This window comes from Cetorhinus maximus, chromosome 12 (assembly GCF_964194155.1).
Source record: "Cetorhinus maximus chromosome 12, sCetMax3.hap1.1, whole genome shotgun sequence".
Classification (NCBI taxonomy): domain Eukaryota; kingdom Metazoa; phylum Chordata; class Chondrichthyes; order Lamniformes; family Cetorhinidae; genus Cetorhinus; species Cetorhinus maximus.
The window spans coordinates 23,623,322-23,759,437 of record NC_135890.1 but is presented as its reverse complement, the minus strand read 5'-3'; the positions used below and the strand labels follow the sequence as shown (position 1 = coordinate 23,759,437).

Here is a 136,116-nt window from a genome sequence, read left to right as displayed (position 1 = left end):
GAGGTGGTTGGTGGATTGTTGGTGCAAGTAGCTATCTTCTCTTTCCATCTCTCACATAGTGACTGCTCGTGTTGATTGGAAGATCTTGACTCCATTTTTGATGATGAATCGCCATTTGTGATCGCAATTGGGCATCTGCTTCCCATGCATTGAATTTAATAGGCAATGCCTGCATGGAGGCTTTGAGATTGTCTTTGAAGTGTATGCTTTGGCCTGGTGTGAATGGGCCTTCCTAGCGTACTTCTGAGTACAGCAGTGTTTGGACAGTCTTGAGTCAGGCAGTCTGATGACATGCCCTGTCCATCTCAGCCTCTTATACTTGGGATGACTGTTTCTTAGAGAATGTTCATGTTTGTCCTTTTGCCCTCCCACTTAATTCACAAGATCCTTCCAGGACAATGTTGATGTTGTTGTTCTAGGGCCTTGATATCATGTCTAAAAGTTGACCAAGCTTAAGCACCATTGAGAAGCATGGGGAGAACAATTGCCCAATAGACTTTGAGCTTAATGTTGGGTCTGATGTAACGACTCTCGAAACTGGAGTACGTAATTTACCATAAACTAAGCTAGCACACTGGATTCGATGGTGTACCTCTTCATCAATGTCAGCTTTTTGGAATAGAAAGCTTCTAAGATATGGGAAGCAAGACACATTTCCCAAAACCTCACCGTGAATCTCAATTGAAGGGTTAGATTTGATTGTGCGCGTTGATAGAGGACTTTGGCCTTCCTCATGTTCAGGACTCATAGGGCGGAATCATCCCAGATTGGTACAAAGTAGCAGGTGGGAAAAATGACGTTTTACCCGCTGGTCGCAATGGCAGCTTCTCATGCTGTATCGTCCCAATCCCGCTGCATTAATTATGCATTCCCAGGAAACACGCCATTTCGATGACAGGCCTGCTCCAATTTGCCCGCCATGCCATCACCTCACCGCTTCATCACACTAGGCGCCACATTTAAAGTACAGCCACATCCACACCTCTCAGTACCTCATGCCCAGGACTGCTGCAAAGAAGATACTGGAAAGCAAGAAGACTGCAGCCCCCAAGTTTAGTGACGCATGCCTTGAGCACCTTTTGGATACCGTGGAGGCCCTTTTGATGTTCTCTACCCCAGCTCTGGCCACAGGAGGGGCAGCAACATTACCATTCTGGCTAGGTAGGGGATGGCAGTGGTGATCAGTGCCAATGCTGCACAGAAGAGGTTGGCCATCCAATGCAGATATAGGATAAATGATCTCATCTGTGCTGCCAAGTTAAGACAACCATCTCATCACTCTAAACTCACACACTCAAGCCCATCACATATTCACTGGCATCTCACTCACTGCCAGCTCAAGGGACATCACCACCCATTCTCTCACACGTACCCTCACATCTCCATCTGGCCTCATCTCCTCTGGAGACTACCTCCTCAGCCCTCACCACCTTGAGGCCACTTGCACAGATCAACATGTGACCCCACACACACACACCCTGGGATACCCTCCTTCCCCAGTACAGCCCTCACCCCACAGCCTCTTCCCTTACCTGAGGCCACTTCTCCCCCTTCCCCAAGCAAGCCCTAGCCCTGCAGCCGTACAAAGCCACCCCCACCTTATGGCTGGACTGGTAGGTAAACCTGCCTGTGAGCCCCCTTAAAAGTTATGTGGTGCTGTCTCCGAAGCCTGGCGCTGGTGACTGAGAGTGCTGCCTGAAGCAGGGTAGGCAAACAAACCTTGAAGTCCCGAGTGAAATGAAGCCCGCCAAGGGCACACCTTATATATGCTGTTGTGAAACACGTCAGCATGCAATCACGCCGATGTACTCGGATGTTCCAGCGTGGGGGATGATTCCGGCAGGCTGGGCTTATAATGAGATGCAGATGTATTACAATGAGGTTGCCGACGTCTGATGCCAGGAAACGTGGCCTGCCATGGACTGGCAGAGTGAACGATTGCAAACTGGTTTCACAACGTTGTGAAACCAATTTTGGCATTCTCGCCATATTGTCCGATCACACCGCTGAACACACCCGAGGCTAGCAGGCACAGAAATTCCACCCTTGGGTTGAGTGAATTTGTCAACTATCTGTTGTAGTTCTTCTTCAGAGTGAGCACTAACTTGTGCACCATCAGCATACTGTTGTTCCATTACAGAAGTGGTTGTTGTCTTGATTGTGTTCTTCAGCCAGTTGAGGTTGAAGATATTAGCACGGTAAGTTATTACCACACCTAGGGGGAGGCTATCAGTGATTAAGCTGCGGCATCGCTATAAGGAAGATTTAGAATAGTGTTGTTGCAATGACACACCCCTGTTTGACAAGGAAGGGGTCTGTGGTGGAGCCATTGTATCGCATTGTTATTTGAATTTTGTCATGTAGGAAATGGATGTTGTTCATGGACTTAGCTGGGCATCTATTTCTCTGTAGCACCTTCCAAAGTGTAGTCCGATTCACTGAGTTGAAGGCTTCTGTGAGATCGAAGAAAGCCATATACAAGGAATGTTCTGTTCACTGGACTTTCCCTGAAGTTGGTGTGTTGTGAAGATCATGTCAATTGTTCCTCTGGTGGGTCAAAAGCCACAATGGAACTCTGGAAGGACCTCCTCTGCAATTGATGAGAGGCAATTAAGAAGTAACCTAGCTATGACTTTGCCAACAGCTGAGAGCAATGCTATGCCTTTATAGTTGCTACAGTTCATCTTGTCTCCTTTCTTGAAGACTGTAATCATCATGGCATCTCTAAGGTCAGTTGAAATTTCTTAATTTTGCCAGCGCTTTACAAATAGGGCATATATCTGAGAGATCAGAGTATGAACATAGAAACATACGAAATAGAAGCAGCAGTTGGCCATTGAGCCTCTTGAGCCTGCTTCACCATTCAATAAGATCATGGCTGATCTGTTTGTGTTTCGAGTTCTACATTCAATGTACATACAATGTCTCCTCTATGTTTCATGAGATACTGCCAGGACCAGAGGCTTTGTTATTTTCCATCTGGTTGACAGCAGTTATCACTTTGTCCAGGATTGGATCATTGTCTCACTCATTTTTGAGGGTATGTTGTGGGAGGTTCTCCTACAGGTGCATATCTATCAGTGGAGTTCTGATCGAGTAGTTCTACCAAGCGTTCTTTCCAGCAGGTGTAGATACTGTCTATGCCTTTGAGGAGAGTCTTGCCATCTTTGGATTTTACCAGTGTTGATCCGTGTGCTGAGGATATATAGGTCTCTTTGATTGCCTTGCCTTGAAGGTGTCATGCATGTCAGCAAGGAATTGAATTTCCTCAGTAACAATACCCTCAGCCTCCTCTGTTCACCATTTGTTCTTTAAATCTCAGGTTCTTCTTTGAACTTTAGCTTTGGCTGTCTGGTTGCCGAGCTTCTTTTCTGTGAGTTTCTATCCTGTTGGCAGGTTTGGAACACTGTCCATTTACAAGCAATGGGTTCGTTTGCATATTTCTATATCACTCTCACCAAACCAATCTTGCTGCTTTCTCGTGGTGTGTCTGGGGATTTCTTGGCACATATGGCTGATGATGGACTTCAATGATTGCCAGTCATCTTAGACATTGCTTGATGGCGTTCCTGTGGTTTTTGATTGATTTTTGCTTGAAATTTCTTGAGCTGGGTGTAGTATGACAGACCAGAAACCTCAAACGTTCTCTGTACCTGTCACAGCTGTCAGTTAATTTTGGGGGCCCCCTCAAGTGCAAATAATGAGCAAATGAGTCAGTGGTCTGTCCAGCAACCATCAGCCATAACTATAGCATATGTAATGTATAAATCTTTTCAATCCCTGATGCTGACTATCACATAGTCTATTAAGTGCCAGTGCTTCAATCTTGGAAGTTGCCAGGATGTCTTGAAACATTTTCTTTTTGACAGAAAAGGGTGTTATTGACCACCTGATTATGTTCTGGGTGAGGAGGCACACACTGCTGAAATTGGACTTTCCAACTCCATGCTTTCCAAAGGATGTGCGTGTCCCCCTACCTGGTCTTGAAATCACCAAGAAGCATGATATTTGACTGTGATATTAAGCTGCAGCATCTAGGTTGGAATACATTGAAGGTTTCCTTCACTTTGTCCTAATATATAGTAAATAGTAAACAGCATAAATGACAAAATGAGGGTGGAATTCTTGAAACGTGTACAATAAAATTTTCTTAATTATGTGTTTCTAGCCCTACAAGGGCTATGCAGGATCTAGTTCTGGAGAATGAAGTGGGGCAAGTGGATCATTTTTACTGAGAGGATTTGGGGATAAGAACATAAGATTTAGAAGCAGGAGTAGGCTGTCCGGATCCTCAAGCCTACCATTCAATAAGATCGTAGTTAACCTTCTACCTCAATTCCACTTTCCCGCTCAGTCTCCATATCCTTTGAGTACCTTAGTGGCCAAAAATCTATCGATTCCAGCTTTGCGTATATTCAATGACTGAGCATCCACAACATTCTGGGGTAGAGAATTCCAAGGATTCACAACCCCGAGTGAAGACATTTCTCTTTATTTTGGTGCTACATGGTTAAGTCCTTATCTTGAGAGTCTGCTTCCAGCTCTGGATGCTCCAAGCAAGGGAAACAACCGCACAGCATCTATCCTGTCAAGCCCTCTAAGAATTTTATATTTCTTAATGAGATTTTTAATGAGACACCCTCTCATTCTTTTAAACTCCAGAGAATATAGGCCCATTCTACTTAATAACATCAGGTTTAGAATAGTTATGGAAAAGGACAAGGTGCAATCAAACGGGAAAATACTTAACTGCAGGAGGACTAACTTCAGTGAATCGAAAAGGTCCCTTGCTCAGATGAATTGGAATCAAAGATTGGTAGGCGAAACAATAATTGAACAATGTGAGATCTTCAAAAAGGAGATGTTTCAGGTATAGAGGAGACATATTTCTGTGAGAGGAAAAGGAAGGGCATCCAAACCTAGCCCTCCTTGGAGAACTAAAGATATGGCACTTAAAATGAGACAGAAAAAGGAGGCCCAAGACAATGTAATGAAGTTCACTATACAGTTGGGAATCAAGTTGAATAAAGAAACTACAGAGGAGAGCTAAAAAGAGAATAAGAGGGCAAAGGGAAAGTATGAGAATGAATTAGTGGTTAACATAAAAGGAAATGTAAAAGTCTTTTATAAATGTCTAAATGGTAAAAGGGTAGTCAAAGGAAAGGTGGGGCTGACTGGGGATCAAAAGGATCTTTTTGTGGAACAGAGGGCATGACTATAATACTAAATGAGTAACTTATACCTTGCTTTGCTAGAGAAGTAGATGCAAAATGTAACAAAAAAGGAGGAAGGAGTGATATTGCGTAGGATAAAAAGAGATGTACTTACAAGATTGGAAATCCTCAAAGTGGAAAAGTCCTCCGGTCCAGATGGGATGCATCCTAGTTTTTTGAGGGATGTAAAGGTGAAAATTGCAGAGGCTCTGGCCAAATTATTACAATTTTCTTGGATATGTGGGTTGTGCTAGAGGATTGCAAATGTTACACCCCTATTTAAGAGAGGGAAGAGGGTTAAACCTGGCAATTAAAGACCAGTCAGCCTTTCCTTGGTGACAGGGAAATTTTTAGAGACAATAATCCAGGACAAAACTAAACTGGTTTCTAACCTTCTCTGTTCTAATGAGAATGACCCGATTTCTCCAACCTCTCTACATAACTGAAGTCCCTCATTCCTGGTACCATTCTAGCAAATTTCTACACCACCTCTAAAGCCTTGATATTTTCCTAAAGTCTGGTGCCCGGCATTAGAAACGACACTTCAGTTGGGGCTTAAGTAGTCTTTTATAAAGGTGTAACATAATCTCCTTGCTTTTGTACTCTATGCCTCTATTTATAACGCTAAGGATCCCATAAGCTTTTTTGAACAGCTCTTTCAACTTGTCTTGCCACCTTCAAAGATTTGTGAATGCACTGCTCCATTTCTGCATTCCCTTTTAAAATTGTACAATTCTTTATATTGCCTGTCCTTAATCTTCCTACTAAAATGTATCACTTCAAACTTAAATGCGCTAAATTTCATTCCCCATGTGTCTGCCCATTTCTCCAGATTGTCTATATCCTCCTGAAGTCTGTTATTATCGTCCTCATTGTTTTCTACAATCTTCAGTTTCATGTCATCTGTAAACTTTGAAACGATGCCCTGTACACTCAAATCCAAATCATTAATATACATCAAAAAGGGGGGTGGCTCTAATACCAATGCTATAGAAACACCATTGTCTCTTTCCTTTCAGTCTAAAAAGGAATTGTTAACCACTACCCTCTGTTTTCTGTCCTTTAGCTAATTTTGTATCTATGCAGCCTAATATGTTGATTATTTTATCACATTTTGAAAGTCCACATACACAACTACACTACCCTCATCAACCCTCTCCCACTACATAATCAAAAAACTATACTGTTAGTTAAACATAATTTGCCTTTGACAAACACGTGCTGGTTCTCATTTATATATTTTTCAAAGTCCCAATGAATTTTTCCAGGATTATTGTCTCTAAAAGTTTCCCTGCCATCAACATTAGGCTGATGGGCCAGTAGTTACCAGGTTTATCCCCCTCAGTTTTTTAAAATCGGATTGTAACTTTTGCAATCCTCCAGTCCTCTAGCAGCATCCCCATATCTAAGGAGGATTGGAAGATTGTGGCCAGAGACTGCTATTTCCACCCTTATTTCCCATATTATGTGGTTTACATTGTGCAATGGTTTATATTGCGCAGTAAGGTGCTGTGGGAGGAGCTCGTCAGGCCTGAGGGAGCTGCTGGTCAGGACTGTGGAAGCTACTGGTCTGTGTGTGGGAGGTGCGAGTCTGGGCCTGGGAATAGTGGACAGGCTGAGGTTCAACTTCAGAATTCTGGCAGACAGCAGTATGCAAACTGGAGTTACAGAGAGCAGAGGTCCGTGACAGACTGAGAGAGGAATCCCAGGACAGAGCGATAGTGAAGACTGGGAGAACGATGGAAGCTAGAGTGCATGTGGTGAGTATTTTAAGCACTTGGCAATTGACACCTGTGATTGAACGGTTGCAACTCAGAGGATGACAGGCTGCCCCTGGTGATTGACAGGATTGTCCTGGTGATTGACAGGCTGACCCTGGTGAATGACAGGATTATCCCAGTGATTGACAAGATTGTCCTGATGATTGGCAGCCTGACCCTGGTGATTGACGTACTAGTCCCGGTGACTAACAGGTTGACCCAGGTGATTGACAGGTTGGCCCTGGTGATTGACAGGCTTGTCCCAGTGCTTGACAGACTGATCCTGGTGATTGACATGTTAGTTCCAGTGATTGACAGGCTGACCCAGCTGATTGACATGCTTGTCCTAGTGCTTGACAAACTGACCCTGATGATTGACAGGCTTGTCCCAGTGATTGACAGGCTGACCCTGGTGATTGACAGGCTTGTCCTAGTGATTGACAGGCTGACCCAGGTAACTGACAGGCTAACCCCGGTGATTGAGAGGATTATCCCAGAAATTGACAGGCTGACCCTGGAGATTGATAGTATTGTCCTTGAGATTGACAGGCTTGTCCTAGTGATTTTCAGGCTGACCCAGGTGATTGATGGGCTTACCCTGGTGATTGACCGCAATGTACCAATGATTGACATGTTGACCCTGGTGAATGACAGGCTGACCCAGGTGATTCACAGGCTTGTCCCAGCGATTGACAGGCTGACCCAGGTAATTGACATGCTTGTCAGTGCTTGAGAGGGTGACCCTGGTGATTGACATACTAGTCCCAGTGACTAACGGGCTTACCCAGGTGATTCATTGGCTGACCCTGGTGATTGACAGGCTTGTCCCAGTGATTGACAGGTTGACCCAGGTGATTGACAGGTTGGCCCTGGTGATTGACAGTCTTATCCCAGTGCTTGACAGGTTGATCCTGGTGATTGACATGTTAGTTCCAGTGATTGACAGGCTGACCCAGCTGATTGACATGCTTGTCCTTATGCTTGACAAACTGACCCTGGTGATTGACAGGCTTGTCTCAGTGATTGGCAGGCTGACCCTGGTGATTGACAGGCTTGTCCTAGTGATTGATAGGCTGACCCAATGATTGACAGGCTGACTCTAGTGATTGACAGGCTGACCCAGGTGATTGACAGGATTGTTCTGGTCAGGCTGACCCAGGTGATTGATAGGCTGACCCAGGTGATTGACTGGCTAACTCTGGTGATGGACAGGCTGAGCCTGTTGATTGACAGGCAGACACAACCAGCTCCCGTTACGATTGAAAATAACACATCACATCAGGAAATGTTTGGTTAAACTAGAATGAGGAGTTTATGTGAGCAAAAGTGAGAGAGTGTGCACAACATCCTGTCATATCAGGAGGGAAAGTGATTGAGGTAGGAGAAGAGTGGGATAGAGGAAGTTGTAACAGGGCTGAGTGGGATATTCCCAGCTGCTGAGTGCTCCTGGCTTTAACTCTCTGTTTTTCCCTCTCCAGATGTGGATCTGAACTCAGTGAGTGCCAGGAGTTCTTGTCATTCCAGAGAAGTGTTTACATTGCCTGATCCCAGCATGACCCAGCTGCCCGTGACTAGCTATTCCATTCCCATGCTCTTAATGCTGCAACACTGCCACCTGTTGTCTGCAAGCCACAGGTAATCATGCTTTGTCTTCATGTAAACTTGCCTGTTCTCTCTTAGATTCAGACAGATTGTGATGTAATCCCTGCATGGCTCACGGGCCACATCATTTAATAGACAGAACTACATAAACTAATATTCCATGCATCCAATTTAATATTGAACACCTTGAGAAACATAGGAAAGGAGGGGGCCTTTCAGCCTCTTGAGCCTGTTCCACTGTTCAGTTAAATCATGGTTGATCTGTATCTACTCCATTTAGACACCGTAAGTTTAATAACCCTTAATAACCTAGCCTAAAAAAATCTATCAATCTCAGTTTTTAAGTCTTCAATTAACCTTCAGCATTAACTGCCCTTTGGAGGGGAGAGTTCCAGATTTTCACTACATTTGGTGAAGAACTGCTTTATGATTTCATCCCTGAACAGCTCAGTTCCAATTTCAAGCTTATGTCCCCTTGTTCCCCACATGTGAACCCATTGTCATAGAGCCTGATCATCTGCCATTCCACTAGGTTCTGGGGAGTGGCTATACTTTTGACATGGTATATTAATGCCTGAGTTGGTCACTAACATAGAGGATATGGAAATAGATTCTGTCTATTTACCATATCAAATTCTGTTAACATTTGAAACATGATTAAATCACTCCTTAATCAGTCCTAAATTCATGAGAATACGAGCCTTGTCTATACAACGTATCCTTATAATTTAACCCTTTAAGGCCTGATAGTATTCTAGTGAATTTGCACTGCATCCACTCCAAGGCTGAGAGGTATACCCTTCTTGAGGTGCAGTGTCCAGAACTCAGAATAGTAGCCTGGATGGAGTCTGAACAAGGCTCTGTATAACTGAAGGATAAATTCCTCACCTTTGTATTCCAGCTCCCTTGACATAACGATCAATATTAGCCTTATTAATTACTTTTTGTAGCTGTCCAATAACTTTTAGTGATTTGTGTACAAGGACAGCTAAATCACAGTTGCTTTCAGTGATGGCAGCAGGGGTCATCAGGAGCTCAGCCCAACATCAACAGGCCCTGTATTGGGAGGAAATCCCTCTGTCGTCTACACAGTGCAATGGGGAGGCAAACAGGGGCTCTGAAATTACAAGGATCTGCCCCCTTGGATGCACTGGAACATTACACAGTGTAACATCACTCGCTGTGGCCCCATCCAATAAATCTCCAGGTGAGCAAGAGTGTTCATCTAACAGCCGGGCAGATGTTGTTCACACGGGAAGAGAATTACTCCTGGGGAGGGGTCCCCAGTTTCTAGTCCCTCTTAGTATTTCTATTTGTAATTCTTGTATCCAAAGTGGAGAATTTCACACATCCTCACATTGAACGCCATCTGCCCCACATTTCTTCCAATTCACACGGACAGATGTCAATGTTCCTTTGTAGTTTCCTGCTCCCATCTACACAATCACCAAACTTGGTGTCATCTACAAACTTAGATACACAACTCCATTGATATACATGGTGAAAACTTGATGCACTAAATCTCTGGGCAAATATCACGAGTCACATTCTACGAATCAGAGAATGTTCTCTTTATTCCTACTCTGTCTCCCACTTCCCAACCATATTGACCTGAATCACAAGGTGACATCCAATTTCACACACACTTCTATTTTTTCTAATGATCTCATGTATGGAATCTTATCAAATGCCTTATGGAAGTCCATAGCGACAGCATACATAGACCCTCCCATGTCCTCTATGTTAATGACCAACTCAGACATTAATATACCATGTCAACAGCATAGCGACTCTCCAGAACCTAGGGAATGGCACATGATCGGGCTCTATGACAATGGGTTCACATGTGGGATCTGAGACTGGGGTGGGTTTGGGACTACTAACTGGGGTCTAGGATGTGGGATCTGTGAATGACAGGGGTGTCTATGATGGGGGTATCTGATAGGTAGGTCTGTGACAAAGTCTGTTGTGACAGGATGGGTCAGTGACAGTCGGTTGTGACGAGTTGGGTTGTGGTGGGCATCCTGTGATGGGCCCCTGTGACAGGAGGGTTTATATTTTGTGTTTAATAGAAATGCTTTGCCCAGCAGGTTTCTTGTTCCTGGGAGGGTTCGTACTGGGAGAGTGCTGCACTCTCAAAGGGGCAATACTGAGGGACTGCTGCACTGTCAAAGGGCCAGTACTGAGGGAGCGCAGCACTGTTACAGATACCATCTATTACATGAGATGCTAAACTAAGGTCACATCTGACCTCTCAGGTGGATGTAAGGCATTAACATGAAATATTTTTCCACTCCGAGTCCTCTATCCTGGTCTCCCTATCTCCCTGTGTGAGGTTATCTGCATACTAAAACTAACTCATTCCAAAGTTCCTTGGGATATTGTTTCAGTTAAACACCTGCAGGAAGTAAGTGTGCCTCATACCCTGCGTGTGAGGTGTGTGATTTGTGGCATCAAGGCCTGACTGGTCTATGTTGAATTTTGAGGTTAGATACTGGATTGGTAATGCTCGCTAACACCCAGAAGTGTATTCTGACCCCTCTGAGTTAATGAGGGCCCTGTGATTGTAACAAATTCATTAACTTCACTGGGAATTTGAGTCCTGGGGTACGTTTCAGTATTGGTATTCTGAGATGTCTTATGGTCGGGCCGTGGGGGGGTGGAGTCTGGAGCTGGGGAGCCCTAAAGATCCCACGTGGGACTTGGAGCAGCATTTCTTACACATACTTACATGTGTTAGCATGCATGGCTGTGTGTGGGTTTTCAAGCAAGTGTACAAGCATTCGCATGCCTGTACAAGCATGTGGGAGCATATGTACAAGTGTGTGCATGTTTCTAAATGTAAATCTGTCACAAATTACATCCTGTTGACTGTGATTGAGGTAATCTATCCCACCTCATTCTTCTTGCCTTTTTGCAGCTTTTAAAATGGTTGATCACATCATCCTGCTCCAGTGTTTCTCTTCGGTCATCCAGCTGGGTGGGACTGCATTCACCTGGTTCCATTCTTATCTTCTCACTTGATTTCAAAACCCCGCATGGCCACATCCCTCCCATCTCTGTAACCTCCTTGTAGCACCACAACTCACTGAGATCTCTGCGCTCCTCCTGGTCTGGCCTCTTGCTCACCCCTTATTTTAATCACTCCACAATTGGCAGTTGTGCTTTCAGCTGCCTAGATCCTAAGACCTGGACTTCCCTTCCTAAATCTCTCTGCCTGCCTCTCCTGCTTGAAGACGATCCTTAAAATCTACTTCTTTGACGAAGCTTTTGGTTATCTTTCCTGGTATCTCATGTGGCTTGATGTCAAATTTTGTTTCATAATGCTCCTTTGAAGAGCCTGGGGATATGTTACAATGTTAAAGGTACAATATAAATGCAAGTTGTTGTTATTATTGTTGTTGAATGTGCATGCACATGTGAGAGCATGTGTCTGTGACAATGTGCAGATGATCACATTCCATGTGGGACACTATAAGCTGGTTTTCATGTGCTGCTGCAGTTCAGCTTTTAACGGATAAGAGTTGTTGCAAATGTAATCAGAATCTTGCAATCTGCAAATAGCAGCCAGTTTCACTCGGTTCATCCAGCTATTGGAAGGTTAGAATGTTCATGGGTTGTTTTTGTGATAGAGAATTAGGGCATATATGATCTTTGCATTTTTGGACTTGTTGCTTGGGTCATTGATTCCCTCGGGATATTAGTTAATTGTTGTTCATGGAGAGGACAGACCTTACACGCTCTGCCAGAGGAAAAATATTTTCCATTTTGTACTGAGTAACTAGGTGCTGACAGAGGCAGTTTTACGTTGGACTGACCCAAGTCCCTTCCTCTCAAAGCTGCTCGAACAGGCTCCAGCTAGTAAAACTTGGGTACTCTCACATCTTCTGTTAGTTTTAATCCCAGTTAATAGAGTAAGAGATTTGGGAAACATTCAACTATTAACATTTCTGAAATTTACTGAACCTTGAGTTCCTCATAGTCATGGAACAGATTCCAGTTACCTTCCACAAAGTCCCCAGTTAAAACAACCATTTAATCCCATAGACAATAAACACAACAACAACATAATCTACATGGAATCTTTTATGGACTCTCCAACTCTGTCTTACTCTCGCTTTCTCTCCCTCGCTAATCGGTCTGTCCACATCATTCATTCTCTCTACATCTCTGAATGTGGAGGGAGATTCACTCTGGGTCTAACGTGTGCTACACCAGCCCTGGGGAGTGTTTGAGTGTAGAGGGAGCTTTACTCTGTAGAAGGAGTGTAGAAGGAGCTTTATTCTGGATCTAATGTGCTGTACCTCTCCTGGGAGTGTTTGATGAGATAGTGTAGAGTTACATAGGGTTTACAGCATAGAAACAGGCCATTTGGTCCAACTAGTCTGCTCTGGTATTTATGCTCCACATGAGTCTCCTCACAACCAATTTTATCGAACCCCATCAACATATCCTTCTATTTCTTTCTCTCTCATGTGCTCATCCAGCTTTCCCTTAAAAGCATCAATACTAGTTGACTCAGTTACTCCTTGCAGTTGTGAGTTTCACATTCTAGCCACACTCTGGTTAAAGTCATTTCTCCTGAATGCTCTATTAGATTTATTAGTGACTAGCTCATATTGATGGCCACTAGTTTTGGACTCCGTCACAAGAGGAAACAACAGTTTTACATCCACTTTCAAACCCTTTAAAAATCTTAAAGACCTTTATTAAGTCATCCCCTAATCTTCTCTTTTCTAGGGAAAAGAGCCCCAGCTTGTTCAGCCTTTCTTGATTGTTATAACCTCTCAGTTCTGGTATCATCCTTGTGAATTTTTTTTGCAACTTCTCCAGCGCCTTTATACCCTTTTTATAATATGGAAACCAGAACTATGCACAGTAGTTCAAGTGTGATCGAACCAAGGTTCTATACAGATTTAATGTAACATCTCTGCTTTTCAATTCTATCCATCTAGAAATGAACACCAGTGCCTGTTTTTTTTTAAATGGCTATATTAACCTGCTTTTAGTAATTAGTCTCTCTACATCCCAGATCTCTTTGCTCCTGTATTCCATTTAGACTATTACCAAGCTGTAGGTGGCTTCCTTATCTTCCTACCATCTCACACATATCTATATTGAAAATTTGTCAATTACACATCCATTCTGCAAGTTTATTAATGTCTTCATGTATTTTATCATATTCTTCCCAGTATCATCTACATCCCCCAGTTTGGTGTCTTGAAGCTTTGAAATTGTACCTCTGATTACAAGTCCAAATGATCAGTGTAAATGGTGAACACCAGTGGTCCCAGCACAATTCTTGTGGAACACGAGTCCCTACCTTTTGTCAGTCTGAATAAGCACCTTTAATCTTTGCACTCTGTTTTCTGTTTTGTAACCAGGTTGCAATCCATTATATTGCCTGTTCCCCTCACTCCATCTGTTCTAACATGAGTCTATGTGGTGCCTTATTGAAGGCCTTTAGAAAATCCAAATTTTTACCTCTACTACATTACGCTTATCTACTTTTTCTGTTACTTCTTCAAATAATTCAATTATGTTTGTCAATTTGACAATCCATGCTCACTGACTTTATTATACTTTCAATTTCTAGATGTTTCTTTGTTACATATTTGATCAAGGATTCAATTATCTTTCCTGTCATCCACATTACGCTAATTGGTCTGTAGTTCTCTGGACTTGTTCTATTTCTCTTTTTATGTAAAGCAATAACAATAGCTGCCTGCTGGCAGAACTCCCACTATCACAGTATCTTTACAGTGCAGAAGGAGGCCATTCGGCTCATTGAGTCTGCACTGGCTCTCTGAAAGAGCATTCCACTTAGTCTCACTCCCCTGTCCTATCCTCGTAAAGAGGGGGTAGATTTTTGAAATATCGGGGAGTTGAGGGCTATGAGGAGCTGGCACTGAAAGAGGAGTTGAGGCCTGGGGCAGATCAGCCATGATCTTGTTGAATGGTGGGGCAAGCTTGAGGGGCCAAAAGGCCTACTCCTGCTCCTATTTCTAATATTCTTATGTAGCCTTGCACATTCTCTCTTTTTCAGGTAGCAATCCAATTCCTTTCTGAATACCTCGATCGAACCTGCCTCCACCACCCTTTCAGGAAGGTTGTTCTAGACTCCAAACACCCTCTGGGTGAAAACATTTTTTCCTCACATCACCTTTGCTCCTTTTGCCAATTATTTTGATTCTGTGCCCTCTAGTTCTTGATGTTCTCTTGAGTGTGAACAGTTTCTCACTATCTACCCTGTTCATACCCCTCAGAATCTTGAATACCGATATCAAGTCTCCTCTCAGCCTTCTTTTCTCCAAGGAAAACAATCCCCCCCTCTCCAATCTATCCTCATATCTACAGTTCTTCATCCTGGGAAACATTTTTGTGAATCTCTTCTGTACTCTCTCTAATGCATTCACATCCTTCCTCAAGTGTGGCACCCAGAACTGGATGCAGTACTCCAGATGAGGCCTAACTAGTATCTTACATAAGTTCAACATGACCTCTTTACTCTTGTACTCAATGGCCCTATTAATAAGGTCTAAGATACTATATGCTTTAATAACTGCTCTCTCAACATACTCTGCCATCTTCAATAACCTATATATGTATACACTGAGGTCCCTCTGTTCCTGCACCTCCTTTACAGGCCCTGCCTTTATTTATACTTCCTCACCATATCTTTCCTGCCAAAATGAATCACCTCACACCTCTCACATCTCCCTTTTCTTAAGCATTGCTGAAAAGAGTGACATGTTGCTGAAGCTTTTCATCTTGCATACATCAGGACAAACACAAGAATGCCAAATTTCAAACAATCAAAACAATTTATACTACAGGAGAAAAGTGTGCTGATTGGTTGGCAAGTTGACTCTGATTGACCAAGATGTTGCCATGGAGAAAGCAACAGAGAACCTTAGGCTTCCCAAGCTCTCTTTTCCTTTTTATGATGAACTTTTATACATAGATAGTGGTGTCTCCACTATCTCTTCTATAACTTCTTTTAATGTGAGTTAATACAATCCATCCAGACCTGGGGTTTTATCCTCTCTAAGGTTGACTAGTTTATCTAGTTGAAGTCTCCCGGGATTTTTATTCCATGCCTTTTATTAATTTCTTAGATTTGCTTACATATTATTTTTCCACTTCCCTTTCACAATTAGGTGGTTAGTAGTTTACTCCTGTAAGTGTGATTCAGTCTATCTTATCCTTTATCTCAATCCATAAGGATTCTGTTTCTATCTTAATGTTAGTTATGTCTTTTTTCCTAATGCCATATTATTGCTAATTAGTACAGCTACCCCACACCACCTTCTTCCTTCCCTATCCTTTCTAAACATGTTTTGGCCTGCAATAGTTAACTGCTAGTCCTATTCTTTATTAAACAATGTTTCAGTTATCCCAAGCACAACTAACTCTTTGCTACAGATTATTGCCTCCAAATAGGCATTTACCCTGTATACTCTTTGTACTGGAATGTTTATAGTTATGTCGTCAAACTCTGTAAACCGGTAAATGAAACGAATTAATAAATTACACAGCAATAAACATTATATTTTCATTTACTTTTGTCTCCTGATTTCATGAAATGTTCATATTTTAAAACTTTTTACCACACACACACACACACAGAGAACACATGCACAGCGAGAGACAGACACATATCTGCAGCCACACACACACACAAACTCATACACAGACAGACACATACACACAGGTCAAGATGCTAAAAGGCTGTACCTATGTAGAATGCAGTTGGAGGTGAGATTATTAATCAGGTAAATGAGGTGAAAGTAGTATGGAGATAATTAATAAGCTGCCCTTAGAATGATTAACCCACAATATCTCTATAGTCTAATGAAGAGTAAAAAGGTCACATTGTTGACCCTGAACATTGACCTTTCACCATCCTACAGAAATCTGCTTAACTGCGTGAGATCAAGCTTAGACACCCACACAATGAGCAGTGCCATGAATGTGTCCCAGACGGTGAGTCTGTCCAAAGAAAACAGAACTTTGAAGCTTATGGTAAAAATACTGTGGATGGGGGAGAAACAGAGAAAGAGAGAGAGGGACAGACTGACAGAGAAGGAGAGCTAGAGACAGGGAGAGACAGAGAAAGAAAGTGAGACAGAGGTGGGAGAGAAATAGAAAGATAGAAATACAGAGACAAAAAAAAGAGAGCCCTAGCTCTGTGTGAGATAGAGGGAGAGCCCTGGGTCTGTCACTCTCTGCTCTCTCTCTATTGGTCTGTCTTTTTCATTTAGCTTTCTCTGTCTTTCTCTCATTCTGTTGCTCCATCTCTCATTCTCCCCCTCTTTCTCTCCCTCTAGTTCTCTCGCTCTCACTTTCTCATTTTCTGTCTCTCTTGTTCCTCCATCTCTTGTTCTCTCACTCTCTCGCTGTCTGTCTTATTCTCCCTGTCTGTTTCTTTCATTCTCTCCCTTTCAGTCACTTATTACCTCTCCCCACCGTTCCCAATTTCTAATGTTTCTGGCTCTTTACGTAGCTACAGTATTGTGCTGAGAATTCTAAGAGGCTGGGATCAAGTGAGGGTAGAAACTAGTGGGAATCAAGCAAGGATTGGGCAGCAATCAAGTGAAGATCGGGCAGGGAATTAACTCTCTGGGCTCACATCCCTTGATTATTATTGTTATTATTATTCTGTGACTAGGGAGCAGTGCAGAAGTTTGGGGAGGGACTATTCATTGTACAAATGAATGCTGTTCGCTCATATCTGACTCCCCTTCTGGGCCTTCCTTGGTATGTTTCTTTTATCCCAGTTATTTCCAGTTTCTGTACTACCCGTTCTCCAGCTCTGGGTTTACCTTACAAATCACGGCCCCATGTTGTTGCACAGATTGTGTAAGGTAGATAATGAGCAGTCCCAAGTTAAAGGATCAACCAAGAGCGCAGATTGTCATAAACAACAGGGATTTTTAAAGAGTGGCTCCTACCTGTGTGTCAAATTAATTTATAAAATTCCATGGCCATTATTGGAAGGAGTCCTGGACAATATTTATCTCTCAAAAAATATCACTAAAAACATATTATCTGGTCATTTATCTGACTGTTGTTTGTGAGATTCTATTATCACATTAACAAGTGACTAAACTTCTAAATTCTTTGAATGTTAGCTGTTTCTTGAGAGATGTCATCAGGTGTGAGATAAAGTAATCTTTCTTTTGGATCCACTAACCAGCTGTTCATTACAGAATTTAAAGCCCACCAACGCCTTGGGGCAGGAGTGTGGCCAGACTGAAGTTCAGACCAACACTGAAGAAAAGGTCACATACAGGAACTTCCAGGTAAGTCACAACATCACATGAAATGACACCAGGACAGAGACCAGTGCTGGGGGGGGAGGGGGGCAGAGCAGTAACAGGGAGTGAAGAGCAGTACCAATGAGTTGGGGAAAAGAAGAAAAAAGTACCGGGGTGGGGTGGAGAGCAGTACCCAGGGGTAGAGATCACACTGGGGTGGGTGTGCAGGAATGCCAGGTTTGGGGGGGGGGGAGGCGGAGAAGAGAGGAGTATCTAAGGGGAGATAGCAGTAATTGGGGTGGGGGAGGGAGGGAGCTGGTTGTTGGAGGTGATAGGGCAGTATAGGAGTACCCAAGGGGTGGGGAGAGAACAGTACTAGGGCAGAGGAAGGGAGAACTGAGAAACGGGGAGAGCAGTAGCAGGAGGGGAGGAGAGCAGTACTGGGTGTTGCAGTGGCTGGTAGGGTGTGTTTCATATACGCATGGAAATACAGTGCAAGGGTCAACTTTAATGCTTCTGTCATGTGTAGAGGGGTAAGAAGGAAATATTTAATAAGGGTGTGGTTTGCTTTTGTTCAGTCTGGATTCCTCCAACATCGGGTACTGAACACGTATCGGCTGATGCACACTCACCAGACTGTGGAATTTGTTAAGGAGAAGGTAAGTGGTCAATCCAGAGAGTCAGGATCCTGATCCCTGGGATATCAGTTAATCCCTTTTAGAATACAATAGTAGTACTATAAAACACAGAAGGAAAACATTTGACGCATCATGCTTGTGCCAACTCTTTGATAAAGCTATCCTTAAATTTGTGTTACCGACCTATTTGTCACTGGAAACAGTTTCTCCTTATAAACTGTATCAAAATCCTTCAAGACTTTGAACACCTCCTTAAAACCTACTCTTAACCTTCTTTCTCTAAGGAGAAAAACCTCATCTTTTCCACATAACTGCACCCTTGACATCCTTCCAGGAATGCCGAGATTTGAACACAGTACTCCAGCTGGAGCCTAACCAGAGTTTTATAAATGGTTTGCATAACTTCCTTGCTTTAGTACTCTAGTCTTCTATTAATAAAGTCAAGGATCTCATTTTTAAAAAAAGTCTTCTTAACTTGTCCTGCCAGCATCAATGATTTGTGTACATATACCCCCAGGTCTTTCTGCTCCTGGACCACCTGTAAAATTGTACTATCCTGTATTTAGTACACATTGGCTCTCCTCATTCTTCCTATCAGAATGCATCACTTCACAATTCTCCGAATTAAATTTCATCCACCATGTGTCTGCCCATTTCACTAGTTTATGACTTCTTGAACCCTGTTACGATCCTCCTCTTTGTTTGCTACATTTCTGAGCTTTGTGTCATCTGCAAACTTTGAAATTGTGCCCTGTATACCCAAGTGCAGGCCATTAATATATATCAAAAAGAGCAGTGGTCCCAATACCAACCACTGGAGGCACCACTGTATACTTGTTTCCAATTTCTGTTTTCCGTCTCTTAGCCAATTTCGTATCCACACAGCCACTCTCCCTTTGATCCGTTGGACTTTGATTTTGCTATTGTGTGGTACTTCATCAACCATCTTTTGAAAGCCTGTATACACATCAACCCTCCCTGTTCTGTCATTGTGGAATTTGATTAAGTTAATCAAACATGATTTGCCTTCATCAAATCCATGCTAGCTTTCATTTATTAGCCCATACTTTTCCAAGTGCCAATTAATTTTGTCCCAGGCTATTGTCGCTAAAAGTTTCCTCACAATTAATATTAGGCAGACTGATCTGTTGTTGCTGGGTTGTATCCCACTCCCTTTTATTGAACAAGGGTGTAATATTTGCAATTTTTCAATCCTCTGACACTAACCCAGTATCTAAGGAAGATTGTGCTCAGGGCCACAGCAATTTCCTTCCTTACTTCGCTCAGTGGCCTATCCAGATCAAGTGACTTTTCCACTTTGAGCGCAGCCAACCTTTTAAGTGCCTCTTCTACACCTCCTATCCAACATCGCTGCTGCCTTCACCTTTACTGCTGCATTGGAAACATCCTCTTGTGAAGACAAATGTAAAGTAATCAATTACTACCTCAGTCACATCTCTGCCTCCACAAAAAGATCTCCTTTTCGATTCCTAATCAGTCCCATCCTTCCTTTGACTACTATTTTACTATTTATGTTCATAAAATATATTTGGATTCTCTTTTATGTTACTCACTAATTTATCCTCATACTCTCTCTCTGCCCCTCTTATTTTCTTTTTCAATCCTCCTCGGTATTTGACTTGGCTCTTGGCTGAATTATGAAGCCAAAAATTATCTTTTTAATGCTTTTCCCTATTTAATTTTAACCTCTACACCTTCAGTCATCCAGGGAGCTCTAGCTTTGGATGCCTTTCACCTTTATAAGAATGTGTCTAGTCTTAACCCAAACTATCGCCTCTTTGAAGTCCTCCCATTGCACATTTTCTGTTTTGTATGTCAAATTTTGATTCTAATCCATCCTTATCCTTTATCAGACCAGATCCTTTATCAAACCTTTAGAATTAGCCCTTCTCAAATTGAATATTTTCACGTTTGCTTCTTGATAAGAGGATAGTACTGAGGAGTGGCATTCAGCCCAGGGCTATTTGGGCCATTGAAGGACTGGGTACAATGGTATTGTGGGACTGGGTACAATGGTATTGTGGGTTCTCTGTCAGGTCTACATAAAGGGTTGAGTGACCTGTTGAGCTGGTGTTTGAGTGACTAACTGAGCTAGTGGATTGAATGACTGGTCCTGTGTGCCTCTGGTTGTAGATCTCTCGATGGGCCTCATGTTCACGTGCTCAGATGACAGTGATGGAGGTTCTTCAAGCGCTTGATCAGATGGTGGATGAATCTGACCCCGACGTGGATTTTCCAAACTCTTTCCACGCCTACCAAACCGCAGAGGAAATCAGGAAGGTCTATCCCGGCATGGGTAATCTATGTAATTCTATGTAAGGAGAGGTTTCTGGGAGTGACACAGACACATACACAGAGAGACACACACACACAGAGACAGGGAAACACAAGAAGACAGGGACAAATACAGCCACACAGAGACACAGAAAGACAAGTGGACATACTCAGGGAGATACACGCATAGATTGATAGAAGCAGGGACACAGGTAGACATAAATGCACAAAGAAATGAGAGAGTGTTTGTGTGGATTAGAACCATAGAAATGTTATGGTGCAGAAAGAGGCCATTCAGCCCATCGTGTCTGCACTGGCCAAAAAGAGAAAAAAGAAACTATCCATTCATTTTAATCCCACTTTCCAGCACCTGGTCCGTAGCCTTGCAGGTTACAGTACTTCAGATGCAAATCCAGGTACCTTTTAAATGAGTTGAGCATTTCAGCCTCGACCACCAACCTAGGCAGTGAATTCCAGATGCCCATGACCCTCTGGATGAAAAAGATTTTCCTCATGTTCCCTCTAGTCCTTCTACCAATCACCTTAAATCTATGCCCCCTGGTAGTTGACCCCTCAGGTAAGGGAAACAAGTCTTTCCTGTCTACCCTATCTAAGCCCCATATAATTTGGTACACCTCAATTAGGTCACCCCTTAGCCTCCTCTTTTCTAAGGAAAATAACCCTAGCCTATTCAATCTCTCCTCATAGTTTGCAATTTTCAAGCCCTGGCAACATTCTTGTAAATCTCTTCTGCACTCTCTCCAGAGCAATTATGTCTTTCCTGTAATGTGGTGACCAGAACTAAACACAAAATGCCACAATGTGGCCTAACCAGCATTTTATACAGTTCCATCATTACATCCCTGCTTTTGTATTCAATACCTCGCCCAATAAAGGAAAGCATTCCATATGCTTTCTTGACCACCTTGCCCACCTGTCCTGCCACCTTCAAGGGCCTGTGCACATACATAGAGTCATAGAGGTCTACAGCACAGAAAAAGGCCCTTCAGCCCATTGAGTCTGCACCAGTCAAACAAGTACCTAACTATTCTAATCCCATTTGTCAGCACTAGGCCCATAGTCTTGTATGCCATGACATCATAAGTGCACATCCAGATACTTCTTAAATGTTATGAGGGTTTCTGCCTACCGCCCTTTCAGGCAATGAGTTCCAGATTCCAACCACACTCAGGGTGAAAAAATTCTTCCTCACATCCCCTCTAAACCTCCTGCCCCTTACCTTAAATCTATGCCCCCTGGTTATTGATCCCTCCACCAAGGGAAAAAGTTGCTTCCTGTCTACCATATCTATGTCCCCCATAATTTTATACACCTCAATCATGTCCCCGCTCAATCTCCTCTGCTCCAAGGAAAATAACCCCAGTCTATCCAATCCCTCCTTATAACTAAAACTCTCCAGCCCAGGCAACATCCTGGTAAATCTCCTCTGCACTCTCTCTACTGCAATCACATTCTTCCTATAATGCAGATTCCAGAACTGCAGCAATACTCTAGCTGTGGCCTAACCAGCGTTTTATACAGTTCCAGCATAACCACCCTGCTCTTACATTCTATGCCTCGGCTAATAAAAGGCAAATATCCCATATGCCTTCTTAACCACCTTATCTACCTGTCCCGATGTCTTAAGGGACCAGTGGACATGCACACCAAGGTCCCTCTGATCCTCGGTACTTCGCAGGGTCCTACCATTCATCATATATTCCCGTGCCTTGTTTGTCCTGTCCAAGTGCATCACCTCACACTTATCCAGATTAAATTCCATTTGCCACTGATCAGCCCATCTGACCAGCCCGTCTATATCCTCCTGTAATCTAAGATCTAAGGCTATCCTCCTCACTATGTACCACCCCAGCAATTTTCATGTCATTCACGAACTTAATGATCAACCCTCCTACATTCAAGTCTAAATCATTTATATATACCACAAACAGCAAAGGACCCAACACCAATCCCTGTGGAACTCCACTGGACACAGGCATCCCTCAAAAACACCCCTTGACCATCACCCTCTGCTTCCTGCCACTCAGCCAATTCTGGATCCAATTTGCCAAATTGCCTTGGATCCCATGGGCTCTTACCTTCGTTATCAGTCTCCCATGAGGGACCTTATCAAAAGCCTTGCTGAAGTCCAAGTAAACTACGTCAAATGCATTGCCCTCATCTACACACCTGGTCACCTCTTCTGAAAATTCAATCAAACTGGTCAGACATGACCTTCCCTTAACAAAACCATGCTGATTGTCCTTGATTAATCCCTGCCTCCCCAAGTGTAGATTAATTCTGTCCCTTGGAATTGCTTCCAATAGTTTCCCCACCACTGAGGTTAGACTGACTGGCCTGTAGTTCCCTGGTTTATCCCTTCCTCCCTTCTTGAATAATAGTTCCACATTTGCTGTCCTTCAGTCTTCTGGCACTCTCCTGTGGCCAGAGAGGTGTTGAAAATTATTGCTAGTGCCCCTGCTATCTCCTCCCTTGCCTCACTCAACAGCGTGGGATACATTTCATTCGGGCCTAGAGATTTATCTACTTTTAAGCCTGTCAGACCACTTAGAACCTCATCTCTTCTTATGCTAATTTCTTTAATTATATCACAGTCCTTCTGCCTGATTTCCATACCCGTCGTCCCTCTCCCTTGTGAACACCGACACAAAGTATTCATTTAGAACCCTATCTACGTCTTCCGGCTCCACACACAAATTACCACTATGGTCCTTAATGGACCCTATTCTTTCCCTAGTTATCCTCTTACTCTTAATGTACTTGTAAAATAACTTTGGATTTTCCTTTATTTTACCTGCCAATGTTTTTTCATGCCCCCTTTTTGCTCTCCTAATTTCCTTTTTAAGTTCCCCCCTACACATTCTATACTCCTCTAGGGCTTCCGCTGTTTTGAGCCCTCGGTATCTGGCATAAGCCTCCCTTTCTCTTTATCCAATCCTGTATATCCCTCGACATCCAGGGTTCCCTGGATTTGTTGGTCCCACCCTTTGTCTTTACTGGAATATGTTGGCCCTGTACTCTCCCTATTTCCTTCTGGAATGAGTCCCACTGCTCTGGCGCAGATTTACCTAAAAGTAGCTGCTCCCAGTCCACTCTGGCCAAATCATATCTGATCTTATTAAAATCGGCCTTCCCCCAATTTAGAACTCTGATTTCTGGTCCATCCTTGTCCATTTCCATAACAACCTTGACTCTAACAGAGTTATCACTTCTGCAAAATGCTCCCCCACTGATACCTCTACCACTTGCCTGGCTTCATTCCCTAAAATTAAGTCCAGGACTGCCCCCTCTCTTGCAGAACCTTCTTAAAAAGCTCTCCTGGGTGCATTTTAAGAATTTCGCTCCCTCTAAATCTATCACACTATGACTAACCCAGTTAATGTTGGGGAAGTTGAAATCCCCCACTATTACTACCCTATTATTTTTACACTTCTCTGAAATTTGCCCACATATCTGCTCTTCTATTTCTCTCTGACTATTTGGGGGTCTCCAGGGTGCTCTCCAAGGTCTCTCACTTGTTCAATCCTTCTCAATAACTTCCCGTTTATTGAGAATTCCCTTGCTTTGTTTGCCCTCCCCGAATGCATTACCTCACACACTTTTCCAGATTGAATTCCATTTGCCACTTCTCCACCGACTCAACCAGACCATTGGTATCATTCTGGAGTCGGCAACTAGCCTCTTCGCTATCAATTACACGGCCAAATTTTCTGTCATTTGCAAACTTCCCAATTGTACCTCCCACATTTAAGTCTAACTCATTAATATATATACAACAAACAGCAAGGGCCCCAACACTGAGCCCTGTGGAACACCACTGGAAATTGTATTCCATTTGCAAAAACATCTATCGACCATCACCCTTGGTTTCCTGTCACCGAGCTAATTCTGGATCCAACCTGCCGCCTTCCCCTGTATCCTATGAGATCTCACTTTCTTGACCAGTCTGCCATGTGGGACCTTGTCAAATGCCTTACTGAAATCGATGTAAACAACGTCTACTTCACTATCCTCATCAATCCTCCTTGTTACTTACTCAAAAAATTCTATTAAGTTAGGACACGATCTTCCCCTAACAAAACCATGCTGAATATCCCTGATCAATCTCTGCCTAAGTGACAGTTTATCCTGTCTCTCAGAATTGTTTCCAATAATTTGCCCACCACCGAAGTCAGACTGACCAGCCTATAATTTTCTGGCCAATCCTCTGCACCCTTTGTAAATAATGGTACTATGTTCACAGACCTCCAATCCTCTGGGACCTCGCCTGTATCTAATGAAGATAATAAAATGATCCTCAGACCATCAGCTATTTCCCCCCTGGCTTCCTTCAACAGCCTGGGTTACAATCTATCTGGACCTGGTGACTTAACCACCTTCAAGGATGCCAGTCCCTCCAGTATTTCCTCACTCACTATGCTTATTGTATCTAATATTTCACACTCCTCCTCTTTAACTAGAATGTCTGCATCATCCCTCTCCTGAGTGAAGACAGAGACAAAGAACTCATTGACAACCCTGCCCGCATCTTCTGCATCAACCCACAAGTTATCATGTACATCTCTGATAGGCCCAACTTTTCCTTAGTTATTCTCTTGCTCTTAATGTACTGAGAAAACATCTTAGGATTTTCTTTGATTTTACCTGCCAATGTTTTTTTTGTACCCTCTCTTTGCTTTCCTAATTTCCATTTTTACTTTACACCTGTACTTTCTATATTCCTCTAGGCATTCTACAGTATTAAGTCTTTTGTGACTGTTATAAGCTTTCTTTTTCTGCTTTATCTTGGCCTATATGCTTCTGGATAACCAGGGGGCTCTAGTTTGACAGTATCACCCTTTTTCTTTGTGGGGACATGTCTACACTGTGCATATCTCCTTGCAAGGATATTCGTCCCAGTCCTATTCAGGTGTAGACCGTCCAGCTTGTATAGGTCCCACCTTCCCCAGAACCAGTCCCAATGCCTCAGAAATCTGATGCCCTCTTACAAAAACAAAAACAGAAATACCTGGAAAAACTCAGCAGGTCTGGCAGCATCGGCAGAGAAGGGCACAGTTGACGTTTCGAGTCCTCATAACCCTTCAACAGAACTAAGTAAAAATAGGAAAGGGGTGAAATATAAGCTGGTTTAAGGGGGTGGGGGGGTGTTGGGACAAGAAGAGCTAGGTAAAGGGCCAGTGATAGGTGGAGATAACCAAAAGATGTCACAGGCAAAAGGACAAAGAGGTGTTGAAGGTGGTGATATTATCTAAAGGAATGTGCTAATTAAGGGTAGAAAGCAGGACAAGCAAGGTATAGATAGCCCTAGTGGGGGTGGGGTGGGGCGAAGGGATACTAAAAAGGCTAAAAGGTAGAGATAAAACAATGGATGTTTCCTTTAAGAAGTTTTGCTCTACTCTCCGTCAGGATTTTCGTATCTCTCTTTTGCCTTGTTCACCTTCATTGCTTTCCATTTCTCTCCTGGTGTTTGACAAGGTGTTTACTAAAACCCGCTTTCACAGCCATATTTCCTTTCTCAGTGACTGTCTCCGTCTCCGACTTACCCCACGTGGATTTCAACTGAAATTCCATCCCTCGTGTTTTGAACCCACCCAGGATTACAGGTATCTCCGGGACATACAATGCTCCTCGGACTGCTGTTCCCGTCGCATTCTGAGATCCACTCAGTGCCATGCGCCGCTATATGAACACACTCGACCTCTCCCTCCAGCAGCACCGCTGCACCCTTTTTCAAAGCTGCGCGTGCCCCTAGTTTCATTTTATTCTTCGTCTCATTCGACGCCTCAACAAGAAACTTATTCTCTTTCTCTCAAGTGCTAAGGAACGCAAGCTCCAACAACTCATCGACACCAACACCCATCCAGGACCCTCCACCCCTGCCTGTCCCTCCGTCCTTATCCCGTCTTCCAATCCCAGCCCTGGCCGTGTATTCACCATACCCCCTGACCTTCCCCTCTCCGACGCTGAATGTTCAGTGCTCAGCAAAGGACTTAGTTTCATACCCTTACGCCCTCATCTCAATGAATTTCGGGCTCGGCACGATGCTGAACTCTTCTTCCGCCGCCTTCGTCTCTGTGCTCATTTCTTCGGGCAGGAGTCCTCTCCCCGTTCAACGGATCCTTTTACCCACCTCCAATATTCTCCCTCCACCTGGACCCCTCCCTCTGGATTCTTACCTTCTCTTGATCATTTCATTGAGAACTGTCAGCGTGACATTAGTCGTCTCAATTTCTCTGCTCCTCTGAACCCATTCTAACCTGTCTCTTTCTGAACTTGCTGCACTCCGTTCTCTCAGGTCCAACCCTGACATTTTCATCAAACCCGCTGACAAGAGTGGTGCTGTTGTTGTCTGGCGCACTGACCTCTACCTCGCAGAGGCTGAGCGTCAACTCGCAGACACTTCCTCCTACCTCTCCCTGGACCATGACCCCACCACTGAACATCAAGCCATTGTTTCCAGGACTGTCACTGACCTCATCTCCTCTGGAGATCTTCCTTCCACAGCGTCCAACCTGATAGTCGCCCAACCTCAGACGGCCCGCTTCTACCTCCTACCCAAAATTCACAAACAGGACTGTCCCGGCAGACTGATCGTGTTAGCCTGTTCCTGCCCCACGGAACTCATTTCTTGCTATCTTGACTCCCTTCTCTCTCCCCTTGTCCAGTCCCTTCCCACCTATATCCGTGATTCCTCTGACACCCTACATCACATCAACAATTTCCAGTTCCCTGGCCCCAACCACCTCCTCTTCAACGTTGACGTCCAATCCCTCTACACCTCCATCCCCCACCGGGATGGTCTGGTGGCTCTCCGCTTCTTCCTCGAACAGAGGCCCGAACAATCCCCATCCGCCACTACTCTCCTCCGTCTGGCTGAACTTGTTCTCACACTGAACAATTTCTCCTTTAACTCCTCTCACTTCCTCCAAATAAAAGGTGTGGCTATGGGTACCCGCATGGGCCCCAGCTATGCCTGTCTCTTCATGGGGTATGTGGAACATTCCTTGTTCCAGTCCTACTCCGGCTCCCTCCCACAACTCTTTCTCTGGTACATCGATGATTACTTCGGTGCTGCTTCATGCTCTCGTCGGGACCTGGAAGAATTTATTAATTTTGCTTCCAATTTCCACCCCTCCATCATTTTCACATGGTCCATCTCTGACACTTCCCTTCCCTTCCTTGACCTCTCTGTCTCAATTTCTGGTGACAGACTGTCCACCAATATCCATTACAAGCCTACCGACTCCCACAGCTACCTTGACTACAGCTCCTCACACCCCGCTTCCTGTAAGGACTCCATCCCATTCTCTCAGTTCCTTCGCCTCCGTCGCATCTGTTCTGATGATGCCACTTTCAAAAATAGTTCCTCTGACATGTCCTCCTTCAACCTTAACCGAGGTTTTCCACCCACGGTCGTTGACAGGGCCCTCAACCGTGTCCGGCCCATCTCCCGTGCATCCGCCCTCACATCATCTCCTCCCTCCCAGAAACATGATAGGGTCCCCCTTGTCCTCACTTATCACCCCACCAGCCTCCGCATTCAAAGGAGAATCCTCCGCCATTTCCAACTCCAGCACGATGCCACCACCAAACACATCTTCCCTTCACCCCCCCTGCGGCATTCCGTAGGGATCGTTCCCTCAGAGACACCCTGGTCCACTCCTCCATCACCCCCCTACTCCTCAACCCCCTCCCACAGCACCTTCCCATGCAACCGCAGAAAATGCAACACCTGCCCCTTCACTTCCCCCCTCCTCACCGTCCAAGGGCCCAAACACTCTTTTCAAGTGAAGCAGCATTTCACTTGCACTTCCCTCAATTTAGTCTACTGCATTTGTTGCTCCCAATGCGGTTTCCTCTACATTGGAGAGACCAAACGCAGACTGGGTGACCGCTTTGCAGAACACTTTCGGTCTGTCCGCAAGCATTACCCAGATCTCCCTGTCGCTTCTCTGTTCTGCTGAAGGGTCATGAAACGTCAACTCTTTTCTTCTCCCCGATGCTGCCAGACCTGCTGAGTTTTTCCAGGTAATTCTGTTTTTGTTTTGGATTTCCAGCATCCGCAGTAGTTTTTTGTTTTTATCTCCCTGTCGCTTGCCATTTCAACACTCCACCCTGCTCTCATGCCCACATGTCCGTCCTTGGCTTGCTGCATTGTTCCAGTGAAGCTCAACGCAAACTGGAGGAACAGCACCTCATCTTCCGACTAGGCACTTTACAGCCTTCCGGACTGAATATTGAGTTCAACAATTTTAGATCATGAACTCTCTCCTCCATCCCCACCCCCTTTCCGTTTTTTCCACCTCCTTTTTGTTTTTTCCAATAATTTATATAGATTTTTCTTTTCCCACCTATTTCCATTATTTTTAAATGTATTTCCATCCATTGTTTTATCTTTACCTTTAAGCCTTTTTAGTATTCCTTCACCCCACCCCACCCCCACTAGAGCTTTCTGTACCTTGTTTGTTCTGCTTTCTACCCTTAATTAGCACATTCCTTTAGATAGTATCACCATCTTCAACACCTCTTTGTCCTTTTGTCTGTGACATCTTTTGGTTATCTCCACCTTTCACTGGCCCTTTACCTAGCTCTTCTTGTCCCAACACCGCCCCCCACCCCCCTTAAACCAGCTTATATTTCACCCCTTTCCTATTTTTACTTGGTTCTGTTGAAGGGTCATGAGGACTTGAAATGTCAACTGTGCTCTTCTCCACCGATGCTGCCAGACCTGCTGAGTTTTTCCAGGTATTTCTGTTTTTGTTTTGGATTTCCAGCATCCGCAGTTCTTTGCTTTTAGCCCTCCCTCTTACACCAGCTTTCCAGCCACGTGTTTATTCGCTCAATTCTCTTATTTCTATACTCGCTTGCACTGGGAGTAATCCTGAGATTACTGTTTTAGAGGTCCTTCTTTTCAATCTCCTTTATAGGTCCCTAAAGTTTGCTTTCAGGACCTCACCCCCTTTCCTACCTAAATCATTGGTACCAACGTGGACCACGGCCTCTGGTGGATCACCCACCCCCAGAAGAATGTCCTGTAGCCGCTCGATGACATCCTTGACCCTGGCACCAGGGAGGCTACATACCATCCTGGAGTCACGTCTATGGCCACAGAAACGCCTGTCTGTTCTCCTAACTAATGAATCCCCTATTACTCCTGCTTTTCCCCTCTTCTATCTCCCCTCCTGTACAGAGCTGCCTGTGGTGCCACAAACTTGGCTCTGACTGCACTCCTCCAAGGAACCAATGTCCTCACTGGTATCTAAAACGGAAACCGGTTGGTTTCTGGGACTCCTGCACTACCTGCCTAATTTTCTTGGACTGCCTGGCGGTCACCCATTCCCTTTTTGCCTTCAGACTCCTAAGCTGCGGTGTGACCGCCTCTCTGAACGTGCTATCCATGTAGCTCTCAGCGTCGTGGATGCGCCACAGTGACTCCAGCCGTCACTCGTGCTCCGAAATCAGAAGCTCAAGATTCTTCAGCTGCACATCCTCCATGTGGTCGTCTAGGACACTGGTAGCATCCACAACTTCCCACATATTACAAGACATGCATTCCATCCAACCAAGCTGTCCTGCAATGGTTCTGAGTTCCCTTGCATTAACTTTATTTTGCTTTGGTTTAATTATGCAATTTTATTTTACCTGGCCTCAACTTAACTTTATTTCCCTATTGCTTGTGTTACCTACTTAAATGTAAGTAGTCTTTCTTTTAAAAATAATGTGTTTTATTAATTCTCAGCTACTTGATGACATCCTAACAGCAATTTCTCACCAACCAATGAACTTATGTTTCTCTGGTGATGTTTGGTGCGAGGTGACTGCCTGGTTTGGGATCCTCCTCTTGCACTTTCCTCTCTCTCATACAGTACAGCACTCTCTCTCTTCTAAGAGGCTAATCAGGGATCTGGATGTTGGAGGGTCCATATTTTGGGGGGTGATATGGGTTGATGAGGATTGGGGAGTTGAGAGGTTAATTGCTTATTCTGTATACTGCTGTTGGGTTTGAGTTTTTTTGTGTGTTTTATAGACTGGTTCCATCTGGTTGGGCTGCTGCACGATATCGGGAAAATCCTCACTTTCTGGGGTGAGCCACAGGTAAGGATGGGGATCCTTGAGGAGATGGAGGAAATTGAGAGAAGAATCATTGCATGTGGCTCCTACAGACTGTATCTGCCACCCACAGAGAGGGTCACAACCATAGGAATAGGAGGAAGGCCATTAGGCCCTATGGGCTTGTTCCACCTTTCAACTAGGTCTAGGTCTTAACTTATTGGTTCTGTGACCCTCAATACCCTTGACTAACAAGAATTTATCAATCCACATTTTGAAATTTTCAATTGACCTCCAGCATCCATAGTCTTTTGGAGAGCAAGTTCCAGATTTCCAGTACACTTTGTGTGAAGAAGTTCTTGCCACCACCCCTGAATGTTTCAGTTTTAATTTTAAGGTTATGCCTCCTTGTTCTGGAGTCTCTTGCCAGAGGGAATAGTTTCTCTCTTATCAATCCTATCAACTGTTTTGATCATCTTAAACACCTAAATTAAGTCATTCCATAATTGTCCACACCCAAGTCTCATCGAAATTCTGCTGCACATATCCTAACTCGCACCAAGTCGCATTCACCAATCATCCCTCTTCCTCTGACTCAGATCCTGAACCCCAGACTCAGACCCAGGTACACACATTCAGGCCTTGATTCCACCCTACTTCTTCAGCCTGCCATCCACACCAACGCCACCCCCCAACCCCTCCCCCCGACCCATAGACACACTCAGACCCTGACCCCCTGATGTGCCAAGGTCATTAAGCAATGAAGATGTGATACCAAGTGAGGACTTTGTGCTGCAACAAGTCTGCTTGTTGGACTGTGGGAAGCTGTTCATGTTCTAACTCACTGTGATCATTGTCTTTCTTCAGTGGTGTGTTGTCGGAGACACCTACCCAGTTGGGTGTAGGTTTCAGGATTCCATTGTTTACAGGGACTCCACATTCTCAGACAATCCAGACCTTAAGGACCCTAGGTACAGGTAAGAGACTCTGCTCATTACACTTGCTGTCTGTGAGGTGTCTCAGTGTCAAACCTCCTCACCATTAAAAGAAACCAAACAAGCATTAGATGTTATTCATCCCACCATCTCCCCTCAAATATAAAAGCAAAATACTGCAGATGCTGGAGATCTGAAACAAAACAGAAAATGCTGGAAAAACTTAGCAGGTCTAACAGCATCTGTGGAGAGAAAAACAGAGTTAACGATTCAAGTCCGTATGACTCTTCTTCGGAGCACTGGGGTTACCCCAGTGATACGTCATCTGTTTGTGTATCACCCCTTCCTTGTCCTTATTTAGACCACAATCTCTAGTTCACAGCTGCTTAAAAATTCCCTCCCTAAGCCTCTCCACCTTTAAAATGCTCCATAAACCTTACATCCTTGACTAAGCTTTGGTTATGAGACTTAATACCTCCTAATGTGACTCCCATAACGCCAAAGAAACGAATGAATAAAAATGGTTCCAAAGAGAAGCATCGATTGAAGACACACACTTGGGGAGAGGGTGGGTGAATAAAACCTCCCAATGCTCTCACGCAATAGTAAAACTGTCACTTGGAATGCACTCTACTCCAAGATCCCAAGGGTGCTGTGGGAAAATGAGAGGAAACGTGCTGTGTGACATCTTCATGACATTCCTGTTCCTATTTGGGCAATATATTAAGCACCTGTCATCCGATCCAGGTGGAAATAGAGGAGGGTGGAAGGGTCTCAGACGGTGCTCAGTGTAGAACATTCCCCTAATGATTTAATTATGTATTTTGCAGCTCGCTCTATGGGATGTACGAGCCTAACTGTGGGTTGGACAAAGTATTGATGTCGTGGGGACATGATGGTAAGCAGTGATAGAGAGTTCAATGCTGCAATTGAAGGTGGGAGATCTGTAAGGGAACAGAGAATTTGCTCTACCATCTGAAAACTGAATGCAGAAAAGGAAATTTTGCACACCATGCTAGCTCTCGAAGAGTACAGTTGTGGAATTGAAGAATCAAATATTATGGAGAGAATATACATTAATCAAAGGGAGCTGATAGATTGATATTCAAAATTATAAAATGTTTTGCAGGGATAAATAATGAAAGTTTGCTCCTACTGGTCAGTGAATCAGTTAACAAGGCGAACAGATGACAATTATCACTGCTCACTGAATCAGTAATAGGGACACAGATTAAGGATTATCACTGGGAGGATAAAGAGGATAGTTAGGTTTTCACACATGGATGTGTTACGTAGAATGATTTATACATAAGAGGCTGCTGAGGGAGCGATGCACAACATTTAGAAGAGAATTGGATAAGAATTTCAGAAAGAGCATGAAGGAAGATGCTTGTGGTTGTTGGAGGTGAACCATCTCAGTCCCAGGTCATCGCTGCAGAAATTCCTTAGGGTAGTGTCCTAGGCTCAACCATCTTCAGCTGCTTCATTAATCCCTTCCTTCCATCATAAGGTCAGAAGTGGGGATGTTTGTGGATATTTGCACAATGTTCAGCACCATTCGTGACTCCTCACTCTATGCCCATATGCAGCAAGACCTGGACAACATTCAGGCTGGGGCTGTTAAATGGCAGGGAATGACCATCTCCAACAAGACAGAATCTAACCATCTCCTTTTGACATTCAATGGCATTACCATTGCTGAATTGCCATTATCAACATCCTGGGGGTTAACCATTGACCAAAACCTGAACTGGACCAGCCATTTAAAAAAAAAATCAGTTCGTGGTCGTCGCTGGCTCAGCCAGCATTTATTGCCCATCTCCACTTGCCCTTGTTCTGAGGGCATTTAAGAGTCAACCACATTGCTGAGCGTCTGGAGTCACATGTAGGCCAGACCAGGTAAGGATGGCAGATTTCATTCCCTAACATTAGTGAACCAGATGGGTTTTTATGACAATTGGCAATGGTTTCACAGTCATCATTAGACTTTTAATTCCAGATTTTTATTGGATTCAAGTTCCACAATCTCCCCGGAGCATTACCCCTAGGTTTCCGGAATACCAGTCCAGTGACAATGCCTCCCCAACAGCAATTCAGAGACTGGGAATCCTGCAGTGAGTAACTCACTTCCTCACTCCCCAAAGCGTATCCACCATCTACCAGGCTCGAGTCAGGAGTGTGATGGAATACTTTCCACTTGCCTGGAAAGGTGCTGCTCCAAGAACACTCCAGAAGCTTGACACATTTCAGGACAAAGCAGCTTATTTGATTGGCACCTCATCCACCACCTTAAACATTCACACCCTCCACCACCAATGCACAGTGGCAGCAGTATGTACCATCTACAAGATGGGCTGCAGCAGCTCACCAATGCTCCTTTGACAGCATCTTCCATATCGGTAGCCTATATCATCTAGAAGGACAAGGGCAGGGAATGCATGGGAACAACACCGCCTGCAAGTTCCCCTCCAAGCCACACACCATCCTGACTTGGAACTATATTGCTGTTCCTTCACTGCCGTTGGGTCAAAATCCTGGAACTTCCTTCCTAACAGCACCATGGGTGTACCTACATCACATAGACTGCTGCAGTTCAAGAAGGTGGCTCACTACCACCTTCACAAGGGCAATTAGGGATGGGCAATAAACAATGGCTTAGCCAGCGACACTCATCCCAAACTAATGGTGCATCTCTTGGAAAGATTACATTGCAGGAGCCTCGACTATCACTACTTTTAGCACTGGACTACAACATGCAACATGAATGTAAAAGCGCATACTGCCACAGCAACCCGAACTCCTTAGGGAGCCGGTTGGCCAGTATGGATTAGATTGGTGTCCACAGCCTGGGGTTTGATCCACATTCCAGCTGGGGTGGGGTGGATTCGGGTCCTGCTTCTTTGCCCAAGCTGTCGTTGTGTTTGCGGCGCTGTGGATCAGACCTTTGGGCAGAGAACTGAAGAAAAAAATTGCTCCAGTTGGGGACAAGGGTCATCACAAGCACGATGGCCGAATGGTAGCCTCTAGTGCTATAAATTCTATAAGTTCATTTGGATGGATCAGAAGGTACCCATTACCATCTGGCCAGGACTGGTTATTGGTGTAAGAATCCAAATGGAGGGGAATTTTGGACAGATATTATTTACTCTAAGACTGAACACATAATTACTGAAAGAAAATGAGCTTGTCCAAGTTGGGTTTGGCTGAAGCCTCTCACAGCAGCACACCTGTGTCATACTCACTGTCACAAATCATTTGGTTATTGTGCAGAACAATGTCTGCAGGAGACTGAGAAAGTGGAAAAAGCAAATGAAACAAAAAAATTCTCTTAAAACCTTGTTGAATGTAACGATCTGAGCCTCTGGGGCTACTCACTGAGATTTAACTTTGACCTTTCTCTTGTAGAATATCTGTACAACGTGCTAAAAACCAATGGGTGTAAACTCCCTGAAGAGGTAACTTTGAATGAATTTTGAATGTCTTCTCTGAGCTGAAGTCTAGGTCAATGAGTCAGATGATCACCGTGCTCTATGAACTGCACAACTTGCAGTGACAATGCCAGGTCAGCCGTAGCTCAGTGGATATCATACTCACCTGACTCATTAAGTCATGGGTTCAAATCTCACTTGAGATTTGAATACATAATCCAGGCTGACATTCCAGGGCAGCATTCAGGGAGTGCTGTGCTGCCGGAAAGGCAGTACTGCGGGAGCACCAAGCCTGAAGGGCAGTAGTGCCCGAGTGCCACAATGTTGGAGGGGCAATACTACCCAAGTGCCGCAATGTTGGAAGGGCAGTAATGCCTGAGCACCGCAATGTTTGAAGGGCAGTACTGTGGGATACCACGCCATCAGTGGGCCAGTAATGCCTGATTGCTGCAATGTCACAGGGGAATATTGCAGCAGCACCAGGTAAGGGGATGGAGCCTTTGTCATCTCGGATGAGAGCAAATTACAGGAAGTTAGAAAATAATAAAATATCTGAAAAAAGTTTGGTGTCTTGTTTGTATCTTTGCATGCGTGTTTATGTATCTGTATGTATGTGCTTATCTGTGTGCATGTGTGGCTGGGTGTTCGTGGCTTTTTTGTGCACATGTGTCAGTGTCCATGTTTGTGTTTTTGATGCAGGGACTATACATGATCCGCTTCCATTCATTCTACCCCTGGCACACTGAGGGAGATTACATGCATCTCTGTAGTGGCAAAGACCTGAACATGCTTCAGTGGGTTAAAGAATTCAAGTAAGTTCCTTAAAAATGCTAGAACTATTCTAATTGACATTCTGTAAATCTGATCTTTTGAAGTTTCAACAAGGATTTTAATCCAATGCCGTACAATGGATGCACTGTAATGGTAGAATAGGGAACAGAAGAAATATTGGAACTAGATTGAAAATTAGCTAAATGAAACAGGGCTGCACCAACACAAGGGGTCAATGGGGAGAGCACTGGCCCCATTAGGGAGTGCCCCTGAGGTTGGTGCTGCAGTGTGTCCCTGGGGTCGGCGCTGGAGTGTGTCCCTGGGGTTGGTGTTTATTGCTCATCCCTAATTGCCCTTGTGAAGGTGGTGGTGAGCCACCTTCTTGAACTGCTGCAGTCCATGTGGTGTAGGTACAGCGTAGGTGCAGCATCCCTGGGGTCGGCGCCGGACAGCATCCCTGGGGTCAGCCCTGAAGAGCGTCTAAGGTCATGATGGAGAGTGTCACTAGGCGAAAGTCGCTGGAATCAGTATGGGAGTGATATTGCTCAAACTAAACACAAAGGGATCGACACATCATTTGAGGATGGCTTGGTGATTTTGAACTGGTGTTTAAAGTGCAAAACCTTAAGGCTAATGAGACAAAGGAGTAGAAGTAAACACCAGAAATAGAAACTAACTAGGGCAGATTAGTTGGGGAGGGTCCATGATGGGGCAGATTGGGTGGGGAGGGTCTGTGACTTGGCAGATTGTCAGCAGAAAGGAATGGATTTTCTATGTTGCAATGCCTTCTGTTGGCCTAACCAAGCCCTTCTATGCCTGCAGCAAGTTTGATCTGTATACCAAGTGTGAAGACTTGCCTGATGTGAAGAAGCTACAGCCCTACTATCAGCAACTGATTGATAAGTATTGTCCAGGGAAACTGTGCTGGTAATCAGCAGAACAAAATTCAACCTCGCGTCAATGCCTCAATCGCAGATCAACAGCACCTTCAGAATTGGAACAATTTTACTAACTGATCAAAATTGGCGACTTTCCAAGAAACTCATAAAACACTGACCATGTGGAGCTGGACGTAACAGCCCCAGATTCCAAACATCCACTAGGACAGGATCCATTTGGTTAGTCTGAGAGTGAGCTCCATGGATCAGACTCATGTTTCACTCTTGCCCAGCTCCCTATATTTCCTGATTTTTTTCCCCATCTCATTCTGTGTACCTGTGATCCAGCTTGTAAAGTCTTCTGCTGTACTGGAGTGACCTACATCCAGTAACAACAACTCTGTCTTTCTAGACACCATCTTCCACTCACTATCAAATTTGACACAGGCTTTTTGGAACAGGTCAAGACCTTGAAGTAAAAACATCATATTTCATGTTGGAAAATGTGAAATGTTTTGATCATTTCTTTAAAATATGGATTTTACTGGTTATAGTGGAAAAGTGAGGTAAACTGTGGGGAAACATACCCTACTGTGCCTCACATGAATACTCCGGCTTTAAAACAGTCCAAATAAACAGGATAGAAAGCTGCTCCTGCTGACACTGCACCAATTGTTCAGACAGTGGGGGTACTGCTGAGTCTGGGACTGTTTCAGGAAAGTCTGTTTGGGGTCTGTCCTGTGTCCAGGGGAACACAAACCCAGAGAATGACTTCAGAGAGAAATAAGTAGCTGAGTGAAGGTTGGGAGGGAGACTCTTTCTCTTTCAGTGTAATAATGAGGTGTCAGCGAGGGTAAGATGCAAAAACAGACGGGGACAAGCTTTAGAGTAGAATAATCAACAGTGGGTGGGATGGTGGGAAATAAGTAATCCAGGGCAGGGGGAAAATAGAGTTGGCTAAACAGTAGGCACAATTCGAGAGAACGCCCTTCACCTCAGTCCTGTTGTTACTATGGGTAATGAACAGCACTACATCTGTTATAATCAGTAAATGATACAGCATTGAAACAGGAGTCATTTGCGGTTCTCCCTTTCAGGGCACAGAATTGCTTTTAGTGTGTTTAGCAAAATTTTGATCGCTGCTCAAAGGTACCAGAGAAATAGGGTGCTGTGCCATTCCTGCATTCACCGGGAATACCAGAGGATGTTACCCATCTTAGTAAGCAATGCCTAATGGAGAAGTGAGGCAGTATATGTATGGTGTACATGCAATATTGTGTCATCTCATAGATGAGGGGTCAAGGAGTGTGAGGAAATGAGAAGTTTATAATTGAAGTGTTGATGAAGAGACACTGTACATTTCTGTGATTCGTGCCTCAGACATTATATCATCCAGCCTCAGCTTCTCATTTTGACACAAGCGAGGGTTCCAAACATCCAATAACTACTCCAGGACCTTGCATTCAGACTCTGCATTTGAAGGAAATTACATATAAATTGTACAAAACCAGAGTCCAGAGAGTTAACACCACTGGAATATTTTAGAGCAGGGAATTTTTATTGCAGGAGAGAGAATTTTGACAATTCTTCTTTAACACAGAGTATCACGGATGATTTACCAATTGAATTGGATCAGGAAAGCAGCAAGAGCCCATTAAACTGCACACAAGGCAAGATACAATTTTACCGGGAATCAGCACCAAAATCTGTAACACACAGAGCGAGATTGGATGCAGGGTGAAACATGGTTAGAATGAGCAGCGAGAAACTTGCAAGTTCAATCAAATTGAGCTGGAATCCGTCACTGGAACACAATGGAATCAGATGGATTTCCTGGTAAATTACTGACATCTGGAGGCAGAACCTCAACACTACAATGCCTTTCCAGACCTGACCATCTGTAGTTTTGGGCCCAGACTACTGGATATTTAGATACAGAGTCTGCTGTCACACAGTTGGTGATTTACCGATTCACACCTGATTCAATGGGGGCCAGGCAGAGAAGGACAACTGCCTAACACTGGAATATATAACAGATTGATCCTAGTCAGTGGAAGGTTTGTAACCACAGGCGAAAGGAGATGGTGTTGAGAAGGGAGACACCCTCAGACCTACTCAATACACAAAAAGCAACCAGTACATCATCCCAAAGCATTGAACAAGCTCCTGACTCAAAAATTACTGAACCATTACACACATTCTTTACCTGATCAGTGAAACTTGGGCACTCAGACCCCAATAACACAAGGCATACCTACAGGACTGTGTTAAGCGAATTCTTCTGGTCATCAAGTTAAATCCTTCAATTAAATACACAATTTAGTGTTAAGAGGTAATAAAGTTATACAAAGCACTTGTTTATGCCCACAGTTCAAAATTGTGTGCAGTTTTGGATCTCCATTATAGAAAATATATTAAAGCCACAGAGCACGCACAGTGTAGATTCATCATTGTGATTCCAGAAATGGAAACGATAGTTTTAAGAGGGTAAAGATACTGTGACTGTTCCCAATGGAGCACAGAAAGCTCAGAGGAGATTTAATAAAGTTTTTTAAAAAATAACCAGCCTGCTTCTACCTCCCACATTTAGATCCCAAGTATATGACACACTAGGTTCAGGTGGAATAATATTTGTCACTTGGCAGTTGTGACACGCAGTCTGGCAACAGGACCTCTCTCATTCCCAAATGAAGAGCAGCAGAAATGTGAGGGAGAGAGTTAGATATAATAGAAAAATATAAATCAGTAAAAAAGACTCTGATGGTTACTTTCTTCTGCGAACATTCTCTAGCGACTGTTCCTCAGTGGGAAGACGCACTTTGCCTTCTGACCGTCGAAATTCCTTCCTCCTACCATCAGCATCTGCCTCCTCGCTACCACTCACATCCTTTCCCTCCGGTTTCCTCCAACCCGGCTTCAATTGGCTCTCTTTTGCTTCGCGGTTTGTCAGGCGTTTGAGCAGGGAGATGAGCAACACAGCAACGTACAGGCCCCAGATCACCTGCTCCCCAGAGTAGGGTTCCACCTGTTCACGGGTCAGTTTCAGGATGAACGGCAAGACATCCTTCACGGCCCGTTTCGGAGGCACTTTGTCCTGTGAGAGAAACAATAGCTAGTGACAGGAATGTGTGGCAGGTGCAGCACAGGACAGGTGCTGCATGGGTTAGATACAGAGTAAAGCTCTCTCTACTCTTGTATCTAAGATCCACAAACAGACTGCGCTGCTCGACCCATATTTCAGACAGTTCTTTCCCCACAAACTTATTTCTTCCTGTCTCAACTCTCTTTTTTTTCTCCCATTGCTTCCCAGTCTTTCATTGCTTTCCACCATTTATTAGTTTCTATTGTCTCCCTTTCAACACGGAAGTCCAGTCCCTCTAGCTCCTGCACTCCCCTGGCAACCTGCCAGGCATCCCGTGGGGATACCACTTCTTCCATGAACGAAGGCCCAACCAGTCCCCCCTCACTACCACTCTGCTGCACCGAGCTGAACTTGTTCTTACGTTGAACAACTTCACCTTTGACTCAACTCCTTTCCTCCAAATAAGAGTCGCTATGGGAATCTAAATAGATCCAGGCTGGTCCTTTTCATGGGAAATATAGAACATTCTTTGTTCCAGTCCTACTCAGTCCCTTCCCTCACTCCCGTAATTTGATGACTGCATCACTGTCACTTTCGGCTCTCTCCCCGAAATGGAAAACATCACATATTTTGTTTCCAAATTCCATTATTCCTTCCTATCACCTTCACATGGTCTATCTCCAACTCTTTCTTTCCTCGATTTTCCTATTTCCACTTCTGGGGACAGGGTATTGATCAATATCCACTATAAACTTACTGATGAGACTTTTTCCCACTCCACTTTCAGTAAGGACTTAGTCTATTCTACCAGTTTCTCTATCTCCATCGCATCTGTTTTGTGACCTTTCACATCAATGTTTCCAATATATCTTCCTGTTTCTACAAACAAGGACTCCGCTTCACCATGGTTGACAGGGGTCTTGACCCTGCTCGCCCCATTTCTTGCACTTCTGTTCTCTTCTATTCCCTTTCCTTCCAGTACCACGATAGGGACCTGGTGTCCAACAGTTCCGGTAGAGGGAGCTTTGCTTTGTATCTAATCTGTGCTGTTTCTGTCCTGGGACAGTGTAGAGGGAGCGTTATTCTGTATCTAACCCTGGCTGTTCCTCCCTGGGGAGTGTTTGATTGGACAGCATTGATAGGTCAGCTAGAATGTGTTTTACAGTCCTCACCTTGAAGCCGTATTCACGTAAGAGTGATTCCAAGTTGGGGTCTCCTAAGGTCACCGAGGGAAAGAATTCTCTCACATGTTCCCGAGTCCACCAATCATTGAGTGAGCTGCGGGTAGGAGGAGTGGAGAGTGAGAAAGGATAGAGTCAGCAGGAGTCAGCAAGTGGCAAGCAGGAGGAGAGCCGGGGAATGTGGGAGGGAAGAGGGAAAGGCTCATATTAGTGAGGAAATATATGGCATGGAAGCACACATTTGGTCCAATCAGTCTGTGCTAGTTTTTACCCTCCACGTGAGCAGAGAGTCCCAAACATGTTTACCTACACTGTTCTCACATCTCTTCATCCACTATCCAATCCAATTCTGAATGATAAGTTTCACTCCCCCTCCTCCAGCACTGCATTCTCTCTCTCTCTCTCTTCCTGACATCATGCTCTCTCTCTGGCATATTCTGTCTTTCCACACCCCAGCAACACATCTGTTCCCTCCATCTCAACTGCAGCATCGCAGTCTCTCACTGAAGCACCACGCATGCTCTCCCCACACATACAGCACCGCGCACTCTCTCTACCCCTTCCCCTGATGCACCACTCATGTTCTCCCGACCTCCCTCCAACCCCTCCCCCACCTTGGGACTGTGCGCACATTTTCGCTTTCTGCCCCCAACCTCAGGATCACACGAATGATCTGTTTCTCTCCCCACCCCACACACACCCCCTAACCTTGGAACCACGTACACTTGCTCTCTCTCTCCCCTCCTTGTGACCACGTGCCTTCTTTCACTCTCTCTCAAGCTCACTCACACATTCTCCCTCCCCCACTCCTAGTCCACGCTGTCCCTATTAGCCCAGTCACTCACCTGTCGGTCCTATGCATGGTAAACCAGTACTTGTAGAGCTGGGCTCGGATGTAAGTGGGGGGTTTGGTGCTGAAGACATATTTGGTCTCATCCACTTGCACCAAGCGAATGACTGGAATTGGAAAAAAATGAGAAAATAAGAGGAGGTGACAGGCTGGATACTTTAACACTGTATGATACTGGAGGAGCACAGTATAACAGCGAGAGCTACCACAACCAGCGAAATGCAACAGCAAGAGTTACCACAACCAGTGCAGTGTAACAGTGAGATAGTGCAACAGGGTGTAAGATTCTCTGCACTCACCATTTCTCTTTCCCTGGAGAAGCCGATGGATGAAGCTGGTGAACCAGGGGCTGTGCCTGTGGTCACCAAGGGCAGCAAACCACATCTGCCAATCGAGTCTGGGCTGGTGCGGGGTCACCATAGGAGGGGCCAAGCTGAGGTTCCCTGGTTTGTACATGAATTCAATTTCCTGAGAAAAGAAAAAGACCTGGAATATGGGATCAAACACAAGAGAAGGAGCAGAGTGCAGGGCCCCAGGGCACAGTACCACACTCTCAGTGCAAGTACTGGGAGCGGGAGGGGAAGGGGGAGCAGGTAGATCACCCCATTCACATGCCGAGGATTTGGGGGACTGCACCCACTCACAGGGTGAGAATTGGTGGGGCTGTACTCCACATAGGACAAGGATTGAGGAGGGTTGTAGCCCACTCATGGTGAGGATTGAAGGGGTCTGTACCCCACTCTCAGGGCAACAATCGAGGGAGGTTGTATCCCACTCTCAGGGCAAGGAATGAGGGGGACAGCAACCCACTTTAGGGAGAGGATGGTTGGGTTGGGTGCTGGGTCATAGAACGACTTTCTCATGACTCTCCCACTAAATTGAAATCTGTCCCGTCACAATGATCCCACTCCCTCCTTCTCCACCGTGCAAGAATCCTACCGTCCATCTCTGGCCATCATAGCTTCCTTCCAAAACAACCTCTGGGCGACCTCCAACCCCTGTCATTCGCCGGAACAACCCATAGGAGTTGACCAGTTGGTAACGGTCAACCATATCATACAGCCGCCGGATCTCAGGCCTCAGGTTGGAGCTGGCCTCGTACTCAATGAAGGTGTATGGTACCTGGGTGAAGGCAGGAGGTTAGACCATCAGCACCCTGAACTCATACCCATCAATTTCTAACACATCATACTAAGAACAGGAGAGCTGGGGGTGGGGGAGGAGAAACACAACACAGTAAAACCAGGTGGGGGTGGTGCCTCTTGATCTGTGGCTCTATTGGTTACGAAATTAAGTGTATATTCAAATAATTCCTTTTTACAAATGATGAGTGTTTCTCCCTCTATCAGTCTTTCAGGCATTGAGTTCCAGCTCTCTACCACCCTCTGGGTGAAAAAAATTCTCAACTCCTCTCTAAACCTTCAGCCAATTACATGATTCAAATGGCTAGGAAGAAAGCCAAGGAGACATATATAGAGACAGAGTTGATAACTATGTTCCCTGGTTCTTGACCTCTCTGCTAAGAGAAGTAGGTGCTTTGTTTCCCACTCTACCTAGATCCCTCATAGTTTTATACAAGTCAATTAAATCACCTCTCAGCCTCATCCGTTCCAAAGAAAACAATCACAGTCTATTCAATCTCTCCTCTTAGCTAAGATGCTCCATTCCTGGCGACATCCTCATAAATTTCCTTTGTCCCCTACAGTGTGATCACATCTTTCCTATAATGTGGTGACCAGAACTGTATGTAGTATCCTAGCTGTGGCAGAAGAGCTGTTGTATTGACTTTTAACTTCACAGAAATTTGCAAATCACCAGTAAACTGAGAGATGTTGGGTGGTCTTGGTCCTATAAATCAATCCCTCAAGTATTCACCCACTTCTCTAAAATTTCTCTCACTCATTGGGTCATCCATTCCATATTCATCATCCTCTATAAAGGGGCTGAGTCTAACCCTGAGCCTGAGCCAGTCACTACTTCTGGAATTTGTTCTAACCTTGAACATGTTATTTGGATTCATCCATTCCCTTCAGATCCTAAACTGGATTAACCAATCCTCCCAATTTCGCCCCTCATACGCAATGCAAACCTGCCACCCTCTCTGAGCAACAAATCCTATCTAGTCACCCTCTCTCTAAGTAACCAATCACGGATTTTCACCCACTCCAAGAGTAACCAACTCCAGCTCTTCATCCTCTGAGTAAGTTGGGTCAATAACATGGCCCAGGACAGTAAGAGTGCTGAGGCCTAGGCATGTTTTGGGGAACAGACCTGATCTGTCTTCAATAACTCGAGGCTGTTGTTAAACTGTGCCGGCTGTCGCTCAGTTGGTAGCACTCTTGCCTCTGAATCTCTGAAGTTTGTGGGTTCGAGTTGCATTTCAGAAACTTAAGCTTGAAAATCTAGGCTGACAGTCCAGTGTGGTAGAGGGAATGCTACACTGTAGGAGGTGCCACCTTACAGATGGGACTTTAAACCAAGGTCCTCTCTGCTCTCTCAGGTGGACATAAAAGATCCCATGGCACTATTTTGAAGAAGAGCCAGGGAGTTATCCCTAGTGTCCTGACCAATATTTATCCCTCATCAACATCACAAAAATAGATGATCTGGTCATTTATCTAATTGTTTGTGGGATCTTAGTTGCTGTGTTTCCTACATTACAGCAGTTACTACATTTCAAAAGTATTTCATTGGCTGTTAAGCACTTTGGGATGTCCTGAGGTGGTAAAAGGCACTATATAAATGCAATCCTTTTTTCTTTAACTGAGATCAAAGATTTCCAAGGGAGAGTCCCAGCTCTACCCAGTAGCCCTCACTCACCAGACTAACGGCAAACATTGCAATAGCAGCAGCAGCAAATACGGCCCATTGAGAGAAAGCCCAGAGCTTGGCAATAAACCCTCTCACCATCAGGGAGCTACGAGAGAGAAAAAGAGTCAGTGTTAATTCAGCGGTGAGGGGGCAGCACAACTGGGGGACTCACGAGAGGACTCTTTAAGCTTTTGGGGGGGGTTGTTTGAGAATCAAGCAAAAGGGGGCTGGGGTTTAGGCAACATTCCTGCAAATCAAGTGCACAGCAAGTAAACTGGGAGTTGCGTGGGTGTAAAAGGAATCCCATAAACTGGAGGAGGGGGCTGCAGCAAGAAACCCCTATAAACTGGGTGTTCGGCAACATCATAAACCAGGAATGAGAACAAATAAACCCAGTGTGGGGGGTGGGCGGTTTGGGAAGGGCATGAACAATTGAACAATGTTCTTTCCAATTTTTATTTGTTGTGTGCACCCACACAGCTTAAAGAGGACACAAACTGAAGAGAAGCAGGGTGATCTGACCCTTATTTATCCCTCCAACAACATCACCAAAAAAACCAAAGATTATCTGGTCACTGCGGTTCATTGTTGCTGTGGGAACTTGCTGTATGCAAAGCGACTGACACATTTCCCACACTACAGGGAAACCTTCTCTGGGGACCAGTTAGTTCAGTTGCCTAGATGGCTATTGTGGTTTAGTGCCAACAGTGCGAGTTCGATTACTGTTCCGGACGAGGCAGACTTGGGATCTGTCTCCTCACCATGCTCCTGAGAGTGGAAGGTAATGGAAAAAACACCGCTAACAAAAACTACCAAGAAAAATAGCTCAGGATGAAAGCATCAGCAGACAATCAGCTGAGGACCTGCCTTCAGGCAGGGCACACATGAAGGATGGGAGAATCTGTATACTTCCTCAGAGACGCACCTGAGCAATGACTTGATTATCTCCCAGCTGAGGGACAGCACACCGATCCAGATGGTGAGTGGAGTCACGATCTTTAGCCACTGTGTAAACTCATGGAAAGTGAAGACTATGAACCAAGCAAAGGGTGTGGTTAGAGAGAGCCTGTGCTGTACATGCTCTGCAGTGTTTGAGGGGACAGTGTAGAGACAGCTTTACTCTGTATCTAACCCGTGCTGTACCTGCCCTGGAGTGTGTGAGTAGACAGTGTTGAGAAAGCTTTACTCTGCATCTGACCTATGATGTACCTGCCCTGGGAATGTTTGATGTCAACACAGGATGCCTCAAACTGCAATGAGTTTTATTCATAAAATCATATAACACAGGAAGCCATTCGGCCCATCATGCCTTTGCCAACACTTTGGTAGAGTTATCCAATTAAACCCACTGCGCCGCTCTTCTCCTTCTCTGTTGAGTAGTACAACTGAATTTGCTTTCACCACCCTCTGAGGCAATGCATTTCAGATCATAACTGGCTATATTGAAAAAAATGTTTCTTCATGTCGCTTCTGGTCCTTTTGTTAATTACCTTAAATCTGTGTGTGCTAGTTACCAAATCTTCTGCCATTGGAAACAGTTTCTGCTTATTTACTGTGTCAAAACCTTTCATGATTTTGAATACCTCTAACAAATTTTCTTTTAACCTTCTTTTCTCCAAGGAGAAATATGATTTTATGAATAAAACAATCCCAGGTTCTCCAGTCTCTTCACATAACAGAAGTCCCTCATCCTGGGCACCATTTTCGTCTGTACTCTCTCCAAAGCTTTGACATCTTTCCTATAGCGTAAGCATGAGAAATAGGAGCAGGAATGGGCCATTCGGCGCCCTCGAGCCTGCTCCACCTTTCAATAAGATCATAGCTGATCTGATTGTGGCCTTAATTCCACTTTCCTGCCTGCCCCCATAACCTTGTCTAACTCAGCCTTGAATACAGTCAATGACCAGCCTCCACTGCTCGCTGGGGAAGAGAATTCCAAACAGCAACAACCCTATGAGAAATTTCTCATCTCCGTCTTAAATGGAAGACTCTTTATTTTGAAACTGTGCCCCCTAGTTGTAAATTCTCCATGAGGGGAAACATCCTCTCAGCATCCACCTTATCTAGCCCCCTCAGAATCTTATATGTTTCACGATCATCTCTAATTCTTCTAAACTCCAATGAGTATAGGCCCAACCTTTCAACTGTCCTCATAAGACAAACTGATGCCCAGCTGTCGCAGATATTAAAAATGTAGATTTTTAAAGTCCTGGGCCCCTTGATCTTCTGTATGCAGAGTTTTTCAAATTTTACATCTAAAAATGGGAATAATTGCACATCATGACTTCACAAGTTTTAGTTTTAAATTATATCCTAATGATGTCAGATCTCAAAATTGTCTTTCCACATGCCCCTCTCCCCCACAGCATGCCCCCACCCCCCGCAAGGATCCTGTATGCTTTTTAACAGCCTTCTCGACTTGTCCCGCCATCAAAGACACCCCCAGTGTCTCTGTTCCTGTTTCTCCTTTATTTCATATTGCCTCTCTTCTTTCTTCCTACCAAAATGCATCATTTCATACTTCTTTGCATAAAAATTAATCTGCTGTGAGTCTGTTCAGTTTACCGGTCTATGTCCTCCTGAAGCATGTTACTATCCTCTTCAATGTTTACCACATTTTCAAGTTTCCTACAATCAAACTTTGAAATTATGTCCTGTATAATGAAACCAAAGTCATTAATTATAATCTTTAACCTCTCCCAGTCTGGAATGCTTGGGACCTAGTCATTTCTGGATTTTGGAGCTGTCTGGATTATAGAATGACATTAGAATGCCTAACCACAAGTGTGTGAACTGGGAGACACTATAGATATAAATATTTACCTGAAACATAAAATAGTGATAAAACATTATAAAGCTGACTTTACTGATCCAAATACCACATTTTCCATGTTTCCACTCTCAAGGCACTGATCTGAAATGAGGCTTGGGTCTGCTCAAAAAATTTCCTGACAACTGGGATTTTCGAACAATAGACTTCAGAACTGAAGAGATTACAGTGTATACTAAAAAGACAATACTGATCCTTGGGGACACCACTGTATACTTCCCTCCAGTTCGAAAAACAAGTGATCGTTATTATTCTCCGACAATTTTTGTATCCACTGCCACTGCCCCTTTAATTCCACATTACAGAGGCTTTGATTTTGCTAACAAGCCTTTTATGTGGCAGTTTGAAAGTCCATATGCACATCAGCTGAACTACCCTCATCAACCCTCTCTGTTGCCTTAAAGAACTCATTCAAGTTAATCAAACATGATCTTCCTTTAATAAATCTGTGTTGCCTTGCAGTTATGAGCCTATACTTTACCAGATGTCAATAAATTTTGTCCTGGATTGTTGTTTATGAAACCATCTGGCTACTGCCTCCTTCCTCACTGTGTCACTGACAGCACTGTTCTCTTTAGTGGAGACAGATGCAAAATACTCATTTAGTACCTCAGCAATGCCCCATACTTCCACAAGAGGATTTATTTTATCGTCCCTATCATTCCTGCCTTTCCTTTGACAACCTTTTTACTAATTATGTGTATAATCGTACCATTCTCCAGCACTAGGGCGAGGAGCATGCAAATATATTTTAAAAAGAAAGACAAATGTAACAACAATTTATAAAGACAAGGAATATTTAGTAACAAAGCATGTGAATTATTGGAGAAATAAGAAATTTACAAATGGATGTGGACAGGTTAGGTGAATGGGCCAAAATTTGGCAGATGGAGTTTAACGTGGATAAGTGTGAGGTTATCTATTTTGGTTGGAAGAATAAAAAGGCGACTTATTATTTAAATGGAGAGAAACTTCAGAATGCTTCAGTGCAGAGGGATCTGGGTGTCCTCATGCATGAATCGCTGAAAGCTAGTATGCAGGTAGAGCAGGTAATAAGGAAGGCAAATGGAATTTTGGCATTTATTGCTAAAGGAATAGAGTATAAAAATAGGGAAGTGTTGTTGCAACTGTACAAGGCATTGGTGAGACTGCACCTGGAGTACTGTGCACAGTTTTGGTCCCCTTACTTGAGGAAGGATGTAGTTGCACTGGAGGCGGTTCAGAGGAGGTTCATTAGATTGATTCCAGAGATGCGGGGTTTGTCTTATGAGGAGAGATTGAGCAGTTTAGGCCTATACTCGCTAGAGTTTAGAAGGATGAGAGGAGATCTAATTGAGGTATATAAGATGCTAAAGGGGACAGACAAAGTAGACGTGGAGCGGATGTTTCCCCTTGTGGGGCATTCTAGAATGAGAGGCTAAGGGGTGGTAGATTTAAATCAGCGATGAGGAGGAATTACTTTTCTCAAAGGGTCGCGAATCTTTGGAATCCATTACCTCAGAGTGCAGTGGTTGCCGGGACGCTGAATAAATTTGAGGAGATAGACAGATTTTTAATTAGTAATGGGTTGATAGGTTATGGGGAGAGGGCGGGAAATTGGAGTTGAGGCCGAAATGAGATCAGCCATGATCGTAATGAATGACGGGGCAGGCTCGAGGGGCTGAATTGCCTACTCCTGCTCCTAGTTCTTATGAGTGATATCTGAAGAGCTGAGCCTGCTGGTTGGTTATAAGGCAGGTTGAGTGTCCCAGGCAGGGAGAGGATCTGAAGCTGTTGTTGCTCGTACCTATTTTTGATTCTATCAACCTTTTCTCCCAGTCAACACTTAGTCCGAAGTAGTGAATTGTCCCGTAAACAAGTGTTAAATAAACCGCCAGCTCAATGAGGCTAACGATCAGGGCTTGCAGTGTCCGTGACCAACCTGGGCCTATAGGGAAAAGAAGAAACAATCAAACTGCAAATGTTAGAGTTCAATCACCTTTTCCCTGGACACATATCACAGGGATCTGGCCCCGGGCATGCGCACAGTCGCATATGCGCCCGGCCCTGGGCACCCCCACAGTCTTACGGGACCCAGCCCCAGGCACGCCAGCTGTCTCACGGGGACCCAGCCCCAGGCACGCCAGCTGTCTCACGGGGACCCAGCCCCAGGCACGCCAGCTGTCTCACGGGGACCCAGCCCCAGGCACGCCAGCTGTCTCACGGGGACCCAGCCCCAGGCACGCCAGCTGTCTCACGGGGACCCAGCCCCAGGCACGCCAGCTGTCTCACGGGGACCCAGCCCCAGGCACGCCAGCTGTCTCACGGGGACCCAGCCCCAGGCACGCCAGCTGTCTCACGGGAACCCAGCCCCAGGCACGCCAGCTGTCTCACGGGGACCCAGCCCCAGGCACGCCAGCTGTCTCACGGGGACCCAGCCCCAGGCACGGCAGCTGTCTCACAGGGACCCAGCCCCAGGCACGGCAGCTGTCTCACAGGGACACACCAGCAGTGTCACAGGGACCCAGCCCCAGGCACGGCAGCTGTCTCACAGGGACCCAGCCCCAGGCATGGCAGCTGTCTCACGGGGACCCAGCCCTAGGCATGCCAGCTGTCTCACGGGGACCCAGCCCCAGGCACGCCAGCTGTCTCACAGGGACCCAGCCCCAGGCACGGCAGCTGTCTCACTGGGACCCAGCCCCAGGCATGGCAGCTGTCTCACAGGGACCCAGCCCCAGGCACGGCAGCTGTCTCACAGGGACCCAGCCCCAGGCATGGCAGCTGTCTCACAGGGACCCAGCCCCAGGCACACCAGCTGTCTCACAGGGACCCAGCCCCAGGCATGGCAGCTGTCTCACAGGGACCCAGCCCCAGGCACACCAGCTGTCTCACAGGGACCCAGCCCCAGGCACACCAGCTGTCTCACAGGGACCCAGCCCCAGGCACACCAGCTGTCTCACAGGGACCCAGCCCCAGGCACACCAGCTGTCTCACAGGGACCCAGCCCCAGGCACACCAGCTGTCTCACAGGGACCCAGTCCCAGGCACACCAGCTGTCTCACAGGAACCCAGCCCCAGGCACACCAGCTGTCTCACAGGGACCCAGCCCTAGGCATGCCAGCAGTCTTGTGGGGACCTGGCCCCGGGTATGCAAGCAGTCTCACGGGGACGCCAGCGGTCTCACGGGGACCTGACCCCGGCAGCAACCTCACAGGGATCCGGCCCTGGGCATGCCACCAGTCACGGGGGCCGGGCTCCGGACACGCCACCGGCCATGGGGATCCGGCTCCAGACACGCCACCAGTCACAGGGCCCCGATCCCCGGACATGCCACCAGTCACGGGGACCTGACCCATGGAACACGCCTCCAGTCACAGGTACTCGACCCTGGACACATCGCCTGTCACAATGTGCCACCTACAGGCCACCCCCTCACCTGCCTGATACTCACTCTCGGGGTGTTGCTTCTTGCCTCGCCTGTGCCAAAACTGAGCATGCTGATCGTCCAGTAGTGAGAACCCCAGGACAATCGTGAGCAGATTGAAGAAATTATAGTTACCAGTGATAATAATTAATACCTGGAGCAGAATCTGGAGAGTTAAAAGAAAATTCCATCAGAGAAACAGAGAGACATACAGAGAGGTCGAGAGCACGAGAGAGAGAAGCCGGGATCCTTCCCGCATGCATCAGGATCTGGTGGGCTGCAACAATGATCTGGGCCAGCAAACGTCACCTTCCTCAGGGTACGTACTTGCTTTCCCCCAAACCCCTATACCTGCCCCAACACCCTCCCCCTCTGAACCTCCTTTTTAGTTGTGGGGGTCAGGGAATAGTGCACACCTCGGAGCAAAGGCTTTGGATGCCCTGTTTTACTCCCAAAACACCCCTCACCCTGCCTCCCCCAGGTGGGGTCCAGCCTCTAACAATCAGCCATGGGGGGGAATCTCAGGCATTGAAATGTACACTCTTTGTCTGTGCCAGAGCCTGAGCATAACAGGGGCTGTGGATTTGAACCACTCTTTACAACTCTCTCTCTTAATTTGTCCACTCCATCCTCTGACTGTCTGATATCTCGGAGTATTTGTTATCTGTAGAACCTGGACTTACCTGAGTGTAGAACGCGAATAGCCTAAGGCGACGGTTTGGAGCAAAGAACAACAGAGGAACCACAATCTCCAGCACAAACACGATAACCACGCTGAACTTTTGAAACCAAGATGGCAGCTGGTGTGCAAACCAAGCAGCAGCAGTGGGGATGCACTGAGTCTCATAGTGATAGGTCAGAGCTGTAAGGAGATCAGACACCCAAATTTAGTGAGTTCTGATGAAAGATCATCAGACCTGAAACATTTAACTCTCTTCCTCTCTCCACGGATGCTGTAAGACATGCTGAATATTTCTAGTATTTTATGTGTTAGTTTCAGATTTCCAGCATCCACAGTATATTCCTTTTGTACAGTGTTTACACACAACACTGTCCCAGGTTCACCATCACCATTCCCCCTGTAAGTGGGTAATACGTACCATATAATCATGAGCTCATCGTTATTGCCCTATATATTGTGCCACAACAGTGAATAAAATCCTATGTAATGTGAGTTGGCCACCAATCTCCCATGCGCATATCTCTGATCTTCCGGAAGATCAATTGCGAACACTTGCGAGAAAAGGTTGCATGGAAACCAAGAAGCTGGTTTATTTTACGCAAAATACAGGACTGAACAATATGCTCAGTCTTCTATAAAACTCATCCAATCTCCACTGATTCTCACTACACTGAAAATAACAAACAACACAAACATTGCCTAACTCAGGATAAGCTGCACTTTTTAAAGTCAATCTTCCTCTAGCCTAGTCAATGGGGCGGTTGGTGCAACTGGTTGGGGGTTGAGTTGGTGTACATGTAACTGCAGTAACTGTTTCTCACCTGTGAGCCCCCACCATGTGGGACATCGGCTGGTCAGTTTCACCACGCCAGAGGCAAACATGAGCCTGAAGAACAGCCATCGTACCAACCAGAAGGTGATGACGTCATGGTGCTGGGAAGGGGCTGCCCGCCATTTCTGCAGGTGTAGCGGTGCAACCAGGATCGCCAGGAATCCAGTCTCCAGTAGCAAACTGTCCCTGCAGAATCAGAGGGGTACTGGTTACTCACTCCTTACACTGCTCTTCCTGCACACTGATCACCCGTTTGCACACTGCCCCCTGCTTACTCCTCAAACACTCTTCACCCTTCACATGCTGTCCCCGCTCACCCCTCACACACTGATCATCCCTTTGCATGCTGTCCCCCTGCTTACTCCTCAGTGTTAATCCATTTGCATGCTGCCCCCTGCTTACTCCTCTCACACATTGTTCACCCCTTCACACACGTTCCCTGCATGACCCTCACTGTTCACCCCTTTGCATATTGTTCACTCCTCCCATACTGCCCGTCACCAATACCCTTTGCAAACATTCTGTGGGAGGGTAATGGGGGATGAAATGAACTCACCACTGGAAATACAGGAAGACTTGTCCAACCTGGAGAAAATAAAACATGAATTATTAACACTCGCCCAGAGATTGCATTCCTTTCAGAAAACCACCCCATCCAGAGCTCAGCTCTGCCACCACTCCACCACCTCCCCCAAATATCAGCTCTCGCTGCACACAGTTTGAACTCCTCCTCACTAGTTTAAACCCCTCCCTCTAATCGAGCATTCAGTTCTTGCTGCTGTGGGTTTTGCTGTCACCTCACTTCGGAATCCAGGCTGAAATCCCACAAACATGATTGGCCCCTAATCTGAATTATTTTATATACTCCACTCCCCCAACATGCCACAAACCAGATGTAGTGACCCCTGACCCAGGGGTTGAAATGATTCATGACCCCCACACTTGGAGCTGACAACATGTGGTTGTGTGGGAAGGGCACATACACTCGGATGGGAAAGACACAAACACACACCCACCTGGTACAGAGACAGGTAGAGGAACCAGAGGCATGCAAAGATGAAGCAGTCTCGGAGAGGCTTTATCACCAGTGCAATGATCGACAGGCCGATGCCCAGCAAGCAGATGAGCTCCATGCCCTGCTCAGTGTCAAGCCCAAGCCAGGGACACAACCACAGTAACGTTGGCGAGTCAGTCAGCTGGTCCAGCAGTGGCTTTCCGGTGAAGGGCAGCATCCTGCGGACTGGCAGAATTCCTTCCTTTCCATAGAGCCCTGTCAGAAAAGTGAAAAGTCACAAGAGCACTAATAATAGAAACACAGAGTTTACAGCATAGGAGCCCATTTGACCCATCGTGTCTGTGCTAGTCAAAAGAGAATTATCCAGTCTAACACCACTTTCCAGCTCTTGGTCAGCAACACCATAGGCTACAGCACTTCAAATGCATTTCCAATTTTCATTTTTTAACTGCAAAGAGGGCTTCTTCCTCTTTCACCCTTTCAGGCAATGAGTTACAGACCTTCACCACCCTCTGGCTCAAAGAAATTTTCCAAGTCCTCTCTAAACCTCCTACTAATTTCAGTTCTTTTCTAAACCTCCTACCTGAAGCAGTTCGCCTCCAAGTGCAGCAAGACCTGGACAATATCCAGGCTTGGGCTGACAAGTGGCAAGTAACATTCATGCCACACAAGTGCCAGGCTATCTCCAACAACTGATAATCTAATCATTGCCCCTTGACATTACCAATGCTGAATCCCCTATCATCAACATCCTGGGTGTTGCCATCGACCAGAAACTGAACCGGACTAGCCATATAAATACTGTGGCTACGAGAGCAGATCAGAGTAGCAGATCAGAGTAGCCTGCAGCGAGTAGCTCACCTCCTGACTCCCCAAAGCCTGTCCACCATCTACAAGGCACAAGTCAGGAGTGTGACAGAATACTCTCCACTTGCCTGGATGAGTGCAGCTCCAACAACACTCAAGAAGCTTGACACCATCCAGGAAAAAAGCAGCCCGCTTGACTGGCATCACACCCACAAACATTCACTTCCTCCACCACTAAAACATAGTAGCAGCACTGTATACTATCTACAAGAAACACTGCAGGAACTCACCAAGCCTCCTTAGGCAGCACCTTCCAAACCCACTACCACTACCATCTAGAAGAACAAGGGCTGCAGACAGATCGGAACACTACCACCTGGAAGTTCCCCTCCAAGCCACTCATCATCCTGACTTGGAAATATATTGCTGTTCCTTCACTGTTGCTGGTCAAAATTCTGGAACTCCTTCTCGAACAGCCCTGTGGGTGTACCAACACCACATGGACTGCAACAGTTCAAGAAGGTAGCTCACCACTGCCTTCTCAAGGGCTATTACGGATGGGCAATAAACGCTGGCCTAGCCAGTGATGCTCACATCCCATGAATTAAAAAAATACTTTAAATCAATGCTCTCTGGTTATTGATTCTTATATTCTATTCCTCACGAATTAAGTAACCCACATGGCTTCTGAACCACCTTTTATACCAGTCCTGCTACCTTCAGAGATCTGTGGCCATGTGCTCCAAGGTCTCTGTTCCTCTACGCTTCTCAGCATCCAACCATTTATTGTGTATTCCCTTGCCTTGCTAGCCTTCCTCAAATGCATTACCTCATATTTGATCAGACTGAATTGCACCTGCCACTTTTGTAAACACTGGACAAATCCATTGATATATTTCAGCAGTCTACAGCTTTCCCCCTCAGTCTTAACAACATGATCAGCCTTTGTACCATTTGCAAACATTTTAATCATCCCCCCCCGCCCCCACCACATTTAAGTCTAAATTATTGATATATAACATGAAAAACAAGAAACTTAGCACTGAGCCCTGTGGAACCCAGCTGGGAATGGCCTTCTAGTCACAAACACAACAACCCAGTATCCTGTGCTTTCTGCTCTGGGGCAATTTTAGATCCAACCTGCTAATTATCGCACAGGTTTTTACTTATCTGGCCAATCTGCATATGGGAACTTGTCAAAAACCTTGCCAAAACTCACCAGTTGAGCTACTCTCATCGACCCTCCTTGTTACTCCCTCAAAAATTCAATCAGGTTAGCTGGACATATCCTTCCCTTAACACATCTTTGCTGACTGTCCTTGATTAATCTGCACCTTTCTAAATGACCATATTGTCCTTCAGAATTTTCCCACCAATTTGCTGACCAGACTTCATCAATTCCTTCCTCTGTTTTTAAACAATGGTAAAACTGTAGCAGTCTTCCAGTCCTTTGTCACCATGCTTGTGGCCAGAGAAGATTAGAAATGATAGTCAGAGTCACCGCTATTTCCTCAACTGCTTCTCTTAGCTGCCTGGGGCACATTTCATCTGGGTCTGGTGGTTTATCAACTTTCAAAGATGCTAAACCCCATAATATTTCTTCTCTCTCTTTTATACTCCTTTTCAACCACAACATTTGCATCACTTCCCTATTTTGTGAAGGCTGATGCAAAGTATTAATTGAAAACCAAGCCCCCTCTTCTGACTCCACACACACATGAACTTTTTGGTCTTGAATAGGCCCTACTCTTTTAGCTATCCCCTTTCTCTGTTTATAAAATAGCTTTGGGGTTGCCTTGATTTTACTTGCCAACATTTTTTCATGTTCTCTCTTTGTTTTTCAAATTTTCTTTCTAAGTTCACCCCTGCACTTTCTTATTCCCCTTGGCTTTGTGTGTTATTGAGCTTTTGGTTTCTGGACTTAAGCTTCTATTTTTGCATTATCCTACACTGTATGCACTTTGACAGGGCAATCTAGATTTGGGTATCCTATCCACATTTCTTTGCGGGAGCAAATTTGTTCTGAACCCTCTCTATCTCCTTCTTGAATATCTCCCACTGCTCTAATACTGTCAACTAGCTGTAAAGTGCTTTAAGATGTCCTGATGATGGGTAAGGTGCACAGCCCCAACTGACAACTTTCATCCAATCACAGTCTCCTACTCTCTGGCAGCTCTTGACTGATCAGAGCAGAGTTCAACCAATTCCACAATTCCGAATCTCACCCTTCGCAGATGGTGAGAAGCATAACATTCCAATGCCGACCCATTGTTCCCACTGATAGCTGATTCAGGCAAACTGCCCACTCAAGATGAAAGCTTTAAATCGCAGGCACACCAGTTACAAACCAGGGAGATAGGAATGAGATAAAAACAGAAAACACTAGAAAAACTCAGCAGGTCTGGCAGCACCTGAGGAGAGAAAAGCAGAGTTAATGTTTCGGGTCCAAATGACTCTTCTTCAGAGCGCGAGTCATATGCACTCGAAACGTTAACTCTGTTTCTCTCTCCTCAGATGCTGCCAGACCTGCTGAGTTTTTCCAGCATTTTCTGTTTTTGTTTCCAGCACCTGCAGTATTTTGCTTTAATCTTATAAGATAGGAATGAGGTTTGGGAACATTTTCACACAAAAGGGCATCAAAGTTGTAGAATTTACTCCTGGTGAAAAAAATAACCACAGCATATAAACAGAGTTAAAAGCAAAATACTGCAGATGCTGGAAACCTAGAACAAAAAGCGAAATACCTGGAAAAACTCAGCAGGTCTGACAGCATCTGCGGAGAGGAACACAGTTGACGTTTCGAATCCGATTACGGATTCGAAACGTCAACTGTGTTCCTCTCCGCAGATGCTGTCAGACCTGCTGAGTTTTTAAGAGTTAAAATGTAATTGGACTGGCTTCTCTGCAGAGAGATGGGGCTGAGGATAAGGTGTGCTGTGTGTGGAGGAAGGGTTCACGGATACGGGGGTGGGGTGGGGGGAGAAATGGGCAATGTGGATAATGTTCATAAAACAAGATGGTTTTAGTTGAGTCTAATGGGCGTTTCTTAAACATGTCACCTGTGTGCATTACACAATTGGGAGTCTCGGACCACAATACCAGAGTGGCTGTTACACCACAAAGCCCGCAAACCAAGGTATAAACTCTTGTTCTGCACCATTCATACTGTCAACTGTTCTTTTCAACCTCCCATCCCACAGCCACACACTCTCCATTACTTCAAACTAAATGATTTCTTACACTTCACACTGCTCCCTTCCACTACCAGACAGTCAGACCTCTCCCTTCATGCATGTGGCTCCCCTCCCCCCTGTTGACTGCGCCCTTGCCGACCCGGACCTTTACGCTCACAAACTGTCAGTTCGCTGCTGTTACCTGGAATTTGTATATAAAGTGAGGCGAATGCACATAAGTAAATGGCTGCAGTGCCCCAAAGGAATGCACCGCGCGGACCACTGATCTCCCCCATCTTGAAGCTGCAGGCCTGGACTCAACCACACAAGGGGGGGGGGGGGGAAGGAGTCAATACGACCAATCCAAATCACTTCAACGATAATGACCCACAATTTGGTTAACTCTGAGCCACTAATCAACACTCTCAATAATATTGATGATTTATGAAATAAACAACCGACTTAACAACGGGCTTAAACTTTTTGTCTTTTTAATAAGTTCCTAAAGTTTCATCCCCCTATTCTCGAAATGGATTGCGCTACACCTCCATGTCTCTCCTCAGTTTGGCGCCTGTACCATCAGAGCGGAAGGGGAGATCATCTCTGGAATTTTTAATTAAACTTGCGGAATCCAATAGGTTATTTGAACATAACATTTCTCACATAGCAAAAGATCAAGCTGATAGGTCTTATCTTGCGTAAAATTCTCTCAAAATGTGTTTTCCCTCCTTTTCCTCCCCCTTCATGGTCGGGTGGTTGAGTATGTGCTGCGCACGCGCAGTCCGGGGTACATCCCTGAGCGGGAAAAACAAAAAATGGCGCCGGCCTCAAAATAACAGAACTGTAGACAGTGGCGGACGTCTGGACAGCTGGACCCGGGATACTCGGACTCTGGGAGAGTGGGACGTAGCTGGACACGGGCCCTCGGTGGGGTGAGTGTTGTACTGACATCTGAGCCCTTGGTGGTCAGTTTGACCACACCCGCCCCCCCACTCCGATCTCTCTTTCATTCCCTCCCTCTCTCTGAATCTTAATGTATATGTTGTTAAATATATTTTCTCTTCTCCCTATTTTCCTGAGTATATGAATATGCTCGGCAGCCTCTTGTGTTCTGGTTCTGTAAGAGGGCCTATCCCGAACATTAACTTCTCTGTTCTCTACAGCAGCTGATTGACCCACTGGTGTTCGCCGCCGTTTCTGGTTTGCTTCCAACATCTGTAATATTTTGAAAAGCAGAATACTGCGGATGCTAGAAATCTGAACTAAAAACAGAAAATGACAGAAATACTCAGGGCAGGATTTTTTCTCCACATATTTGGCCTGACCTGCTGAGTATTTCCAGCATTTTCTATTTTTATTTTTGTAGCATTTTGCCTTTCCTCCTTGTTTATTTTTGCAGCAATGCCCGGCCCTACCATCTGAAAATTCAAGAGACAGGCTATGAAAAATCGAGAGGTTTGGTATAAAAATCATGAGTTTTTAAAAATATGAACCAATATAAATTGACAGTTGGTTTATAAACCTCATTCTTATTTTATTCGATCTCTAATGGGTTAGAGTTCTTTACAAAAGCTATATTACTGCATCTGAAAATGTTTTACAAAACAATTTTAAAATTCCTACCTGTTATTAGTTGTGCATTCTCTCTCAACAGACACAGGATCATATTTGTCAACCTAGTATCTTTGGTTTATGGAGTTGTTGAATGGTGCAGATTTCAGGGAGATAGCCTCTATTGATTAGCCATGCTGCAGCCAAAAACTTTCCTGAACTCTGTAAGATATGGTTGTGTTAGTTCACCAAACCCCTTCTCACCATCTGGTGGCAGCCTCCTGTCTTATGAGATGATAGTTTGTGCCGTGGTGGTCAACTCTTTGTTAAGCATGTCCGCTGTGGCTCAGGAGCCCCACTTTGGCATGGCAATTTCTGCTGCATTTGCTGCAGAGGAAGACAGTGGGTGGAGAAGATGCAAGATTTGCTGGCTTCTGTTTTCCCTGGGGTCTCTTCTCAGCCAGCTAAGCTTTTAATTTCTGCTAGCTTCTTCCAATGCCCTTTCAAAAAGTCAGCCCCCGAAGGTCACAGTCGTCAGCAACTCTGTCCCAGTTGACAGTGTCAATGTTTGCCATTGCCATATCTTGCTTGTGACTGCATTTGGGATAGTGTGGCAAGACTGTCACATGGTTTACGTTTCATTTAGCACACCTTTCCCTAAAAGATCTACCAGTATATTGTGGCCAGTTCTCCGATATAACTCATTAGGGATACCAAACAAACTGAATATTGTGCTCATTGTGTCTGCCATGGATGCACTCAAGGTATCCTTCAATTGTCTGTTGATTGGAAGCTTTGGAGAAGTGTTCAGTGGTGAGGAGAAAGTCATCGCCATGGACAGTGAATAAATCTCTTGCAATTTTGGACCAAGGGTGCAATGGAACCTCATGAGAATGCATTGGTTCTTTGTGTTGGTGTGGTTGGTGTCTCTGGCATGCTTCGCACATCCTTGCTACCATCTCGATATCGTTGTTGATCCATAATACACAGTTGGCCAATACACAGGGTCCCTTGCCAGGTGCCTTGTCCGCTCTATGGCCATACGCCCTGATGTAACTGACAATGTGTCCTGACGAAGAGCTTCAGGCACAAGCACACCTGCTTTCCTTTGAAAATCTCAACTCCTGAAATATCTAGTTCATCTCTGTACGGCCAAAAACATCTTACGGTGCCTGACACTTGTATCATTTCAGGCCACCCTTCTGCAATAACTTTGTAATGCTTTCAGTTGTGGATCATTGGCTGTTTCTTCCTGAAATTGGTTACATTTTTGACAAAACTCATCAGATTGACATTGGGTAAACCTTCTACTTCGATGTCAATGCCATCTGCTTGTAGATCTAGTAAAATGTCTGTGGATTCTTCGTATTCAGTAATCTGTTCTGTGTGGCTGAAGTAACCATTTTGCTGCTGGGTTTGTTACAGACTTCAGTGTTGGATCCCTGTATTTTAGAAGTCCCTGTAGTCTGGGTGGTGCACTTGTCAGTGGCTTGTGCCAAATCATTTCAAATCAATGGTTTGTGGTCAGTTTCCACAAAAAATCGTTCACCAAATAGGCATGTGTGAAATCTTATATCGAGTATCAGAGCGAGTGTCTCGTGCTCGATGTGCAAATAATTGGATTCCGCTTGCAATACTCTTTGAGCCAAATGCAATTGGTTTTCCAACTTGCATAATGCATGCTCCTAATCCTTTTTGAGATGTGTTGACCTCTAAGACCGTCTCTTTTCTTGGGTCGTAGTATTGTAGAACACATGACTGTTCTGATGATGCCTGTTTAAGTGACCTGAACACACGTTGATGGTCCTCCTGCTATACATATGGAACATCCTTCCTTACAACCCTCCAAGTGATGCTCTACTGGCAAAGTTTGGTATGTTTGGCATTGGGAAGTTGAAAAATCCGATGCAACTCTGCAAGTCCTCTTCGTCCTAGGGTGTAGGCATATGTCCCATATTTTCGAGTTTGACTAGGTGAGGAGAGATTCCGGAATTTGAATAAATAGAGCCAAAAAAGTTAATCTGACCCACATTCACTTGGCATTTCTTGCTGTTGAAGATGAATCCTTCATGATGAGCTGCTACCATTAATAAATGTAAATTTTGGTCATGCTCTTCTTTGGTTTTGCCCATCACTGCAATATCATTTGCAGTGCATCCGCATCCAGGGATATTTTCTGTGATAAAAACAAAAAACTGCGGATGCTGGAAATCCAAAACAAAAACAGAAATACCTGGAAAAACTCAGCAGGTCTGGCAGCATCGGCGGAGAAGAGCAAAGTTGACGTTTCGAGTCCTCATGACCCTTCAACAGAACTAAGTAGAAATAGGAAAGGGGTGAAATATATGCTGATTTAAGGTTGGGGGGCGTTTGTTGGGACAAGCAAGCAGTGATAGGAGCAGATAACCAAAAGATGTCACAGACAAAAGAACAGAGGTGTTGAAGGTGGTGATATTATGTAAAAGAATGTGCTAATTAAGAATGGAGAGCAGGACAAGCAAGGTAGCTCTAGTAGCACCTTGTTGAAGGGTCATGAGGACTCGAAACGTCAACTGTGCTCTTCTCTGCTGATGCTGCCAGACCTGCTGAGCTTTTCCAGGTATTTCTGTTTCTGTTTTTGTTTTGGATTTCCAGCATCCGCAGTTTTTTGTTTTTATCAACCAATGTTAGTGTTTGGCTTCCAGCTTGGAGAAAAGCCTTGCTTCTGTGAATCTTGTGTTGGCACCTCTTTAGAGCAAGATCTGGATGCCTTGGGTTCAAGCATACACAGATTGTGTCATCTTTTTTCAGTACGTACATGATAGAGCTTTACCAATCGGTATGCTGATGCACATGATGGATAATGCTGTTATGCTCCATGTCATCGAACTCACTCTTAACCTTCTCCAGGAGGATTGATCGATGGAATTTCATCTTTTGTGAGGTGAAGCTAGTATAACCTCTAAAATTTCCTAGTGTCGAATCTGTCTGGGTATATCTGTTGAGTAAGTCCATGACCTACAATGTGCATGTTCTTAGCCTCTTCTGCCACAATTGGTGCACCAGCTATCTTGTGTATGGTCACAATATTGAGTTCTGTGCATGCTGTAAATCTTGCTACTGCTGGCCCAGTCGTGTCGGCAGAATACATGCGGTTTCCATGCTGTAGCTGCATTTCAAATGTCACTGTACCTATGCAATGAATGGGTAACCCATTGTACAAAGTTAATTTGGCTATCATAGATTGTGTCATTGACTCCCAACGGTCCAGATACACATCCTTCGAGATTCTGAGTGGCAAGATGCACCCACGCTCTCCCGTGTCGACTTTGGTTATGAGCATGCGTTTGCTGCTTTTCTTCCGGCATATGATGCTGATAGTAGCAAAATCCTTGAACTGCTTGATTCATCCACACATTGTGCCACATTTACCATGTGGAAAGCCTGTTCACTTTCTGGTTGAAGATTTCTCCACTCTAAATCTTCACCTTGGTCCGTCTGATTCGTTGCTCTCATTCACCAGTAATCCAGCTATCCCACAAATCAGGTACTAACTGTTCTGAAAAGTATTGTGTGTAGATGGACTATCTGTCCTGTGGTTTCAGTGCACTACAGTCTCCATATTGCACCAAATTTTGTCTGTGCCGCCTCCTGTGGTCTTCAAATTTGCAACACTGCCACCATGTTGTGTTTCTGGTTACTTTAAGCAAACTCGCCAACCTGTCACATGGAACTGGTAAACTATAACTACTGATAACCTCAGTTTATTTGAAGACTGCAACTGATATGTACACATAACAGGGTAGCTCAACAAACAGGTATCCTCGAGCGATTCAGCAACCACCATTTGTCACATCAATAGCTGCAACCACTCATACACACAACTAACTGGCTGCTGATCGCATACTACTTTACATCCTGGTCCCTTGATCATTTTCATATTCTTTTAAAGTGATATCATGACAGGTATCATGTGATATAATTCACAAAGTAAAGGTGTGCAATGTATCAGAGAACAGCTATTTAAGGTCAGAACTCACAGGACATCCCAGAGACAACATCTATAGAGGCCAAGTTTGATCACCTTGAGTCTGCAAGAAACCAGGTTGTATGGATCTATCGTATAACTGTAATAGTTATTATACTATTGGTGTCTGAGTAATAAACTTGCACTTGGACAACACGCTTAAGCCTCAGTCATGACCAATTATTCAACATGGTTGGAAATATTTCTTAACAGGCTGTTTGCTATCAGGACTGTAATTCCGTGGCTCCAGATGTTGAGAGATTCAATGATTAGTTATTATAATCCAAAACCAAGGAAAGAAACTGAACTGCAATATTTTCAGCTTTCTTTTAGTGTTCCTTAAATTTATTCTATTAGTATCTCCGTCTGGGGCTAGTGCTGGCTGGATGAAACAGACTCCGATGCTATAAAAGTTGGAAACAACTTTCTTCCAACTCTTGTTTTCCCCTTCCCTCCTACTGGCTGCTCTTCCTTCAGTGAAATCGATTTCTTGGTTTGTTCCAGGTTTGCTTTTCTTTGTGAATTCTTTTCAAACCAAACATCTGTGCCCCGCCTAGGAATTGTTTGAAAAGTTATTTTTGAAGGTTTTTGTGAACAGGTTGTTTACTGTCTGTCTCTGTTGAGGTTCTAGTACTAATGTATGGGATTTGCTCATCCAGACAGAGATTTTCTTTAATTTAAAAATAGGCTGAAATCTACAAAATGAGAAGATTGTGGCTTGTATCATTTTGCTTGTGAATTGAGACCTTGTATCAGAATCTTGGGCCTGAAGATGCAGCATGTGAGAGAATCTGTCCCTGACACTTGCTGAGACACAGTCGCCGGCTGGTGTTTGGGCCAGCGGCTGCCACACTGATCTTGCTGGTCGCAGTAAAACTCCAGCAGTCCGTAACAAGGGAAGCTGGCACTAAACACCCTGACACTAAACAGGTTTTCGACCCAATACACAACCGTCTATAATTGCAACCGGTACCTGGACATGATCTACTGCCACCAACTATTTGGGACTCCACCTTCATGATTCATCTGGGGAAGGAGCAGGACATAGCACTTGTGTAAAATCTCTGGACTTTAGAGTTCTTTCATGAAATTGCGATTGGAGATTAGGATACTGCTCATGTGGAGAATAAACACCAACACAACTGGTTGGGTAGAATAACCTGTCTGTGTTGGAATTCTATATACTTTATAGTTTGTGGGATTATAAGTGCCTCCCAGTCTGGTACTTTTCTATTTTCCTGTGGCATAGATAATTTTCATTCAATATATTTTAATGTGTAATGTGACCGTTGTCTGTTCCTTTAGTTGATTTCCTCCTGAAAGCAGTATTTCTTTCACTTTACATGAGGAGAGTGACAGACCAAATGGGAATTTGTGTGTTTGCATAGATGAGAGCTTCAGTAAATCTCCTGCAGTTAGATTCTACTAACAGCATCACCCCAACCCTGTGCCATAATTACAGATGACCCCTTGTTTCCAGTGTTCTGATGAAAGTCGTTGACCTGAAACATTAACTCTGTTTTTCTCTCCACACTCTGTTGAGTTTTTCTGTCTTAATTCCTTGTCTCAAGGGTTCAGTGCTAAGTTAATGATGGAAGACGTTGAGACACGATTCACACATCTTCTTCAGCCCATTAGAGAGTTGACGAAGAACTGGGAGATTGATGTGGCAGCTCAATTGGGGGAGTATCTGGAAGAGGTGAGGTCTTTGTATTACTGAAGATTACTTGTTCTCCTGTGACATGATTCACTGCCTTTTGTTTATCTCCGTCTCCTCAATTCTTTCTTCCTTGCTCTTGCCTTTTTTTGTCTCCTCTTTGGACACCCTTCAGAGGTCCCCAGCATCACAGATGCCAGTCTTCAGCCAATTCAATTCACTCCACGTGATATCAAGAAACGGCTGAAGACATTGGATACTGCAAAGGTTATGGGCCCTGACAATATTCTGGCAATAGTACTGAAGACTTGTGCTGCAGAACTTGTTGTGCCCCTAGCCAAGCTGTTCCATGCAGCTACAACACTGGCATTCACCCAGCAATGTGGAAAATTGCCCAGGTATGTCCTGTACACAAAAAGCAGGACAGATCCAACCCAACCAGTTACCATGCCATCAGTCTACTCTCGATCATCAGTAAAGTGGTGGAACGGGTCATCAACAGTGTTATCAAGTGGCGCTTGCTTAGCAATAACCTCCTCACTGACGCTCAGTTTGGGTTTGGCCAGGGCCAATGAGCTTCTGACCTCCTTACAGCCCTTGTTCAAACATAGTCAAAAGAGCTGAACTCTGAGGTGAGAGTGACTGCCCTTGACCAAAGACAGCATTTGACCGAGTGTGGCATCAAGGAGCCCTAGCAAAACTCAAGTCATTAGGAATTGGGGGGATGGGGGGAAACTCTCCACTGGTTGGAGTCATACCTAGCAGAAAGGAAGATGGGTGTAGTTGTTGGAGGTCAATTATCTCAGTTCAAGGACATCACTGCAGAAGTTCCTCAGGATAGTGTCCTCGGCCCAACCATCTTCAACTGCTTCATCAATGACCTTCCATCATAAGGCCAGAAGTGGGGATATTTGCTGATGATTGCATTATGTTCAGCACCATTCGCGGCTCCTCAGATACTGAAACAGTCCATGTCCGAATGCAGTGAGACATGGCCAATATCAAGGCTTAAGCTGACAAGTGGCAAGTAACATTCACGCCACACAAGTGCCAAGGAATGACCATCTCCAACAAGAGAGAGTATAACTATCGCCCCCTGACTATGGAACTCATTGCCACAGAAGGCTGTGGAGGCCAAGTCATTGAGTGTATTTAAGACTGAGATAGATAGGTTCTTGATTGGTAAGGGGATCAAAGGTTACGGGGAGAAGGTAGGAGAATGGGGTTGAGAAACTTATCAGCCATGATTGAATGGCGGAGCAGACTCGATGGGCCGAATGGCCTAATTTCTGCTCCTACGTCTTATGGTCTGACATTCAATGGCATCACCATCGCTGAATCCCCCACTATCAACATCCTGGGAGTTACCATTGATCAGAAACTGAACTGCACTAGCCATATAAATACTGTAGCTACAAGAGCAGGTCAGAGACTAGGAATCCTGTGGTGAGTAACTCATTTCCTGACTCCCCAAAACCTGTCCACCATCTACAAGGAACAAGTCAGGAGTGTGAAGGAATACTCTTCACTTGCCTGGATGAGTGCAGCTCCAACAACACTCCAGAAGCTTGATTGGCACCCCTTCCACAAACATTCACTCCCTCCACCACTGAGAAACAGTGGCAGCAGTGTGTACCATCTACAAGATGCACTGCAGAAACTCACCAAAGCTCCTTCCAAACCACTATCATTGAGAAGGATAAGGGCAGCAGACACATGGGAACACCACCACCTGGAAGTTCCTCTCCAAGCCACTCACCATCCTGACTTGGAAATATATTGCTGTTCCTTCACTGTTGCTGGTCAAAATCCTGAAGCTCCCTCCCTAACAGCATTATAGGTGTACCTACACAGCGGTTTAAGAAGGCAGCTCACCACCACCTTCTCAAGGGCAATAACTGCTGGCTCACATTCTGTGGATGAATAATAAAAAAAAATCCATCAATCATGTAAAATCTCAAATCAAACGTTCCCAAACTTTATTGTTTCACCTCTTGAGTGACAAGGCATTTTTGTACCAAACTGACTCTGTTTCAGTTAATGCATAGGTAGATTCCAAGCGCACTCCTCCCAACCCCAGATTTAACCTAAAGTTTCTGCCTATCAATTTGAAACTTTTGAATGTGTCTATCACAGACTGTTTAGGGTACAAATGTTTTTAGTGCAGAACAGATTAATTTAGGGTTGAAGCGTTTGGCATATTCTTCAACAAATAGCTGTGGGAAAAAATATCCAAAACATAGGCTTCTGTAAAAATTTCAACAGTCCTCAAAAGGTATTCAAGTCAGTTTATTCAGTTAAAATTAATTTTACTGTAAGACATGTAGATTTTTTTTTGTTTTTATTTTGTTGCAAATCTTATTTTGAACCCCGGCAATTTCAGTTGTGACCAACTCCCCTGACTGTTGGCCAGACTACTCACTTGTATCGTCTGCAAATTTGTGCTGCATTTATCTAAATTCTAATCCTCTAAATCTCTGCCTGTGGAACGGACCCCTGGGGTATCCCCCTTCCAAACTCTGTCCCGTGGAGCAGGCCCTGGGATACCCCAGTTCCAACCCTCCTCCAACCTGAGCAACATCTATTTAACCCGACCCTGTTTCCTGTCTGCCAACTGACTTTCTGTCCATGTGGCTACAACTGCAGCGTGTAACCTTCGGGGCAATCTCTTTCTCTCTGTCTTCCAGTTGGACCAGATCTGCATTTCCTTCGATGATGGGAAGACGACAATGAACTTTGCTGAAGCTGCTCTTTTGATCCAAGGCTCAGCATGTATTTACAGCAGGAAGGTCTGTTCATTCCAGCCTCCTCTGGTGGATGGGGTAATATTTGGAATGTGTGGGACTGGCTGGATGCGGAGACGGGTGGACCTGGTACGGGAGGAGGGGCATGCATATCTAGGAAGGAAGGTTGGGACAGGATGGGTGCAGTGCTGGCTTGGTTTGGTTTGGTTTGGTTTGGGAGTGTCTGGGAACTGATCCTCCTTCATTCTTGGTCCTTTTAATATTTATTAAGTTGATGAAATATGCTTAATGAGCGGAAAAATTAAACTTTCAAAATGGAGGTATTTGATGCAAAGTTTGGAAAGGTATCTGGTCTAAGTGTGTCATGGGTGTTGGTCTGATGTTAGCTCAGGAATTCTCCAAGTTGCTGCTGACTGCCCTGTTGGGATTGATGAGAACGAATAGGGTGTGAGGATGTTTTTCCTTTCTCCATAGGTGGAATATCTGCATTCTTTGGTGTACCAGGCTCTGGACTTGATCTCCAACAAAAAGTAAATAATACTTGCAATAACAAAGCAGCATTGACCATGAATTAATGCCTTCAGTGGCATCAGTGTGTACCATCTACAAGATGTTTTGCAGGAACTCACCAAGCCTCCTTAAACAGCACCTTCCAAACCCATGACCATCTAGAAAGACAAGGGCAGCAGGACATGGGAACACCGCCACCTGGAAGCTCCCTGCCAAGTCAATCACCACCCTGACTTGGAAATATATCGCCGTTCCTTCACTGTTGCTGGGTCAAAATCCTGGAACTCTCTCCTTAACAGCACTGTGGGTGTACCTACCCCACAAGGACTGCAGCAGTTCAAGAAGGCAATTCACCACCATCTTCTCGAGGGCAACTGCCCAGAATAAAAAAAAAAGGAAGTTTATACCAAATACCCTATAAACATAAGGCAGTACTGGATGGTGTATTATATTGTATATACAGAAGGGTTGTGTTGATATCAGAGTATTACACCTAGTGGAACAGTATTTTGTAATATTTCTGTACAAGCTGGTTATATATACACATACTATATCCAGCAGTACATTGTTTCATTGCAGGATTATCCATGTAAACACTAAATTAGTGTAAGAGCATCAGACTCAATAACATGCTGTGCTAGTACAGAAACATTACTCTCCAATAATGTAATTACAGGAGTGTTACAGTCAGTAGCTGGCTGTGTTATTACAAGAATATTGCACTTGGTAATGGGCTGTTTGCTATAACAGGAACATTACACCCAGTAACAGTATGTGCTACAATGGGTTGTGATACCCACTAACAGTCTGTGCTTTGATGGGACTATGACACCCAATGCAGTCTGTGTTACTATGGAACTGTAACACTGAGTAAGAGTCTATGTTATCACCAGATGTGGAAGGTTGTTCAATTGGAGAGGGTTGATCTCTCTTTTCTCTCCTAAGTAAAAATGCTTTTTACAATGATGTTCTGGTTGCAGAAACTGCTTTAAATGTAATTTTTATATTTGCTATTTTAGGCGGAATCAAAAGGTTACATCTATTGGGGAAGATGGTACAGATAATGACGTATCTTTGGCTAATGACAAGGCTGATTGGGAAGTAAGGAGCAATGACTCGGGATTTACTGTTCATTAACTCTGTGAAATTAATTAGATGTAAATGATTGAAGTAAAATAATAAAAATCTTGCGTTTGCATATTGCCAACAATTTAGAATATATAAGTGCTGTGACTGTTATTTTGGCAAGCTGTTCCATGAGATCAAAGCAGTTGTCCCGATATTGAACACTGGTGTTGGGGAGAACCAGGGATATATAAGGTGACATTAAAATGAACCTGAAACTAAGGGGGGTTAATTACTTTGGATGGTTGAAATGAACAAATTTTATTCTTTTGAAGTTGTAAAAATAGGATTGTAAATGTATCTCCTTGGGACCTGTGCTGGGCTGTGCTCCATGAGGCTATGTAGCTATGTGTCATACTGTTCATGCCTAATATGCCCTCTAGTTCCAGCACTGTAACAGTCACTGCTCTGGTGTGTGCTACTGCTATTGTAAAATATTGGCTGGCCTGGATCTTCTATCTTTCTACGTCGGATGTCACTAACCTCTGAAATCTTTGTTTTCCAGTTTTTGTCTCTTGATGATATTGAGTGTCCATCAAAAACCAACATTGATTTGCAGAAGAATCACAGTTCAAATGTACGTAATCCTTATTTGCGATTCCTCAGATTTTTGACAGTGCAAGTTGGTGCTCTCATAGCATAATAGGTTATCATCCCCCACCCCCACACAACTCACTGCAATCTTCACTACACTGAGTGAGGGCTGGAGTTCAACACCAGGCTGGTGGGTATGGACCAGAAGAGAGTAAGAATTAAAAACAAAGGAAGGGGGAACCTGATCCAAAGCAGGATGGACAATTTGCCTGTGGTGAAAAGGGGAGCTGTCAAGAGACTAAAGCTCTCGGGCAAGGCCAGGCAGCGAGGGCTAGCCAGAAGAATCTGCAAGAGACAGGGAGCTTGTAAGAGGCGCTCAAGGGATGGGCTGGGATGAGTATGGAGGCTGGGAGCAGGACCAAGGTGAAATAAAAAAGGTGGCATTTGGGTATTTGAATGGTAGCAGAGCAGTATTGAAAGATGAATAAATTCAGGTGGGGAAGTACATTTTTGAGGTCATGTTGGACTGAGGTGCGGGGGTTGCAGAGAACTAAGATGGGAGAGGGAGTGGTAGAACCTGACTTCTCTGACTGCGCTGTGTTTGCTTCTCTTGATACTTCAGGTTGTAAACATTATCCCACTAACGCCAATGGCACTAGTACCATTAGAAGAAATTGAGAAAAAGAACAACCCGCTCTTCAGGTATGGAATTTGCTGCCACACACACACACAAGGCAAATTGAGGCAGACACCCAGTCAGTGGGCTGCAGGTAGACTGTGGAAGACCCAATCGGTGTGCCCCAAAGGGATAGTGTGAAAGTCTTCCTAGCTGCCAGCCGTAAGGATTCTCAAAGTTTCAAGCAGCTTTATTGCAGTTGCTGGTGGAGTTTAGTTCACTGCAACATACTGAATAATGCGCGGCCACTTGATACTAAATTAGCAATTAATTGGCTGGAGAAATGGAGTTGTCACATTCCTACAATAAGATGTGCTTCTGAGTCTGAAATTAGTTATTTGAGACTTCACTTTGTATCTAACCAATGGTATACCTGCCCTGGAAGTGTTTGATGGGACAGCGTAGAGGGAGCCTACTCTATCCAACCTGTGCTGTACATACCCTGGGAGTGTTTGATCCTGATATTGGATCCCAGGCTGAAGCTTACTTCATGAAGGCGCCTGTGGCGTGAAGGGGTACCAGCACTGACACCTTACACTTTGATGAGAATAGTAAATTTCCTGAATTCGGGATGCATCCACCTTGAATGTCCAATAGCCAGGTGAGATGTAGTTGTTGAGGAGCTCTGAGGCTGAATGCAAGGAGCTAGAAGCAGGTGACCACCTGTTGACTGGCATAATACTGAGTCACATGGTGTAGGAAGGTTGCAGGTTATCTTCTGTGCTGATCTTTACTGCATTTAATGGTTAATTAGAAGGAGCAAGAACAGCACACCCACCTGATGATCTATCAAAGGCGTGAATGTTGTACGAGGGAAGGATAAGGATTGGGTGTCATCCCTCCACGTTTGGTCATGGTGTTGATACTGTCTGCCTTCCCCTTTGTTCCAGAGGTAGAGAGCCATGGAACTAGATCTCAGCAAGGAAGATGACAAGGGGCTTGGGGAGGGGCAGGGATGGGCGGGAATGTGGAAGCTTTAGAGAAAAACACGAATGTTCACCACTGTATGGCTTTTCCAAAACCTTGAATCTGTGTGCCCTAGTCCTTGTACCATCAACTAATAGGAACAGCTTTTCTTTGTTCATTTTATAAACCTGTCATAATCTTGTACACCTCAATCATATCTCCCCTCAGTCTCCTTTGCTCCAAGGAAAATAACCCCAGCTTCTCCAATTTAGCCTTGCAGCTAAAATCTCTTATTCTTGGAACCATTCTCGTAAATCTCCTTTACATGGTCTCATCTGTCCTAAAGTGTGAAAACCAGAGCTATACGCAATACTCTAATTGCGGGCTGACCAGAACTTTATAGAGGTTCAGCAGAAATTCCCAGTTTTTGCACTCAATGCCTCTATTTATGAAGCACAAGATCCTATTTGTTTTGATAACTACACTCTATGTCCTCCCACCTGCAAACATCTATGCACATGAACCCCCAAGGTTCCTCTGCTCCTGCACACACTTTAGAAGTGTGCCATTAAGTCTATGTTGCTTCTCCCTATCCTTTTTGCCAAAATGCACTACATCACACTTCTGTGTTAAATTCTATCTGCCACTTGTCTGCTCTCTGCTAGCCTATCTTTGTTCTGTTGCAGTTGACTGGTATCATCCTCACTATCTGCCACACCTCTTAAGTTTGGCATCATTTAATGCATGAAGTGTTTGAAGACCAAGTGAATGGTCAGATCATACTCAAATGCTCAGGAAGCCCAAGAAAACAATCCTCAGTTACCAACCTAACAGGCTTTCTGTTTTGCTGTAGCCGGAGAGGAGAGATCCTGGGCAGCCGCAAGGATTTCCGAATGAATACTTGTACCCCTCACGCCACAGGTGCCTTCATGTTGGAACTTGCCAATGTGTCACCGATGAGCTATCTGAACAGGCAACAGCAGGACAATGCAGAGCACAATAGAAACGGTAATTAACTGTGTGCCAGTGAACAGTTTACCCATTGTCATGTTGCAACCTCTTGCTGAGAGTGAGTCTGAGTGTGTCACTGATTCCAGGACTGTTTTGTACCTCTAGCTTGATTATTGTCTGATTGGACAGCTCCTGTTCCATGAGTGTGTGGCTTGCTGCTGACTCAAGTGTTGAATGTTATTTATTGTGCTTGAACGCTATAATCTCTTCTTTATTCAACTTGTCACCTGTGATTTGAACCTTGCACCATGCTGAACACTGAGTGTTGTAGTAGCATGGAATGATTTGCTGTTGGGATTCGTTGAGACAGACCATTTCATCTTTTAAAGAAAAAGTGGTTTAATTTTTTAAGCAGAGGAAGTTACAAAGAAAAGGACTGAGTGGAACAGTGGGAATGGTTTGGGATTGATACAGGGCTATGAAGGGGGTGAAGAGTGAGGCAGTGGGTTTAGTTTAGGATTAATACAGGACTGTTGGGAGAGAGCAAGGAGTAGGATTAGTTTGGGATTAAAAGTGGGTTTGGGGGAACAGAATGGGGCAGTGGGATTAGTTTATGATTTATCTAACAGATCCAGAACAAGCACAATGAGCCAATTGGCCTGTGCTGTTAAATGTTAACGCTTCTGTATGATTTAAAAAATCTCCACTGTTGTAATGAAATCCAGTCTGACTTTCTCAGAATTAAAATTCCTGACACCTGGGATCACCTTTGACCCTTCTGACCACTTCTCTTGACCCCTTCACTGCCCCTGATTTGTCAGATTGCTTGTCTCACATCCATTATAGGGTAAGTAGAAATTTTCTCCAACTAAATATTAGGAAGATAGTAGCCATTGTTTCTTGTTCCATGGCCACTATACTCCTTCCTGGCAACTAGCTGAAGCAGACCATTTAAACCATGGTACTTTGATTCAGATGGAGCTTCTGACTACATTCAACAAGACTGTCTATTTCCAAATTCGTCACATTGCCCGACTCTGACCCTGTCTTAGCTTATCTGCTGAAAACCTCATCAGGTCTTTATTATAGGGAGGCGGTGGCGTAGTGGTATTGGCTGGCCTGGTAATCCAGAGACCCAGGGCAATGCTCTGGGGACTCGGGTTTGAATCCCACCACGGCAGATGGTGGAATTTGAATTCAATAAAAACCTGGAGTTAAAAGTCCAATGATGACCATGAAACCATTGTCGGTTGTCGTAAAAATCCACCTGGTTCACTGTTGTCCTTTAGAGAAAGAAATCTGCTGCTCTTACCCGGTCTGGCCTACATGTGACTCCAGACCCACAGCAATGTGGTTAACTTTTGAATGCCCCCTGAACAAGGGCAATTAGGGATGGGCAGTAAATGCTGGCCTAGCCAGCAATGCCCACATTCCATGAATGAATAAAAGAAAATATTTCTAAACTTCACCACTCCAACGTTCTCCTGAATGTTCTCTCGTTTTCCACCCTGTGTTATCTTACGGTCATTCAAAATTCTGCTGTTGCATCTTAACTTGTATCTAGTCCTTTTCAACCATTAATTACCCTACTGTTCACTGACCTACACTTGTTTCCAATCTGCCACCGCTTCAATTTTAAAATTCTCTTCCATGTTTTTCAGATCCCCACCTTGCCTCTTCACATCTCTGTAGTCTCCACCAGCCCAACCCTGTGGTTTCTGTACTGCTTGAATTCATGTCTCCAGTTTTAATAGCTCCACATTGGCATCTGTACTTTTAGTTGCCTAGACTCTTAAGTTCTGAAACTCCACCTCCCTCTATGCCTCTCTCTCCTGCATTTAAAGTACTCATGAAAGCCTACGTCTTTGACCAAGCTTTTGGTCATCTGTTCTAATATCTGCTTCTGTGCCTCTGTCAAATGTTGGTAATGTTCTTGTGAAGAGTTCTTAGATGTTTTCCGATTTTAAAAGAGTTACATAAATGGAACTTCTTTTTTTAGGCAGGATGTCAGTTGCATGGGGTCATTCTTATTGCAGAAGAGATTTGCTAGAATTGTACCAGGGATGAAGAGCATGAGTAATGTGGTGAGACTGGAGAAGCTGGAGTTGTTTGATGAGCAGAGAGGTTAAGGGGAGATTTAATTGAGGTGTTGAAAATTATGAAGCGTTTGGGTAGAGTCTATAGAAACTATTTCCAGTAGCAATAGGGTCAGTAGCCAGAAGACACAGGTTGAAGGTAATTGGCAAAAAAAACAAGGGGAGCTGAGAGGACATTCTTTTTCACAGTGTTGTAATCTTGAATGCACCACCTGAAAGGGTGAATGGAAATAAATTTAATAACTCTCAAAAAAAGAATTGGATTAATAAATTAATAACTGAAAAGAGAAATTTGCAGTGCTAAGGGAAAAGAGCAGGGGGTGTGGGACTAATCGATAGCTCTTTCAAAGAGCTGACATAGGCACGATGGACTGAATAGTCTCCTTTGCTGTATCAGTCTATGAAGTCAGTAATTATAAGGAGGCCAGATGTCTCCTGAGATTAATGCTAGTGCTTGCTGAGTGCACAGAAGGCTGTGTGGAGCATGTGATGTGGGCACAGGCAGGTTACACAGCAGGAATGTGATTATTACACTGTGCCTTACGTTGCAGGTCTACAGAATGTTCCGGAGGACGTGGGGATGGATAGCAGTGACTGTCAGGCTCCAATTCCAGTATTAAACTTTTTGGATGAAGGGGGTAAGTATGCTACTCTAAAGAACTTGATATAGCTTTTTTCTTCAAGTTTAGGGCTGAGGAGTGCAGCAATCCCTTTGCGAGGGTTGTTGCTGCTTTTCTTCTTATGTTGAGTGTATTTGGGGATTGACAGACCAATCTGGTATTTCACTCTAATTCATGCAAATTAAGCGTGGTGCATTTCACCAGGTGCATGTTACAGAGATCTCAGTGGTTATTTTCACACTAATTTAGATTGTTAATTGTGTGGCCCGGAAGGTGCTGCCTCCTGCAGTTCTGTAGGTGCCAGCCACCTGCTGGTCCCTTGCGTACGGAAGGAAGAATCACAGCTGAGCTTTGTTTTATCTTTGTTTAACTTTCACAGCCCAGTGATTAAGGACAGGATCCTTGAATAATTCTACTGCCCAACCTCCCCAGCTCAGGGATACTGAGACTTTACATTGGAGAGACCAAACGCAGACTGGGTGACCGCTTTGCAGAACACCTTTAGTTTGTCCGCAAGCATTACCCAGACCTCCCTGTCGCTTGCCATTTCAACACTCCACCCTGCTCTCATGCCCACATGTCCGTCCTTGGCTTGCTGCATTGTTCTAGTGAAGCTCAACGCAAACTGGAGGAACAGCACCTCATCTTCCGACTAGGCACTTTACAGCCTTCCGGACTGAATATTGAGTTCAACAATTTTAGATCATGACTCTCTCCATATCTTCACCCCACCCCACCCCCACTAGGGCTATCTGTACCTTGCTTGACAAAAACAGAATTACCTGGAAAAACTCAGCAGGTCTGGCGGAGAAGAAAAGAGTTGTCATTTCGAGTCCTCATGACCCTTCAGCAGAACTGAGTAAAGTTAGGAGAGGGGTGAAATATAAGCTGGTTTAAGGTGGGGGGAGAGAAGTTGGGGAGAGGGGTGGTAGTAGGGACAAGCAAGCAGTGATAGGAGCAGATAATCAAAAGATGTTACAGACAAAGGAACAAAGAGGTGTTAAAGGTGGTGATATTATCTAAGAGAATGTGCTAATTAAGAATGGATGGCAGGACACTCAAGGTACAGCTCTAGTGGGGGTGGAGTGGAAAGACTGACAGGGCATTATAGGTATAGATTTAAAAATAATGGAAATAGGTGGGAAAAGAAAAATCTAAATAAATTATTGGAAAAAACAAAAGGGAGGGGGAAGAAACAGAAAGGGGGTGGGGATGGAGGAGGGAGTTCAAGATATAAAGTTGTTGAATTCAATATTCAGTCCGGAAGGCTGTAAAGTGCCTAGTCGGAAGATGAGGTGCTGTTCCTCCAGTTGGCGTTGGGAATGGGAACCTTGCTTGTCCTGCTTTCTACCCTTAATTAGCACATTCCTCAGATAATATCACCACCTTCAACACCTCTTTGTCCTTTTGTCTGTGACATCTTTTGGTTATCTCCACCTATCACTGGCCCCCTATCCAGCTCTACCCACCCCCCTTAAACCAGCTTATATTTCACCTCTTTTCTATTTTTACTTGGTTCTGTTGAAGAGTCATTCGGACTCGAAACGTTAACTGCTCCTCTCCGCAGATGCTGCCAGACCTGCTGAGTTTTTCCAGGTATTTTTGTTTTTGTTTTGGATTTCTAGCATCCGCAGTTTTTTGCTTTTATTATACTGAGACTTATGATATGCAGGATACCTGCTTTTGCAGTAGTATACCCTTGTGTAAGATTGATACTGTTCACCATTAATCACAGCTAACCCACTGTGAAACCCCTGATGCAGAAGGCCCTTCAACTGGATCAGGTTCTCACAGGTCAGATAGCCGATCCACAGCCCTCCAGCTTTGAGTCAGGTAAACAGGCCCCAATTACTGCCCTGATTCCAATCAACTTCCACATTTTTGTCAGAGTCTTGAAATGTCACCTCCAAGTAGTCTCCATTGTAGCTAACAATGGGATATGGATTTCCTCTCCTAGTGTAGAGAAACAAGCATACTAACTCTCCCAGTGTGTAGCTGCAAATATCATTTAAAGTTGCTACTTTACAACCAAGTTACTGATTAAATAAGCAGATCATAGACGTTCTTACCTGAAAACAGACAAAACTTCAGGGTCTATGACACACCTGTTTCTTTTATATCCAATTCTTCCCCTTGTCTCCTGAAGGCCAGCCTTGAATTTAGATCATGGAAGCTGGCAAAACCATAGCACTATCTCCAAGTAATGGTTCAGAGTGTTGTAAGATGTTTGCCTAAGTATCACGAGTGAGCCTTATAAAGCGGACAACTGGCATTGAACGCGCTGCAGCGTTCTGGAGGTGAGGAGCAGGATCCAAGACTTGGGTCTCCCTCTATGGTTAAGATCATTGAGGCAGGTTGTGGCAGCCTGACTTCAGCCAGCTCACTCTGCTCAGGCCAGGAATAAAATTTGGACCTTGCACTATGTGTCTGAATACTATTGCAGAACCAGACTGTGGATTGGAGTGGGTTTAGGGGTTGGGGCAGAGAGTTGGAATGGGTCTAGGGCCAAGGGTGGGGTCGGGATGGCTGAGGCAGTGGGTGGGGCTGTGCCCAATTCTGGTGACTGTTGTTTTGAATAAGCAAGTGGTATGCGTTATTTTGATTGTCTCCGCAGCCCTCAATCTCTTTAACTTTTAGGTGGTAAGAGGTCCCTGTGAGAATAATCTAGACTAAACACCTTGAGTGTATGCTCTTATCTCAGGTCCCACAGGAAGTGATGGTGATGATGCTGATGGCGGTTTTCTTCCACCTTTAGCTGAGGATGAGGTGGTTCAGGAGCATATTACAAACCAAAAGGTGAGTGCTGATTTGGGATGGGGTCTGAAGAATAGTGTACAGTAGACTATGGTACTAAACTGTGTTAGCACTTACTGTAATTCTCTCTTTTATGTCCCTGCAGACTGTGGGTGAAGAGCGAGGTTACATGCTGCGTCAGAGGGGTCCAACAGAGCCTGACACCATGCACACCAAGGTAATGTCAGCAAATCCTGGAAACTGTTTTCCTGTGGCTTCGTTCGAAAGAGAACTGCAGAAAGTCTCAAATCACAGCAGGAAAGTCCAGCTCAGCTCAGTCAACTCTGCAAAGTCCTGCTCACTAACATCTGGGTACATGTGTCCAAATTTGGAGAGCTGCCTTTTAGACAGGTTGAGCAAAATCAGGCTCCTAGAAACATACCCATGCGCCAGCGTCCCAGATACCTTTCCCGCTAGCAGGACAGACCAACCAGAGGTGGTGGCACAGTCTGAAGGGAGTGGCCCCAGGAATCCTCAACATTGACTCCAGTTTCCATGAAGTCTCATGGCATTGGGTCAAACATGGCTAAGGAAACAAGGATTGAGAAATTTGGCAGAATTCTAACACTTGGATAAAGGAATTCTGTCTTTTAAATTTTTTTCCCACCTCCATCAGTAACGACGTCGGGAGGATTCAGGGAGCCGCTACTCAGCTTTGCACCAGCCTGGACCCGGCTGCTGTCACTCATCCCAACAGAAGGGTGTGCTCTGCTGCTGACCACTTGGTGAAACCGTGGGGTTCAGCAGGCCCAGGTGGAGGGAGAGCAACAAAGCCCGAGTCTCGGTTGGTTGTAGTGAATCAGCACCGGTTTTCTGAATGTTGCCACATTGTTTGTTGAATTATAGCAGCAAACAACAATAACCATAGGAAGGTATTGCCAAGAAAAAAAATGCAGAATTATCACACACCCCAGCGTGTGCTAGGATGAAAAGTCAGTGGATTTTCAGCAATATTTTTTTGCCAACTTTCAGTCATGATGGGTCTGTCCATAAAGGGGTTTGTGAGGCTCCAGAATGGCTCAGTGTTGAAGCTGCTGGAAAGGCCAGGCTGCCATATGAGTGAGTGGGGGAGGGTTTGGGAAGAGGAGCTGCCGAGTGGTGGAGTTGAGGGAATTTGGGAAGGGGGGGCGCTGCTGAGTGAGTAAGGGGAAGGGGGGGGGTGTGCATACGTGTGTGCATGCGTGTGCGTGGCTTCACTGTGTCTTCTGTAAAAAGGAAAGATGCAGAGCTTGGTTGAAACCTACAGGATCACATAAAATAATAACTTTTTTACACGGCACATTAAAAACATTTTCATATTTATATGATATATGTTGATTTATAATACATGGCCATTAACAATTATATACTGAATTACTATCATTTATTGCTGTTTTGCTTTTGCTGGTGTCTGGCATCACGTTAATTTTTAGAGCTTTTTTATTCGCTCATGGGATGTGGTCATCAGTGGCAATGCCAACATTTGTTGCCCATCATTAATTGCCCATGAGAAGGTGGTGGTGGAGTTAAAATGGGGTTACATTGGAAAATAGTTTGTGAAGCACTGCTGTAGTCCTTTGCTTTGCTTTGCATGTACATAAACCAGCAAAGTCATGTTCTGTTGTTAGTTCATTTTTTAAATTCATTCATGGGATATGGGCTTTGTTGGCTGGGCCAGCATTTATTGCCCTTCCCTTGTTGCCCTTGAGAAGGTGGTGGTGAGCTGCCTTTTTGAATCACTGCAGTCCATGTGATGTAGGTACACCCACAGTGCTGTTAGGAAGGGAGCTCCAGGATTTTGACCCAGCGACAATGAAGGAACACCGATATATTTCCAAGTCAGGTTGGTGAGTGACTTGGAGGGGAACTTCCAGATGGTGGTGTTCCCAATTATCTGCTGCCCTTGTCCTTCTAGATGGTAGTGGTCGTGAGTTTGGAAAGTGCTGTCGAAGGAGCCTTGGTGAGCTTCTGCAGTGCATCTTTTAGATGGTACACACTGCTGTTACTGTGCGTCGGTGGTGGAGGGAGTGAATGTTTGTGGATGTGGTGCCAATCAAGCAGGCTGCTTTGTCCTGCATGGTGTCAAGCTTCTTGAGTGTTGTGGACGCTGCACTCATCCAGGCAAGTGGGGAGTATTCCATCACACTTCTGACTTTTGCCTTGTAGATGGTGGTCAGGCTTCGGGGAGTCAGGAGGTGAGTTACTTGTCACGTGATTCCTAGCCTCTGACCTGCTCTTGTAGTCACAGTATTTATATGGCATGGCCAGTTCAGTACCCCCCAGGATGTTGATAGTGGGGGATTCAGTGATGATAATGCCATTGAACATCAAAGGGTGATGGTTGGATTCTCTCTTGTTGGAGATAGTCATTGCTTGGCACTTGTGTGACGCGAATGTTACTTGCCACTTGTCAGCCCAAGCCTGGATATTGTCCATGTCTTGCTGCATTTGGACCTGAACTGCTTCAGTATCTGAGGAGTCGCAAATAGCGCTGAACATTGTGCAATCATCAGCAAATACCCCCACTTCTCACCTTATGATGAAAGGCAGGTCATTGATAAAGCAGCTGAAGATGGTTGGGCCGAGGATAATAGCCTGAGGAACTCCTGCGGTGATATCCTGGAGCTGAGAAGACCTACCTCCAACAACCACAACCATCTTTCTTTCTGATAGGTATGACTCTAACCAGCGGAGAGTTTTCTCCCAGACTCCTGCTGACTCAAGTTTTGCTAGGGCTCCTTGATGCCACATTCGGTCAAATGCTGCCTTGATGTCAAGGGCAATCACTGTCACCTCGCCTCGGGAGTTCAGCTCTTTTGTACATGTTTGAACCAAGGCTGTAATGAGGGCAGGAGCTGAGTGACCCTGGTGGAACCCAAACTGGGTGTCAGTGAGCAGGTTATTGCTAAGCAAGTGCCGCTTGATAACTCTGTTGATGACCCCTTCCGTTGCTTTACTGATGATGGAAAGTAGACTGATGGGACGGTAATTGGCAGGGTTGGATTTGTCTTGCTTTTTGTGTACAGGACAAACCTGGACAATTTATCACAGCCGGGTGGATGTCAGTGTTGTAGCTGTATTGGAACAGCTTGGCTAGGGGCGCGGCAAATTCTGGAGCACAAATCTTCAGAACTATTGCTGGAATGTTGTCAGGGCCCATAGCCTTAGCAGTATCCAGTGCCTTCAACCATTTCTTGATACCACGTGGAGTGAATAGAATTGGCTAAAGACTGGCATCTGTGATGCTGGGGACCTCTGGAGGAGGCCGAAATGGATCATCCACTCGGCACTTCTGGCTGAAGATTGTAGCAAATGCTTCAACCTTAACTTTTGCACTGATGTGCTGGGCTCCTCCAAGATTGAGGATGGGGATATTCGTAGAGCCTCCTCCTCCAGTGAGTTGTTTAATTGTCCACCACCATTCATGACTGGATGTGGCAGGACTGCATAGCTTATATCTGATCCGTTGGTTGTGGGATCACTTAGCCCTGTCTATCAGTTGCTGCTTACCCTGTTTGGCACGCACGTAGCCCTGTGTTATAGCTTCACCAGGTTGACGCCTCATTTTTAGGTATGGCTGGTGTTGCTCCTGGCATGCCCTCCTGCACTCTTCATTGAACCAGGTTTGATCCCCTGACTTGATGGTAATGGTAGAGTGCGGGATATGCCAGGCCATGAGGTTACTATTGTGTTGCTAGATCTGTTCAAAATCTGTCCCATTTAGAATGGCGGTAATGCCACACAACATGATGGAGGGCGTGAAGGCAATACTTCGGCTTCACAAGGACTGTGCAGTGGTCATGCCTACCGATACTATCATGGACAGATACACCTGCGGCAGGTAGGTTGGTGAGGATGAGGTTGAGTATGTTTTTCCCTCTTGTTGGTTCCCTCACCACCTGCCGCAGACCCAGCCTAGCAGCTATGTCATTTAGGACTGGGTCTGTCCAGCCAGTGGGACAGGACATGGTTATGGTGGTGTCTGGGACATTATCTGTCAGGTATGATTCCGTGAGGATGGCTATGTCAGGCTGTTGCTTGACTAGTCTGTGTAATAGCTCTCCCAATTTTGGTGCTAGCCCCCAGATGTTGGTAAGGAGGGCCTTGCAGGGTCGACAGGGCTGAGATTGCCATTGTCATTTCCGGTGCCTAGGTCGATGCCAGGTGGCCTGTCCGGTTTCATTTTTTTTTGTGACTTAGTAGCAGTTTGTTCCAACTGAGTGGCTTGCCATTGCCATTTCAGAGGGCATTTAAGAGTCAACCACATCACGTGTAGGCCACACCAGGTAAGGATGACAGATTTCCTTCCCTGAAGGGACATTAGTCAACCAGATGGGTTTTTATAACAATCAACAATGGTTCCATGGTCATCATTAGACTTTTAATTCCAGATTTTTGTTGAATTCAAATTCCACCATGGCAAGATTTGAACCCGGGTCTCCAGAGCATTACCCTGGTTCTCTGGATTACTAGTCCAGCGAAAATACTACTACACCATCACTTTGTGTATCACACAAGTCCATATTAACTGCACTGAATGCTGAAATGCTGAGGCCACTTTGGTGATCTACAAATGCGTTGGTCCACAGCCTTGATAGTAATAGAAGGAAAATAATGTTTCTATCCATTTGAGTCTAATAATTCCACCTATTGGAAGTGGCCTAGAAGCATTTGCATTTCACTACAGATCATAAAAAGTGCTATAATTACTCCTTGTCACACAAATTTTCAAACCTTTTTGTTTTCAGCCACTCTCTTTACTGGAGAGACCTCTTGCTGATTGCCACTGAACTCTCTCTCCCAGCTGATTAAATCAGTATCATCTATGTTGGACAGCACTTGGAAAAAACACTGAGGGTAGCAAGGGCACAGAATGTACTCTGGGGTCTTCAGTGTCCTTCACCAAGAATGGTTTGGTAGCACCACCACTGACTGAGCTGGTTGAGTCTTGACGGGGATAGCTATGAGACCAGGCCTATGTCAGGTGTTGAGTCAACCAACATGAGGGTAAAACCTATTGACCTTGACCTCTCATATCTATCTGTTGCAGATACATCTGTCCATGACAGTGTTGGTAGGACTGATGTTCTGTGGAGACAAAGTCCTGTTTTCACACTGAAGGTAATTGCCATGTTGGGTGGCACTACCACTGTGATAAATGGAATAGACTCAGAACAGAGCAGCTTAAAACTAAACATCCATGAGGTGCTGTGGGCCATCAACAGCAGCAAAATTGTATTCCACCCCTATATGTAAACTCATGACTTGGTGTATCCCTCACCCTACCATTATCATCAGCCAGTTCAGTGAGGAGTGTAGGAGAGCATGCCAAGAGCAGCACGAGGTGCACTGAGTGATTAGGTGTCAACTTGGTGCACTCAGGACTAGATGTATGCTAAGCTGCATGCTATAAACAAAGCTAAACGATCCCACAATGTACTGAGCAATTCAAAGCCACATTCAGTTGTGAATAGTGGTGGATAATAAAACAATTAAACAGTCAGGAGGTGAGTATCCCCATCCTCAACAATGGCAGAGCCCATCAGTTCAAAAATTTAAGTTTGGAGCATATGCAGCCTTCAGCCAAAAGTGCAGAGCAGATATCAATGTTGGCCTGCTCCTGAGGTCCCCATCATCACATGCCAGTCTTCATCCAGTTGATTCACTCCACGTAATATCAAGAAACAGCTGAATGCACTGCATGCAGCAAAGGCTATGAGCTCTGACAACATTTTGGCTGTGGTGCTGAAGACTTGTGCTGTGGATTTAGACGCGCCTCTAGCCAAGGTGTTTCAGTACAGCTGTAACACTGCATCTATCTGGCCATATTGAAAATTGCCCAGGCATGTTCTTTCCACAAAAAGCAGGACAAATCCATTCCAGACAGTTATCATCCCAACAGTCCACGCTTGATCATCAGCAAAGTGACTGAAAGTGTGGTCAGCAGTACTAATAAGGGCAAGACTGTGTGTCGGGTTTACCGCGGTAATGTGAATTGTAATCATAGGACAGTATGGCATAGAAGATGGCTGTTTGGCCCATCTAGCGTTCACAGCTCTTTCAAAGAGCAATCCAGTTAGTCCCATTCACCCACTCTTTCCCCTATGTCCCTGCAAATTTTTCCCCAATTTCCTTTTGAAGGCTACTGTTGAATCTGTTTCCACTCTCCTATCAGGCAGCGATGTCCAAATCCTAACCATTCATTTCCTCATGCCGCTTCTAGTTCTTCTTCCAATCACCTTAAATCTTTGCCATCTGGTGAAAGGCAAGTCAACATCTGGAAGCAGTTTCTCTTTATTTACTCTATCTAAAACCCTTGTGGTTTTTAACACCTCCATCGGCCTTCTCTATTCTAAAAAGAACAACTCAAGCTTTTCCAGCCTATGTAGAATTCTTTTTACTCACTCATGGGATGTGGGCATCGATGGCCAGGCCAGCATTTATTGCCCATCCCTAATTGCCCTAAAGAAGGTGGTGGAGAGCTGCTTTCTTGAACTGCTGCAGTCCATGTGGTGTAGATACACACAGTGCTGTTAGGAAGGGAGTTCCAGGATTTTGACCCAGTAACAGTGAAGGAATGGTGATATACTCCCAAGTCAGGATGGTGTGTGGCTGGCGGGGAACTTCCAGGTGGTGGTGTTCCCATGTGTCTGCTGCCTTTGTCCTTCTAGATGGTAGCAATTGTGGGTTTGGAAGGTACTGTCTAAGGAGTTTTGGTGAGTTCCTGCAGTGCATCTTGTAGATGGTACACACTGCTATCATTGTGCATTGATGGTGGAGAGAAAGATAATCCTTTACCCTGGAACCATTCTAGTAAACCTCTTCAGTACTATGTCCACAGCTTTCATGTTCTTCATAAAATGTGGTACCCAGAATTGGATACAATTTCAGCTGGGGCCAAATCGATGTTTTATAAAGGTTTAACATAACTTCTTGGCTTTTATACTTGATGCCTCTGTTTATAAAACTTAGGATCCCAATAAACATTATTAACTGCTCTGTTAACCTGTCCTGCCATTTTCAAAGATTTGTGCACAACACCCCCAGAGGGTTCTTGAACCCTTCTTAGATCAATGTGTGTGTGTTTTGGAGGGAGTCATTTGTCGCTAATCACCTATCCTGAGAATACAAAGTTCTCTGTCATGAGCTCAATTTCAGAAAGCTGACTCATTTACAATAAAGGTGGAAAGTTTTTAAGAATTCATTGCTTTTTCTGGCAGCTGCTGCCCCATCCTCTCTATGCCCAGGGTGAGTGTGGAGGCATTTTGGAGGAAAGTATGGAGGCAAATGGTGAAGATAGATCAGTTGGTGGGGCCTTCTATGCAGTAGTAGATTAGTGATTTGAAACAGCAAAGAAGGTTGTTGCAGAGTTTAACCAAAATAGACGTTGGGTGAGATGTTCGGAGAGTGGAGCAGGGGGAGCGTGGTGGACTTGAGCACGTAATTCAGACTGATGTTCCGGGACATTGCTGAAGGACTGCTGCACAGGAGGGCTAGTGCTTATGGAGTGCTGCAGTGGCTATGGGGATGTGCTGCATTGTTGGATGTGCTGTCTTTATCCTTCAATCAACACCAAAACCAGTTAATTTGGTCATGTATCTCATTGCTGTTTATGGATCTTGCTGTGTACAAATAGCTGCCATGTCTATTAAATGCTACCACATTAAATACACCAATGTAAGTGCAAGTTCACTCACTGATTCCATTGTTGCTTGTTTGTACTGTAGGAAGTGCTCGACCCCTGGAGGAGCCTGGACCCTTTTGAAGCCACTCAAGACAAGCCATTTAAGAAAGGTGACTTGTTGAATATATCTAGCTTCTATCTCTGTTATGCCAGAATTATGCTGAGAGGAAGGAAACCCAGGCATGAAAACATAAACTCAAGCAACGTTTCTTAGATTCAACAGAGAATATTGAAGGCCCTGTCAAGGAACAAACTGGGAGCGGGTTTACTGACTGACAGCTGTCTGATTATTGAGGGCCTTTGCGATTGTTCCATCATTCTTTGTATCCCCACCCCCCAATTGTTGATACCTACTTCAAAGAACACCATGATCATGATAATGGTGGAGATTTTAGCACTGCTGTTGTTAACCCTGTACCTTAATTACCCTTTTTTAATAAATATCAACTGCTGCCCAAATTGGCAGAATGGTGAACAGGGCAGCAGGGTGAATGTCGCAGTTTGCACTATAACTCTGCTGTGCAGTGATTGGAAGCAGGCCACAGTCTCAAAATTAGAGCCAGGTTCAAGGGTGATTCAGGTTCAAGGATGATGCCAGGAAGCACTTTTTACACACACAGGATAGTGGAAATCTGGAATTTTCCCACCAAAAGGTTCTGGATGCTGGGGACAATTGAAGTTTCATTACCTAGATTGTTAGATATTAGCCAAAGGTACTGTGGATATAGACCAGAGGCGAGTAAATGGAGTTGATGTGCAGATCAGCTGTGGTCTAAATTGAATGGTAAAGCTGAATATCCTGCTGTTCCTGACTAAGAATTTTTATGCCTCTCCTCTGCCTCTGACCCATTTTGTATAAAGGCCAACAGCCATGCCTGGTGTCACCTATCTCAGTACAGGTTGGAGTTCTGGTCTGAAATTCTGGCCTGCATAGCCTAGTAACACAGTGACTGCCCTACCAAACCAGTAGACCCACTGATTCACGTACCAACCAACAAACCTTGTTCAGCCCACTAACCACCCAACAAACCCTGTACAGCACACTGACCATCTGACAAACCATTGAATCATGGAGGGAGTGACTGTCTGGTTGTGATGAGTTGTTTGGGTGATTTATTCCCCTTGTTGCTTTGTTCTGGTCTTCGACCTAGCGCTGCAACTTTGTATTTTTCAGGGAAACACTTTGTCATCCCACCGTGTGTCGAAGTCATAGGAAGCAAGCGGAAACGGAAAACCTGTATGAAATTGAAGGAGTTTGGGAAGTGGTTCTCTGCGACATGTGAGTAGCTACTTACCCTGTGTTCACTGAATCCGTGAAGTTTGCACTGTGTCCGAGTGTGGGGAACACTACACGGCTCTGGATCGCCTGTCATTCATCACAGGTGCATTCTTGTACTCCATGGCTCACCATTAGAGTGTAATATACTGTGACGTTCATTGCTATTAAATTGTGTATCATGTTCTACATCACCTCTGTCTCATCTCATGTACTCTTTTTCTCTCTAGATTACGGTGGACAGAGTGATGTGAAGAGTAGGAGAAAGGGTCCAACATTTGCAGGTGAGAGGCAGTGCTGGGCATCTGGAGTCAGTCTAGATTCATGCATCAATGGGCCCGTTTAGAAAGTTTTCTCTGACATTACTGAATATAAGAGCTGGGGTGAATTGGTTGTAATGTGAGTACTACCCATATTCTGTCCGAATCCTACTGTTTCTCTGAGGAAACTATTGCCTCTTCAGGTTACTTAGTCCTTCAACAATCACCTGGCCTGTGTCCTTCCGTAGGAAGTCTAGTTCAGTCTGAGATACTGACCAAGGAGAGGGTAGAATCAGCGGCTAAGGAATGGAGTTTGCGGAGGGGACGAGAGACAATGGCTTTAAGTAGAGAAAATTTCTGCTCAGCCAGGATTGGATGTTGGACAAGCAGTGTGTCAATTCAAAGACAGTGGAGGAGTTGAGAGGTGATTGTGAGGTAGAGATAATTGTCGTCAGCCTACATGTGGAACCTGAGTTTTTGTGTTTGGACAATGTGATCAAGAAGTAGTATGTAGATAAGAAGTAGGGGAGGGATAAGTATAGATCCTTGGGGAACTTCAAATGTAATGATGTGGGAGTAGGAAGAGAAACCATTGCTTGAGATTCTTTGACAACTACCAGATAGCTGAGAATGGAAGCAGGTGAACGCAGTTGCACCCACCTGTTGGATGATGGAAGTGGGTGGTGTGGTCAACCACATAGATAAGACAGATTGAGAAGGATGAGGAAGGATAATTTACCACAGCCACATAGGATGCCATTTGTGACTTTGGTAAAGACTGTTTCACTGTTGTGGCATGGATGTAAATTAGATTGGACGGGTTCAAACATAGAATTGTGGTAAAAATCATCATGATGTGGGAAATGACAACATGTTTAAGGATATTGGAGAGGAAAGGGAGGTTGGAGATTGGGTGGTACTTTGCAAGGACAGAAGAGCCATGGGCAGTGTTCCCTCTTGGTCATGCAGCAACCCAAAAGCTCCCGCACACAAGCTTTAATATACCAAACATGCGGTCGTGCAAAACAATTTAAAGGGCCCACGCACTTAAACGAATCGACCATGCATTACAAGACAAAATTTAGAAGGTTTGTTGGCAGGGGTGTGTTTTTTGAGGAGGGTGTTATGATGGGGGATAGCACCTGAGGAGTGGGGACTATAACAATACCACCTAACCTGGTGGCCAGAAAGGGAAGTTGTGGGTGATCAGTAGTTTGTTCGGAATAGGATTGAGGGAGCAGGAGCTGGGTCTCATGGACAAGATGGACTCTGGGAGGGAAGGATGGAATGTAGGAGAGAAACTAGAGAAAGATGCAAATTCAGGGGGTAACCTTAGAGGAAGTTTAGTTCGGTGGGCTTGAAGGAGGGTAGAAAACAGCAGAGGCAGCTGAGCAATGGATTTCATCTTTGTGACAAAGAAATCCATGAGCTCCTCCAGCTTGTAGTTGGAGATGAGGATTGAGGGGTCATGGAGAGGGGTTTAAGAAGGTGGTCTTCCCCATCTCTGTCTTCCCCCCCTCCTCCCATTACTCTCTCTCCTCTGCAGGGGCACTCTGTCAGTGGATCCTCAAGGCAAGACAAGTCTGTCAGTGGGGTGGCTGGTGGTGAGGAGGGGCATCACCAAGTAAATAACTGTTTTTTGTGGGGGCTGTCATTTTGAGAGTTTAGCTTGTTTGTGTGATTTTTAAAAATTATTCATTTACGGGATGCGGGCGTCGCTGGCTAGGCCAGCATTTATTACCCATCCCTAATTGTCTTTGAGAAAGTGATGGTGAGCTGCCTTCTTGAACTGCTGCAGTCCATGTGGTGTAGGTACACCCACAGTGCTGCTGACTGACTTTTAAAATGGCGTCTTTCCTTTGCAGATATGGAGATTCTGTACTGGCATCACATGAAGGAGAGACTCGGAGCACAGAGGAAACATCAGCAAAGGATGGTGAGTGTTTGGCTAGAGCTGTGAGTTGGGGAGGGAAAGGCCAGCAGATTATGGACTCTCTAACAGTGTGTTCATCAATTTTAATCAAGAACCACATCTGTACAAATTGAGAAATATTAATTACAGGAGTTCTGACTGGATCAGGGCGGGAGTGAGCCATACAGCCAAGTCTTGTTCTAAATTTTCTGTCCTCAGCTGGCAGTAGGGGCACCACAATCTGAAACTAACATGGGAAGGAGAAAAATCAGCCAGGACTCCTACTCCTGATCAATATCCAGTGAACAGTTCTGGAAATGCCATGTTTAAGAAAGATCATCCCCACAGGTCAGTGAATCAGAAACTAGGGGCACAGGTTGAAGGTTAGAGTGAAGATGGAAGTTAGGTTTTCATAGAGGGTTATTACACTGAATGATTCACTACAAGGGGCTTTTGAGGAGGGGATTAGAGTATTTATATAGAGTTACATCCATTTAATTGGGAATTGGCTAGGGAATGGAAAAGTGAGGCTCACACTGGCATGGGCAGAATGGCCTCCTGTGCTGTAAATTCCAATTCTATTTTAAGTGGAGCGTGAGGAATAATTAATTCTTGCTGTATTATTGAAGAGATGAAAGGCCAAATTAGTGTGTGTGTTAGGCTGTAGGCTCTGTGTGGGTGTTGGGTGTATGTGCGCACACGTGCAGTTGTCTTGGGGCACTGAATATGGAGATGCTGTAATATGTTACAGAGAGGTGAAGTTTGCCCTTGACTCACTAATCTAAAATTGAGAGGTCACCAGCATGATTTTGTGGTATATAAATGACCAGTTGAGGTGGCTTGTACACAGAAAGTCTGAAGGGGAGTTGATAAATATGGAGTCTGATTCAGATGCTGTGTTCGCTGATGTATTCTGGTTTCTGTCAGAACTCCTGCTGTTTGTGTATTTGATTATGCTAATGAACCTTTCTTCCGCAGATTGCTCTGCGTGGGCGGGAAATAGAGGAGTTAGAGATAGAAGCAGGAAACATGGAAGAAGAATTAAATGACTTGCAGGAGAGAGCTGAAGACCATCTGGATAATGATGGAGTGGAAGGTAATGAAAGAAAAGATATTTCATACATTCTACACTTGGCATATATTTCAACCCCAGAGATGGTTCCCCTCCTGCAACAAATGCAGAAGCTCCTGGGAGCTGACCATCAGGTGATAATCTCCCCTTCCTCAGAATTGAGTCCTTCCTGGATTCTGGCATTGGACTCTCACACAACCTCGATATCTCTGGCATTCTGCTGCTAGTTCTGTTCTCTTGGAATGGAGTTATAATCTGGGACAAAAACAGAATTACCTGGAAAAACTCAGCAGGTCTGGCAGCATCGGCGGAGAAGAAAAGAGTTGACGTTTCGAGTCCTCATGACCCTTCAGCAGAACTGAGTGAAGTTAGGAGAGGGGTGAAATATAAGCTGGTTTAAGGTCGGGGGTGGGGGAGAGAAGTTTGGGGTGGGGGGGGTGGTGGTTGTAGGGACAAGCAAGCAGTGATAGGAGCAGATAATCAAAAGATGTTACAGACAAAGGAACAGGGAGGTGTTAAAGGTGGTGATATTATCTAAGAGAATGTGCTAATTAAGAATGGATGGCAGGAAAGTCAAAGTACAGCTCTAGTGGGGATGGGGTGGAAAGACTGACAGGGTATTATAGTTATAGATTTAAAAATAATGGAAATAGGTGGGAAAAGAAAAACCTATATAAATTATTGGAAAAAACAAAAGGGAGGGGGAAGGGATGGGGGAGGGAGTTTAAGATCTAAAGTTGTTGAATTCAATATTCAGCCCGGAAGGCTGTAAAGTGCCTAGTCGGAAGATGAGGTGCTGTTCCTATAATCTGGGACTCTGACTGGAAGTTGTGCTTGGGCCATATCCAAAACCCTCTTAAGCTCAACCAGTCCGTATTGGTGGGTTTCAGTAGTTTTACGGAATGAATGGTAATGGGGTGTGTGCTAGAGTGATGCACCAAATCCACTGGCACAGGTACACCATTTACCATATAAAAACAGGAAATTTGGAAATACTCAGCTGGTCAAGCAGCATCTGTGGAGAGAAACAGGGCTAATGTTTCAGGTCAATGACCCCTTGAAGGATCAACTGACCAACTGCTTCCATCTTCTTCCAAGTAAGCCTGTTCTAGGAACTTAGGAAATAGAAGCAGGAGTTGGCCATTTGGCCCCTTGAGCATGCTCTGTCATTCGACTAGATCATGGCTAATCTACCTCAACAGCATTTTCCCGCACTATACCCATATCCCTTGATATCTTTAATATCCAGAAATCTATCAATCTCTGTCTTGAGTATACACAGTGACTGAGCCCTCTGCGGTAGAGAATTCCAAAGATTCACCACCCTCTGAGTGAAGAAATTCCTGCTCATTTCAATCCTAAATGGCCTACCTCTTATCCAGAGACTGTCCCCTGGTTCTAGAAGCCCCCTCTCCCAGCCTGGCCGCAAACCCCCCACCCACCCGCCCCCAGCCAGGGGAAACATCCTTTGAGCCCTATAAGAATTTTGTATGCTTCAATGAGATCACCGCTCGTTCTTCTAAACTCTGGAGAATATAGTCCTAGTCCCCTCAATCTATCCTCATAGGACAATTCTGCCATCCCAGGGATCGGTCTGGTGAACCTTTGTTGCACTTATATCCCTCCTTAGGTAAGAAGAACAAAACTGTACACACTACTCCAAGTGCAGTCTCACCAAGGCTCTATACAGTTTCAGCAAGACTACTTTACTTCTGTAGTCAAATTCTCTTGCGACAAAGGCCAACATACTATTTGCCTTCATAATTGCTTACTGCACCTGTGTGTTAGATTTCAGTGAATCATGGACAAGGACACCCAGGTCCCTTTGGAATCAACACTTAAAATCTCTCACCAATTAAGAAATACTCTGCATTTCTGTTTTCTTCCTATCAAACTGGATAGCTGATATAGAATGTGAATAACTGGGGCCCAAGCACTGATCCTGTCATACCCCACTAGTCATAGCCTGCCAACCTGAGAATGACCCATTTATTCCTACTCTGTTTTCTGTCCGTTAACCAATTCTCAATCCATGCCAGTATATTGCCCCCAATCCCATATGCTCCAATTTTGTTTACTAATCGCCTGGGACCTTATCGAAAGCCTGCCGAAAATCCAAATGTGCCACATCCACTGGTTTCCCTTTATCTATTCTGCTAGTTACAACCTCAAACAAACTCCCAACAGGTTTGTCAAACATGATTTTCCTTTCATAAATCCATGTTGACTCTGCCTAATCTTCCCATTATTTTCTAAGTGTCCAGTTATCACATCATTTATAATAGATTCTAGCATTTTCCTTACTACTAATCTCGAGCTAACAGGTCTGTAGTTCCCTTTTTTCTTTCTCCATCCTTTCTTGAATAATGGGGTTACATTTGCTACCTTCCAATCTAATCTATAGATTAAACATGCGTTCCTGAAATATTCTTTCCACAGATTAGTTTGGAATTTACCCCTCCAGGTGGAGACCAAGCCCTCTACTATTCTGGTCAAGCTGAAACGCTTTGTCATGGTCAATGCTATCTAGATTCTTTAGCATCCCAACAAATCATGTTACCCCCTTGGCCCAATTTATATAAGCACTTCTCATGTAAAGGATTCATATACTCCTGTACTGAACATGGGGAGAATCTTATCTAGAGTATAGGGGTAATACGCCCTGGTTGTAGTGTGTGAAGGGATAAAACACTTCACTCTGTATGGTGGGGAGAAGGTGTCAAATGTGCAGTATCCGTTACCTTTCACAGCAGGACTCTGCCACAAACATGAATATTCAGAAAGTGCTGTCACTGAAAACATTTAACAATGATTGGATGTTGCGTTTAATAAGCACATAAATACAAGCAGGTGTAGGTTATACTGCCCCTCATGCATGGTTCCTTATGACTAGCATCAGCTTTTTGTGTGAGAGTTAGACTGCGATCAGCCTAGTTAATGTGTAAGGGTGGTGCCCAGAACAATGCCTGCTGGTCCTGTTCAGCCTCATTATCCTGCAGGTAACCCTCCAACTGCACAACTACATCTTAATATTCCACAGAATGGCATTCAGCCCACTCATGGGGTTTCAGAACAATCATTTCATATTTTGATGTTCACCATTTGTCTTATTTACATAACTTATTTGTGTAGGAGGTGGGATTAATTTCCTCCCCCACTCGGCCTCAGAAAGGTGGCAGAAACAGAACTTCAATAATCTGCCAGGAGTTGGGTGCAAATCTGTGACTTGCTAGAATTCCAAATACAAATTAATTGTGTGGGAAGAAAGTACAAATCAGAAATACTCTGCAGTTACTTCTGGTTAGCGGTAGTTAGTGCCCTAAATAAAATGAACGGGATTCTCCTTTAATTTACAGGTAGTACGAAAAGAAAACGGGAGTGAGAAGTTTTAAACTCTGATGAATTGAGGCTGTAATTGGCCACAATTCTACTGCAGCGTCTCTGACAACTAGGTGTCCAGCACCTGAGACTTGGGATAGATAAGCCACTTCCCTTAAAGGTGTGGAGCGGGCTATTCTGATTGCTCAAGTCTAGTCAAGATACCCATATCTGAATAATTCAGCAGTGGTTTCTGGTATAGCACTGAAATACCCAGACTCACATAATCCGGGAAGGATTTCTGGCGTATGATCTTATTTGGGACACTGCAGTTCAGGCAGATTGGCTTTGGACAAGAGGCGGGAGAAAATGAGCAATGTTTCTGTTCCCGGTCACAGTCTTAATTGTTCTGGGGTCATACGAACAATGATAGACAGGTAAAGACCATTGGGTCCATCCTTCCTATCCCACACAACTCCCTTCTAACAGCATTGTAGATGTTCCTACTCCAGAAGGACTGCAGTGGTTCAAGCAGGCAGCTCACTCCCACTTTCTTGAGTGCAATTAGGGATGGGCAATGATTACTGGCTGGCTAATGACACCCACATCTCATTAAAGAGTTTTTAAAAAATATATATTGCAATATCTCACGTATGATAATATATACGCTCCTCATTCCACCCAAAACCATGTAATCTCTGAAGTGACAAACCAGATAAAAACTATAGACACTGATCCCAGTAAGAGTTTTTATTTGTGTCATATGTGGTGATCATTTGGTCGGGTTGAGGAGGGGGAGAGAGTGAATGTGTTCAATTATAAAAGCATGGTTGAGACAAATGATTGATAAAAGGTTTGATTGAAATATTCTGGCTGCACTCTTGTGCTAGAAGCAGTGAGTGGGAGCTGATGCTTATGGAACTGATCCCAATGGTATTGTTCTCTGGTTTGAGTCAGGTTCATGAACCTACGTCACGTGACTGACATCCAGTGAATTATGAATGGATTGTATAAAGATTGAGTTTGCCTGCTCTTTGACAAATTAAATTAGCATTACTGAGTAAAACATTGTGAGCAGCAGGAAAATGTTTCTAATCTGTGTTTATTTTATTTTAGATGATTATGACATTAATTTGGATCAAGAAGTTGATGCACCTCAGGACAACCACAGCCCCCCGAATCTGGGTAATTGTCCTTCCTCTAATTATGGATAAACCCCACCCCTGTAACTCTGATTAATACCCCACTCCTCCTTTAGCTCTGGGTAAACCCTTCTCCCCTAACTCCAGATTTCTGCTGTTTTTCTGTTGGTAATTAAATTTTTCATCTGTAATTGCAGAGCCTCCTGGAGAAGGAGGATGCGTGAGTTATGAAGAGCTTGTTAGAAGGAATGTGGTATGTAAAGCTGCTGTTAATTAAATATGTCTTGTTTTTGCATCCTTTTTATTCAGTTACAGTACAGGAAAAGTTTTTCATATTCAGCTATATTTAAAATCTACATCACAGTTAAAATGAGTACAAATATTTGGAGGACAGTCCTTTCTGGGTTCTGAACTAATACATGTATGTGATACATGTATTGGTGTAGCCAACAGTTCTAATCTTGGAAGCCTTGACTTGTGATTCTGAGGGACTTGAACTGCACAGGGTGCTAGCATTTTCAGCACACAATGGATTCCAGTAGTGATGCACTGTATAGATCCAGTACCTACACATCTTACAATTCATTCTTGGAATGAGAGCAGCACTGGCAAGGCTGGCATTTATTGTCCATCCCTAGTTTTCCTGGAAAAGTGGTGGTAGACCTTCTCCCGAACTGAAATTCATTGTACCAGTTTGATATAATTCAAAGGCTTGCTTGCCCAATTCAGAGGACAGTTAAAAGACTCCTCATTCCGTAGTCTACAGGGGGAACAGTGTTATTTGGAATAACAGGATAATCACAGAATTTTAATGGCACAGATGCAGGCCATTCGGCCCATGGTGTCTGCACCGGCTTTCCAAATGAGCATTGTGACCTAGTGCCATGACCCTGCCTTTTCCCTGTACCCCTGCACGTTGTTTCTATTCAAATAATCATCTAATGCCCTCTTGAATGCCTCGATTGAACCTGCCTCCACCACACTTCCAGGCAGTGCATTCCAGACCCGAACCATTCGTTGTGTGGAAAAGTTTTTTCTCATGTCACATGTGCTTCTTTTGCAAATCACTTTAAATCTGTGCCCTCTCGTTCTTGGTCCTTTTACAAGCGGGAACAGCTTCTCCTAACTACTCTGTCCAACCCCCTCATGATTTTGAACATCTCTATCAAATCTCCTCTTAACCTTCTTATCTCCAAGGGAACAGTCCCAGCATCTCCAACCTATCCTCATAGCTGAAGTTTCTCATGCCTGGGATAATTCTTGTAAGCCTCCTCTGCACTCTGTCCAATGTGTTCACATCCTTCCTATAATGTGGTACCCAGAACTGTACACAACACTGCAGCTGAGGTCTAACGAGTGTCTTATATAAATTCAGCATAACCTCCTGCTCTTGTACTCTATGCCCATATTAATAAAGTCCTAGATACTATATGCTTTATTAACTGCTCTCTCCACCTGTCCTGCCACCTTCAATGATCAATGCACATATGCACGCAGTTCTTTCTGCTCCTGCACCCCCTTCAAAATTTCACCCCTTATTTTATATTGACTATGTTCTTCCTACCAAAATGCATCACCTCACACTTCTCTGCATTGAACTTCATCTGCCACTTATCTGCCCACTCCACCAATTTGCCTATATCCTCTTGAAGTTCCACACCATTCTCCTCGCAGTTCACAACACTTCTAAATGAAAAATGAATGTACAAGAACAGCATTATCAGGTGTAATATATTCCTTACTGTAATGGACAAGAGTAGTGTTATCTGGAATAAAGAGGTAATAAACCCTTTCTTTAAATATATAACAGTGGTGTTATAGTGGGAATATACTGCTCACTAATGTGCTAGGACAGTGTTATTGGATGTATAAGATTAATCTACTACTTACTGTAGTGTGCAAGGGCAGTGTTATTGGGAATAAAGGGGTAATGTCATTCTTGCTAAGTCCTGTATACAGGACAGTGTCATTGGCTATAAAGGGGTAATATACTCCTGTCTACGGGAGGCTTGGTGTTATCTGGAGTACATGCTGCTTTTGTTGTTCCAACTTATTTGCACACTCTGTAGACTCTATGGTGTAAGTGAGGCCAGTGTTCACTCTGATTCTGAATTCTTGGCGGTTCTGCCTAGCGCGTTGGTTGATGGATTAAGCTATTCCAGATTGACCCATTCCTGTATTCCAGGAGCTGTTTATCGCTAACTCCCAGCAGTACGCCCAGGAGACAGCTCTCTCCCTCCGTGTGAGAGACTGGGAGGAGAAGATTGGTCCAAGGCTGGAGGAACAGGTAAGAGTGATTTTGTTGGACTTAATGTTGGGAGCATTATTCTGGGGATTGTGGTGATGTTGGGTGTTTGCTTAGCCTTTCTGACAGGCCAAATTGAAAATATGAGCCCACCTTCAGTCTGCTGCTGAGTGTTTGCAGCATTTTCAACTTTTATTTCAGATTTCCATTTGCTGCAGGTTTTCCTCTCTGAAACCTTATTCTCTTTTCCATTGTAGCTGTTCTTCAAAGGGCTGGCTGGAGGGTCGGTAACTAGTATGACCAGGTTTAGTGGAGGCGGGTCGGGGGTGGGTTTGGGTGGAGTATGTACAAGAAATGAAATGAGCTTAAATATAATGGAAACAGGAAAGGAGATTATAGAATTTACTAAATTAAAGGACACCATAAATGACCAGGGAATAAAGAGTTATAGAACAAAAGTATAAAAAGATGGTTAAAAAATAAAATGAGAGTGAATACTATTAAAAATTAGTTTAACTGTCTGTACAACAATACCCAATGTGTCTATAATAAAATAGGGGAACCGGAGGCAATAATATGTTGTGAGGAACCAGATATAGTAGGAATTACTGAGACATGGCTACAGAAAAATTAAAACTGGGAATTAAACATTGCAGAGATAACATGAAAAAAACGGGAACAAATGCAAACCAAGCGCTAGGTTTTTATTTCTAGACGGATAGAATTGAAAAGTAGAGAAGTTATGCTTGACTTGTATTAAACTTTGATGAGACCACAATTGGAGTACTGTGTACAGCTCCAGTTGCAATATTTTTAAAAAGGAATATAGAAGCACTGGAGAGGGCACAGAGAAGATTTACAAGGATGGTACCAGAACTGCGAGGTTATACCTAACAGGAAAGTATGAAAAGAGAAGGCTGAGGAGTAACTTAATAGAAGCCTTTAAAATTGTAAAAGGTTTTGGTCAAATGAATAGAGAGAGAATGTTTCATCTGTGAGGATGAGCAAAACTAGAGGCCATCAGTATAAGGTAGTCACCAAGAAAAATCAAATGGGGAATTCAGAAGTGACTCCTTTACCCAGAGAGTGGTGAGAATGTGGAACTTGCTACACCAGAGAATAGTTAAAGTGAAGAATATAGGTGCATTTAAGGGACTCGATAAGCATATGAGGGAGAAGGAAATAGAGGATTACGCTCTTCGAGTTAGAACAGGAAGGATGGGAAGAGGCTCGAGTACAGCATAAATGCTGTCATGAACTTTTTGGTCTGTTTCTGTACTGTATATTCTATATAAACAGAAAACACAGGCTTAAGATAATTATCAAAAAGCCAGGGGGCAAAAGAGGAGAATTGCTTTCATGCAACAAATTGTTACAATCTGGAATGCAATGTCTGAAATGGCGGCAGAAGTAAATTTAATAAATACTTGTAAGGAGAGAAATTGCAGGGGAATGGGTCTAATTGAATATCTCTTTAAAAGAGCTAGGACATGCATGTTGGGCCAAATGGCTTCCTGTTCCCTATGATTCTCTTCTATAACTCCTTCCTTTGCACATTCTGACCAGTTCCAACCTGCTTGTAATGTTTCTGATCTCCTGCAGGATGAGCGAGCTGCCTTCGACATCCATGATTATGGGGTTAGAATCATGGATGCATTTGAGTCCATCAGACAGAGACGTTCATTTGCGAGCATCGTGGCTGGGAAGGAGGCATTTGAAGTGTGTAGATACATGTTGGCCACACTACAGCTGGTGAGTGTGCTCTCCAAGGGGTAATGGGATTAGACGAGCCCAAGAGCTTCAAACAAACACAGCAATATGTTGCGATCGAAAGGAAGCTTAGTGCAGGGGAGGTGGAACAGAGAACATCTCATAAACTAGGCAGATGTGAGGCGCAGACCCAGCTGAAGTAAATGGTTTAGGTAACTTGATGAACAAAGACTGAGAAACATGTTGTGACTTGACAATGGTTAGATGTGAGAATTTCCCATGAGTTACATTTTATTTATTTATTTATTTATTGCACCGTTCCCAGAGATGCTGCAATACCGGGTCGATGCGTGGAGTGGACGGAGCAAGCCCCTATTCCATCTCCCTGCTCCAAAAATCAATTTAATATATGGTCCCCAGATAGGGGACGTATCAGATATTAAACTGATAAGAACAGATACTACACGTGATCTTAGCCAAAAGGCCGAGAAGTGATATGAGTTACATTTTAGGTGAACAATGCCAATGAATGTCTGTATTAGTTGTCACTCTGTACAAGATGTGTTATTTTATTGATTCTCTTGAATCAGCTTAGCTCAATGGTAACACTCCTGCCTTGAACCAGAAAGTCAAGTGTTCACACAGGGACTTTTGAACATATAATCCAAGCTGCACTATCAGAGGGGCAGTACTGAGGGGCTGCAGCACTCTTGGAGGAGTAGACCTGAGAGAGTGCTGCATTGTCAGAGAGTGAGAACTTTGAAGCTTGAGCTTTTTCAGATTTTACTCCACTCTTTGGAGATGTACAAGGAGTTTGCCTGTCAATCATCTCATTGCTGCTATGGGACGGATGGGTCAGTCCCCTTGGGTATGCCCTGTTCCTGAGTTTTTTTGTTTCAGTCGCTCTTGATTTACCTCCACTGCTGGAAGTCATTGACTTGCTGGGTTCTTGTGGAGGATTGAGTCTACCTTTGATAACCTTTGCTTTTGGATGTGCCCCTGTACAGAGAGTGGACAGTGATTTCAGTGCTGTCCTAGTGAGTTCAGTTTCTCCAGTTGTCACCTCATCCGGCCAGAACTACTTCAGCGCTGACTCTGCCTGTTGTGCAGTGTATAGTGGCGGGTTTAGCTGCAGGGCTGGGATTATTTACTGTCTCTCGCCTGCTCACAGTGAGATCTGTCCCCTTTCCTCTACAGGCCAATGACTACACGGTGGACATATGGCAGAAAGACGGGCTGTATGAATCGGTTGACACGATGGAACTCACCCTGTTGAGCAAACTAAGAGCTCATGATCGGTTCCGGACATACATGGCTCCATCCATCTCCAATAAATGAAAAAATCCATAAATCTTCACTCAACTTTCACAGTCCTGGAACTGCAAGCTCAACCTCACATCCATTACCCATGGCCATACTTGGAGAGAGCTGTGCCCATATCTCCTTGCTTGTACGACAGCAAGAGGCACTGATGAGTAATGTGTTTTGGTGGAAACCGCCTGCCCCACCCTGGCTCGACCCCTCTCTCCCCCAACCCCTCCCCAAAACAATTCTTGGATTGTGATTATTCTCTATTTATGTTTATGTGTTCTGTGCAGCACCTCTAAACTGTCTTTATTACAAATCGTGCCTCATGACACAGCATGGAGTACAATTCACTGGGCTGCACCCTGTACAGTTTTGTCATACAAACTCAGTCTTCTGAGGAAAAAGTGTTCCCAGTCAGTCAAGCTGTTATTTTCTCTGCTTGCTGAGAGGTTTACCAGATTTAAGATGTAGGAAATCTCTTCAAACAAGTGCCACATCTGACCTGGTGACAGGTGTAACTTTGAGGCTTGTCCTTTTGAAATAGTTTTTTGGGGTCAGCCCATCTGCTTCGAGAAGTCTTCAATTTCATGTTTAGAAAAAATAAATTTCAGTTTTCTTTCAGAACCACCTCCTCCTTGGCTCCACTGTCCTGAGTGGGAAGGTGAGGAGCCAGAAATGTGCCATGAATTGGGGTTCACTTGAATGGCCGTGAATTGTGCTCCATGTTCAGGAATAATAGCGTGTGCCATCAGAAAATCACACATTTGTATAAAGTGCAAGATTTTAAAAAATGTACAAACCTAAATTTTGTATAAGTACTGCAGTAAACTTCGAACTCAGTTGCACTGTGTGTTTGAAACTTTTTTTTAATCAATTTGGGATTGGAAGATCTGAGAAAATGAGCCTTTAGGGATGGAATTCCTGCTGGGTACTGTGTACAGGATAGAATGTTCTGATGAATCAGTTTCAAATTGGGCCTCTGAGGGTGGAGCCACAGGGTTCCTGCCCATTGAGATAATAATAGTGGGAGTTGGCACCTTTTGGGATGGGGTGAGGGCAGAATTGGCATATCAAAATATGTTAAAGGAGCCTGATTTCCCTTCTGATTCAATGCAATGCAAGTGAATCTTTTTCCCCTCCTTTTACTTCAAGGGAAGCATACGAAGCAGTGTCTTCTTTTCACTCTGTGTAGCCAAGCTGCACAGTTTACTGCTCAAATAAAATGCGATTTATTAAAAGGGAGAGGTGTTACTGATCTGTTACTAATGAATATTGCAAAATTTTATGATCCCAGATGAGACCCCTCCCCACATCTCCACCCCAAATTTTATTAGAATCCAATTCAGGACCAGTAACTTTTGTTGTAGATTAAATTTGAAATCCTAGTCACTCACTAAGAGAATAAAGCTACAAGATTCCACAATTTTACTATATCTGAGTTAACAATGAAGAGTGCAGGAGGGCATGCCAGAAGCAGCACCAGGCAAATCTAAAAACAAGGCGTCAATCGGGTGAAGCTACAACACAGGACTACTTGCATGCCAAATAGATTAAGCAGCAAACAACAGAGAGCTAAGCAATTCCTCAACAAACTACTCGGATCTAAGCTCTGCAGCCCTGCCACATCCAGGGTGGTGGTGGACAATTAAACAACTCACTGGAGGAGGCGGCTCCACAAATATCCCCATCCTCAATGATGGGGAAGCCCAGCAAATCAGTGCAAAAGATAAAGCTGAAGCATTTGCAACAATTTTCAGACAGAAGTGCTGATCCATCTTGGCATCCTCCGTATGTCCCCAGCATCACAGATGCCAGTCTTCAGCCAATTCGATTCACTCCACGTGATATCAGGAAACAGCTGAAGGCACTGGATACAACAAAGGCTATGGGCCCTGACAATAGTACTGAAGACTTGCGCACCAGAACTTGACGTGCCTCTAGCCAAGCTGTTCCAGTACAGCTACAATACTGGCATCTACCCAGCAATGCAGAAAATTGCCCAAGTACGTCCTGCACACAAAAAGCAGGACAAATCCAACCCGACCAATTACTGCCCTATCAGTCTGTTCTCAATCATCAGTAAAGTGATGGAATGGGTCATTAACAGTGCTATCAAGCAGCACTTGCTTAGAAATAACCTGCTCACTGATGCTCAGTTTGGGTTCCGCCAGGTTCACTCAGCTCCTGACCTCATTACAGCCTTGGTTCAAAAATGGACAAAAGAGTGGAACTCTAGAAGTGAGGTGAGAGTGACTGTCCTTGACATCAAGGCAGCATTTGACTGTGTGTGGCATCAGGGAGCCCTAGCAAAACTGGAGTCAATGGGAATCGGAGAAAACTCTCCGCTGGTTGGAATCATAACTACCACAAAGGAAGATGGTTGTGGTTGTTGGAGGTCAATCATCTCAGTTCCAGGATATCACTGCAGGAGTTCCTCAGGGTAGTGTCCTAGGGCCCAACCATCTTCAGCTGCTTCATCAATGACCTTCCTTCCATCACAAGGTCAGAAGTGAGGATGTTCGCTGCTGATGACTGCACAATGTTTTCCATTTGCAACTCCTCAGATACTGAAGCAGTCCATGTCCAAATGCAGCAGGATCTGGGCCATATCCTGATAAGTGGCAAGTAACATTTGCACCACACAAGTGCCAGGCAATGACCATCTCAAACAAGAATGAATCTAACTATCGCCCCATGACATTCAATAGCATTACCATCGCTGAATCCCCCACTATCAACATCCTGGGGGGGGTTACCATTGACCAGAAACTGAACTGGACTAGCCATATAAATACTGTGGCTACAAGAGCAGGTCAGAGGCTACGAATCCTGTGGCAAGTAACTCACCACCTGACTCCCCAAAGCCTGTCCACCATCTACAAGGCACAGGTCAGGAGTGTGATGGAATACTCCACTTGCCTGGATGACTGCAGCTCTAACAACACTTATTAGGAAATAGAGATAGTTTAAGTTATATTTGTATTTGTGGGTGTTAGGAATGAGTTCTGTATTTGTATATTTTTTAAAAAAAGGTCAAATTGCATTTTAGTCTCATTTTAAAAGGTGCCTGTATTTCTAATGAGAGTTTTATGACTGTTGCAGCTAAGTTAAACAAACAAGACTAGAGAAACTGGGCTGTTGCCTAGCAACAGGGGTCCAGATATGCAGGCCCCTCCCACAGACACACACACAAGAAACACATTGATTTGGAAGCTGCTTTGAGTTCAGTTGGTTTTGAAAGTAGCTGCCAGGAGAGACTGGAGCAAAGGGGACAGATAGCCAGTCCCAAGCTGAAGAAAAGACCCCAAATTCCAGGAGAGTGGAACAGGAGAAAGTCCCAAGCAGAGCTTCTAGTCAAAGGGAAGGACAGGAACCTGGAAAAGGTCCCATTAAGTAAAGAGTATGGGGTAGAGAGAAAGGCTGGCTCCAAGCTTTAGATTTAAAGAGACAAAAGCTTCAGAAAGCAGATTTAAAGCCAGAACAGCTTGCAAGAGGCCAGAAGGTCCTAAGAGATAACTGAAGGTCCGTAACTCTTTGCTATGGGCATGTGAAGTAGTGGTGTACTGTTGACAGCTGAATTGATGAGAGAGAGTGCATGGAAGAAATTTTGAATGCATGTGATGACTCGGGAGAGGAACAGCGGAAGGAGAGTTTGAATCCCTGGAGGTGAACCCTTGCTAAAGGCGTCTTAGAGAAAGCGTCAGTTTGGGAGAAGATTCCAAGGCGAGGTCTTGGAGAGTGGAGATTGGAAACACTCGTGTGAAAGATGGAGTGCAATGAGACCGGTTGACTCACAGGGTGACAAGCATCTGGGGGGAGTTGAGATCCATAACATCTGGTTGAGGTGGCATCTGTCACTTGGTTTCAGAATGTGGTGTGCCTGACTACAGGTCGTCAATTGGTTTACATGGACTGTGTACTTACTGTGAACCTTAAGAGTATAAGATAGTTTTTGTAACTTGTGTTATCCTTACAAATCTGTATATATCTGTAAAGGTATGGTTGTGGGTGAAGGAGTATTGTAATATAGTTCATCTTTTCTTGTTTAATAAATGTTTTATTCTTTTTAAAAAAAGATCAGCTGACTCCTGTGACTGATCAGCAGCTCCTCTCTACATATCTAAACAAACAATTAAAAGTTAGGATCTATCAAGCTGGATTCCACCCCGGAATCAGGCTTGTCCAGTGGTAACCTCAGCTGGGGATATAACACACAAGCTTGATAACATCCAGGACAAAGCAGCCCACTTGATTGGCACCCTATTCACAAACATTCACTCCATCTACTACAATCGCACAGTGGCAGCAATGTGTACCATCTACAAGATGCATTGCAGGAACTCACCAACGCTCCTTAGACAGTACCTTCCAAACCCATGACCGCTACCATCTAGAAGGACAAGGGCAGCAGACACATGGGAACACTGCCACCTGAAAGTTCCCTTCCAAGCCACTCACCACCCTGACTAGGAAATGTATTGTCGTTCCTTCACTGTCACTGGGTCAAAATCCTGGAACACCCTCCCTAATTAACAGCATTGTGGATGTACTTACAGCACATGGACTGCAGTGGTTCAAAAAAGCATCTCACCACCACCACCTCAAGGGCAATTAGGGTTGGGCAATAAATGTTGGCCTAATCAGTGACACACTCATCCCATGAATGAATTTAAAAAAACAAAGCAAACAAGCCTATACTATCTACCTTATACTGTAACAACCAGAATTAACATGAGGTAAACATGAATTAACAGACAAACTGTGGTCACATGCCACAAACTGTACATTAAATGGCAGACAAACCAAGACAAGTCCCACAAATTTCTCAGCAACCCAGCCAGACATCAGTCATCACTGAATCACAAAAATTCCTCAAAGCTCTGTCTTCCTCACAAGGAAGTTTAGCTCCGCTCCTTCAAAGATCAAGTCCTATCCCCAGCCGACAGCAACTCTATTGGAGTTCCATGGGTACAATCTTGACCCAAAAGGCACACTATTCCAGATTTCTCTCAAATCTGCTCCCAGCTCCAGTCTTCTTGGTCTTTTGCAGCTGAGCTGACCTACTGAGATGTGACCCCCATGTTGTCCAGGCTACCCTCCAGCATCTAAACATAGGCATAGCCCCAGCTTCTCTGGCACACTGCTGCCAACAACTACTGCTAAACTTCCCAGAACCCCCAACTCTGAGCAGCATGGAGGTACCAATGGTTCCCAAGACTTCTCTGAACCCCAGCCCCTGCAGCAGCATGGAGCTAATGGCAGCATTTCAGCTGCATGGAGCTGACTCTCCGCTTCCTCTGCTCCCTATGGGCTGCTGTTCACTCTAGAGGTCATGGGATGATAGACTAAGCAAGAGGAAAAGATTGAAGGGAGCTGTTGGTCTGAAGATTAGAGATATAGAAAGATGAGAGCACCGGTTTTATCTTCATACACTGTTTCCCTTTGGGCAATAATGGGGAAGTGTTGGACGGTGTCATGAATGCTCCTTCCATGGCCCACAAGTCCTGAAGTGGAACTTGAACCTGGAGCTTCTGGCTCAGAGGTAGGGGTGCTACCTACTGAACCACAAGACCTCCATGGGCAAGGCCACAAAGTGGTTTGAAAACAAGAATGGGAATTTCAAATGGAGGCATTGCTCAAGCTGGAGCCAATATAAGTCACAGGAGTGATGGGTGAGTGGGAGGACATGGGTAGCAGGGTTTTGAATGATCCCAAGCTTGCGGAGTGTAGAACGTGGAGACTGGCCAGGACAGCATTGGAATAATCAAGTTTAGAGATAACAATGGCATGGATGAGGGTTTCAGCAGCAGGTAAGCTGATGTAATGTTGAAGTTAGGCATGGTAGAGTTGGAAATAAATCTTAGTGATGGTGCAGATGTATGGTAGGAAACATACCTCGGTCAAATAGAACAACAAGGTTACAAACATCCTGGTTCATTGCCATGAAAAGGCAATGGCAAGGGAACGGAGTTTGTGACAGGTACTGAAAACAATTACTTCTGTCTTCCTAATATTTAACTGGAGGAAATTTTTGCTCATCCAGTATTGAATGTGAGATAAGCAGTCACACAATTTAGAGATGGAAGAGGGGTTAAGAGAGGTGAAGGAGAGGTAGAGCTGGGTGTCAGTGGTATACAGTTGGAGATTGACATGATGATTTCAGGTGTTGTCACCGAGGGGTAACGTGTAGGAGAGAAAAGTGGCGTTGGGGGTGGGAGGTGGGCAAGGTTAGAGGGAGGACACCAGAAGTAACAATGCCGGAATGGGAAAATAAGCCATTGCAGATGATTCTCTGGCTCCAACAGGATAGATACAAGCGAAACCAGTTAAGTACAGTCCTGCTGAGTCAGATGACAATTGAGAAAGGTTAGGGTAAAATGTTGTCAATTGTATCAAAGACAGGTTCAGGAGGGGTAATCTAACATTATCACAATCAATTAGGGATGTTAATTATGACTTTGCAAAGTGCAATCTTGGTAATATGATGGGGTGGAGACTTGATTAGAGAGATTCAAACAAATTCTGAGAAAGTTTTTAAGCTACACCACAGGAGTACATGCATGCTGAACTGCAGAAGCAGCATGTTATAGCCAGTGCTAAGCAATCCCACAATCAACATGGCGTCTGATCAAAGCTCAGCAGTATTGCCATGTTATAGTGGAGGACAAATAAAGGAGGCTCCATGATCACCCCCATCCTCAATGGCAGAGCTCAGCATGTGGATGCAAGAAACAAGACTGAGATGTTCACAGCTTTATTCAGCCAGCAGGGCAGAGTGTATGATCTATCTCTGCCTCTTCCTCCTGAGGTCCCCATCATCAAATGCCAGTCTTCAGCCAATCTGATTGACTTCATGCTCTCCTCATGACTTCCCAAAGCCTGTCCACCATCCACAAGGCACAGAATCTCAGAATTGTTACACTGTAGGAGGCCATTCAGCCCATCGTGTCTGCACCAGCTGTCTGAGCATTTTAACTTAGTGCCAATCTCCAGCCTTTTCCCCATAACCCTGCACATTGTTTCAATTTAAATAATCTTCCAATTCCTTCTTGAATGCCTCAATCGAACCTGCCTCCACTACACTTCCAGGCAGCGCATTCCAAACCCTAACTACTCGCTGTGTGAAAAAGTTTTTTCTCACCTCGCATTTGCTTCTTTTGCAAAACACTTTAAAACTGTGCCCTCTGGTTCTCGATCCATTTACAAGTGGGAAGTTTCTCCCTATCGACTCTGTCCAGACCCCTCATGATTTTGAAAACTTCTATCAAGTCTCCTCTTAGCCTTCTCCTTTCCAAGGAAAACAGTCCCAACTTCTCCAATCTTTCCTCATAACTGTAGTGTCTCATCCCTGGAACCATTTTCATAAACCTCATCTGCACTCTCTCCAATGCGTTCACATCCTTCCTATAGTGTGGCATGCAGAACTGTACACAATGCTCAGCTGAGGTCTAACCAGTGTCTTATATACGTTCATCAGAACCTCCCTGCTCTTATACTCTATGCCCTATTAATGAAGCCTAAAATACTGTATGCTTTGGAAACAGCTCTATCTACCTGTCCTGCCATATTTAATGATTTATGTACATAAGTACGCAGGTCTCTGTTCCTGTACACCCTCAGTATCCTTTATTTTATACTGTCTCTCCTTGTTCTTTGTACCAAAGTGCATCACCTCAAACTTCTCTGCATTGAACTTCATCTGCCACCTATCTGCCCACTCCACCAATGTATCAATGTCCTTTTGAAGTTCTACACTGTCCTCCTCACAATTTACAATTTTCCCAACTTTTGTGTCATCCGCAAACTCTGAAATTGTCCCCTGCACACCAAGTCTAGATCATTTAAAAAAATTAGGTAAAGCAAGGGTCCCAATACCGACCCCTGAGTAACTCCACTACAAACCTTCCAGCCTGAAAAATACCCATTAACCATTACTCTCTGTTTCCTATCCCTCAGCTAATTTTGTATCCACGTTTCTACTGTCCCTTTTATTCCATGACCTATAACTTTCTTCACAGGTCTGTTGTGTGGCACTGTATCGAACACCTTTTGGAAGTCCATATACAGTATACATCAACAGCTTTTCCCTCATCAACCATCTCTGTTACCTCTTCAAAAAACTCCAGCAAGGTAGTTAGACATGATTTTCCTTTAACAAATCCATGCTGACTCTTCTAGATAAATCCACATTTTTCCATGTGACTATTATTTCTATCCCGAATAATTGTTTCTAGAAGTTTCCCCACCACCGAAATTAAACTGACTGGTCTGTAATTGCAGGGCAGTTCTTTACAACCTTTTTTGAGGTCAGCCTGGATGTGGGCAGCTCCAACATCACCGAAGAAGCTCACAACAATCCAGGACAATGCAGTCCACTTGATCAGCTCCCCATCCATCTTAACATCCACTCCCTCCACTACCGATGCAGTGACAGCAGTATACCATCTTCAAGATGCACTGCAGAAACACCTTCAAGACTCCTTCAACAGCACCTTCCAAACATGCAATCTCTCCCAATTAGGAAAAGTGCAGCAGATGCGTGGGAACACTACCACCTGCATATTCCCCTCCAAACTAAACTCCATCCCACCTTGAAATTACATCACCATTTTTCCACTGTCACTTGGTCAAAATCCTGGAATTCACTTTCTAACAGCACTGTGTAGCTACACCAGATGGACTGCAGCAGTTCAAGAAGGTGGCTCACCATTGCCTTCAAGGGCAATTGGAGATGGGCAATAAATACTGGCCTTGATATCAATGCTCACATATCATGAGAAAATAAAAAAAGGTACAATGATGAAATGGCTGAGTGTACTGGATATGTCAAAGGCAATGTACATTGACAACATCTTGGCTGTAGTGCAAAAGACTTGTGCTGCAGAACTAGTCGTGCTTCTATAGTCAAGCTGTTCCAGTACAGCTAAGACACTGGTATCTGCCCAGGTACATCCTGTCCACAAAAAAGCAGGCCAAATTCAATCCAGCCAATATTCACCATTCCCACCACCCCCCCACCCATCATCCTACTCATAACCATCAGCAAAGTAATGGAACATGTAGGCTTTTTTTTATTCATTCACAGGATGTGGGCTTCGCTGGCTGGGCCAGCATTTATTGCCCATCCCTAGTTGCCCTTGAGAAGGTGGTGGTGAGCTGCCTTCTTGAACTGCTGCAGTCCATGTGGTCTGGGTACACCCACAGTGCTGCTAGGGAGTTCCAGGATTTTGATCCAGCAACAATGAAGGAATGGTGATGTATTTCCAAGTCAGGATGGTGAGTGACTTGGAGGGGAAACTTCCAGGTGGTGGCGTTCCCATCTATCTGCTGCCCATCCCTCCAGATGGCAGTGGTCATGGGTTTGGAAGGTGCTGTCTAGGGAGCCTTGTTGAATTCTTATAGTGCATGTTGTAGATGGTACACACTGCTCCTACTGTGCATTGGTGGTGGAGGGAGTGAATATTTGTGGACATGTTGGTGACAGTGCTAGTAAGCTGCACTCACCAATAACCTACCTACTGCTGCTCAGTTTGGATTCAGGCAGGGCCACTTGGCCTCATTGGTCCAAACATGGACAAAAAAAACTGAATTCAAGAGGTGAGAGTGACTTAACTTGACATTGGGACAGCATTTGACCAAAACTATTGTATATGCTTCCGTGACCCTTTCAGGCAGGGCATTCCAGATCATAACTGGCTATAGAAAAAAATTCTCACACACTTCTTGTTCTTTTGCAAATTATCTTAAATCCATGCCCTCTGGTTACTGACCCTTCTGCCACCAGAGAGAACGAATAAGGAGAAATGGTATCAAAACCATTTACAATTTTGAACATTATCAACTCTCCTCTTAACCTTCTCGAAGGAAAACCCTAGCTTCTCTACTCCTCCCACATACAACTGAAATCCCTCGTCCCTGATACCATCCTAGTAAACCTCTTCTGCTTCCTCTCCAAGGCCTTGACATCCTTCCTAAACTCTGGTAACCCAGAAATGCACACAATACTCCAGTCAAGGCCTAACCAGTGTTTTATAATGATTTATTATAACTTCCATGCAGTTGTACTCTATTCCTCAAGTTAGAAAGCCAAGGATTCCATTCCATATAGTATTAACTTGTCCTGCCACCTTCAAACATTTGTTTCCATACAACACCCCCCTCCCCCCCCAGGCCTCTGTTCCTGTAACCCCTTTAAAATTGTACCATTTAGTTCATATTACCTCTCCTCATTCTTCCTACCAAAATGTATTACATCACACTTCTGTCTAAATTTCATCTGCCCGTTTTACCAGCCTATGTCCTCATGAAGTCTGTTACTATCCTTCCAATGGTTTACTACATTTCCAAGTTTTGCATCATCTGCAAACTTTGAAATTATCTACTGTATAGCCAAGTCCATCTCGTTTACATCAAAAAAATCAATGGTCGTAATACCAACTGCTGAAAAACACCATTGTATATTTCCCTCTAGTTTGAACAACAACTGTTCAACACTACTTTCTGTCCCTCAGGCAATTTTGCATCTATGCTGCTACGGTTCCTTTAATCCCATGGGGCTTTAGTTTTGCTAAATCTATTATGTCGAACTTCATCAAATTCCTTTTGAAAGTCTATATACACAAGTGTAACTATGCTAATCAAACCTCTCCATAACTTGATCAAAGAATGTGATCAAGTTAGTCAAACACAATTTACTCTTATCAAATCTGTGCTGGCTTTCATTTATTCATCCATACTTCCTTAATGATAGTCTTTTTCTGGATTATTGTCTCTAGTTTCCTCACCACTGATGTTGGGCTGATTGGCCTGTACTTTCCAGATTTATCCCTCATTTTTTTAAAAATGGGGTGTAACATTTTCAATGCTCTAGCAGTACCCCACACCAATGACGACTTGTAGCTCTATAAACACAAGTTGTTGATCATGGTCAGAGCTTCTGTAATTTCCATTCTTACTTCCTTCAGTAACCCAGGATTCATCCCATCGGAACCAGATGACTTTAGTAGTTTCAGGACTGCTAACCTTCTTAATATATCCACTTTACCTATTTTATCCTATCCAATATCACAACTGTATCCACCTTTACTACTACATTAACAGTATCCTCTTCACTAGTGAAGACAGATGTGAAGTATTCCTTAAATACCTCAGCCATGCCCTTTGTCTTCACAAGATCTCCGGTTTGGAGGCTAATCTGCCTACCCTTTCTATGACTACTATTTATATGCTTATAAAATACATTTTTGTTTCCTTTTATATTAGTTGCTAATCTAGTCTCATAGTTTTTTGCCCCTCGTTTATTTTTTTAGATTGCCTCTGTACTTTCTATTTTCACTTGGTTCTCTGCTGTATTATTAACTGAATCTGCTCTAAGGAGAACAATCCCATCTCGTCTAGCCCCTTCACATAACTGAAGTCACTCATTCCTGGTACCATTCTGGTAAATCACTTCCACACCTTCCCCAACGTCTTGAGATCCTTCCTAAAGTGGACTGCCCAGAATTAAATGCAATACTCCAGCTGGACAAGCATTTGAAAAACTGTAAGGGGTCTAGGCAAGGGAGCAAGATTGGTGTTGACTGTTCTGAGAGGCTAGACGGTGCCCTCCTGTCATTTCTGATTTCATGAAATTTCTTTTGATAATTTGGTTTAATTTAGAACTTCAGCAGTGAAAAGCTGACCTATAGGTGGGTAAAAGTACAGAATAAGAGTGGCATTAGAACACAGGACCTACATTTGTTCTGAATAGTTAATGCCTTGCTCTTTGTTCTTAGACCCTTCTGGATGAGGATAAGAGAGTGGGAACTCTACCAGATTCCTGGAATTGGCAACATTAACTGTTATCTCAACCCCTGAACTTTTACATAATTCACCATTTTACTTCATGTTATTTCATATCTATTCTCAGTTTATTGTGTGCACAGACCCTGGATGAAAATAGCCATTATATAAATGTGTCATATACCAGCTGGTCAAGTTCACATTGTCAGTGGTGGATTTGTTACATTCAGAATTCAATTGTGATTTATTAAAATAATTTGTTGGAATGACAAAAAATGTAGAGACCTGGACATTCTATCTCTTAGGGAACTTACTTCAACCTGCATAAACTGTGTATCACACAGAAACTCCTGGAATTGTTTCATTTCGAATCCAGTCCTCTATGATAGTGCAGAGCTCTTGGATTATGAATCTATGCCTTCCTGTGCTGTGTTTCACAGGCCTGCCCACTCCTTGTTCTTAACCTTCAAAGGCAAATGATTTTCAGCACTGGGAAAATTACTTCTTTCACTGTTATTTAGATTGTTACAATTCTGTCAAGGCCTCCTATCTTGATGCTGTGCATATTGGTCTTGTTCTAAACAGCTGTAACTTAGGCAATAATGCCATTAGTTCCTGTCTGCACTTAAGTTTTGATTTAGTTGAAAATGTTGACATGCCCATTCAGACCAATAGGCTGCCTGTTTTAAAAATCTATTCCATACAGGAGCTGTGATCAACTTATCATTTCAACTCTCGGGTCCAGTTGAGTGCACTGTACACCCATTGGGCTGATAAAAGGAATATGCTGTGAAGTAATGACCCATTCACATAATTAATAAATAAGCACTGACAATATTTGTCACAGAGCAAAACCAAACACTCCCAAGTGCCCGATGTGCCCATCTACACTAGCATGGATTTAAATCACTAAACATCCATTCTGACACTTCTAGACACATTTGCCCAGGAAGTGTGTTAACTACTTGGTTTTTGCCAATGTCAGCCTTGGCTCAGTTGCCTTAGTCAGATGTTTGTGGATTCAAGTCCCACTTCAAGACTTGAGCACAAAAATCAAGCTTGACACTTCAGTGCAGTACTGAGGGAGTGCTGCACTGTTGGAGATGCAATCTTTTGGATGAGGTATTAAACTGAGGTCCCATCTGCCCTCTCAGGTGGGCTATTTCATAGAAGAGAAAGAGATTTATCCCTGGTGTCGTGACCAATATTTATTCCTCAATCAACATCACAAAAAACATTACATGATCATCATCACATTACTTTTTTTGGGAGCTTAATGTAAGCAAATTGGCTGCTGCATTTCTTACATTACAACAATACAAAAGTACTTCAGCTGTAAAGCACTTTGGGATGATCTGAGGTCATGAAAGATATGATATAAATGCAAGTCTTCCTTCTTATATTGTTCTTGGAGATTAATTTACAACAACTAAGTTGGCATATTAAAATTAGGCTTCAGCACTGGGCCATTCCAAGCAGTTACAGTGGAATGTATTAATGGTGTACTCAACACCAACCCCCTTGCCTATCCACACTCACAAACAACATGTGAGCAGCAATGTCTGGCATTCACACTTCTGGTTATTAAAATGATCCTGCACTGAACTGCAAGTTGACATCCAGATTTTCTACAAGTGTTAAACGAATGATCATTTATTATCCTGCACAGTCTGAAATTCTAACCCATCAGCTAGTTAAACCTGTTTAGTGATGGTTACTGTCAAACTCTTCCTTTCAGTTGAGTTGGGGTGGGGTTTGGCACAGCATTGCAGCATAAGGTGAAAGGTTGTAATCAGTGATAGTTTTGGCCCTTTGATCCTATGCCTGACAGGGTGGGGTGGGCAAGCATCCTTTAACAAGTTCCACTCCTGTAACTGATGCTGCAGGCACAAACATTCTCCAAGAACCTCTTATTTGTCATCAACTGAAGAGAGTACTGTAGGTCTTCATGTGGCTGCGGATACTCTCAGCAATTTCCTGGTCACTTTTATTCCTATTGTAGTAATCAGTGAAAAGCCCATCTGGGTTTAGAAGATAGATAATGATGGTGTGGTCCACAATGTAATCATTGTCTTCATCCTTGGGACCAGCACTGTAATATACCCGGAACGCCTTCCCCAGCTCCTTAATATGTTCTGGAGTCCCGGTCAGCCCCATCATGCGAGAGTGGAAATCCTTGATGTACCTTGCCATCTCCTCCACCCCGTCTCTCTCTGGATCGACAGTGATGAAAATGGGTTGGACTGGAGGTAGCGCTCTCTCCTTGTCTAAGATCTGCACCACGCTGGATATCTTGTCCAGCTCATCGGGGCAGATGTCGGGGCAGTGGGTGAACCCAAAGTACAGCAGCACCCACTGACCAAAGAAGTCCTTCTTGGTTCTGGATCTTCCAGTATGATCCAGCAAGTTGAAGTCGCCTTGACCAAGTGCTAACTTCTTTAGTTGCTCCTGGCGTCTCATCTTTTGCTGCTGCTCCTTTTCCAAGTGGACATAGAACCACAATCCCATTACTGCAGCCCCAAAGAGGCATATCACCATGAACTTGGTCTGGAGTTTGACCTGAGGGCTCCCTACTGGTCTCCCTGAATTTCTATCTGAGGTAGACTGTGAGAATGGCCTGTGGGTCAGGAGTGTCGAACTGCCCGGACTAATGTACACAACTCTGGGAGCCAGATGGCAAATGCTGCGGATCCTCAATTGCCTTCCCTCAGCTTGGAACTGCAGTTTCTTTCTCTTGCACTGACTTGGTGGTTTGCAGATTGTTAACTGCGGAATAAGTTGCACACTTTCCAATGGACAGTTTGGAGTTTCAGTGATCTGAGCTGGCGGAATAGTTAAGCTGTCAGTGAGCAATCCCTCCCCATTGGTGGAGGAACAGCATAATTGGTTAGTGCTCATGTGGTTGAAGATCTTTTGGCTGCAATCAGTGATCACAGATGCAGACTGTAAATGCCATCTCTTTCCTTCCCTGATCCTGTGAGCTTTCGCTCCTGGGTGCCCTATACTCAGGCAGCTGGCATATCCCAGTGCTGCTACACCATATCTGCTCACATCTTGACTCCAACAGGTTACTGGCTTCAGGAAGCCACCATTGAACAGCAGCTGCCAACATGAACTGTAGCCTCTCAACCTCACAAACATCCCAGCAAACCTGCAGAGAGAAAAAGGATTCAGCTCACATCAAAAAGATCCAAGTCAAACCTCAAACAACCGAGACAAACACCCACTGACAGATCCAGAAAGACCTGCTCTGCGGCCTCGATCCCGCGCCACCACCCCGCTCCTCCGGGTCTCCGTGTGCCACACCCCGACAGCGGCTCTCGATCTGAACCCCTCTCCCCCCCCCCCCCCCCCCACGCCGAACCCCTTCCCTCTCCTCTCCCACCCCGAACCCCTCCCTCGTCCCCTCCCCCGAACCCCCCCTCTTCTCCGGGGCGCCGCCATTTTCTCGGGTTTTACCGGCCAGGGCTCTGGTGAACTTTCGCGGTCGCGCATGCGCTGAATCAGAGGCGAAGACCCGGATTCAGGGAAGAGACAGGAGCGGGAAATGAGAGAGAGAAAACTCCCAAACTCGGAGAGAGATAAAAAAAAACCCAGTTTCTGGGGGAGAGAGAGAGAGAGAGAGAGGATAAAGAAAACCGCCAAAGAGTGTGTGTGTGAGAAAGAGAGAGAAAACCCCCAAAGTCTGAGGGGGGAGGGAGGCGGGAGAGAGTGAGAGTGAAAGCCCCAAACTCAGAGAGAGAGAAAACCCCAAACTCAGAGAGAGAGAAAACCCCAAACTCAGAGAGAGAGAAAACCCCCAAACTCAGAGAGAGAGAAAACCCCAAACTCAGAGAGAGAGAAAACCCCAAACTCAGAGAGAGAGAAAACCCCAAACTCAGAGAGAGAGAAAAAACCCCCAAACCCTGAGAGAGAGAGAAAACCCCCAAACCCTGAGAGAGAGAGAGAGAAAACCCCCAAACCCTGAGAGAGAGAGAGAGAAAACCCCCAAACCCTGAGAGAGAGAGAAAACCCCCAAACCCTGAGAGAGAGAGAAAACCCCCAAACCCTGAGAGAGAGAGAAAACCCCCAAACCCTGAGAGAGAGAAAACCCCCAAACCCTGAGGGAGAGAGAGAGAAAACCCCCAAACCCTGAGAGAGAGAGAGAGAAAACCCCCAAACCCTGAGCGAGAGAGAGAAAACCCCCAAACCCTGAGAGAGAGAGAGAGAGAAAACCCCCAAACCCTGAGAGAGAGAGAAAACCCCCAAACCCTGAGAGAGAGAGAAAACCCCCAAACCCTGAGAGAGAGAAAACCCCCAAACCCTGAGTGAGAGAAAACCCCCAAACCCTGAGAGAGAGAGAGAGAAAACCCCCAAACCCTGAGGGAGAGAGAAAACCCCCAAACCCTGAGAGAGAGAGAGAGAGAAAACCCCCAAACCCTGAGAGAGAGAGAGAGAAAACCCCCAAACCCTGAGGGAGAGAAAAAACCCCCAAACCCTGAGAGAGAGAGAAAAAAACCCCAAACCCTGAGAGAGAGAAAACCCCCAAACCCTGAGAGAGAGAAAACCCCCAAACCCTGAGAGAGAGAGAGAGAAAACCCCCAAACCCTGAGCGAGAGAGAGAAAACCCCCAAACCCTGAGAGAGAGAAAACTCCCAAACGCTGAGAGAGAGAGAGAGAAAACTCCCAAATGCTGAGAGAGAGAGAGAGAAAACCCCCAAACTCTGAGAGAGGGTGGGGGTGTCAGGTTCATCAGAGTATTTGTTTGTTGGTTAGTTACCAGGAGTTATACCCCCAGCAGGTGTCCCTCAGATAGCTCAGGAAGAAAGCTGAAGACCTGAAATGACAGCTGATAGAAACAGCGAACTTCTCATCTCTAGTGATACAACTGAGGGGCTCATTAGAAACAACTGTGTTGGTGCAGGGCTGGAGTCACGTATTGACCCAGACTGGGTAAGGGCAGCAGGTTTCCTTCCCTACGAGACATTAGTGAGTTTTTATGATAGTCCAACAGCTTCATGGTCAGTTTTATCACTGTCAACTTTTTATTTCCAATTTTTTTAAGGCAACTTAATTAAACTGGTCTGGGTCCCTGGATTATATATTCAATAACATAGCACTAAGCATAACTTAAAACCCACACATTCCCATATCCCTAACCCCTACCTCCCATATCACTGATGGTTTTGATGATGGCCCTATTAATGGTTTTCATTGGTGCTGTAATGACTCCTTCATCACCTTGCTGATATGTCCACTGACCAGCTGATGACAAGAGTCAGAGGTTGTGAAATGCAGCTGCCTGTAATGATCAAGTTGGTCAGCATGGTCTGCCGGTCTGTTTCCATGCCCGTTAGTGACACTGAAGGGTTTGATTTTAACTTTGTGCAAGTTGGTAAGTTTAGAATAGGTTAAAATTGGGCCCCTCATGCCAGAGCACTAATACTGTAGTAAATTTGTCTCCATGTTGGCCTTAAGTTGTTGGTTTTACATGTGCAGTGCGGCTCATCTCTGTTACATGAAGCAGTGAGTTGGAAGAACATTGGTGCAGTGAAGATCCTGTTGAGTAGGAATGCTGATCCCAATCTGTTGGATCAGGTTAGTTTCATTATGAGTTCTTGCAATTAAGAAACATCATTCATTAACATTTAAAGCAGGGCAGATTCAACAAAGAGTCACACTTGGGTAGCAGAGGTGCCAACTGTGCTACAGAGGCACACACAACAGAAATGTCCCTCGTCTGTGGGAGGTTGCTGATTGCAGCCAGGGCCGGAGTAATGTATCTTGGCACATATGTGATGGGTTTCGATAGGTTGCATGTATTGAGGATCCCACAGAGAACAATTAATTCCTGCCCCAGACTGTGTGGTGTTGGGGTAACTACCCTCTGTTATGGATAGTTGGGGTACCAACCGCCCCCCAACCCTCCTATTTATTGAGAGCTGGAATGTCTGCACCCCGTATGGGGTGTCTATCTCCTGTCGGATACTCGAGTTAAGTTCAAACCTACATGCATGTTACATTTATCGTATGCAGGTTGTGGTATCTGCAACTATGATTTGTGTCATTCATGTCAATAATTTACCACGGGTGAGATTCATTCTTTTGTTTCTTTGTCAGGCTGGTTGTTCTCCGCTGCACGTTGCTGCCTTCAACAGCTCAGAGAACATATCTCACCTTCTGCTTGATAAAGGAGCCCGTGTGGAATTAAAGAATATGGTCAAGTATCTGTGCACCATTCCTGGGAATGAATGACTGTCAGGGTGGCAGGTCAGACTAACCTAGACTGAAGGCATGTGCAGTGGGCCTGATACTGAGGGCATCCTTGTTTCTCCTCAGTGGATGTTAAGTTCAAGGTCAGATTGCATGATGTGTGATCTTCAATTAAAGATTAAATTGTGATGTAATAGGAAGGAGCATGAGAAAGGAGGAGACCATTCAATCCCTCAAACCTGCTCTGCCAACAAATTATATCATGGCTGATTTGTACCTCGGCTCTGTTTATCCTCTTTGATACCTTAAACCCTTGATACCTTTAAAGTTGCTATGACATTGAAAAAATTAAACCCTTTTGATCTCTGGGAATTAATATTCAAGAATTTGTTTGTGGTTTGATGATGGGACTCTGAAGGGATTGGGGTAGAATATAGGCAAGTTCTTTTCAAACGATATTGTTGGGGTGGTGCACTAACTTATGGAATATTGTTTCAGTTATCCAAAGGAGCATCTTTCTGCTATCTTTGCAGAGAGCAGTTTTAATTGGTAAGCAGGAACAAAAATATACCATTACAAACATGGAGATCAGTAGGACAGATGGAAACATGATGTTGGGACCCTTTGGGGTGGCTGCAGGGTTCAGGGACCCTAGTTTGAAACCCTCAGCTCCAGGCTGTGTTCTGATTCTATTTTGTCTTTCGACAGCATGGTAACTCCCCGCTGCACCTGTCAGCACTCCGGGGCTCTCTAAAAATCTCCTGGTTTCTCATCCAGAATGGTGCTTTGCTCAGTGCTAAAAACAAGGTATGGAAACACTACAGGGATTAACTGCATCAGCTTGGATCAAATCCTACTCCTCCTTACTGCCCCTGTTCCAGTACTCTTGTGTTCAGTCTGAAAGGGGCATGGGAATAGGAGGAGCCCATTCATCCCCTAAAGTCTCTTCCACCATTCAGCTGCATCATTGCTGATCAGTATCTTGACTCCATTTACCTGCCATATCTAGTGATACCTTTATCTAAAGAAGCCCTGACTGTTGGAGCGGGTGTACTGAGGGAGTGTTGCACCATGAGGGGTGCTGTCTTTTGGATGAGATGTCAAAACAAAGCCCTGTCTGCTCCATGAGGTAGATGTAAAAAAGATCATGGTGTCTCCTGCCAACACATTATGGAGGTTTGCGCATGCGCAGTGGTCCGCACTGACATCATACTGTTGCGCCCAGCCGGCCGATTATCCTATAAAAGTGCGTCCAAAACATGGGTTTTGTCGGCAGGAAATGTATGCAGATCTTAAGATTTTTAATATTTTATAACTACAGATGAATGGCAGAAAAATGATTAAATAATTACATTTCTGCTAACAATGTTCAAACAGCAAAATTCACAAAAGAGGCAAGAAAAATATTGCTGATGCTGCAGCTTGGAAACAGAAAATTCTGGAGGCATTCAACGCAAGATGCTGCCTGAGTGTCTCCAAGACTTTCTGTTCGTTAGTTTGCTGCTTCAAATTATCGACTTCTGCATTAAAATGGTGCCAAAGCTCTTTTTCCTTTGACACTGAATGAATTTCAATCTAGCAGTGTCAAGTCTATGAAATTTAGTTCTGCTGCCAGTCTGAAAGATGGGCACCCCAATTAATCATGTCGGCGTGAGTCTGTAAAACAGTAAACATGGCAGAGAAACACTAGGGGCAGGATTTTTTGAACTGCAGTCAGTGTCGTAATGTCAATTTGCCCACAGCAAGTTCCCATAAACAGCAACTAAATAAATGACCAGACTATCTGTTTTAGTGATGCTGATTGGGAAATAGTTATTGGCCCAGGTTACCAGAGTGAACTCCCCTATACTTCTTCAAAATAACGTATAGGATTTTTTCCAATGCCATTCATGCGCAGTTCTAGGGAAACATTTTCCCTCCATTGGGGGGGGGGGGGGGGGCGAGTGTGGGAGCAGGCGCGCCTCCGATCGGCCCCCCCAGTTGGGGGCCTGCCGCCATTTTACATGGGCGGACCAATTAAGGCAGGAAGCGCAATGTGACCCTGCTCATCGACACGTAAAATGATGCGGGATGATGTCGGGTGGAACTCCCGACGCCACCCCGCATCATTTCCATTTTCAGGTCGGCGGGGGCGCAGCTGAGTCAGCTGCGCGCCCACCGACCAGTCAACAGCCAATTGAGGTCATTGAGACACTAATTTAAATCATTAATGGACCTGTCCGTTCAACCTTAAGGTTGGCGGGCAGGCCAGGAGCCCTGGTGGGCTTCATAAAAAGCAAGAAACCTCATCCACGGGCGGGATGAGGTTTCATGAGGGTATTTAAATTTTTAATAAAGGTTTCAGTTAAAGTTATGGACATGTCCTAACTCTTTAGACAGTGTTACATGAGGGGACATGTCAGGGAAATTTTCCTATCATTTTTACTGCAAATTTTAATTCGGAGCCGATCTCCCTGAGGCAGCACTTAGCCTCAGGGAGATCAGTGAGCTCTTTTGCGCGCATGCACGAAAGAGCGCACTCCCGGCTGAAGGAATCCCCCCTCCACCCGCACAGGGAGCACATTGCGCTTCCTGGCGGACGTCACGCTGGGCAGCCTTAATTGGCCCGCACACGTAAAATGGTGGCACGTCCCCGATTGGGGTGCCGATCGGAGGTGCGCCCGCTCCCGCACTAACCCCCCCCCCCATTGGGGGGGAATTTTTCCCTAGAACTGCGCATGAATGGCTTCAGAAAATATCCTATACATTATTTTGAAGAAGTATAGGGGAGTTCACCCTGGTGACCTGGGCTAATAACTATTTTTCAATCAGCATCATTAAAACAATTGCTGTTTATGGGAACTTGCTGTGGGCAAGTTGACATTACTACACTGACTGCAGTTCAAAAGCACTTACTTGGCTGTAAATTGTTTTGGGATGTTCTGAGGTCCTAAAGGTGCTATATAAATACAAGTCTTTTTTACTTTTAAGAAAAATCTGTCTCAGTCTTAAAAGCTCAAGTTGACCCCCAACATCCACAGTGTTTGGGGAAGAGAGGTCCAGATCTCTATTATCCCCTGTGTGAAGAAGTGCCCCCTGATGATTTGCCAAGTTCTAATTTTAAGGTTATGCTGCCTTGTTCTGGACACTTCTACCTGAAGAAATAGTTTCTATCTTACCCTATTAAATTCTATTAAATCCTAGTACAATCATAAACAGCTTTTGATTAGTTGATTAGATCACCTTTCAATCTTCTAAACTTGAATATAAGCCTAATCCATACAATGTGTCCTTGTAATTTAACCCTTTATGCCCTATAGTGTTCCGGTGAATCTGCAATGTACCCTCACTCTATTTTCTCAGTGTTGTTCAGTATTTTATTCACCTTTATCAATCTGTTTTCAAGGATCAAAAGCCCAAAGTTCTCCATTATTCCTTCTGATCCTTCTGGTTCTTGAATTGTGTTCTTTGTGGGTTGCGTAACAGTCAATGTTTTATTTTCCTTAAGTCCCCAGCACTCCAGTGTAACGATGAAGCCTGGAAGGTTTCAGCACATTCCCAGCTGGAAGGTTCTCCCAGGTCAGTATTTGCTTGTTTCTGATTTTATTTTTGTTTACACACTACTACAGGATGAGGAGATGGTCTTATTCGGCGCAGTACGAGGTATCAGTGGTGGAAACTGGCAGGAACACTGATAGACTAGCTGATAGACTAAAAGCAAAAAACTGCGGATGCTGGAAATCCAAATCAAAAACAAAAATACTTGGAAAAACTCAGGTCTGACAGCATCTGCGGAGAGGAACACAGTTAACGTTTCGAGTCTGTATGACTCTTCAACAGAACTAAGGAAAAATAGAAAAGAGGTGAAATATAAGCTGGTTTAAGGGGGGTGGGACAGGTAGAGCTGGATAGAGGGCCAGTGATAGGTGGAGATAACCAAAAGATGTCACAGACAAAAGGACAAAGAGGTGTTGAAGCTGGTGATATTATCTAAGGAATGTGATAATAAAGGTACAGATAGCCCTAGTGGGGGTGGGGTGGGGGGAAGGGATCGAAATAGGCTAAAAGGCAGAAATAAAACAATGGATGTAAATACATTTAAAAATAATGGAAATAGGTGGGAAAAGAAAAATCTATATAAATATTTGGAAAAAAGGGGGATCGGAAAATGGGTGGGGGGGAGATGGAGGAGAGTGTTCATGATCTAAAATTGTTGAACTCAATATTCAGTCTGGAAGGCTGTAAAGTGCCTAGAGCTGATAGACCATCTGTTGCAGCAGCCCTTGGATCTCTTATACCGCAACAAGGTGACAATTCCTGAGCCTAGAGTCTGGGAGTGTGGTTAGTAAAAGCCTTAAACCCAAGTCCTCCTACTGAAATGCTGAAGATTGGATGTAATGACCTCTGCCCAACACTTATCTTCCCATCATTCAGGGAAAATCCCATCCGGTCCGCTCATTCCCTTTGAAATTTGAAATCCCAAATGATCTGTGTTGCCTGTGACAGAAACTGGGGACAGTTACAAAATCATAGAATTTGTAGAGAAACTCATTAGACAAACATGCTGGGGGGGTGGGTGGGGGCAGACAACTCAGAATTACTTTACAGGATCCTGACTCATACCCAGCACTTGTTTCTTAAAGCCCTTCCTCTCCACGTAGTCCAGTATCAGCCCAGACTCTGGGTTACTTACTGCAGGGGTGGGGGTGGAGGGGCTACGGTCGACCTGATTGACTGCAGAATCCTGTCGATGGGCATTTCCACTGAATACTTCTAATCCTTTGCTACTGTCACCATTAGTAAACATCCCCGTGTTGTGTGAGCTCAGTGTTAGGGTTGTGTACCCATCTTGTGTGCCCATCAAGGCTGGATTAAGGTTTGGGCTCCCCTGTCTGGAACTCTAGACCATTAACTTGAGCTGATATACATTTGATGCTGAGCTTTAGAGAAGGTGTAGGTCAGAATGGAGACACCTGTGTCGGATCAGTGCAGCTCTGGGTCACAGACTCTGATGTGATGTTTCATTCTGCAGGAGGGATGACTGTTCAGGATGTCACTCAGCAGCTCAGAATCCCTCTGCAAATCAGGAGAAGTATTCAGGTGAAAACTCAGGTGAGAACAGGTGAGCAGTAAATCCTTGACCATTTATTCGGTATGTCATATTCTTAGCATTGAGCTTTTCCCTTGGGTCCACTGAACGCTACTACATTTCACAGATTCTGGAGCATTTCAACCCTGACTCCAGTCCGAGGACAACTGCATGGTGTCTGATTGCAGGTGGTCATTTTGCCCTGTAATGTTCAATGGGGATGTTTGATCCAGGGTTTTAAAATCCTACAATGCAAAGAATGAGGACAAGTTAGAGTCAGTTCCTGTGCAACTGTACCCCAATGTCTGGCTTTGCCTTTGAATCTGTACCCCAGTAAGAGTCACTGCCTGTGGAACTGTACCCCAGTAAGAGTCACTGCCTGTGGAACTGTGCCCCAGTGAGAGTCACTGCCTGTGGAACTGTGCCCCAGTGAGAGTCAGTGCCTGTGGAACTGTGCCCCAGTGAGAATCCCTGCCTGTGGAACTGTACCCCAGTGAGAGTCACTGCCTGTGGAACTGTGCCCCAGTGAGAGTCAGTGCCTGTGGGACTGCACCCCAGTGAGGGTCGCCTCCGGTGGGACTGCGCCCCAGTGAGGGTCACTGCCTTTGAATCTACGCCCCAGTGAGGGTCACCGCTGGTGGGACTGTGCCCCAGTGAGGGTCACTGCCTGTGGGACTGTGCCCCAGTGAGGGTCACTGCCTGTGGGACTGCGCCCCAGTGAGGGTCGCTGCCTGTGGGACTGCGCCCCAGTGAGGGTCGCTGCCTGTGGGACTGCGCCCTAGTGAGGGTCGCTGCCTGTGGGACTGTGCCCCAGTGAGGGTCACCGCCGGTGGGACTGTGCCCCAGTAAGGGTCACTGCCTGTGGGACTGTGCCCCAGTGAGGGTCACCGCCGGTGGGACTGTGCCCCAGTGAGGGTCACTGCCTGTGGGACTGTGCCCCAGTAAGGGTCGCTGCCTGTGGGATTGCGCCCTAGTGAGGGTTGCCGCTGGTGGGACTGTGCCCCAGTGAGGGTTGCCGCTGGTGGGACTGTGCCCCAGTGAGATTCACTGCCTGTGGGACTGTGCCCCAGTGAGGGTCACTGCCTGTGGGACTGTCCCCCAGTGAGGGTCACTGCCTGTGGGACTGCGCCCCAGTGAGGGTCACTGCCTGTGGGACTGCGCCCCAGTGAAGGTCATGGGACTGCGCCCCAGTGAGGGTCACTGCCTGTGGGACTGCGCCCTAGTGAGGGTCACTGCCTGTGGGACTGTGCCCCAGTGAGGGTCGCCGCTGGTGGGACTGTGCCCCAGTGAGGGTTGCCGCTGGTGGGACTGTGCCCCAGTGAGATTCACTGCCTGCGGGACTGTCCCCCAGTGAGGGTCGCTGCTGGTGGGTCTGTGCCCCAGTGAGGGTCGCTGCCTGTGGGACTGTGCCCCAGTGAGGGTCGCTGCCTGTGGGACTGTGCCCCAGTGAGGGTTGCCGCTGGTGGGACTGTGCCCCAGTGAGGGTCGCCGCTGGTGGGACTGTGCCCCAGTGAGGGTCACTGCCTGTGGGACTGCGCCCCAGTGAGGGTCACTGCCTGTGGGACTGCACCCCAGTGAGGGTCACTGCCTGTGGGACTGTGCCCCAGTGAGGGTCACCGCCGGTGGGACTGTGCCCCAGTGAGGGTCACTGCCTGTGGGACTGCGCCCTAGTGAGGGTTGCCGTTGGTGGGACTGTGTCCCAGTGAGATTCACTGCCTGTGGGACTGTGTCCCAGTGAGATTCACTGCCTGTGGGACTGCGGCCCAGTGAGGGTCACTGCCTGTGGGACTGCGGCCCAGTGAGGGTCACTGCCTGTGGGACTGCGCCCCAGTGAGGGTCACTGCCTGTGGGACTGCGCCCCAGTGAGGGTCACTGCCTGTGGGACTGCACCCCAGTGAGGGTCACTGCCTGTGGGACTGCGCCCCAGTGATGGTCATGGGACTGCGCCCCAGTGAGGGTCACGGCCTGTGGGACTGCGCCCCAGTGAGGGTCGCTGCCTGTGGGACTGCATCCCAGTGAGTGGCGCCGCTGAGTCTGTAATAGAAAAACCTCATGCTGGGTCCCTGCCCCAGTTCCAGAGGCTGGACCATGTGGGTAAGCTGTTCATTGTATGGTTTGTGCTTTGGTGGAATCTGATAACTCCAAGTGCTTCTGTGTAGCTGCTGAATTTACAGCAGTTTAATTTTCTTATGTACAATTCACAAGATTTTATGTGTGGGAAGGCAGTCATGGACACTGAGGAGAATGGAAAGGGAGAATGGCAACTCTTGGGGGAGGGACCAAATTATTCACCTGGGTGTCATCAGCATGCTTGAGGACATTGACAGGGTTTGGCCTAACAATGTTGAAGATTTCATGGGCTGAATGGCCTCCTTCTTCTTCTGTTTGTACTTTCCTGCAATTCTAAGATAGTACTATGGAGGTGACAGTGTGAGTGTGGCAGGAGAAACCATTGGAGACTTCTGTCTTTGGTGCAAGAGTGGAGTCACAAGAGAGCAGACCTGTAATGATAGGCTTCAATGGAAATCCTTGGGGAAGGGCCGAGTGGTCAATGGCACCAAAGCCAGTTGAGAGTTTGAGGAGGGAAAGCAGTCTCAGGATAGTGTTGCTGAATTGATCTCTCTGCTGTGGGGAGAAGAGAGGTTAGAGATTCTTGGATTGTAAGTAGTGAGAAGGGTTCCAGTGTATCTGTGAGTCACAATGAGTTTCAGGACCTTGGAAGCATGTATTCCCAGATGTGTACACTGGCCAACATTTCACTACCCAACCTTTCCCGTCTCCTCATTCAGTGATGTCTCCTGGTTCAATGGTGCCTCCTGTTGAAATTGTGCTGAACTTTTATTGCTTCTTTAGGGAATGCAGAAACACAGAATACTACAGACTGTGGAGAGTTCAGTAGCAGAAAGGTGAAGCTGTTCATCTGTGGCCACAGTGGAGTTGGGAAAAGTACTTTGTGTAAAACACTGCAGATGGTGGGTAATGATGTTCTGCTGCTTCTGATGGGAAGCTCAATGCAGTATTGGTGCTATAACATGTGTGGGCCTCCCTCTAGACATGCCTGCGTCTCTATCTTTATTTGTCACCCCAAACACATTGACTCTCTGCTGACACTAAAACTAACAAAGCACAAAAAATGTACGGGCAACTTTCAAAGATACAAGGGAAAGATCCTCCATGATCTGTTTGCCCATGTTTAGTTGTCCATGGAAAATCTCAGCAGGTCTGGCAGCATCGGCGAAGAAGAAAAGAGTTGACGTTTCGAGTCCTCATGACCCTTCAGCAGAACTGGACCAGAGTACCCAGCCTGCTGGGAGGGTCAGACCCATGTATCTGGCCCCTTAGGAGGGTTGGACCTGCATACCTGGAATGTTGGGAGTTCTCCCTGCTGGGTCAAAATTATTTTACGTCCTGACTCCATTTCTATTCACCTGCAAGGTCCGTCTGACTTATATTAATGTCTTTAGTGGAATCTGGTGCTGGTGATTGTAGGGCTAAAGACTGAAATGTGGTCAGCCAGCCGGTCTGTAAAATAAGAATTTTATAATTGTCCAGTTCTGCTGAAGGGTCATGAGGACTCAAAACGTCAACTCTTCTCCTCCGCCGATGCTGCCAGACCTGCTGAGTTTTTCCAGGTAATTCTGTTTTTGTTTTGGATTTCCAGCATCCGCAGTAGTTTTTTGTTTTTATTTAGTTGTCCATGCTTTGATTGCCCAAGCTTTGATTCTCAATGTTTCTTATTTTACAGACTGGCTGGCTGACCACATTTCAGTATTTAGCCCTACAATCACCAGCACCAGATTCCACTAAAGACATTAATATAAGTCAGACGGACCTTGCAGGTGAATAGAAATGGAGTCAGGACGTAAAATAATTTTGACCCAGCAGGGAGGACTCCCAACATTCCAGGTATGCGGGTCCAACCCTCCTAAGGGGCCAGATACATGGGTCTGACCCTCCCAGCAGGCTGGATACACTGGTCCAACCCTTCCAGCAGGCCGGGTACATGAGTCCAAGGAAAAATAAGCAGATATTGTAGTTGAAGAGGAGTGTGAAATGTTGATGGTATAAACATAGTGAATGAGGGAATATTTTTAAGGTTTTAGCATATTTGACAGTGGATACATCACCAGACCCTGATTAAATGTATTCCAGGATGTTAAGAAAAGCAAGGGAAGAAATAATCCTCTCTGGCTACAGGCGTGGTACTGGAGGAATTCTAACACTGTACCATTATTTAAAAAGGGAGAAAAGGTTCAATCCAGTAATTAGAGGCCAGTCAGTCTAACCTCAGAGGTAGAAAATTATTGGAAAAATTCTGAGGGAATTTAGAAAGGCAGACACTAATCAAGGAGAATCAGCATGGCTTTTGTTAAGGGATGGTCATGTCTGAGGAACTTGATTGAATTTTTAAAGAGGTAATAAGGAGAGTCGATAGGGTAGTGTGTTTGATGTAGTCTACTTGGATTTTAGCGAGGCTTTTGACAAGGCCCCATATAGTAAACTGGTCAGGAAAGTTAGAGCCTGTGGGAACTAAGGGCATTTGGCAAGTTGTCCAAAATTGGCTTGGTGGCAGGACGTAAAGAGTAATGTTCGACGGATGTTTTTGTAACTGGAAGGCTGTTTGTAGGGCTCAGTACTGGACCCCTTGCTTTTCATGGTATATATCAATGGTATAGACTTCAAAAAGGGCATGATTCAGAGGTTTACAGCTGATACAAAAGTTGGCAGAGTCATTGATGGTGAGGAAGGAAGCTGCAGACTTCAGGAGGATACCAATGGACTGGTCAGATGGGCAGAAAAGTGGCAAATGGAGTTCAATTTGGAGAGATATTTGGAAAGGGCAAACAAAGCAAGGGAATACCCAATAAATGGTACAATACTGAGAAGTATAGAGGAACAGAAGGACCTTGGAGTGCAATTCCACAGATCCCTGAAGGTGGCAGGACAGTTAAATAAGGTTGTTAAGAAGGCATACGGGATACTTTCCTTTATTAGTTGAGGCACAGAATATAATTGGAGTGATTGTGCTAGAACTGTATAAAACCCACAGCTAGATACAGCTTACAGCCCTGGTCACTAGAAAGTTGTGATCACACCAGAGAGGGCAGAGAAGAGATTTATGTAGATGTTGCCAGGAATTAGAATTTAGCTGTAAGGAAAGATTGGACAGGCTGGGATTGTTTTCTTTGAAACAGAGGAGGCTGAAGGGAGACTTAGTTGCGGTGTATAAAGTTATGAGGGGTTAAGATTGGGTGGTTAGGGAGGACCTATTTCTGTTGGCAGAGAGGTCCATGACCAGGAGGCAGAGATTTAAAGTAATTGGCAGAAAGATTAGGGGGAATTCAGGATAAGCTCTCTCTTCCAGAGGGTGTTGGGAGTCTGGAACTCACTGCCTGAAAAGGTGACGAGCAGAAATCAACTGTGTGTTTAAAAATAAATCTTGGATATGCACTTGGAGTACTGTAAGCTGTTGGGACAGACATGATGGGCCGAATGTTCCAGTAGGATAGGTATACAGGTCTGACCAGTGAAAGATGCTGATCTGGGATTGCTCCTGATTGCAGTTGGGAAGGTGCTAATCTGAGATTTTGCTGGACAAATGGAATATTACTTCACTCCTTCGCTGCTTCTGGGTGCAGCCAACCAGGATGTCATTTACTGCATTGTATTAAGCCTGGAACAGGTTAGCAGTGACCAGGAGCACAGCTGGTCTCGGACACTTGGACAGGTATGGAGACAAGCAGCTGCCCAATTCCAGAGAAACCCTCTGTTTTTAGAATTCCACATCTATCGAAAGTCATTTTTTGAAAACTGAAGTATCAGCCCTTCAGCCCATTGTGTTTGTGCTGACTCTTTGCTAGAGTTACTCCCAAACTAATCTCACTGCCCTGGATCAATTCCAAACTAACCCAACTGCCCTGCTTTCTTCCATTACCCTGTATAAATTTCAAACTAATCTCACTGCCCCACACTCTCCCCATAGCCTGTATCTTTCTGTTCAAATATTTATCAAATTTTCCCTAAAAGGATGCAACAGTCTCTCACTGAACCACTCCATTAGGCAAATCATTCAGTGCTTCAACAATCTTGTTTACTGAATGTTGCCTAAGCTCCCTTCTCTTTGTTAGTGATCACTGACTCCCCAACCAGAGGATATAGTTTTTTTTCTATTCAATTTATGAAGAGTTTTGAGAATTTTTTAAAACCTCAGTGGGAACAGTCCCAGTATCTCGTGTCTCTCCTCATAACTAGAGTTCCCCATCCCCCCAGCATTGTTTTGGTGGGTGTCTGCTTTTTGTCCTTTCTATAATCAGAGCCAGAACTGCACACAGTCTTTAACTGTAGGCTAACCAAAGGTTTGTAGAAACATATCATTCCTTCATTACTGAGTCAACCCTGCACAATGTCCTTCCAGTCTGGAAACCCAGGGATCCTGATACGTTCTGGGCTGACTCAGGACTGATTCTCATCTGCTGTTGGCCTATTGCCTGTTTTGAGGGTTTATAACAAGTCAGGTGATGGCAGTGAGTTGTCATGCAAACTTCATGCGGTTTTAGGCAGTTCACTCCTTATGTGTGTCTGTGACCTTTAAGTGAGATCATTTCTTGTTATAAAATCACAAGTTCTGTATTGGTTGAGATTCTTGAACATCATCAGATGCAGCACAGCACAAAGACCCAAAGTGTTTATGATTGGCAGTAACTATGACACCATGGACCTGCAGAACAGAGCAGAGATCAGTAAGAGATAACAGCATTGTGGGGAGAGCTACAAGACATGGATCAGGGGGCAGAGAAGAGAGTGAAGCACAGATCAGAGGAGAGGAGGGAGTGAGACAGGTTCAGAGATGGAGAGCAAGCAAGCACAAGTCAGGGAGAGAGGCAAAGGTCAGGGAGGAAGGAGTAAGGTGCAGGTATGGGAGTGAATTGAAGGCAGCAAGGCAGAGATTATATCTGACTGGGTGGAGTGAGTGAGGCACATTGAGGGAGAGGGAATGAGGTTTGTGATAAGTGACACTAACTAAGCTGCTGGAAATCATTGGAATCAAAGAAAATTGAGGAAATAACGAATGTTTGTACAAAATATATTTTGCAGCAAAGCATTTTTTTTGACATTTTAAACAAATCAAGCGAAGGATTTTTGCAGACACCTAGGCATTGACCAGGCTGCGTTTTACATAACTGCGCATCTGTGAGAGATGTGGAACCTTTGAGACATCGACTGGAGGCATGTGCGGCTCATTTACTGCAGGTTTGTACAGTCCATCGTAGAGACCATGGTTTACATTTATTCTCAGGATTTGGATGTCACTGGCAAGGCCATTGTTTATTGCCAATCCCTAGTTGCCCTTCTTGAATCACTGGTTCTCTTGCCACTTCAGTGAACAGTTACATGCGAACCCCATTGGAAGTAGGTCTGGAGTCATATAGGCCACTCTGAGTAAGGAAGACAGGTTTCCTTCCCTAAAGGACATTAGTGAAGCAGTTGAGTTTTTATCACAATCCAACAGCTTCATGGTCACTTATACTGACAAAAGATTTTTACTTCAAAGCACATCCACCACCCCCCCCACCCCCGAGTCCCTGACTCTCACGTTGAACTTCATCCCTCTAGTCCCCTGACTCTCACATCAAATCCCATCCCTCTAATTCCCATAACTCTCCTGTTGAAGCCCATCACTTTAGACCCCATCCCTCCAGTCCCCTTGACTGTCCCAATTAATTTATTTTCATGGGATCAAATCCTGATTGATATGCCCCATACATTTCACATACCTTAAAAGAATAAGTTTGCAACCGGCAGACTTGATTCTAAATGCGAAACTTCCCAAATTCCTTTGTGCCCAAGACAGACTAGTTATCAATTTAAATTCATAGCTGGTGCTTCAGGCAGAACAGACATTTTGTTTTTATATCTGGTTAAATATTTAGGAACTTTGGTGAGTTCCAAAAATACCCTGTAGTTATTTATTTATCTCTCCTAATTTGGTTATCGCAGTTAAGTACTGTGTTTATTGAGAAAGAAAAATGAAACTGAGTTGGTAGATGGAGTCTGCAGGACCAGAGTCCCAGTAACTGACAGTAAAATAGTTAGGGCATTTCAACCTGTTCAAATGTGACACACAAAACCTGGCAGAAATAGCAGGAAATCAGGACTTAAACCTCGTAGTAACAGAAGAGTGTTCAAAGCAGGGTTAGCTGATGTAATGTGTTCTGAATCCATCTGCTGTGGCGTTAGGTATGGGAGGTCTAGACCAGTGTAGTCTGTAAATAAGTGGGATTTGAGGGTGTGGGATCTAACTTGTCCTGGGGATGCAGACATAATTTAATCCCCCATTTTAAAGTCATGTATTCTGACCTTTTTTAAAAAAAATATGTTTTCGTGATTAAATTTCTATGCCCACTTTTGTCATTAAACTACCCATGTAAACTTTACGTACTATTCTGATCGAGTTAATTCAGGAGGCTGGACACCAAGCTGAAGTGTCTGCTGCCAGACAATGTTATTTTCCCTCAAGCCTCTGTGAAGCTCCTTTGGACATTTTTCAATCTTAAGTTTCTTTAAATGCAAATTGCTGCAGTGTTAAAGAAAGCCTCAAATTTCTATGGCACCTTTTATGACTTCAGGATACCCCAAAGTATTTACGGCCAATGAATTACTTTTTTGAACATACAAATTAGGAACATGAGAAGGCCATTTAACACTTTGAGCCTGCTCCGTCATTCAATAAGATCATGGCTGATCCGATTGTGGCCTCAGCTCCATATTCCACCTACCCCCATTAACCTTTGGCTCCCTTGTTAGTCAAGAATCTATGTACCTCTGCTTTATAAAATATACATTGACCCTGCCTCCACTGGAGAAGAAAGTTCCAAAGATTCATGACCCTCTGAGAGAAAAAAATTCTTCTCATCTCCATCTTAAATGGGAGAACCCTTATTTTTAACCGGTGTCCCCTAGTTCTAGTATCTCCCACAAGAGGAAACATCTTTTCAGCATCCAAACTGTCAAGGTCCCTCGGGATCTTAGATCACCTCTCAGTCTTCTAAACTCCAATGGATACTGGCCCAGCCTGTCCAACTTTTCCTCGTAAGATAACCCCCCCACCCCACCTCCCAAGTATCAGTCAAGTGAACCTTATTAGAACTGCTTCTTCTTAGAACTGCTTCTAACACATATATATCCTTTCTTAAATAAGGAGACCAAAACTGTGCACAGTACTCCAAATGTGGTCTCACCAACACCCTGTACAACTGTAGCAAAACATCCCTACTTTAATCATTGTGATATAATCATTGTTGAAATGCACCCACAACTAGATTAGCCATGATCTTATTGAATGCCGGAGCAGGCTTGAAGAACCGAATGGCCTATTCCTGCTCCTAAGTCCTATGTTCCTGTGTTCCTATGAAACAGAAATACGGCAGCCAGTTTGTGCACAGCAAGGTTCCACAAACAACAATGTGATAATGACCAGATAATCTATTTTGGTGATGTTGGTTATGCAATAAGTATTAATCACAGATTTTTGGTAATACATATAACACTCCCTCAGTACTGCACTAGACTGTCAGATCACAACGACAATTTTGTTTGAATACTTTGTAAATTGTGCTGAGATGTTCATCCCAGTAGATTTATATTGGTTGCATGTTTGGTGTTTCTCTGTCTGATCGATGGTAACAAGCCTGAATCTCCTGCCTTAGGACACGACCAGCCACATCCCAACACTTTGCAGCAGAATTCTAGTGGAAGTGAATTTCACCAGGACTAAGGAGGTAGGAAGCAAACATTTCTCAGTTACCTCATTTCCAAACAAACACCAGCACCTGCTGATCAGTACTGGAAGATGTTGGGGTAAAGGGTCAGGCATTGATCTTTCACTCTCTGGGACCTGGAGTCCAATCCAAATCCACATCCAGACGGAGGGGATGACGGGCTTTCTCTCTGATGTGGGACTGGGTCTTGGGTGGGTATGAGTCTCCTTCTTGGGCAATGATGTGTGTGTTGGACTGTCCTCCTTCTTTGATGCACTGCTGAGGAGAGCAGAGGCCTTGCTTCTTTATATCTGGATGTGAAGTAGGTGACATTTATTGCTGGATTCTATTCTCCTTTCAGACCCGGTTCCTGCCCTGCACTGAGTTTTATGCAGTCGTGTGCGAAAATCTTTGTGAAGACATTAAGGATGAAGTGCTGAAGATGTTCATCGAGTATCTGCACAGTGTCTGCGAGGCATGGAGTCTCGTTTCAGCATTCACCCAAACCCTTTTTATGTCTTGAGGGTGGTCAGAAAATCTGCGCAGTGAGTGGGAATTGAGAGTGATGTGGAGGATCTGGGATCAGGCCAATCTATCAGGGAGGATCTGGGATCAGGCCAGCCTGTCAGGGAGGATCTGGGATTAGGTCAGTTAATTGAGGCTGGGGGGTGGGCAGGGTGTCTGGGTCAGAGTGTTGAGGGAGAGGCTCAATGTAATGGCAGGAGGTGATCACTGAAATGACAAGATGGGGTCAGTGTAGCATGGAGGGGATCGGTTTAAGTGGAAAGGGGTAGGTGTAACAGAGGAGGAGGTTTGGGGTCTAGGACCGGTCAGTATAATGGGTGGAGGGGCCAGTCAGTATATTAGGGGAGGGTTAGGATCAGTGGGGATGGGCTGTACGTGAGAAGCTGATACGACTGGTTAAAGTGTAACTTAGTCTCTTTATTCTGTCCGTCAGTTGTTGCATTTCCCATACACTGGGGCCGGATCCTCCCTGTGAGATAAAGGGCTGGTTGTTCTGGATTTGCTGTGGGTTTGTCAGAACATCTTTGGAAAGTTTGGGAGTTACACTTTCTCACCCCTGTGCAGCGGTAAAGAAAAATGGAGCAGGGAAGAACTGGAGTCGGAGCTGCACCTGGAGCAGGACAAGTGTCCCCAGCTGATTGTGGACCTCCTTGTGAAGCTGGAGCTGGTTTTTAACATTGGTTTGGATCAGTTTATTGTCCCAGCCTGGCTTAGGCAAGAGAAACCCAGTGATGCATGGGTGAGGGAGGACTGCTTCAACTGGTACCGAGGGATGATATACAGGTGGCACGGTCAACTCGGACTTTTCTCTCAGGCCTTCTTCCTGAGACTTCAATTGCACTTAATTGAGGCATTTTACAAGTGAGGCCAGGACTGTGAATGACAGTGAAGCAGCTCACAGGCAGCAACATGAGCGATTTGTCATTTGGAAAGGTGGGATTAAATGCACTGACAGAGGCCTTAGTGCAAGTATCTAGTGATGGCCTGTCTCTCAATGTTACTGTCCGAGGGCACAAGCCTCCCAACTTCAACAACCTAGCTTTGGACACTCGGTCAAAGTGCTTTGAGCTGCTTGAAGGAATCTCCAACCATATAGAGAAGCTACTTTGAGAAACCAATGCTGACTGTGAATGGAGCAGGTACTACTCTAGCCCCAAACGATTGTGTGACAAAATGGGTGGTTCAAATTCTGAGCTAACAGCCTATACACCTAGATCAGATCGTGCAAGCAGGACGAGACAGGCTAACACTTTGCTCCAAGCTCCTGGCCATTGAGGAGAACGCTTGGGATGTCTTAATGGCAGGTTATGATGCCACGCTTCTCAAATGTCTGCAATGGAAGGCCAGTATGCAATGGTTAATGCACAGGACCTTGAAGGACCTCTGCAGCCATTTGGACCCATCACATCCTCTTGGTCAGCAAGGAAAGGGTTAATGGAGCAGATGGTGGACCGCACCAGTCATGACATTGAAGTCTTGTCAGCTGTGGCAGAACACATTCGCAGTTTGCCCACTTTACTAGTGTTGGAGAATCACCCAGTGACAATTGAGACATTATGTCAGGGTCTGAAACAGTTGTGACTTGAGGATTGCACGGATTGATTGATAAGATGTTCAGAGACATAAAACAGAAGACATAAATGCGTCACCAACTTCACTGACATGTACATCTCAAACATGTAGAAACAGCAACCAAGGTGGTAGGTTGGTGCTACATAGAGATGAGTTGCAGAGGGAGGAATAGTTAATTCAATGGCTTGAGATCAATGTTCCCTCTAAACCACCTGACAGTGCAGCAACCTGAAAGTTCCCGTGCAGGCCACGTACAAGTCAGCCCCTTTAAGTTACCCCATGTGGTCGGCCATGCAATTAATGGATCGACTGCTCACTCCAAATAAAGAATTAAGGGTATGTTGTTGAGATGTAAGTTGAGCACATTAAAAAGGGCTAAGCTATCAACAGGCAAACAGTGAGACGTATTCAAAGAAGTATTTAGTGCAATACAAAATGAAAGCATACGTCTAAAGAGCAAAAGGATCCACTTGTAATCAAGCAACCATCGTCACCCAGTGAGATAAATCACAGTATAAAGCTGAAGGAAGTGACTGAAATGCAAGAGAAGTGATCCAGCAGACTGGAGAGTTATAGAAAACAACCAAGGCCATAAAGAAAATATGAAAAGCTAAAAGAGAAGACAAACAAAACTTGGAATATAAAGACTAATGGCAAAAGCTTTAATAAACATATTAAGAGTAAGAGAGTAGCTAAGGGATATAGGCCCATTACAGGCATACAGTAGATACTGTAGCAGACAGCAAGATAATGGCAGATTACTAAACAAGTTATTTGAAACATTTCCAAAGTAGAGGAGGAAGGTAAAATACCAGCAGGAGATGAGAAACTAAAAACAAATCTGGGGAGATTCTTGCTGGATTCAACCTTAGGAAAGAAAAGGTCACGGGGAAAATAATGGTGCTTGGGATGGATAAACAAATCTCCAGGAATTGATGATTTCCATCCTACGGTATTAAAAGCAGGAGAGGAAACTGCAGAAGCATTAGTCATAATCTTTCAAAACTTTCATGATTCAGGAATTGTGCAGACAGAGTGAAAATTTGCAAAGCCACTTCATTATTTGGGTGAGGGAAACCGGGTAACTTCAAGTCCATCAGTTTTAAAATCAGTTGAGGAAAAGCTGCCAGAATCTGTCATCAGAGACAGAGTGACTAAGAACTTGAACAAATAAGGGCTGTTCAGAATACTAGCATGGTTTTCTGAAGGCTGAGTCATGCCTAATGGACTTAGTTGAATTTTTTGGGTAGATCAGTGAAAATCTAGATAAGCGAATGTGTTTGGATGTTGTCTATATGGACTTCCAGAAAGCATTCAAGGAAGGTTCCACACAAGATCATTGGCAAAAATGAAGGTGCACTTGGAACTCACCTCTGACATTGGTTGGAAAGTGGTTAAGAGTTGGAGACAGAGTGGCAACAAAGAGTATGTACATTAATTGGCAGAATGTGATGAGTGGCGTTCCCTAGGGATCTATATTGCAATCACAGCTTTTCACCATATTTGTCAATGAGAGCTGTATCTCTTGGCTTGCAAGTGACAGATTATGAAGGACAATAAATAGTACAGATGGGTGCAGTAAGTTGCAAAGGGACATTGTTAGTGTGACGACCTTTGACCCAGAAGCA

General features: G+C 44.7%; 4 protein-coding genes and 1 non-coding gene across 5 annotated transcripts; 2 read left to right on the top strand and 3 right to left on the bottom strand.

The window, feature by feature from the left end:
- The first annotated feature begins 16,060 nt into the window (after positions 1-16,060).
- Positions 16,061-37,350, top strand: miox (myo-inositol oxygenase). The gene is made up of 10 exons (XM_078554057.1): positions 16,061-16,083; positions 17,775-17,880; positions 18,414-18,494; positions 20,628-20,790; positions 30,817-30,884; positions 31,707-31,816; positions 32,605-32,672; positions 35,180-35,229; positions 35,902-36,014; positions 36,796-37,350. The coding sequence occupies exons 1-10, from the start codon at positions 16,061-16,063 to the stop codon at positions 36,902-36,904; spliced, it is 891 nt and encodes a 296-aa protein (XP_078410183.1). The 3' UTR covers positions 36,905-37,350.
- A 1,038-nt stretch (positions 37,351-38,388) lies between these two features.
- On the bottom strand, positions 38,389-57,839 carry lmf2a (lipase maturation factor 2a). Its single transcript, XM_078553160.1, has 14 exons — positions 57,720-57,839; positions 53,539-53,792; positions 53,079-53,107; positions 52,512-52,708; positions 51,692-51,870; positions 51,036-51,174; positions 49,392-49,532; positions 45,701-45,806; positions 44,785-44,881; positions 42,904-43,086; positions 42,264-42,432; positions 41,960-42,071; positions 41,106-41,211; positions 38,389-39,945 (listed from the first exon to the last, which is right to left on the bottom strand). Exons 1-14 carry the CDS (start codon positions 57,811-57,813, stop codon positions 39,616-39,618), a joined length of 2,136 nt encoding a protein of 711 aa, XP_078409286.1. The 5' UTR covers positions 57,814-57,839; the 3' UTR covers positions 38,389-39,615.
- Positions 57,840-58,308: 469 nt separating this feature from the next.
- Positions 58,309-100,437, top strand: ncaph2 (non-SMC condensin II complex, subunit H2). The gene is made up of 21 exons (XM_078553155.1): positions 58,309-58,449; positions 64,646-64,773; positions 67,419-67,520; positions 67,950-68,005; positions 69,005-69,086; positions 69,616-69,687; positions 70,267-70,346; positions 72,080-72,234; positions 74,825-74,911; positions 77,595-77,689; positions 77,793-77,864; positions 85,393-85,459; positions 86,524-86,628; positions 86,856-86,909; positions 88,751-88,821; positions 89,776-89,893; positions 94,304-94,372; positions 94,527-94,582; positions 96,515-96,616; positions 98,177-98,326; positions 99,482-100,437. The coding sequence occupies exons 2-21, from the start codon at positions 64,663-64,665 to the stop codon at positions 99,620-99,622; spliced, it is 1,845 nt and encodes a 614-aa protein (XP_078409281.1). The 5' UTR covers positions 58,309-58,449; positions 64,646-64,662; the 3' UTR covers positions 99,623-100,437.
- Positions 98,590-98,780, bottom strand: LOC144688164 (U2 spliceosomal RNA). The gene has a single exon (XR_013578363.1). It is a non-coding gene; the product is annotated as a U2 spliceosomal RNA (small nuclear RNA).
- An 11,030-nt stretch (positions 100,438-111,467) lies between the features above and the next one.
- sco2 (synthesis of cytochrome C oxidase 2) lies at positions 111,468-114,847 on the bottom strand. Its single transcript, XM_078553154.1, has 2 exons — positions 114,833-114,847; positions 111,468-114,524 (listed from the first exon to the last, which is right to left on the bottom strand). Exon 2 carries the CDS (start codon positions 114,512-114,514, stop codon positions 113,294-113,296), a length of 1,221 nt encoding a protein of 406 aa, XP_078409280.1. The 5' UTR covers positions 114,515-114,524; positions 114,833-114,847; the 3' UTR covers positions 111,468-113,293.
- Positions 114,848-136,116: the final 21,269 nt, after the last annotated feature.

Coding starts and splice junctions, on each gene's coding strand:
- miox (XM_078554057.1), top strand. CDS start 16,061: ATGTCGTCAAACTCTGTAAACCG. Junction 30,885..31,706: donor CTTTCTGGGGTGAGCCACAG/GTAAGGATGGGG, acceptor GTCTTTCTTCAG/TGGTGTGTTGTCGGAGACAC. Junction 32,673..35,179: donor GATGTCGTGGGGACATGATG/GTAAGCAGTGAT, acceptor TTTCTCTTGTAG/AATATCTGTACAACGTGCTA.
- lmf2a (XM_078553160.1), bottom strand. CDS start 57,813: ATGGGGGAGATCAGTGGTCCGCGCGGTGCATTCCTTTGGGGCACTGCA. Junction 53,793..57,719: donor ACTTTATATACAAATTCCAG/GTAACAGCAGCG, acceptor CTTTTCTGACAG/GGCTCTATGGAAAGGAAGGA. Junction 45,807..49,391: donor GTTGATAGAATCAAAAATAG/GTACGAGCAACA, acceptor CTTGGTTCATAG/TCTTCACTTTCCATGAGTTT.
- ncaph2 (XM_078553155.1), top strand. CDS start 64,663: ATGATGGAAGACGTTGAGACACGATTCACACATCTTCTTCAGCCCATT. Junction 89,894..94,303: donor GGATAATGATGGAGTGGAAG/GTAATGAAAGAA, acceptor ATTTTATTTTAG/ATGATTATGACATTAATTTG. Junction 96,617..98,176: donor GTCCAAGGCTGGAGGAACAG/GTAAGAGTGATT, acceptor GATCTCCTGCAG/GATGAGCGAGCTGCCTTCGA.
- sco2 (XM_078553154.1), bottom strand. CDS start 114,514: ATGTTTGTGAGGTTGAGAGGCTACAGTTCATGTTGGCAGCTGCTGTTC.